General features: G+C 40.3%; 1 protein-coding gene and 1 long non-coding RNA gene across 3 annotated transcripts; one reads left to right on the top strand and one right to left on the bottom strand.

Annotated features, from left to right (window-relative positions):
- Positions 1 to 8,211: 8,211 nt before the first annotated feature.
- abcd3 (ATP binding cassette subfamily D member 3) lies at positions 8,212 to 59,576 on the bottom strand. 2 transcript variants are annotated; one of them, XM_008109184.3, is made up of 23 exons: positions 59,376 to 59,576; positions 43,458 to 43,491; positions 42,815 to 42,913; positions 40,626 to 40,714; positions 39,565 to 39,634; positions 34,340 to 34,437; positions 34,079 to 34,202; positions 31,178 to 31,234; positions 29,635 to 29,777; positions 26,326 to 26,395; positions 24,406 to 24,475; positions 23,814 to 23,911; positions 23,631 to 23,722; positions 23,000 to 23,088; positions 22,840 to 22,912; positions 22,229 to 22,292; positions 21,277 to 21,354; positions 21,119 to 21,184; positions 20,946 to 21,035; positions 18,022 to 18,141; positions 16,936 to 17,040; positions 14,232 to 14,288; positions 8,212 to 11,234 (listed from the first exon to the last, which is right to left on the bottom strand). In XM_008109184.3, the coding sequence occupies exons 1-23, from the start codon at positions 59,495 to 59,497 to the stop codon at positions 11,157 to 11,159; spliced, it is 1,986 nt and encodes a 661-aa protein (XP_008107391.1). In that variant the 5' UTR covers positions 59,498 to 59,576; the 3' UTR covers positions 8,212 to 11,156. The 2 variants fall into 2 exon arrangements, with proteins under 2 accessions (XP_008107391.1, XP_008107390.1); XM_008109183.3 differs by lacking the exon at positions 39,565 to 39,634 and adding an exon at positions 38,436 to 38,505 and having other exon boundaries at positions 59,376 to 59,575.
- A 24,975-nt stretch (positions 59,577 to 84,551) lies between these two features.
- LOC134298298 (uncharacterized) lies at positions 84,552 to 88,476 on the top strand. The gene is made up of 3 exons (XR_010005307.1): positions 84,552 to 84,921; positions 86,686 to 86,823; positions 88,003 to 88,476. It is a non-coding gene; the product is annotated as an uncharacterized LOC134298298 (long non-coding RNA).
- Positions 88,477 to 120,846: the final 32,370 nt, after the last annotated feature.

Below are 120,846 nucleotides of genomic sequence, written 5' to 3'. Positions count from 1 at the left end.
CTTTGGCATTTGCAATTCCTTGGTTCTTCAGACTGAAAAAACCTAAAAGAAAGCATGGTATTCCACACAATGATAGAATTTCTATTTCCAATAGTGTCTGTGGGCTCTGCAAGCATTGTTATAAAATAAAATGGCAGGTGGGGAGGGCTTCCAGGCCCACCGATCAGTTTGAGTGTACCCAAGAATAAATATAAACTGCAGAAAGTGCATCAGGCAGGGCTTGAACTTGGTGGAAGCATCCAAAGCAGCTATGGGATTGACTGTAGAGGGAACCACGCTGGGATGAGCAAGCTAGCATTTTCCTTTTGATTTCTCTCTTTTTGCCCCATCTGTTTTGGTGCAGTGTGCATGTTAGTTGGGTTTTCTGTTTGTCCATTTTGGAGGGATATGTACTTTGCTGTGCGTGTTGACATTGTGTGCATGGTTCAACTGATGTTTTCGTTGTGTGCATTTCCCCAGCATGTTTCACTGTGTGTTTTATGGGAGTAAATCAGTGGTTTACATGGAAGCTTAAACCCACACCTCTGCCCAATGCTTACATTCTTGGTTAAACAGCTTGCCAATGAGCCTTTTATGAAGGCAGTGTTGGAACCACCACCTCTAGGTTCAAAAGATGTTCTGTTTTGGAGCTCAGATACACTTTGTTCTCAGGTTCTTGTGTATTACTTTTTATTTAGATTGGCTTCAGTGAAAATTCCACTTGGTGCATCTAGCCATATCCACCATGGCAGATATTTTGTGAGTGTGCCTACAATATTTTCTCAAAAACTGAAACACAGCCACTATCCAAAAAGGTTGGGTACAATATTTGGGACCAGTCCCTGTGAAATCGTTATTCATGATACTGAAATGTATATAAATCAACTGAGGCCAGCATGCTCTTTGGTCTGTAAGTGAAAGATTTATACGATCTGAAGAGAAACCAGAGTATACTCTGGTCTGTAAGCAAAATAGTGTTTACCTATCTGACAATGCATGCTGTTAAACTTCACATAGATTTTACAACCAAAGTATCTGGATCTCTTAATTTGTGTCACATAGAAATCCCACCATGAGATGTACGATGGAGAATTACTTTCAAGATGATGAACATAGTACAATTTGAGTATTGTCAATGACATATATGCTCATCTCCATATAATCCCAGGTTAAAGAGCTTTGAATGGTTTTGTAAAGCTTCAAATATGAAAACCTGGTTGATCCTAAGTTTGACCTGTGATTTTTTTTGTAATCATGTCAGAAGTGAATTGGAACATACTGCAAGTCACTTCTGGTGTGAGAGAATCGGCAGTCTTCAAAGACGTTGCCTGGGGGCCATCCAGATGTGTCACCATCCTGTGGGGGGCTTCTCTCATGTCCCCACATGGGAAGCTAGAACTGACAGACGGGAGCTCACCTCATCTCGCAGATTGAAACCACCAACCTTTAGCTCAGCAGTTCAGCTGGCACAAGGGTTTAACCCATTGTGCCACCACAGTGTAGTGTCTCAGAGACCCTCGAGTCATGACCCCGTCGCCATTATGGATCAGACCGAAGAAGATATGGGGTTTGTGCCGATTCAGCAAGATTCTGCTCCCTTCCAGATGTCCCCTGTTGACAGTTCTAGCCCACAGCTAATTACGAAGGCCCTTGAGTCAGAGCCTGGTTCTCCAGAGAGCGCTCCTTTTGATCGAAAATTGTTTTGGGAAACATCTCGCTCGGAGAAGCAGAATAGGAGAAAAAGCGCTAGATTAGCGGAGAAAGCAAGCACTAATTAAGCCAGTTCCCTTGAGAGTTTCCCGGGAGGTTTGCATCTGGCGAGTTATTGACTTTAGTCCACTTTCCCTTGGGAAAAAGTGTCCAGGCACCTGGTTTGAGGGGAAATTGGAGTCCCATAAAAGTTCTGTGCGCAGGCGGACCGTTGCGGTGTCAACGTGTCAGTTGAGGAAATCACATCGACTCTGCGGCGCACTACTCTCGAGTAGACCGGGCGTCGCATCTCATCTCCCTGCCAAGCCTAGACAGCGATTCAGCTCTACCACGACTAACTTTGCCTTGCCTTGTTATCCTAGCCTCGGACTTGAAACCTGGAACTCTTCGACAGACCTTGCTATAATCCCCACTCAAACAGCCTAGAAGTTTGAGTGTGTTTTGGTTTTTGGATTTAAAACTTTGAACTCTAATACTGGACATCTACTTTCACATTACTGGACTATATTTGACCTTTTCTGAAAGGACTATTGCTGGACTATATACTCTGCTTATTTTTGTTTGACTCCTTTATTTCTTTAATAAAGATATTAGATTGTTTATTGGCCTCTGTGTCTGGTTCCCAGTGCCCACGCTGCCCTGAGGCGTCACACAAAGCTCCTTGACCTGTGATAATATCAAAGAACTGAGTGTATTGTTCATGGACACTGTTTATGTCTTAGTGGACTGAGATCACTTTCAAAACTATAATCTGTCTCTAGTTTTAGGAATTAAATAAAAAGGGTGCATGCATATGAAAAAGTATTCTACTGTTAGTACATGTATCCTTACCAAACAGTTGTATTTTAGCTCAGGTTTGAACAGCAGCATTGGGCAGTAACATCCATGTAAGACATCTCTTCAGTTTGCACACTTAAGAATATGGGATTTACATGCCTTGTGAATTTAACCTCATATATGTTTGCAGTATATAATGTCACTATGAATTATCTGTGTGCTTCAAAATATTCAAAATTCAGTTTTCACTTCAATTAGGATCAGGTTAAATGAAGGACCATTTGTGTCCTTATGAATTTACACAAACCATCCAGTCAATATCACATCATGATTAATGATGGTTTGTCATTAATCAAGAAGAGGTTTAATTATCCAAGGATGAGACTTTTTCTGGTGTGTCCTTGAAAAAATGTGAAAACACACATCTCTTCCTTTATTTAGATCAACACTGATCCCCTTCAGCAGTTGAAAATATTTATAAAAGATGGAGACAAGAATGCCCATGATTACAATAATAAAATTATAGTTGTATCTGTTTACAAGTATGCTCAAGATGCCTTACAAAGGATGTCCAGACAAAGAGCATGGAAATATGGATCTAATGAGGAAATATATCAAAATAGCTGGAGAGTAAAGATTAATGTGGCAGATCTTTCATCTCATTAATTGCTTTGAGATGTTTCCAGATTACAAAGATTGGAAGAGATGGACTTGATATGTTTTGCCTGGATGGCATGGGAACTTTGTAAAATTGATCTTGAGTGTTCAGATGAGAGTGCAATGCAATATATAAGAATTTAAAGTAACATCTTCCTTCAGATAATCTGTTATCTGATTATGCCAAACAGGTTCTGCTATTGATGAAATGAAGTTCAACAGGGACAAATGCAAGATACTCCTCTTAGGCAGAAAAAATTAAATGCAAAGATACAGAAAGGGGGGACGATGCCTGGCTCGACAGCAGTACATGTGAAATAGATCTTGGGAGTCCTTGTAGACAAGTTAAACATGAACCAACAATGAGATGTAGTAGCAAAAAAAAAGCTAATGGGATTTTGGCCTGCATAAATAGGAGCATAGTGTCTAGATCCAGGGAAGTCATGCTACCCCTCTATTCTGCCTTGGTCAGACCACACCTGAAATCACAGTTCTGGGCACTGCAGTTGAAGGGAGATGTTGACAAGCTGGAAAGCGTCCAGAGGAGAGCGACTAAAATGATTAAGGGTCTGGAGAACAAGCCCTATGAGGAGCGGCTTAAAGAGCTGGGTATGTTTAGCCTGCAGAAGAGAAGGCTGAGGGGAGACATGATGACCATGTATAAATATGTGATGGGAGGTCATAGCGAGGAGGGAGCAAGCTTGTTTTCTGCTGCCCTGGAGACTAGGACACGGAACAAGGGCTTCAAACTACAGGAAAGGAGATTCCATCTGAACATTAGGAAGAACTTCCCAACTGTGAGAGCTGTTCAGCAGTGGAACTCTCTGCTCCGCAGTTTGGTGGAGGCTCCTTCTTTGAAGGCTTTTAAGCAGAGGCTGGATGGCCATCTGTCAAGGGGTGCTTTCAATGCGATTTTCCTGCTTCTTGGCAGGGGGTTGGACTGGATGGCCCACAAGGTCTCTTCCAACTCTATGATTCTGATTGTTTTTTCCTAGTGCATTAGATTAAAATGGGAGAAGCACATTTTCACTGGGCATGGGACAAAACATGGTTTAACTAGAGTTGGAGATCCAGGACTTGGTAATGAATAGAGGTGTTATGGTCCTCCACACGAATTCCAACCAGCCCTAGACCTGTTTAGCTTCAGCAAAATAGCTGAATCACGTGTCTTCCAATACCACTTTAATGTTTGTGCTCTTCATGACATGCAATCAGGATCAGTCTTGAAAGGCATCTAAATAAAGACAATGTATCATGCTTTTCAAGTAAACAGGATTATCCTTTGATTTGCAGCTACAACCTGCCTGAATCATTGAGCTAGTAGGGTTTCTCAGCATCACTGGAGCCCTTCTTGACCCTCCTTTTAGAATTTAGACTCTGGGAATGGAGGCTTTCTTCTACAATCTGATAAGCTTTTACAGGAATAAAGAAGGGTACATTATCAACATTCTTGGAATCATTAGCAAAGATTATCCCCCTTTCATTTGCACACTGTGTCTGGTATTTGGGGAGGAAAAATGTCCTATTAAATTCCCTTTATAAACAAGTTCCCTGGTTCTCTTGAATGCTTTAAACAAGACATCTTTGTTTAAAAGGCAAATCACTGTGTCATCATACTGGCATCTCTCTCATGCTGAGTTTTCTTCCTGCACTTTCTCAGGATGCTTCACTGCCCCCATGTTTTACCATTTCAGCACCAGCTCTTGGAGAAGGGGAATATCAGCAGCAAATCTAAAAAGAATGAATGTACTATATGAAAGAAAAAACATACTAGACCTTAATCTTACTTTTCAATCAAACCCATAGCTGTAAGAGGGTATAAAAACACCTAATGTTTTCTAGCTTTTTAAGAAACGTCTGGCTTTCTGGTGGCATGCTAACAAAAGTAGGCACACTAGATAGGGAAATTAAATTGACTACAGCTATTCTATTTGGAATTATGTATGTACCCTGTTTCCCCGAAAATAAGACATCCCCGAAAAATAAGACCTAGTAGAAGTTTTGCTGAATTGCTAAATATAAGGCCTCCCCGAAAGTAAGACCTAGCAACGTTTTTGTTTGGAAGCATGCCCAACGAACAGAACACCAGAGCATGTAGGATTGGTAAATGTACATACCAGTTGTACATGGAAATAATGGTAGTAACAAGAAATTCTTGATAGAATTCAGAGTTTGTCTGGTTATGTTGGTTTGTGATGACAACTTCTGTACAGTATATAATAAATGTTCATTTTTTGTTCAACAATACATGTGAATTCTTCTTCATGGAAAAATAAGACATCCCCTGAAAATAAGACCTAGCACATCTTTGGGAGCAAAAATTAATATAAGACACTGTTTTATTTTCAGGGAAACACGGTATGTGATTTTGGCTTTCAGTTATTTTTCCTCTATTAGTCAGAACAAATGTTTGGACATTTGTTTACATCCAATAGAATATTTATTAGTGCAAGTCCTTTATAAATGAACAAGGAACTCTGCAAAAAAAAAAAACCCCTCTTCAATGAGGAAATTTATTTGTTTATTTATTTATTTGCAGTATTTATATTCCGCCCTTCTCATCCCGAAGGGGACTCTGGGCGGATCATGACAAACATTCAATGCCATTAGACAATCAACACAGAGGCTATTTAACATTCCAGCTTCTGGCGTTATGAGGGTATGCTCGATTTTGGCCACAAAAGGAGCTGCTGCTTCATCATTCACTGTGACACTAAGTCATTGATGGTAGTAATTCCTCATCTTCCAGCACACACGCTGCTGGACATTTTTATGGTGACGTAAATTAGTTAAATTAGCCTCCCCACATAAGCGGTTCCTAAATTTTCCTACTTGACAGATGCAACTGTCTTTCAGGTTGCTTAGGTAAATGACGAGCTGGGCCTATTTAACAGTCGGGCACTCAATCTGACTCGGGCTTTGAACTCATGACCTCTCGGTCAGTAGTGATTTATTGCAGCAGGCTATTAACCAGCTGCACCACAACTAGTTAATATTCTTATTAAAAGGATCTGTTAAAGTAGCTACCACCCAGAACTGACAGCATAACTTAATGCCAGTGCTCAGGTCCCAAATATTATATATAGTCAATGTGGAATCTGAAAAACAACTTTATGTGAGATTAAGACTTTGAATCTCATCTTTCACATTCTGGTTATTGCTTGCATAAAATACATGCCAGAGATTAGATTCCAATTGACCAATTAGTAGTCTAGTATCTGCCATCTATTTTTATCAGAAATTCTGATTGATTCATATTGATCTTTCAGTGTTTCCACTGTATATTTCATGGTCCTGCATCAACTATAAAGCTCCAACTCCAATTTCTACTCCCCATTATGGTAACAAGAGAAGAAAACAGGAGTTACAAATTCACCATACATTGTCCTGAATGCGTAACTCTACAAGGCTGTAGAAAAGCTTGCACAACGGAAGAACAACTTAATTAATCTTTCCAAAAATATGCCAGGTACATCAGCATCACTTTGCTTGCTAGTGTAGTAAAGAATCCATCTGTGGTATTTGGAATTGTTTACTTTACCAGTAATGAATGTTTAATTGTCAGAAAACATGTCAGCTCTCTGGAATTCAGTGATGTGTATGACGTTGGTCATAGAAAATGGCGAGGAAAGTTATATTAGCCTTTGTTTCTCAGCAATTCAGAGATAGAACTTATGCATCCCCCTTCTGTCCCCAGGAGATTTCTTTACACTCTGCTACCTTTCTTCAGATTCCTCCAGACCACAAAGTATTTAAAATGTGGATATTTGTTGGTTTAGGGCCTGTCACCTGCAGTTCTTGGAAGCTGCCAGGAGCAAGAGCAACCCAGGCAACCCAAAAGTAACAAACAGATATCTGTCATTTTAAGATGTATTTTTTTTATTTCGGGTGGCAGGAAATTATTTGGTGTGGCCTCCACAACAGCAATAGCAGGCTCTTACTTTTGCAGCTGCCAATCCCTTCCAATAAAATTGTTCTGGGTAATCCAAAAATAAGCTATTTTAGCCACACCACTCATTGTGGAAACTGTAACAGTTGCACCTATACAAATGTAAAGCCTTTAACCCATTCTAACCTACCATGTCCACCTGTAGTCTGTGCAGAAAGACGCACTATGAAGTAGACCTAAAATGAGATCCTATCAAGTCTGAATAAATGCAAAACATGCAACAGTGAGTGGACTTGTACATGCCACCCCCAGAAAAAGAAAAGACAAATTGCCCGTGACATATGCTCTATACCTATGATCAATTGAAAGGATAGTCAGTCCTTTGTATCTACTACTTCTATGTCCATGGATTCATAGAATCATATAGCAGGAAAAAACCTCATGGGCCATTTAGTCCAACCCCTTACCAAGAAGCAGGAAATCACATGTAAAGCACCCTTGACAAATGGCCATCCAGCCTCTGCTTAAAAGCCTCCAAAGAGGGAGCCCTCCACCACACTCTGCCAACTATGACTTGAAAATATTCGGGGGGGGGGGGATTCTAGCAAAACCAGCGAACACTGTTTCTGCTGTTCACCAAGTGCTGAGCCAACATGTAGGCATACTCAGCTGCAGATCCTGTTAGGTCACAGGTCATCAGGCACTTTCCAACACTCATTTGAGTTTTTCACCATTTTATATAAGGGGCATCATCTTATTCTGTGTCACATACAGGCAGTCCCAGAGTTACAAACATCCAATTCATTGTTGAGAACGAGGGCAGAGCAACAGAAAGTGAGAGAAATCTAGCCCTCGGAGGGAAATCCACTCCTGAAAGAATTATCATGGGGAAAAGGGGTCTTTGCTGAAGCTTCCTCAACAATCCTTGTTTCCATAACAAGCCACAGGACAGTCCTGGCAGATACCCCAGCAGATACTGAGAACTGTATAGTAAGTCAACATTGGATGAAATAAAAATTAGATCTGAAGGAGGAATTTAGTTGAAACAGTTTTTGGCAACAAAAACTATCCTTTATAGAGCAGATCCTTGGTTTGCTTAGGGCTCCATCGTGTGTTTCAAAATAAATACCTGAAAAGCATTTAATTACGTTAACACATACAGACACACACAAAGAGGTATTGAACTCCATAGCAGATCATATGAGTAAAAATGTTTAATTTGTGCTTAATGTATAATTCATAGGTAATTAAAAATGATTCATTCTACTTCTTTAGTTACATGAAAATAAGTCAGTTTGTCTTTTTACCTGTAGGTAGCCTCTCAAAATATGAAGAACAGACCAGTCTTAATTGATATGGCAACTATTTGTAGAGTTTTGTAAACCCTTGACACTAATTTAAAAAACAAGATTATTTAGTTCAATTTTATTATTCCAGAGGCACTTATATAGACAAAAATTACATTTATATAATGCCTTTCCTCCCAAAGTACCTTACAAGCAATAAAGTATTATTGTATATAGTACAGCAATCTGTTCCCTTTGAAATGGGAACTATCCGTGATCCCTGGAGGTTGCAAATACCACCAGGCCAAAATTCTCTATGAAACGTGGGAATATGAATCACGCTTGCTGATTTTCCCATCATGCCAAAACTTCCAGCTTTAAGCAATCATACAAGTAGCAATCAGCATACAGGATCATAGCACAAATTCAGAGCTAAACCATGTTTCAGGATCATTTTGCAAGACATCTAGGAAAAAACGTAATCTTAAAATGCCACTTCCCTTGAACACTTGATCCATGTTGTGGTCTTCGAACATGCCTTCTTCACTGGGCAGGTGTTTTTGATTCACTCTTGGTGAAAATATGGTTATGGGAATGTGGGATGTTATCAAGGCCAGGCGTTTACTGGATATCTCTTAGCTTCTTATCCACTGCTGTATTCAACAGACTAGTTCAATTGGCTACAGAAGTTAATTTGTACTACTTGACAGGCAAAGTTAGCACAGTTTCTACTGTTGCTCTTAGTAATCAGTCATGAACTGCAATGCTTTCTGCAGAGGATGCTATATAAATAAGAAGTGCATTCCAGTTAGTGACAAAAATACGTTATTTAAAAAACTTCAAGTCTACTACTACTCAATTTTAGTGCAGACCCCTCTGAAAAATAATAGATATTTAAAAAGCAGCAATTTCCATTCTAAAAAAATTATAACAGTTTCTTAAAAACAGTTTGTATCTGAGAAATCCAGCCTCTCTAGAACAGCCACTACAGAAGAGTTAATTTAAAAGAAAAAGATTAAATAGGAAAAGAGGTGTTTCTGGGTAGCATAGAAACCTTTTTTTTTTTTTACACCAGAGCAGAATGTAATTCTAAAATCTGTTCACTGACTCACCTATATGTATTATAGCAGCCAATCTACATGTTACAGTTGATTATAATCTGTTTTCATTATATGATCCTGGTGTATTAATTCACTGTAGCGTATGTTGGCTGGCATAAGCAATCTCAAGAATAATTTTTTAAAATTGCTTTTTAAAAAAAAGGTACAGAAAGGTACCTGATTGCCATATTAAATATGGAAAATGTGCAGTGACAAAAAGTCTAACATTAGTGTCACTGTTAATGTATCCTCTTTTAGCTCTCTGTTGATTACTTGTATAAATTTCACGGCATTTATAAAACACTCGACATAATCATTATCTCATGAGCAGTTCAAGAACAAATAGAATTAGTCATTTGTAGATTTGGTACGTAAGAGTCCTGTCTAAAGGGAGACTATTCAGGACTGAGTGATAACTCACAAATGAAACCAATTTTGCAGCAAAAGAAAAAAAAAGACGGATCACATTTATTTGCATATATAATACATGCCTTCATGTAGTGCATTTCTATAGTATAGGGACAAAATCATGTGCCCAGACCTTTATTGGGCTGAAGTGCTTTTAAGAATGATTATGGCAGCTTAGTCCAGGCTAACCAACTGTTTCTCCTCTGAGTCCTATCTAGGATACTACTTTGGCAATGATCTCATGTCATCCCTGGGGTGTTTATATCTGCTTTTACTTGAAAATCACTAGTTTTAAAATTCTCTTGCGCCAATTGGTCATTGCCAACAGGTATAAGTTTGCAACTACCTCATGGAGATAGTGCTTACCAGCATGAAGCATTTTTTATTAGGAGGTAAATAAAAAAACCTCACGTTCCAAAAATCAGATCTGATTAATTTTTTAGAAATCATCCCTGTACAGCAGCTGCCCATGGCAGTGTATTTAGAATGTATGTATCCAGTTTCAATAGGGCAGACACCTTAGTCAGACACTTCAGTCTATCATCTATTCTGAAGTGCAGAATTTTTAAACTATATGATTTTCCTCGTTCCTCTGTCTGTCCCCCTTTGAGACTCAAAATGGAACCTGTGCTGTTTTATTTTTGTGGATCTTCATGGGCAGATTGGAAGAATAGGACTGAAAAAGCATGGAAGGCTATAGAAAAGAGAACAGATTTCCAATGGTATGAGTTCATCTCTTTAGCAATTAGGCCTGGAGCTCTGCCCCTCCCTAAAACCAGTCCTGTTGTAGGCAGAGTCCTACCACAACTTTGGATGAAGGAAAATACTCACTGCCTTGTGCAATGCTGCAGCAAAAGAGATTAAAATTACATGGAAAAGAATAATGATATTTAACACAGTTGCCACACCAGGAGGTGACATAGATAATCATGCCTGCTGTGCCTGGCCCAGAAGAGGTAGCGGTCCTAACATTAATACGTACTCTTCCCCAGAGAAAGTGCAAGACATACAGAAGCCAAATGAATTGACTCCAGAATGTTTACATCCCAGGATGAATCAATTTTATAGTGATTAAAGCCCAATTTAATTTAGGCAGGTTTTCTTCTTTTAAAAAACCACAAGAATAAGGACATTCTTAGTACACAGTAATAATTAAACCAACATATACACAAATTAGTAATTTCCTACATAAATGCACAGAGAGCATCTTTCAGACATCCTATTACCCTACCCCTAGTAACTGAGTTAAAGAGTAAGTCAAGTAGCTTTGTTACAGTGTACTCTGTCTTTCTATGCTCTGTGCTGTTATCAGTTACTGAAAGAAGCTGTAGATTGGTGGGGTGGGGGTATTTAAGAACCAAATTCAACTGTGTCTTCAGTGATTTTCTTGAATTCGTAATTTCCTCTTCCATCCATGTGAAGATAAAACTGGAAAGAAAGAAATATGCATTATAAGCTAAGATTATTACAATGCATGTCCATATGCAACACTTGTTAGTAAGTGTGGGTTTTAAAAGGTAATCACTGCCTCTATAAGGACTGTCTACACAATAATACACACCAATTATTTCTTGTAAAAATACAGTAAAGAGTTGTATAGGTTACAGCGCCATCTGGCGGTACTAGTAGCGTGCCAAAGGACTAATCAATCTATAAAAAGCTCAATCAGTTGCGTTGTGGAAGGCTTTCATGGCTGGAATCATTAGGCTGCTGTGAGTTTTCCAGGCTGTATGGCCATGTTCCAGAAGCATTCTCTCCTGAAATTTCACACACAATTACGACAGGCATCCTCAGAGGTTGTGAGGTCTGTTGGAAACTAGACAAGTGGGGTTTATATATCTGGGTGGGAGAAAGAACTCTTGTCTGCTTGAGGCAAGTGTGAATGTGGCAATTAGTCATCTTGGTTAGCACTGAATGGCTTTGCAGCTTCAAAGCTTGGCTTCTTCCTACCTGGGGGAATCATTTGTTGGGAAGTGTTAGCTGGCCCTGATTGTTTCATGCCTGAAATTCCTTTGTTTTCTGAGTGTTGTTCTTTATTTACTGTCCTGATTTTAGAGTTTTAAAATACTGGTAGCCAGATTTTGTTCATTTTCATGGTTTCCTCCTTTCTGTTGAAACTGTCCACATGCTTGTGGATTTCAATGGTTTCCCTGTGTTTCTGATTATCATTATCATTATTATCATCATCATCATCATCCATCTCTCCTAATGGCTCAAGGAGTAGTACAACGAAGTCAAAACATATGAACATATAATACGTACAATAAATACATGTATCAAAACATGGCATTATAAAAGCAAACACCAAAACACATGGTACAAAGATCAACATACAGTGGCAATAGAATGCAAATCAAAAACTCATGATTCAAAACTTATTTGGTAAGTCTGCTGGAGAACAAAGAATAGTTCTTCAATATGGTCGTCATCGTCTCACTCGTTCAGTCATTTTCGTGACCTCATGGACCAGTCCACGCCAGAGCTCCCTGTCGGCCGTCACCGCCCCCAGTTCTTTCAAGGTCAAGCCAGTCACTTCAAGGATACCGTCCATCCATCTCGCCCTTGGTCGCCCCCTCTTCCTTTTTCCTTCCATTTTCCCCAGCATCATTCTCTTCTCCAAGCTTTCCTGTCTTCTCATGATGTGGCCAAAATACTTCAACTTTGCCTCTAATATCCTTCCCTCCAGTGAGCAGTCGGGCATTATTTCCTGGAGGATGGACTGGTTGGATCTTCTTGCGGTCCAAGGCACTCTCAGGATTTTCCTCCAGCACCAAAGTTCAAAAGCATCTATCTTCTTTCACTCAGCCTTCCTTATGGTCCAACTCTCGCATCCATAGGTTACTATGGGGAATACCATTGCTTTCACTATGCGGACCTTTGTTGCCATTGTGATGTCTCTGCTCTTCACTATTTTGTCAAGGTTGGCCATTGCTCTCCTCCCAAGAAGTAGACATCTTCTGATTTCCTGGCTGCAGTCTGCATCTGCAGTGATCTTCGCACCTAGAAATATAAAGTCTGTCACTGCCTCCACGTTTTCTCCCTCTATTTGCCAGTTGTCAATCGGTCTGGTTGCCATGATTTTGGTTTTCTTGATGTTTAACTGCAGCCCGGCTTTTGCACTTTCTTCTTTCACTTTGGTGATAAGGCTCCTTAGCTCTTCCTCACTTTCAGCCATCAGAGTGGTATCATCTGCATACCTAAGGTTGTTAATGTTTCTTCCAGAAATTTTAACTCCAGCCTTGGATTCATCAAGACCCGCACGTCGCATGATGTGTTCTGCGTACAAGTTGAAAGGGTAGGGCGATAGTATACAGCCCTGCCGCACTCCTTTCCCAATCTTGAACCAGTCTGTTGTTCCGTGGTCTGTTCTTACTGTGGCTACTTGGTCTTTATACAGATTTCTCAGGAGACAGACAAGGTGACTTGGTATCCCCATACCACCAAGCACATGCCACAGTTTGTTATGGTCCACAGAGTCGAAGGCTTTAGAGTAGTCAATAAAGCAGAAGTAGATGTTTTTCTGAAACTCCCTGGCTTCCTCCATTATCCAACGGATATTGGCAATTTGGTCTCTTGTTCCTCTGCCTTTTCTAAACCCAGCTTGGACATCTGGCAGCTCTCGCTCCATGTATTGCTGAAGTCTGCCTTGCAGGATCTTGAGCATAACCTTACTGGCATGGGAAATAAGTGCCACTGTACAGAAGTTTGAACATTCTTTAGCATTTCCCTTTTTTGGTATGGGGATGTAAACTGATTTTTTCCAATCTGATGGCCAATATGGTATCTTATCTAAATTGAAATTATTTTCTATGATACAGGTAACAGCACTGGATACATACGTACAAGTATATATCAACAAACAGATGTTCTTAAATAGTGTTCTGGCTTTCTAAGTAATGAAAAATGTTGAGACTAGGGTGTGAACAAGGTTCATTTGTACGGAGAACACATTATCTCAATAAAGCAATGAAACATTTGTTTCTATCTCCAGTTCAAAATGTTGTCGATAATTTATAAATCCCTTAGAATTAAGAAAGGGCTGGCAGCTATGATCAAACAAGAGCTAATAATCTGCTTCTAGAACTTGCTAGCGGCCACATGGACTAGAGCCCAGGGAATTTTAAGGTGGGTCAACGGTTACAAAAACAGAAACTCTCCTAGAGTCACACTTTATTTCTTGATTTATTATAATTGTCAAGCTATAGTTAATTCCTAATGAATTATTTCAACTTCATCTTTATTTACCTATTTTAAAACAATTAAACAAATAACCCCTGACTGTTCCAGTTTACAGAAATCTTCTACATATGCAAATTCTGCAATTAAGCTACATTTCATTGTAGGAAGCCAAAGCTTTTGAATGAAAGAGGTATGCATTTTATGTATCAATATACACATGAAATATTGAAATGAAAGAAATCTTACGTCATGGTGTTTCCAAAGGGATTTTCTGTGAGATACTGTGAAGAGTGTGATACCAACCTAAAGTGAGAGAAAACAGTGGATGATTAACTAAGCTTTCTGATACTAGTCTTCCATCGAGCCTTACCAAAATGAAAGATGCACTATTTCATGCAGGAGATCAGATCTCCCATGGTTTTGTTTTATCCTTCTAAAATTAGCCAGTTTGCAGCAGGTATATGAATCAGCCCTCAGGATCAATTTTCAGAATGTATTGTGGTATCTCTTTAGCTCCTCCTTTAGAGCTAACAACAGCTCGTGGAGGCACACAACTGACATTTATTTATTTATTTATTTATTTATTTACATACATACATTACTTTTAACCCCCCTTTCTCTCCTAGGAGACTCAAAGCGGCTTACAGTAAATAGGCAAAAATTCAATGCCTAAAACAATGTAAAAACAGCCATTCACATAAAACAATCTACAAAACAACAGTTCATATAAAACAGATACCATTACAAAATAAAAACACATTATATAAAATTTTAAAAATGTCCAAGATTAAAAACCATTCATCCAGAATCCTCAAGTCTTCATACAGGTCATGTAAAGCCCATGTTCTCATTCATTAAAAGCCTGTGTGCACAACCATGTCTTTAAGGCTTTCCTGAAGCCTAGGAGAGTTGGTATCTGCCGTATGTTGCTGGGGAGGGTGTTCCACAGCCGAGGAGCCACCACCGAGAAGGCCCTGTCCCTTGTTCCCACCAGCCTTACCTGCGAGGCTGGTGGGACCGAGAGCAGGGCCTCCCCCGATGATCTAAGAGTTCTAGAAGGCTCATAGGGGGAGATACGTTCGGACAGGTAAGATGGGCCAGAACCATTTAGGGCTTTGTAGGTCAAAACCAGCACTTTGAATTGGGCTCGGTAGCATATCGGCAGCCAGTGGAGCTGACTCAACATGGGAGTAGTACGCTCCCTGTAAGCCACTCCTGTTATTAGTCTGGCTGCCGCCCGTTGTACTAGTTGGAGCTTCCGAGCCGTCTTCAAAGGCAGCCCCACGTAGAGCGCGTTGCAGTAGTCCAAACGAGCTGTAACCAGAGCGTGGACCACCGTGGCCAAGTCAGACCTCCCAAGGTACGGGCGCAGCTGGCGCACAAGGCGGAGTTGTGCGAAGGCTCCCCTGGCCACCGCCGAGACCTGGGGCTCCAGGCTCAGCGATGAGTCCAGGAGAACCCCCAGACTGCGAACCTGTGTCTTCAGGGGGAGTGCGACCCCATCCAACACAGGCTGTAACCCTATACCCTGTTCAGCCCTGCGACTGACCAGGAGGACCTCTGTCTTGTCTGGATTAAGTTTCAATTTGTTCGACCTCATCCAGTCAGATACAGCGGCCAGACACCGGTTCAGGACCTGAACAGCCTTCTTAGTGACAGGTGGGAAGGAGTGACAGAGCTGGACATCATCTGCGTACAGATGACACCTCACCCCGAAACTCCGGATGATCTCTCCCAGCGGCTTCATGTATATGTTGAACAACATGGGAGACAGTATTGACCCCTGCGGGACCCCACAAGTCAATGGTTGTGGGGCCGAGCAGGTGTCCCCCAATGACACCATCTGGGAACGCCCCTCCAGGAAGGACCGGAGCCACTGCAGAACAGTACCCCCGAGACCCATCCCGGCAAGGCACCCCGTGATCGACAGTATCGAAGGCCGCTGAGAGGTCCAGCAGAACCAGCAGGGACACACTCCCCCTGTCCAGTTCCCGGCGTAGATCATCGACTAAGGCGACCAAGGCTGTCTCGGTATCATGCCCCGGCCTGAAACCAGACTGTGCCGGATCCAGAAAATCAGTATCTACCAAGAATGCCTGGAGTTGTGCGGCCACCACACGTTCCACGACCTTGCCCAGAAAGGGGAGATTGGAAATAGGCCGATAGTTCTCCAATTGAGTGGGGTCCAGTGATGGCTTCTTCAACAGCGGTTTAATCACAGCCAATTTAAGGCTCGCTGGAAATATGCCTTCCCGAAGGGAGGCATTCACCACCACCTTCACCCACTCGGCCAATCCCCCTCTGGCTTCTCTCACCAGCCAGGATGGGCAGGGGTCTAGGATGCATGTGGTAGCATACTACAGAATCCATGAGGGAGGAAAGAGTTAACCCTACTTCTGGTCTCCAAACCTAAATACTGACTTCTCCACCCTTCCCACCTCAGTTACTGGCTATTAGTAATTGTGGAAGTCCAAATCACTGGAAGGTTGAAGTTTGTCCATGCCGGATTTAGAGCCGCAAATGTCCCAGAAGTGATTTCCATAAAATTGTCTTCTTAGCTGCAGCTTCCATGCCATATCCCATTTCATTTCCCCACAAGGCCCTCCAACTCTCAGATGAGGATGGGCCTATAGGACATCCCTACAGGAGAAGCGTGAAGGTGGCTGATCTCACTTCTACTCACATATTTATCTTCTGTATGGAAGAGTTTTTGTGAGTGTAAGGACACTACTAGATACACATCCAACGTAAAAGATGAAGAGGAGCAATTTGCTCATCCAGATGCTATCATACATGACTTAAATGTCATCTCTCCTATGCTTTATTTTCTTCAAGAAAATGTTTTGCCTCTACTTTGTTATATCAACACATAATAATGTAGATGTACCACCACTTCTTGATTTTGCTTTCAAAATTTCAACTTAAGCCAATGTAAAACAGGTGCACATACTTTCCGACAGTGGTTGTAGATATAGCCTTCTACATCAACGCTAACGGCACTAGTACATTCATCCAAAATGGCGAACTGAGGTTTGTGGTAAAACAGTCTGGCCATCTGCAAGGATAAAGTAAATGCTAAATAACATGCTAAACACTGTGACAATTTTGCAATTTATATCATTTTAGAATATTAGGCTGAAATTAGCTTTTGCACATAAGGAAATACAAATGATTGCACAAGAGGGGATATATACAGCAGGGATAGTATTGTTATATACATCTGATTTTATCCTATAATCCCTATGTTTTAAATGAAGCATCAGTGTTTGTAAGTTCTAGTAAAAGTGAGTGCTACTTATGTTTAGTGCGTAAATAGGAAAACACTCCCTGTCCAGATTGTGATGGTTTACTTGTTGCCATGTGTCTTCAAGTTGTTTCCAACTTATGGCAACCCCAAGCCAAATGTATCACAGGATTTTCTGAGACTCATACAATATGATTTGCCCAAGGTCACCCAGTGGTTTTCCATGGCGAAGCAGGAAATCAAATCCTAGTTTCCAGAGTTCAGGTCCAATGCTCAAAACCATAATACCATTCTGGTTCTTTACCAACCCCATCATTTCTCGCCAGTGGCTAGGTTGAAGGAAAGGGAAGTCCAGGAAAAGCTGGTGGGACTCAGGTTCTCCATCCCTAATTTTGTGCACTGAAGTATTTTTACCTTTCTTCCTTTCCAATTGCTTTCCAATTGAAAACCATCAAAATAGCTCTCAATCTGATGGTACTATACAGATTTATGAGAAAGCATGTGAAATTTATGAGAAAGCATTATTAGAGCATGTGGTCTGCACGTAAAAGATTCAGTTCCTGTGACTATAAAAGTTGTTACCAGATTAAGGATTGGACAGAAGAGACAATATTCTGACCCAGAAATAAAAAGTTTATCATTACTTTAAAAGGTTGTAATGTAAGGAAACAGCTTTCTGTTTTTAATTATACTCAGCACCAGCATTTTATAACAGTTTGCTCATATTTCATATTGGATAGCAACTTTATTTAAGCTCTCCTAAAAATGGTGCATGAAAAGGGAAATACTTACTGCCATTCTCTGTTTTTCCCCTCCACTGAGAACGTCCATCCAATCCTGAACACTATCCCAGCCTCCTTCGCGTTCCAGGATCTGACCCAGTTGGACATTGTCTAAATATTCCTTTAGCACCTGTTAAGAGAAACAAACGTAAATCAACTATCTTGTAAAAGTAATTTCTTTGTGACCTCTTGAAGTTTATCTAACAGTGTCACCTTCAGAAGGATTTTTTTTTAAAGTCTAGTTTATAATGTTTCAGTACGTAATTGCACCGGGACCCTTAAAAAAAATGGAAAATCAAGCCCCATATCATTAAATGATGATGATGTGAACACACACTTTTCAGAAGCTCCACGCTCTTGAAGGCATTTAGTAATATAGGATATGACAATCCACAGAGACTAAAATTTTGGATCTGGAGCCTGTCGGTTCAGAGGGCCATGAACAATACTAAACATGGAAGAACCATTGTTAGCAATGAAGCCATTACTAGAATTATTATGGCAAGAAAACAAATATATATATACAGTTGTTACAATAATAACAAAACTCAACAAAAATATGTTGTTGAAGGCTTTCATGGCCGGGATAATTCTTCTGTTTTTAGAGTGGTGCTCCTTATTTACTGTTCTGATTTTGGAGTTTTTCAAATGCTGGCAGCCAGATTTTGTTCATTTTCATGATTTCCTTCTTTCTGTTGAAAGTGTCCACATGAGCTACCTGGCCACATTTTCCCTCTTCCCCTAAGGTAGGAAAGGGAAAGCAGTGGCCAGATTTCTGTGCTACATTTCTGTGGAGTTCTGTGGAGTTCCAGGCCTTCCCATCTCTAACTATGACTTCACTGTTTGCTCCCTGCCTTTCAATCTTAACCTGATATAGAAAAAGCTACTATCACTGCAACTTCACCTGCACTGAGCTTTTCAAATCAAGTAATGAAAATTGAAAAATTCAAACTTTTATGTATTTTGTTTCATTTTTATAATGTAAACATGAACACAAAGGTGAGATAACCAATAGCAACTGTTATGGCTTATTGTGTGAAGTTTTCTATTTCCAACATCTCCTACGTCACAAACCTATGAAGAGGATAACATTCCATGCAAGTAGGTTGGCATGATAGATTTTGTCCCGTTTAACTCCCATCTTATTCATGCATTCAGTGTTTAATGTCAGCTACTAAGCATCCTAGCTTTTTCCTTTAGACTAAAAAATTAACACATACAGGTAGTCCCCAAGTTACAAAGAAGTAGGTCTGTTCGTAAGTTGAATTTTTATGTAAGTCAGAACATTTTTAACTGTAACTCCAGCCAAATATATATATAAGCTTTGGATAGCTTAGGGAAGGGTTGTCTTGCTCTGTGTATCCCTTTTAGAAAATGTCACCTCACTTTCTGTCCCTGTGATAACTGGATTTTGAAAAAAAAAATGGCTTGTTGTGGAAATTTGGATTGGTGATAAAGCTTCAGTGGAGACACCTTTTCCTCATAATAACACTTTCAGGAGTGGATTTCCTTCCAAGGGGTAGATTTCTCTCACTTCCTGTTGTCCAACCACCGTTCTTAACTATGAATCGTTTGTAAGTTAGATGTTTGGAACTTGGGGCCTGCCTGTACTTGGATGCTTGCACAGATGATCACTTGGGTAAAAAGTGCTATTCACTCTAAGTGAGGGACCAGGTAGAAATGTATTGCTTTTACAAGGCAATCCCAGATCACAACTGGTCACACTGGGGCTTGCAGCAGCTTGAATGGCTTTGTCCACACTAAACAGATGTCTATAAAGATATATGTATTCGTGAAGTCCTTTAATGATCTATGAGGCAGCCAAATCCAAGGACTGACTAGGAAACATACTACCTCTATCATCCATGGTATTGTTGGCAATGTCTTTATAGATTTTCAGTTTTGAAATATCGTATCCCTGCTGGAGAATGAGGTCTCAGAAGATACATCATTACTTCTTTCCCACCAGCAATCCTTCATTAAAACAGATATTTTTCTTTTTATTTACATACTTTTAAATTTCCCCCTCATATTAGAACTGATCACAATTATAAGAAGAATAGTTGAAGAAAACAAAATTGTTTGCACTCAACTAAGTAACATTCACCTGAAAGAGAATGACAAAAGCATATCAACATTTTTTTTATTTTGTCTGTTTATATTAATAAAATATACCAACAAGTTTGCAGATGACACCAAATTAGAGGGATAGCTAATAGTCCAGAGGACAGGATGAGAATTCAAATGTCCTTAACAGTTTAAAGAGCTAGGCCAAAATTAACAAAAATACTGTGTCCAATTCTGGGCACCAAAGTTTAAAAGAGATATTAACAAGCTAGAAGGTGTCCATAGGAGGGCAACTAAAATGATCAAAGGTCTGGGGGCTATGCCCTATGAGGAATATCTTAAATAGCTTTGTAAGGTTCGCCTGCAGAACAGAAGGTTGAGAGGAGACATGATAGCCATGTATCATGTGAAAGGGTATCATAAAGAAGAAGGGGCAGACTTGTTTTCTGCTGCCCTGGAAACCAGGACTTGGAGCAATGGGTTCAAATTACAGGAAAGGAGATTTTACCTGAACATAAGGAAGAACTTTCTGACTGAAAGAGCTGTTCAGCAGTGGAACTCTCTACGGAGTGTGGTGGAATCTCCTTACTTGGAGGCTTTTAAACAGAGGCTGGATAGCCATCCGTCAGGGGTGCTTTGATTGTGCTTTTCCTGCATGGCGAGGGGTTGGACCAGATGGCCCATGTGGTCTCTTCCAACATTATTATTCTATGATTCTATGAACATTAAGTGAAATAATGTGTAAAGGCTTACAAGTTTGCTTCCATTTCTGATGACTGCATTCTTTTTCTATCCAAGTTGACAGTGAATTTAGCCTTTCTTAGTTTTGCAATAAAAATATATCTATAAAAATTATAGAAAGATTACCTGGTCAGATATCCCTTTTCTTTTCTGTTCTTCTATTGTATCTGGATAAATTACTTGGTCTCTGAGAGTTCCAAGAGTCATATATGGCCTCTGAAATGAAATAATAAAGAATCAACAAATGCTGACACACTGTAAAAAGAAGGAATGCTTTATCAGGAGATGGTTTGCTTTACCTGGGGAACATAAAATAGCTTTCCTCTCTCAGGTTTCGTCAGACAGCCACCAAACAGAGGCCATAACTGCAATAGGAAAAGAAAAGTAATACAGTTTAGGAATGTGTTACTTTGACGTTGTTGCTATTAAAAGTGTTCTTACTCTTGCCTTTACGCACCTCACCAAGGACACGGAAGAGGGAACTCTTTCCACATCCATTTGGTCCACAAATCAGAACATTTGCACCTGATCGTACCTGGAAAAAGATCAAGGAAGCAAGCATTTACATTTTTGGAAAGTTTACATTAAAGGCAGTAAGAGTAACTGCTCAGATTGCATAAGATGCTATTGATGTAGCCTCTCTAATCATAACCACAGACTAAAATACTTAACTCTCATATTTTGTTTCAGAATTTATACAAAACTTGACAAGCAAAGTAGGCATTTTATAGTATTGTTATCTCACACATTGTAAATATCCATAGTTCTCAGCCACTTGGCATAGATTTTTTTTATGGTTTTACCATGATGTTTGCTTAAGCATTCAAGATGGACATTTAAGCACAAAATATCCAAGTTTTTCTTCTTTATTATTCAGTTAAATCTAATTCATTATGAATGTATTTATATTCAACTTTTATTAAGAGATGGAATCCAAGGCAGATTAGAACAAAGAAGGTTGCACCTTCATAGCAGAGACAGAGATCTGGAACTGCAAGAAATTACAGAAGCAATCTGACAGCATACCTAAGCATATTTACTAGGGGAAAACATAAGATCTGGCTCAGTGAAACTCAGTAAAAGGTCTAGGTTTGGGCTGTGAGATGAGGTAGCTTATTTGATACAATAAGTCAGTTTACTTTCGTGCATTATAATTATGGTTTATCATTTTATGGTAGCTAGGAGTGCTCCACATTTTAGGTGAATTTATTGATGCCAATACAATAACGTTTTATTGTCAAGAAACCAACATTGCTTGAGGTAAAAGTTAAATCCACTTCAGTTTTCTCACCTTCATCACACACTACAATTTTTACAAATGTCTCTTCACTGTGCAAAGATATATTCTGGGGACTGGACAGATAAACCTGGATCCAATCAATCATTACAATTTGAATGTGACAACATACCTCAAAGTTGAGATCTTTTATCAAGATATCACCATTGGGTGTCGCCAATGGGACATGGTCAAACCTTCAATGAAAAGAAACACATTAGTTATACTTACTAAATTACTCCTACACAATGAAAAATACCTCCAAGATACATTTATGATTTATTTATTTATTTATTACTCCCATTTCTACCGCGCCTTTCTCGACCCTGGAGGAGATTCAAGGCAGCTTACAAATCCGGCAAAAATTCAATGCCGCACTGGTAAACTATAAAACACATCTCAATCTAAACATATAAGTAATTCAAACACATACATTTCTTCTACCTATAACTTCTATTTATATCTAATTCCATATGGCACAGAAAAAGTTATTTGGGTCAAAGAGATGACAATCGCTGTGAAGATGTAAGCAATTATACAAAGCTGCCTTATGTCAAATTAGATCATTGGTTAATTTTGCCCAGTACTGCTGACTCCAACTAGCAGAAGTTCTCCAAAGCTTCAGATGATACAGAATTATGAACAAATTGTGCCCCCCAAAAAATCCTTATCTTTTCCATAGGTTAGAAACAGCTTGAAGGCATACAACAACAACAATAAATATCAAATGAAAACTTTTCTTACTTGATAATGTTATCTTCTATTACAATTTGTCCAGCTCCAGGAATCAATGGGATAGCTGGTTCTAGATCTGACTCTGAAATCAAAAACAAATACACATAAACATTAGGATACAAACAAGAGTTGTCATGAATTAAATATTTCCATTAAGACTGTCAGTTACCTTTATCTTGTGTTAACATAGTCCGCTGGTATTTGCCACTGTTTAACTCTTTCAGAACTTGCATTAATTCTGTAATTCGAGCTGTGAAACTGAAGTGTAAAATTTTCATTTAAGTGACAATCATTAACAGAAGGTGCAAACAAATTACATTTTATTATACCAGAGAATTTTAAACCATGTTTCCTGACACTCTTAAGATCATTCAACAACTTATCATTCCCATAGAATAGAAATATCCAATTTCTAGAAGACAAGGAGACATATAAGACCCTCGCTGAATCTATCAGAGGATGGACCCCACTTTTGCTGAATCTGCCATAATATCGGTGACAGTAAATCTTGAGCCCCCCTCCCCCAAACCAAGTCTAAACTCATTACAGAAAAAGGCACTCACACTGAAAGCCCCATGGGCCACATAAAATGATATAGCAAGCCAAATGCAGCCCATGGGCCTTGCATTTGAACATGTGTGCCCTAGAGACTTCCAGAAAGAATATTATTAATCAAATCCGTGAATAATCAAATCTGTCAAAGTAAAAACTTTAAATATGGAGGGGTGGCTGTAATTAATAAATAGATATCAGCATGAGTTTTATGAAGACATCTAGTTATATACATTGATCAACCTTACCCAGCCAACCGTGTCATCTCGCGACCTGCTAGAACTATCCTGCCAAGAGCTTGAGACATTCTCAGCAACATTCTTCCACTTTGGTAGTAATCCTTTGTGTAACAAAACACGGAAACACTCTTAAATGAACTGATAACATATATACCATCCAGTCATAGCTACTTTTGGTAGCACATTACATACCTCCAATAGTTCTGCATGTGTACTGTTCTGATGGCGTGGATGAGCTAAATTCAAGAATGGGCGGCTAACAACCAGGTAGCCAACTACAGTGGCAAGATCTGTAAGATTTAAATAAAATGTTTCTTTCAAGTGTTTGTTCTGAGTGAAAAGTAATCATGATTTTTAAAGCATACATAAATTCAATAATCAGGCAGCAACTACACAGCTTTTCTACTCCATTTCTTGCTAGTCCCACCCATTAAATTCCAACTAAGCAAACTTCGGTTACGTTTAGTTTAGAAAGCAGTTTGGCTCTAAAGAAATGTCAGCAGAACTCTACTAGTTCCAGGAGAATTCTCCATTCCTCTCCTCCTGAGAACCCATTCCTAGGTGCTGGGTGGATTTTCCGTAATGCAACGAAATGTTGCATGAGGGGGGCATAAAAGTGGAATTGAGAATCCTGGCCACCTGACTCGAATTCTCCTACTTGTGAAAGGCAATGACAGAGTAAAACCAAAGAGTCGCCAGCAAGGCTACTCATTCACCAAAGTAGCCTATACATGCTAGTTTACAGATGCCTATGACAGGGGAGAAAATAGTTGACCACACTTACATTTGGCAATAATGGTGTCTATAAAGCCCATAGTAAACCGAAACAAGATGAACTTATGCAAGTGCTCGACCTGGGGAAATGAAAAAAAAAAAAGGAATTATGCCCATACATCCACAATATTTAGACAAAAGAATTAGTAGCTCTTCATTACAATGAAACTCTGTCTGCTTCTTTGAGAATTAAGATATGCATACATTTGTGGGAACATGTAACAAGCAAACATTGAAATATACTATACAGTATACAAGGGCTAAGTGCTTAAGGGAGCGTAATACACTCCCAAGTAACATTTAATAGGTAGAAAGAATGCTAGTCTTTCATGGTTCATTGATTAATTTATTTTCACTCTCATAGCCCAGAAGGGAGAAAACAACTGAGGCTGGTTCTACACTGCCACATAATGCACTTTGAACTGCATTATATAGTCACTGTAGACCATGCATGGGCAGACTTTGGCCCTCCAGGTGTTTTGGACTTCAACTCTTACAATTCCTAATAGCCGGAATTGTGGGAGTTGAAGTTCAAAACACTTGGAGGACCAAAGTTGGCTCATGCCTGGTGCAGACCCATATACTACAATTCAAATGGCATTAAATTGCACTAAATAATTATAATAATAATAATTATTATTTTATTTTTATAGCCCACACCATCTCTCCAAAGGGAATTGGGGCAGCTTACACACGGGACCAAGCCCAAAGCATACAACAAAATTTACCAGCTAAAACACAGTTAAAACATAATAAAATAATGTAACATGTAGTCTAATTAAAACAGTAAAAACAGCAGGGTATAAAAACCTTGTAAACATGGATCAAACCAACAACAGTAACCAGGAATATGGTGTGCATGATCAGACAAGAGAGGGCTGGCCATGGACTCATGCAAAAAGCAGACTATAGGCAAGGGCTGGGGGTAAAGTGCTGAATACAACTTTATCAGAAAATTAGGGCTGGGCATTCATAAACATGGACTAAGCATCATTCAAATGCACACTGGAACATCCAGGTTTTCAAATCTATATGGATCTACACTGACTATATAATGCAATTCAAATTGAAGAAGCAGGAGATGGAAGTCAGGAGAAGTATCCATTCTCCTTGGTTCAAATCCTCATTTTAAATTCTACCCTACCCTAACTCATTAATTCATCGGGTATTTGGTGTCAAGCCATGTTAGAAGACAAAGGTCTGTCTAACACACAAGCTAATATCATGACAAAGGACACATTACGCAGTGATTTTTTAATTTAAAAAATAGTATTCTAATTCTTTGAAAAAGTCACTCCCCTTTGCTAACTCCTTTGGATACAAAGTCACCGTGCAATTCATCTCAGTGACTTTCAGTGGGACATGAAATCAAACACAGGCTATAGAAAAGGAACACTCAACAGACTTGCTTATCAGACTGTATCCTCTAGCAATATATTTTATATAGTACTTGCATCTGATGAAATAGATTGTTATGCTACTTGTTTTCCCCAGTTTGATTAAAAAATGCTAAATTCTGTGTTTTCTACATTTTTTGTGTCAGGAGTGACTTGAGAAACTGCAAGTCACTTCTGGTGTGAGAGAATTGGCCATCTACAAGGACATTGCCCAGGGGATGCCCGGATATTTTACCATCTTGTGGGAGACTTCTCTCCTGTCCCCACATGGGAAGCTAGAGCTGACAGACGTGAGTTCACCCTGCTTCCTGAAGTCAAACCACCAACCTTTCCATCAACAGTCCTGCCGGCACAAGGGTTTAACCCACTGCACCACCAGGGAAACAGATATATCTTTTTCTTTTTAAAGCTGAATTATATTAGATGACATTTCATTTCAAAATGGCCTATGTAAAAGTTCATAAATAAAACCACTATGCCCATATTTCAAACTCTGTAGAATTTAGTATTGACATGTACAACTCCTTACTTACCAGTTTGCGGAAAGCTTTGTGAATTGTCTGCTTTTCTCTCTGATTTCCATTATAAAAAGCAATTTCTTCACTGTAAAAAATGAACCCCTTTTAATGCACAGACAACCATAGGAGAGGTCAGAAAATACGCACAGATTACCTGTGCTACAGGATTGGGTGGGAGAGTCTAAAGGTGACAGAATCTAGGTAAGAGGCTCAAAATTACAGCAGTAGCTAACATTTTGAACTTCCAAGTAGGAGATTTCAGGTTTTATCTCTTGGTGAAGAAAAACAACGAAAAACAAATTTAACACCACTCCTTGTCAAGTATTTAGATAAAATCACAAAGAATGAGATGAACTAAAATCATAGAGTTGGAAGAGAACGTATTGACCATCTAGTTTTAATTCCCTTCCATGCAGGAAAAGCACACCCAAAGCACTCGATAGATGACCATCCAGCCTCTGTTTACAAGCCTCCAAAGAAGGAGCCTCTAACACACTCCGAGACAGAGCTTCACTGTTAAACAGCTTTTTACGGTCAGGAAGTTCTTCCTATCTTCAGGTAGAATCTCCTTTCCTGCAGCTAGATTCTTTCACATTCTATTCTACATATTTTTTAATTGCAAAGACTGTTTTAAAACAGAAGGGTGCATTATCTATCCCCTGTGGCACAATGGTAGTCTACTGTACTTGTTTTCACAACCCCTCTATAATAATTTATAATAAAGGGGGGGGGGGCAATTATATCAAAAGTAGTTAATGTTCTTTGCTTTGGAATAACTAAACACATCGAGTTAAATAGCTCCTAATCAGTACTGTTGTAAAATTATCATTGTATACTGTTAGCCATAATCCTTGATGCCAAGTTCTTAACCTGGAAACTGTCCTAACACATTAACAAAGTATTGTTGGAATCCTACAAGATCTGTTATGTTGCTGTTGCATGACTCCAAGTCATTTCTAATTTAAGGCAACCTTAAAATGAACCTATCACCCGGGGGGGGGGGGGGTGTTGCAATATTTGTTTAGGGAGTGTATGCTTTTGCCTTCCTCTGAGTCTGAGAAAACATGACTTGTTCAAGGGCACCCAGTGGCCACCCAAGACCAAACAGGTTTTTTGAACCCTGGTTTCCAGTCATAGTCCACCATTCAAACCACTATTTTATTTATTTATTTGCTTGCTTGCTTGCTTGCTTACAGTATTTATATTCCGCCCTTCTCAACCAGAAGGGGACTCAGGGCAGATCACAGAACACATATACAACAAACAATCAATGCTGATTATAACAATGACAGGACAGATAACAGACAGATGTATATGTAGGCTTTCCTATCTTTCGGCATTTTTGGAGGCTGTGCTCGGTTCAGGCCACCAGGGGTGCTGTCGTGCCATCTCCCTGCCAAAGAGCTTTCTTTGTTCGTAAACTTCCTTTTTTCTGATGAAACGCACATCAGAACTGATGCTTTGGTGTCCAATGCACATCCAACTTGTTGTGTATCGTGCACCAATTCCCATTGTGTACTTTCTTGGCTCTGTTACATATTAATATGACATTCAACAAAGTGAACTGCAGTACTCTCTGGACCATCCCCCAAAACATCGGGTGACCTGACAAATTTGTGAACATCCTGCAGCTCCTCCACGATGACAATCATGATGGCAATAGTCTTGGACAACAATGGCTCCCAAAATGACCCATTTAAGGTGGAATCAGGTGTCAAACGGATGTGTTATTGCCCCAACCTTATTTTCCATCTTCATCGCTATGATACTTCATCTTGTTGATGGGAAGCTTCCCACTGGAGTGGAAATCATCTAGCGGACAGATGGCAAGCTATTTAACCTCAGCAAACTGAAAAGCCAAAACCAAGGTCACAACAACATCTGTTATAGAATTCCAATATGCTGATGATAATGTAGTCTGTGCACATTCAGAAGAAGATCTACAAGCCACTCTAAACACTTGCAGAAGCAAACGAGAAGCTTGGCCTCTCATTGAACATTGAAAAAGCCAAAGTGCTCTTTCAGCAGGCACCATCCAATCCCTCTGCAATGTCGGGAATACAGCTTAATGGTGTAACATTAGAAAAGGTTGACCATTTCCGCTACCTTGGCAGCCACCTCTCCACCAAAGTCAATATTGACACTAAAATACAACACCGCCTGAGCTCTGTGAGTGTAGAATTCTTCCGAATGAAGCAGAGAGTGTTTGAGGATCAGGACATCCGCAGGGACACCAAGGTGCTTGTTTATAAAGCTATTGTCCTCCCAACCCTGTTCTACGCCTGTGAAACATGGACTGTCTACAGACGTCACACTCAACTCCTGGCAAGATTCCATCAGCATTGCCTCCAAAAAATCCTGCAAATCTCTTGGGAAGACAGGCGGGCAAATATCAGCGTGCTGGAAGAAGAAAAACCACCAGCACTGAAGCAATATTCATACGCCATCGACTCTGCTGGACTGGCCACGTTGTCTGAATGCCTGATCACCATCTCCCAAAGCAGTTACTATACTCCCAACTCAAGAATGGGAATCGTAATGTCGGCGGACAGGAAAAGAGATTTAAAGATGGGCTCAAAGCCAACCTTAAAAACTGTGGCATAGACACAGAGAACTGGGAAGCCCTGGCCCTTGAGTGCTCTAATTGGAGGTCAGCTGTTACCAACAGTGATGCAGAATTCGAAGAAGCACGAATGGAGGGCTTAAGAGAGAAACGTGCCAAAAGGAAGGCACGTCAAGCCAACCCTGACTAGGACTGTCTTCCATCTGGAAACCGATGTCTTCACTGCAGAAGAATATGCAGGTCAAGAATAGGTCTCCACAGCCACCTACGCATCCACCACCAAGACACTACACTTGGAGGACCATCATCCTCGAACTACGAGGGATCGCCTAAGTAAGTAAGCAAGTAAGTAAGTAACTAATGTAACATATTAATGTAATAGCAGCTCTCTTTTGGATATTGACTTTACACTTACATTTTTTTATTTCCTCTATACTCAAGACCAAAGGATTCTACCCTAACTTTTTATTACAGGGGTGAACATTTAAAAATAGTTAATCAGCTTGTGGGAGTAAAGCATTTTGAAAGCTGCTATCTTGTGCATGTAGTCTAAAGACTATGGCCATAGAATGCTGCCCAACTCTTCCATATGTAATTTTCTTTTCAAAAATAAAAAATACAGAAAACATCTTGTTTTCCCTACAGTACTGCCAAGAAAGTCCTATGATATGGTCGACATAAGTCGAAAACAAGGTGAAGGCACAAAACAAAAAAAACAAATGTGACTTTTATAAAGACAAGTTTGCATTCAAACCCAATACCTGTTTGTAATCAGTCGTGAATTGACAAATCTGTACTCTCCTTCATATTTTTGCTCTGTGATAGTCATTTTGCCAATGGGTCTTCTTAAGCGGGTAAGGAAAAAGCCTGAAAAAATCAAATAGGCCATCATGGTAGCAGGCCCCTGCAAATGTTTAGGAAGGAAGAATTCAAAAAGAAAATTATTAGCAACATGGAAAATAATAATGCATGTGTGTGTGTGTATTAGAAATGTGTGCGGTATTTGTTCCTTTCGTTTCATTCATGTTTCCGTTTCATATCGTCCATTTGGATGGAATGTCCCAAAACAAAAACCACCTCGAAACGAAAGGCAGGCAGGAGCCAGTATCGACTGCCTCACAGGGCCTGTGGCCGATTGCCGAGTAAGGAGCGCTCCTTACTCGGCAATCGGCTGCAGGCCCAGCGAGGCCTGGGTACTTACACCCAAAGCCTGCACATGTAGGCCCAAGAGCTTTGGGTCTACAGATGTAGTAACACCCCCCCCCCCCCCCAAAATAATGGTCTGAAAGAAAATTGATCTTTCAGCCCCCGAAAACAAACAAATGTCTGACCTCCCGATTTTGGGAGGCTCAGACGAAAACAGATCAAGGCCCCACTGAAAGCCGGGACACGAAATGGGACAAGGTAAGTCCCAAATGCACAACCACTAATACACACACACACACACACACACACACACACACACACATATATAGGATACCTGTATGGGCATAGCTTTCCCTAACATTTACACTTGTTTTCATGCATATCAGAACTGATGGATGCTTTCAGACAAAAAAACCCCTTAAGATCAAAGTGATAAAACAAATAAAAAAAATTTTGTGTGACATTTTGACTATAATTTCTAGACTTATATAGGGTAAAATGTACAAAATACACTGATGCAAAGCAAGCCACAAATGTGAAGACTGAAGGCCTGAGGTAGCTTCTCTGACTTGAATCTGCCCCTAGATAAATTTTCCAGACAAATGCTTCAACCATATTGAAATAAACTGTTTACAACCCATTTGGGATAGCTTCTTAGTTATATCCACCCACAAATGGAATCTACTGATCATTCAACAGTCACACTGCCTTGCAAATATACTTTAAAGACTAACTTGTTTTATTTGGCACAAGTTTCCACCAATGCTCATGCTAAATTAAACTTGGTTATCCATTAAAGAGGCACATAAGTCTTTGTTCTCAATATGTTCTGTTATAACACATTATCATGGCTTACTCCCTTGGAAATTATATTTCCACAAAGCTTTTTAAAAATGAAGATTAATTTATCTTTCTACATATTACCATATACAATATATACAATATGAATGTTAAGCATCAATGACTATGAAACCCAAGATAAGCATGGAAAAGCACTTTGCATAATGTTTCACATTACTATTCCTCACTTGTTTGGTGCCACACATTACTTTTTAAAAAAGAATTAGCTTCTGACTAATTGATTGCACGTGTTAAGAATGGTTTTATTATTCCAGACAACTACAGAGCATAATTTTTTTTAAAAAGACATGATTTTACCTGAGCTCCTATTGCAGTTGTTAGCTTGAAGATATACAGAACAATATCCAAAAATGGCTGAAAGAGAAGGTTCATTATCAGTTTCATATTAATTCCTTCAAAAATGATACAAAGTAGCTATTTATAAAACTATTTTAGGTTGTCAGTAAAAAGGGGGGAAAACTAAAAATGTATCCTTTCTTCTAAGCCTTTGATAAGGCTACTGAACAACAGCCACCTAAAAACAGAATAAAATGCTGTTCAACACAATACAGTTTCCCAGATTTATGATGAAACAAACAAAAGAGACTACAACGACTTTCATTGTTCCTTGGAAGACAATAAGATATAGATTACCAAATGTTGCAAACATCAACTGAAGAATCAACTTATTTAAAATTACTTCGATAGGACAGAATATATGCCCCAGATCAAAGACAGCAAAGGTGAATTCTTTTATAACAAGGAAGGCAACCTCTCAGCATTAGGGGACCACACTGAATTATGCCGGATTATCGAAGGCTGCCCTACTGATTGACTTGTTCTCACTGCATTTACTGCTAAAGGTTGGTGGCAATTAAGCGGTTTCCGGGAAGGGTGTGTGTCAGAGCATACCACAGAGCCCTGAATGTGCACAATGCTCTTTTCTTCCAAAAGAGAAGGGAATACAAGTGATGGAGGAAGACACTATGATTTTGGCAGCATTGAGGGCTGGTTGGGAAAGTTACTGCAAACTTGGTAATCAAGTGCTGCATGTTACACAATACAAGCCTCCTCTGCTTATCTGGCAGATAAGGAACTAGGGCCCTATCAAAAGGTGGAAATGCTTTGGTCTCTAAGCTGTAGAATAAGTGTGTGATGCCTTATTTGGCTGCAATCAGAAGTTTGGAAGCAGCTTTCAAGAAGCAAGCAAAATGTCCTGACTTGCCATGCTGAATGAGCAAAAGGAGAGAAAAAGGAAGAAAAGCGGAAAGAAAGCAGGATACAGAGTAGGCTCTGTACAACAACATATTGGTTTCTCATGGCCTTTGATGGTGAGGGCAACTTCAGCTAAAAAAGATTAGTTGTGGGAGGGGATATCTGCAGCTGTCACCTCCTCCGCCACCTCTTCTTCTCTGCCTCTCCCACATCAAGGCATAAAATAGGCAACTTACTAGGCTTTCCTGCTGCATTCCAGGTACTTCCTGCTCTAAATGTCTGGAAGTTGGATGTTGGATGAAAGGGAGGGAGGAAAAGTCTCCAAGAGTTCTGTAGGCAAAGAACAGCACCCTTCACCTCCTTAACCCCACTCCCTAACTCTGAAAGGTAGGTAAGTCAAGATGAATCCTTGGTAACTTGATGAAAAAGATTCCCCCTGTTGCACCCCAGAAAGAGCTCACCTTATCCTCAATACCAACCAGGAATCCAAACGTAATAGTAAAACATTTTATTCATAAAACCACTTATAAAATGGGAAAATCACCATAGGAAATGGGAAAGGCAAAATCCAAGAGATAATGAGAAAAAATAGTCATACAAGCAATAAGCCAGACCAAACTGGCAATAGGAAAACAATCCAAAGGTAACAATCCAAACAGTTCAAAGCTGTTTCAGGGAACAAAGTACAGAAATCTCAAAATTCAACATGAGAGTAAATCCAGAGAAAAAAGGACCAAAACATGAATATGAATCCAAAAGCCAGACTATAAAAAAACTTCTTATACTATGCATCCATAAGGGTGGATCGTGAACTAGGACATGAACTGGAAACAAGACTTTAGATCCTCACTTGTTCAGCGACGTTGCCTGATCTAAAATCCCAACAAGACGTTCTCTGATTTAAAGGCTGCAAAAACGAAAGTATTTCTTTGACCTTGTGGTCCCTTCCTCTGTGCTTCTCTCTCGCTGATTCTTTCAGATGTCCTGCACCTGTGTCTCTGTCTAGCCCAGCTGTTCTCTTGAATGAGCTATCTATCAAGTCCTTATCATGGGTTGCTAAGCACTTTATGGGTGAAAGATCCTCTCCATGTCTACCAGATTCCAAAACAGTTCAACTTTCAACTCCGTCCCACAGACAGCATCTTACTCTGAAATCCCCTCCTTTTCCTCTTCTAAAAAACCATCTATCTCTCTTCCAGGCTCTGAAACCCCAATCCCCTCATCTTCATCTGGCTGAACCACAACACCCGTCTTCCCACCGCTTGCCACCCTCCAGATGAAGAGCATCAATTCCTTTGAAACTGGCACATTTCTTTGAAAATGTGGTGTACCATTTCAAACAAGAAGTGCCTGGAATGCACCAAGAAAACCCATCTAGTCACCTACATTGTGACTAAGCTTGGAGAAGTGGCATACCACTTACTTCTTTAAAGGCGCTTTGAAACCTTTCCAAATGCTTCCAGATGTATCTGTTAAACTCTTACCAACTGTCTTTCCAAGCATCAGAGAAGAACAAGCAGACAACCACAAGGTTTCCCATATTGTAAAAAATTTAGATTGAATATAAGATTGTGTCAAGTTGAAAAAGAGCATACTTGGTTACAAAAGCATTGTGCTAACTGCCTTCTTTTGACTGAGTACTGTACTGTATTAGCTGCAGCTGCTGAGTCACCCTTACAATCCTTTTAAATGATATGTAACCAGAGCCCATTAATGTGATTTGGAGTCAAAAGAGCAGATCATATATTTCAATAAACTGAGTTGCAATTTAGAACGGTCAAATGAGCAGGCTGTGAAAAAGTAAGGGGTATCTGTACTGATTTACAAATACTAGATACTAACTTGTGGGCAAGGATCATCTCTGATTGCAAACTACTTGATAATCTGGATTTAGAAGCTAAATCATCATGCTAATCATTTATTTAATACAACATATATATTATAAACAATTGTGAATCATTCCAAAGACGAAATTAAGAAATAATATTTTGTATTTATCCTTACCTTGCTTAGGTTGGAATATAGGTCCACTACACTGTTACAAAACTTTTCTACATCTTGCGTAAGCAGCTGATCAGGATTGCCTATTCTGTTGTCTAGATTCCCCATTTTGTAGTAAGTGAAAGTCCTGAAATAGCAGAAAATTCAAATTGATATAGCACTTTCAGTTTTCAAATAAACACATTTTGAAGATTTTATGGATGGTTACAGGAAAGCTATTTTCATTCAATTTTAAACCATTAAATACAGTTTAAAATTACTTACTGAAGATACTGCTCATAAAGGTACTTGGTTAGTCGCACTCGGAAGCACAACTTAAGTTCATTTAGTCCATACTTCAAGAAGCTGTTCACCAGGGAAATCTAAGAACAAGAAAACGTAACACAAATCACGAACAGCTAAAAATGAAGTCCAAAATCCAACATCTTGTTGATGCTGCAACCGCAGACCAGAAATACCAACTGATTCTGAAGAGTTAACAGGGTATAATAGTTGAGGGGAGTGAAGTAATGAAAAAACATAAACCTTTTCCCAGTTCTTCAGAAAGCAAGAATTTTATTATGTCCCCAACTGGATTTTGGCCAAAGAATAACATAAAATTTGCTAAACTGTGTCACTGAGAATACTAGGTTTAATGTACGTAAAATCCACCACTTTTGGTTAGGTCAGATGGCATTTCGTAATACAAAATCCTATTTGGGAGTAAACCTGTCAAATCAACCGGATTTCCCTTTTAATTCAACCAATTACTTAATTAATGAAGTATGCAAAAACTGAATAAATAGTTTTAAAGAGACTATTTAAAGAAACTTTTTAAAGCTTTAAAGACACAGTCTTGGATCTAAGCAACCATAAGGACTAGGAGAACTATTAAAAACGCTGCTCTATGAAAATAAGATAGCAAAAATGATGCTAGAAGACAACCATACAGCCCAGAAACTACACGACACCTCTATATAGCAAAAGGTTCCTCAGTGTATTGGTGAATTGTTTAATATTGCTGCATAAGAAATGAGATAAACTAGATATAAACTATAACATATATTTAGCAGGCTATAAATGGTCTTAAGAAATCACATCTGGAGTCTTACAGGCTGTAAAAAGTCTCAATAAATAGCTTGCACAGAGACTTGCACAAGAACATTTCTAGCTATGGAATTACTTCTCTCATGCAGTGCTTTCTTAGAAGGTTGGAAAAATAACATTTCCTGTAGTTGAAATGCACCTCTCAATTTAAGCCACTCTTTGGTTGTTTTAAGACAACACGTATACTGTATATTGCAAAATATATTTTCAGATAGTACTTGCTACCTACATTTTAAAAATAATTGTAAAATTACAAATTAATTGACAATTGCACTATTTAGTGGATGTGAGTGGCTTTTAAAAATGGATTAATCTAATCAACTAAGCATGTCAGCTTTACTAAAACTCCTACAGCCACAAAATGAATGCCACTGTTCCTAAGTTCCAAAATGTGTGTGTATTTTCAAGAAAGAAGATTATTGCATGGTCTTTTTTGCTTAAAGCATATTATTATAATGAGCTCACATTTTTAGAACAAAGTTCACCTTTAAAATTTAAAGCAAGTGAATTTCACAAAAGAAAATGAAGTTATAAATAGTATGGAATAGAACTGTTTATGTTATCTTTTGCGGCAGGCTACCCAATCAATTTCAAACTACAGTAGAGTCTCGCTTATCCAACCTTCGCGTATCCAATGTTCTGTATTATCCAATGCAGTCTGCCTTTTAGTAGTCAGTGTTTTTGTAGCCAATGTTTTCAATACATTGTGATGTTTTGGTGCCAAATTCGTAAATACAGTAATTGCTACATAACGTTACTGTGTATTAAACTGTTTTTTCAGTCGATTTGTTGTAAAGCATGATGTTTTGATGCTTAATTTGCAAAATCATAACGTAATTTGACGTTTAATAGGCTTTTCCTTAATCCCTCCTTATTATCCAACATTTTCACTTATCCAACGTTCTGCCGGCCCATTTATGTTGGATAAGCGAGACTTTACTGTATAAATTTTGAATTTACATTTTATTACTATTTTAAACATTGTTCTATGTTTTTAATATACATATTTTATGGTCCTTTGTCTTTTAACTATATTGTGTCAGGAGGAGTCAGGAGGAGAACTCCTCAAGTCAGGAGGAGAAACAAATAACATTATTATTGTTGTTGTTGTTGTTGTTAAAATACACTCCATTTTTCAATAAAGCCCAAATATTCTGCTTTTTGATAGCTTAACAGAAGGGAGAAAGCAACACATTAATTCTTAATTTTAAAAGGGCATAAAGGCGATTTAAACAACTGAACCAAATTGAGCACCATATTTGTTAGTAATATAACTGTTCTACTGTAATTTATTAAGGTAATTGTTTTACCACAATTTATTAATGTAACACTGACTAATTACCAGCCAATCTCCAATGCTCCCTTTTAGGTTTATGTCCTGTAATATAAGGCAGAACTCCTAGAGAAGGGGAATTGTCTAGTTCCATTTCACGCAAGCTTTAGGCCTGGTTGTGGATAGACAGCATGGATCACACTGGCTGACTACTTATGCTGGGAACTGGACTGGTTCTCTGGAACCAATCCAGTTCCCAGCAAAAGAATATCATGTTGACAGTCGGAATACCATCAGCCATGATATTCCTTTGGACCACCTTCTGGGATGGGATTTGAAGGCACTGTTTTACAGTCACTTCATTTCTTCCTGGAAGTGAAAGCTTCAATAGGGAGTGTTAGGGGATTCCTATTGGACACCCTGGCTGCTGGGCTGTGGAGTTCCTCAGGGCCTTGCACTGTTCCCAACACCATTTACTACACTAAAATACATGAAACCACTATCAAAAATTCTTGGCAGATTTGAGATCAGTGTCACCAACAACCTGATGACACTTCTATACTTATTTTCCATCCAAATTCATAGAAGCTGCTCTAATTCACAACCACTGATATCCATAATAGATGGACTGGATGAAGCTAACAAACTGAAGTTTCATCCAGGCGAGTGTTCCTATTTGGGCAAAAGGCCGATCAGAAAAACAAAGATTCAGCCTATGCTGGATTAGGTTACATTCTCGAGAGAGAGGAAAAATTTCAGTTTGAGTAAACACCTGGATTCAATCCTGAACCTGGATCCCCAGGTTTTTAAGTGACCAAGAGTGCATTTGAACCATCAAAACTACTGCATTAGCTGTGCCCATTTCTAGAGATTTCTGATATAGCTATAATAATACATATATTATTTGCATCCCCTTTTGATTACTCTTACGTACTTGAGAAAAGCGGCCGTCTTTGAAGAATGATCAGAAATGCCAACTGGTTCAAAATACTATGGTCAGACTGCTGACTGGGGCTATCAGTCAACTTCTGGGCACAATTCAAAATGCTACTTATGTATGACTAATCTATGATATCTGAAAGGTTATATCCATCCCCAGGGTTTATTGTCACTCCACATTTGTGGGTTTCAGTTTTGTGGATTTGATTATTTATAAATTTGATTAATACTTTCTCTCTTGGAATCTCTAGGTCCTTTGGTGTGATGCTTTGGTCAATTTCCACTTAAAATTAGCCAGAGAGTCACACTGAAGGGCCTAGAGATGTTCTCTCAGGTTAAAAAATAGTGGGCTTTTTAGTCACTGTTTTTCTATTTGCAAGGGCTCTGCACCCCTAACCCCCATGAAAGTGGAGGACCAATTGTACATGAAGTGCATTTATCAAGTACTCTAATTTATTTTTAAATATAACATTTTATTACCTCTGATAAAAGAGGTAGAATACGAATTCTTTAAAATAAGTACATTTTATAATCAGCTTGTCCAAGAGTTAGGAAATGTGGGAGCTGAAGTCCAAAACATCTGGAAGACTAAAGTTTGGGAAACACTGGACTACATCTTTTCCATTCAGCATGGTCACTGACTATGCTGACTGGAGATGGAAGTTGCAAATTAAAATCTCTCGAGAGCACTAGGTGGGGAAGTCTGTTGAGACTTCTGAAGATGAGGGTTTCATTCACTTCTCCTTCACTTTACCTCAACTCATGGCTCTTGAGTGAAATTCTCAAATTAGAATTCCAGACACACAATGAGATATTGCAACACAGCAGACTGACAGACTCCTTGATTGTAAAATGCTTAATCAAGGTACATTGTGCCCAGATTTCTTTTTTTTCTTTTTTGAGGGGAGGGGGGATGATTACATATTTCTTATATCCCTATCACTCATGATCTTGAATCTTTAAGATCTCAAAACCTTCTAAAAACTTTGTTCAGATTCATCTGGAATTAACATTATCAATCACTTTTATAAAGAGATGTCAACAACAAAAAGCACCACTTACAGCAGGCATGACAGCGATGAAGTTGAACAAGTACCTCTTGAAATCTTTTCTACTGCGGCCAATGATAGCACTGCAAACCACCACATGCAAAATGTTAGTGGCATAGGAAGCAAGATCCACCCCGAAGTTTTTCCACAAGGGCAAATAGAAAGCCATTTAAGGTGAACACAGGACAAGACGTTCAACAGGGAAAGCAGGATTCTGTTGCCATCATAGAAAAATCACAGATGTGCTCTCACATCTGTTGCCAAAGTTACAGCTGGTGTATGGAAACCCATTCACCTTTTCGCTGCTACTGTTGTAACCCTAAAACATCTAATTGTAGGAGTTGTGAATACTTAAGGGCTTCCATATGTATTTTCTCTCTCTAAGGAAAGTACTACATACTACAAATAGAAAAGCTGGCTTTGAACATGCTTACTGTTCAGCTCAATTCCTCTGTAATTCCCAGCTAACTTCTGTATATCCTGGTATCATAATGACAGGCATTTTGCTGTCCCTTCCCCTAACATTAGGTTATACTAGAAGAAGAAAAATATCACAATGACATCAGGACATCAGTTAAGTTAGATGTAGCAGAAGGGTAGCATAGTATTGCAGGGGACTATCACTTTATGAGGCTGTCCCATGCTCTTTGGAAGAAATAAAACACATCAAGCACAATGGGCATAGCCATTTTACTTAAAGGGGCTACAATGAAGAAAGGCCATATCAAAAAATCAAAATTAAATTACCAAGGGAGGTACCCGAATATAAAAATGGGTGAGGGATTAAACAGATCAAATTATCATGGCAGGAACTTAAAAACAGAATATGAAAATGACAGTCAATACCTAGATTTAAAATGGGAGCAGATGTATCAACCTAGGCAAAAGGTTTTCTTTCAAAGAGACAGAAAGCAACAGCGAAGATCACCAAAAGCATCCAGTTCAACTGTAAAAACATTCTGAAGCAATTAAGGTGAAAATGAAAGAGGAGCACTATAGATTGTCCAATTTAGTTGACACAGTTCAAACTAAATCTGTGAAGCCACAAACCACTGGAGATAAAAAGCAAATTGCTTCAGTTATGCATCAGTTATGAGCATAAATGTAATATATGCATGCTAATATTTATAATATCTGTTTACCAGTGGAATAGACACTACAAATTTAATAAAGAATTTCTTGAATAGCGACAGATCCCTGCTTACGATTGCACTGCAAGAAAAGAAATGTACACAATTTAACAACTTAACTACTGTGTAGTTTCTAAATTATAACTTTGCAGTACATAAATTAGAGGAAAATCACTATGACATACTACTGCAATATCATAAGACAACTCACTTTAATATAGAACAGAATGTTTAAGACAACAAATAAGAATTCACTCTAGCACACAAATAATTTTAGGTAGAATACACAAATACTACATGAAATTCAAAACAGAGATTCCAAACAAGGTGTTTAAAAAACTATTATTTTAAATAAACTTTAAAAAATATTTTGAAACTCAGAAGAAAAAGGTGCAGTTTCGAAGAGTACTTATTTCTTTTTAAAAGCATAAACATGCTTTCTTGTCTTTTTAAATCATAGATTAATTTCATGAATAACAGGGCTGCCCACAAGATTTCACAGTGTTTGGATTATACTATATGACTGGACTCCAAATAAAATAGATTAAATGTCATGTATTATGTTTTGTATATCAAATAAAATGTAGTCATGACCAGATATAATTTTTATATCAACTACTTTATTGTTTTCTTGTTTTTCTTGCATCTACTTTCAATTTATGACAATTGCATACCAATGACTGTGTACTGTACTTAATGAGATACAATTAGCTTCAAGTTCAAGTGCTCCTGCTTTTCTTGATGTAAGGGGACTGCAAGTTTCTACTTTGACGTTTAAATTAAAGTGTTCTACCTGACATCTGAACCAAGAGAACTATGTGTAAATTACAGTAAGTGAAAATATGCTAAGACCAAGCTATAGTTAGAAATATAAGTCAAAGTTCAAATGTGAAAGTTTCTCCTACAGACAGAAACACAAGAGAAGAGAAGACAAAAGTTTCTTGTGGCATGTGAATAGAAACATGAACATCTTAAATATCAGTTGTCTGGATGCAACCTTTGTTTCTACAGATCACAATCATTTTCTAACGCCATAGCAAATCAATGGTGGAAAAGTCACTTCTGACACTTACCTCTCAATAACTGTTCCATTCTGAATCATCCAAATGTCACAATATGTGCGAAGTATCAACATTATGGCAATAAGTATCAAATAACCTGTCTAAAATAAGTGAAGTAAGGAGATACTGTTTAGAGATTGCATTTTAGTTTAGAATATTCTACAAATGAACCCAGAGCAACCACAAAGATCAGCCAAAAATCTAGTTTTTATTCATTTTGCAAACAAATTTCAGCCAGTCTTTAACATGAAATGTATAGCAGACACAGCCCTCAGCTCTTGTTCATGTTTATAAGATGGAGGCAGCTGTGGTCCACCTGCACAAACAAAAAAGCTGATCAACATATTATTTCCACCACTCAGTTATTTTCTATACACTGCCAATTTGCAAAGGGAGCAGGAACGAGCAGCAGCAATCTGGAAGTTATGCTAAATATTAAGCCCTTCCTTTGTACTTTTTCAGTAGAAATAGCTTAATGCAATAATTCCCCCAAAGTACGTGTTCTCTCCCTTCCCATCCAGAACTCAAGGAAATATATAAATAACACATATACTCATTTATGTAGGCCACACCACAGCAACAAAAGAATACTCAGGGTGCCACACATGCATTAGTAATATCCAAACTAGATTGCAGCTTGTTCTAAATAAGGCCCACCTCAAAATATATAGCAACTTTAGTTGGTCAAAATGCAGTGTAAGTGTTCAAATTAGAACTCCTAATACGGAACAAACTATTCAAATCACCTTAACTGGTTTCCATTTTCTTCTAGTATCAATCTCTAAATCTCTGACTTATTATCATCAGAGGTTTTAAGATGGGTATGTTGAATCTTCATATTTTGTTACAGTGGTATGTCTTCAAGTCATTTTCAACTTAAAGATGATAAAGCAAACTTATCATGGAGTTTTCTGGAAATGGTTTCTTTAGAGGGGATTCACCTTTGCTTTCCACTGAGAGAGTGTGACTTGCCCAAGGTCACCTTGTGGATTACCATGAATGGGGATTTGAAACCTGGTCTCAAGAGTCATAGCACAACATTCAAACCACTATACCACACTGGTTCTGCCTTTTTTATTCTTATGTATTATTTGTATGCTGCTTTAAAAGTGTTTGAAATGGATTAATCTTTTTAATTAGGTAAAGGTTTTTGCCTGACTTTAAGTCCAGTCATGTCCGACTCTGGGGGTTGGTGTTCATCTCCATTTCTAAGCCGAAGAGCCAGCGCTGGTACGTAGACAAATCCAAGGTCACGTGGCCGGCATGACTGCATGGAGCACCGTTACCTTCCTGCCGAAGCAGTACCTATTGATCTACTCACATTTGCATGTTTTCGAACTGCTAGGTTGGCAGAAGCTGGGGCTAACAGCAGGTGCTCACTCCGCTCCCTGGATTTGAACCTGTGACCAGCAAGTTCAGCAGCTCAGCGCTTTAACACGCTACGCCACTGGGGGCTCCTAATCTTTTTAATTAGTACAATGTAATTTGTATTTTCATGTGTAATAGCTTATTGTGTTTTACTACTCTTTAAAATATAAAACAAATTTTTCTGCTTGCATCCCAATCTTAGCACAGAGGATAGAAAGGAATAAAACAAAATAAAAAAATAGGTGGACAGGGAAGAACAGCCTAACGACCTAACTCATGAAAAAGAAGTGATAAGAATCTTATTATTCTGGTTTCTATCCTCCTGTTTATAGCCACGTAAGACAGGACTTTTTTGCGGGCTGCTCTCAAGTCTCCTCATTTGGTTGCTACTACGATCAATTTCTGCTAGATGCTGACCACAGAGTTACACTGTAAGACATAAATTTCTACAGAGAACACATATTTGGGGATTAGTAGGTCCTCCAGCATGATTCTATGGTCAGCTTCCTGCAGAAGGACCTAAAAAACCTTGAGATTTCTAGAGAGATGGTTTCTCGGGTTTAAAATAATGGGTTTATTTGCATTTTTTACACTTTCCTGGAAAAAAACCAGAGATAGTGAAATAACTATTATGCTTTACATTGTATGATTTTCAGTTTTGATATGATAAGGTAACATGATCTATATATAACCTGAGTCTGATTACACATGGTTTACTGGAAATGATGTATGGAAATTGGTTGCTACGAATGAAAGTGGCAAGTGACATTTCTAGCATTTTAATGACAAGCAAGAACAACATATTTACACAAAAATCATCTTTTGAAACTTACCTCTTTACAAAATGTTCTGGGGACCATAACTTTCAGGATCTGACAAATTCTTGAAAAAAATACTCTGTCTACTACAACTCGCTCTTTTTTGACTTCTTTCTGCATAGTAAAAGATTACACAAGATGTTGTTTTTTATATTTGAAAGCTATTTTAGTAAACTGACTATAGAATATCACAAGACAGAATATTAATTACCTCTATCAATGATCAAAGTTTTGAGATGAGTAAGATCTTTTTTAAATCAAGGTAGACAAATCCTAGATGTTAACTAGACTGTGTAAACAAGCTACCTATATTGCCCAGAGAGCTTAGATATTGCATTTTACTAATGTATAAAGAAAATGAGATAAACCATCCTTCAAGAATTATTTGTACTCTACTGAACACTCCTAGAACTTCAAATAACTGAAATGTTATGTAGAAACACTAAACTTGAGCAACTGAATGTTTTGTATTTTATCTTTTATCTTTTAAACCCACTCCCACACTACCATCTCCTTTTCTGTTCATGTCATGTCTTAATTATATTGTTAGCCTGAGGGCAGAGAACACATTTGTTGATCTTTTACTTATAAAGCACTATGTACAATGATGGTACTATATAGATAAATGGTGGTGGCGATGATATTGAGTAATACTCACCTCATTGCCTGGCAAGATTTTCCCACTTTTCTTTCTGAAAATAGAGACGTTTTATATTTTTAATTAACTATTTCTTTATGGTCCTGGCGAAGAGTTTGTCACAAGATAATGCACAAATAGCTCAAAACCCAAAACAGCTTGTTTTGAATATAAATAAGTGACAGTTTTAAAGATAGATGAAGCCAGAAGATAGTGTACTGTATTCAGATGCTTGTGTGGAGCAACCCTTCTGTGCTGATATGAAAATCCAATTTCATAATCCTTAAACTGAGAACTACAAAACAATATAATTGCCACATATCTGAAAGGTGATAATATTTAGCCATCACATAATGAGCTTTTGATTACAGAGAAAATATTTTATGTAAATTCATGCCATCTCTTCCAAACATAGGTAACAGTGTCACTGCTGCTTTTATTCATCATATACATTTCTAAAACCAATTACTCCAGACAATAATACTCTACATTAGGGGTCCCCAAACTTTTAAAGCAGAGGGCCGGTCCACAATCCTTCAGACTGTGGAGGGGCCGAATTATCATTTGGAAAAAAAAACACGAACAAATTCCTGTGCACACTGCACATGTCTTATTTGTAGTGCAAAACAACAACAACAATGAAAGAACAATACAATATTTAAAAATGAAAACAATTATAACCAACATAAACTTATCAGGATTTCAATTGGAACTGCGGGCCTGCTTCTGGCCAATGAGATAGTCAAGTTAATTGTTGTTGTGTGCCTTCAAGTCATTTCAGACTTTGGGTGAGGCCAAGTCTAAAATTATTTATTAATTAATTTACTACATTTATTTATTACATTTATATCCCGCCCTTCTCACCCCGAAGAGGACTCAGAGCAGCTGTATGTACATACAATATATTATATTATTAGCATAGCACAATATTAGCATTATATATTACTATATTGAACTATACCACTATACTGTAATATTATATGTAATATATATCATATAATTAATATTATTATATGGTATTATTAGTATTATATTGTATAACATTATAATATTATTATCAATATTATATGTATATACAATATATTATATTATTTAAAATGATATAAAAATATATTATAAAACTGAGGGCAGGGGCCAGGTAAATGACCTTGGAGGGCCGCATCCGGCCCCCGGGCCTTAGTTTGGGGACCCCTGCTCTACATCATAGTAGACAAGTGTACCCAAATATTCTACCACAACCGTTTCCATTTGTATCATTATTTCTGCCATCTTGGTGTAAGTTACACATACTAACAAGATTCTTTCCCTGGACTAAAAACAATATGCATCTTTACAGCTAAATTACAAACTGGTTAACATAAATTTATATTTAAGTTACTAGGTACATCTTCAGGACTGAACTGTACACAACTGACATGAACTATAACAAAAATACTCAAAGATTTTAATATCTACAGTCCAAGCTGTATAATAATCCATATAAGATTATGCAGTCAGGAGACAGAAGGACATGAACACTTTGAGGCTGGGAATATATTCACCAGACAATATTGATTCAGGAAGAAGTTGAGAAAGAGTACAAATTGGGGATGGGAATATATTCACCAGACAATATTGCTTCAGGAAGAAGTTGAGAAAGAGTACAAATTATCATGGCTTTTTGCATGCAGAAAAATAATTTTCATGGAAATCTTCTCAAAACTTTTTATACAATAGCTATGACTCAAAAAATGCCTACTGTATAGCACTCACAAACGGTGATGAATGCCTTGGAATTCAGTTAAATGGACACTCAGGAAACAACTCATCCAGATATTGCAAAAGAGAACAGGATAAAAGGATAACAATTGAATCACGGTATTTCACCTTATTTTGATATACAGTAAAACCCCGCTCATCCGAGCGTCTGTGCTATCCAAGCAAACCCCCCCCCCCAAAAGAACCTAGCCGGGTGAGTGAGCGAGGGACTGAGGGCGGGCTTGCTCTCTTGTTCCTTCACCAGGCCGGTCGCTGGTGCTGCTGGCCCCGGCGTGGCGAAGGAGCCGAGGCACGCGCAGATGGGTGAAGGAGGAGGGCCACAAACGCCCTCCCCGTTCACCCACTCGCTGGCTGGCTAAATGTGACATTTAATAGGCTTTTCCGTAATCCCTCCTTATTATCCAAGATATTCACTTATCCAAGCTTCTGCAGGCCCGTTTACCTTGGACAAGTGAGACTCTACTGTATTTGCTCCCTTCACACACTGCATATATACAGTGGGGTTTACACACAGAGAACAGAGCAGGCATGTGACTGCAATACCGCATGCAGCCAAACAGACCCCTCCTTTTTCCATGTAGTGATCTTAAACAACTAAAGTGGAATTTCAATGCACTATGCCTAATTAGGTAAGAAATCAGTGGAATTTGGATGCGAAACATCATGCTGAATGCATTAATAATTAAAACGATCCAGAAATTGTAAACAAGTAAGTACAGTAGAGTCTCACTTATCCAAACTAAACGGGCCGGCAGAAGCTTGGATAAGCGAATATCTTGGATAATAAGGAGGGATTAAGGAAAAGCCTATTAAACATCAAATTAGGTTATGATTTTACAAATTAAGCACCAAAACTTCATGTTATACAACAAATTTGACAGAAAAAGTAGTTCAATACGCAGTAATGTTATGTTGTAATTACTGTATTTATGAATTTAGCACCAAAATATCACGATATATTGAAAACATCGACGACAAAAATGGCTTGGATTATCCAGAGGCTTGGATAAGCGAGGCTTGGATAAGTGAGACTCTACTGTATGTGTGTATGGGCACACAAAAATGCAGACTGATAGACAGATATCAAACAGTACTGTACAATAGTGGCTGGCATATATCATCGATTTTGTAGTAAGGTTGTCATTGAACAATTATGCAACTGGAACCAATGCATTAAATAAGCCATTGGCAAAATGATACATAATATCTAGGAGATTTTAGAAGTTGGTGAATTTATAAAATAACTTTTTCAAATTCTGATCTCAGTACTACGTTACACTTTTACTTAGGAGGCACTGCCAACAATGCGTTTAGGAGGAGGGGAACTACAGCACTGCATCAGGTGAAGAATGACGTTATAGTGTGGAGGAAGAGAATTGTGAAATTGGTTCAGAAGTTCTCACAGTTCTACATTTAATTGCCTTCTGTGACTTTCAAAATTCTTGCCTGAGGTAATGTTCAGTTCTGCTAAATCTGAAATTTGACTGAGCAACCAACTTGGAAAAATAGTTCCATCCTGAGATTTAAAATGTGACAAGTTAAAAAATTAGTAAATGCTCTAACCTGAATTAGTAGGTGTGCAGCTAGTTCACAGCAATTTCTGGAAATTGTACCTACAATGTGCAAACCAACTAAGAGAAAGAGCTCCACCACTGCTATTTAATCAAAATTTAATTGTTTAGTAAAATGTACAGTTATATAGTTTAATCTATGCAGCAACACAGAATGCAGTGATATATTTTACTAAAAGACAGAAAAGGTTGGCATGCATACCAGGGTCCTAAAGCAGATTTCAGGAAACTGGAATATGTTTAAGAGGAAGGTGAGGCCTGGGTGTTGATCTGAAATATGAGACTTTGAGATACTATGAGATACTATGATACTATAGGAAGGATAAGCAAAGAAGAGGCATTCCATCCCCTTCTTTCTCCAAATCAAAGAAAGGGAGACATGGAACTATGGTTACCACTGGTTGCATTGTTGGGCTGGGAAGCTGTAAGATATGATCCCAGGTGTGTAAAATATTCAAGCAGAAATAATTCAGTTCTTGGTATTACCTGTTTATTATACATATCTCATTTATAACCTGAAATATTAATGAACATAAAATTTAATTAAAGCCTTATATACTTCTGGCTGCTTTCCCATATTTCTTTTCTATTCATGCAGTATACTTATAACAGGGATAAAGTTCAAATGCGATGTAATAAAGTAATATGTTACCTTTCACCTAGGAAGATAGTTCTACAAATTGGAACTATGTCTACAGATTGACTTATGGCATGCTTTGGTTCTCAGCCAGACAATTTTTGACTCTCTTCCCAGGGCATCTGTGATCCAAACTAAGGAGAAGGGAATCCTCTGCCCCTTCCCAAGCGCCCTCCATTCTCTTTAGCTTCCCATATGGAAAGCTAAGGAAAAGGGAATCTCCCTCTCTCCTTTCCACTGGCAGAAGGGTGACACTTCTTGCTACTCTGGCAATTTCATTTTTGGTTATGTGCACATCAAAATTGGGGTGCATATTATAATTGATGGCACAATAGATTTGAGTAAATATGGGTATATAAAAAAGAACTATGCCTTTCTCTGAGTAACAGAGTACAATAGACAAGAGCTTTGTCTGTCCTGAGAGAACAAAAAAGAAGTATTAACTCTACTTTCATCACTTTTTTCTGACCTTTTTGAATGCCTGCACAGGGAAATGGTAATGGGTGGCATGGGGCGGCTGACCTCTTGGGATGGTACTAGCACTTTTTCCCCTCTCTGAGGAATGACCCTTGACATATCCACAGATTATATAAAAATTCATAATTTTGGACCCAAAACCTTCCTTCAACTATTATTTAAGTATATACAGTAAATTGATGAATAGATCAAATAAGAATAAGCTCGACATGAGAAAACAAGGGTCTGACTGTTACAAGAAGCTCTTTCAGAATCAAATTCTATTGTTAGTTTCAACAGAATCTAAGTAAGCACTGACTTATCACATTACTACTGATTCAGTGCATCTAACTAAATTTAACTAACAATAGGAATTAGGCCTCTATTTGCAGTTTATAAGTATAGCAGAGTCTCGCTTATCCAACATTCTGGCTTATCCTACACAGTCTGCCTCCCACCCAGATTCACAGCTGTTTCTCTAGGCAACAAGAATTGAACTTTTTATGAATTTAACTTCTGACCATGTTGTTACTGTAAGTTCATTTTATGCAATTCTATCTTTATTTGTAATCAATTTTAGTAGTCAATGTTTTTATAGTCAATGTTTTCAATACATTATGGTGTTTTGGTGCTAAATTCATAAATACAGTAATTACTATATAACATTACCGTGTACTGAACTGCTTTTTCTATCAATTTGTTGTAAAACATGATGTTTTGGTGCTTAATTTGTAAAATCATAATGTAATTTGACATTTAATAGGCTTTTCCTTTATCCCTCCTTATTATCCAGCATTTTTGCTTATCCAACGTTCTGCCGGCCCGTTTATGTTGGATAAGTGAGACTCTACTGTACTTTAATTCAAAACATTCAGATGGCCTACTTTAATGTGGAAATGTTTAGTTGTTCAAAAGGTTTTTAACTAGTTATTGTGCAATTGAAAAAATTCAGCCATTAATATAATCAGACAGATTTATGACTATAAATCTAATAATTTACGGTACTCTCTTTATTTTCTCTACTGGTATTTTCACTAAATAATACAATTTTTGGACTACAGCTTCACATCTTTTAGGCAAGCATTAAGCAAAAGTAGCATACAATAGACCATTGTATAAAGTTAAGTTCTTTGCACTGGTTAAGTCTCATGATAGTCTTTTCGGAGAGAGGGTAAAAGGATAAAATGCAGAAGTACTTTTCACTGCTGTGTGCTACAAAGGATCTAGTTACTGGCCCAGAAACTCAATAACTAAGAAGCAATACTGGCTGACAAAACAAGAGAAAGGTCAGTTTCTGAAGATACCAGCCACCAATGCAGGCGAAACGTCAGGGAAAAGTTCAGTCGCCTTCAGGGATTGCTTATATACTTTCCTGAAACACCAAGTACCTTCCTTAGCTATTGCTAGAAAGAGAAAGCTGGGTAGATTGATTTTGGGTGTGTTCTTGCAGGGGAATTGATATGTACCCTATCAAATGCATTTTTGTTTTGTTTCCTTATGTGTGAATCTTCAAAGAGTAATTTAAGGCTTCCTCAGATTGTTTACACTGATATTGGCGAAAACATGGACTCTTCCATTGCCCAAATTAGTGCACATTTTATGAGAACACTTATCTCAGTTTTCTCTGGCTTTAGTATATGAGCAGTTCCCCTGTTTCTTACACTGACAGCAGAATCATTACCATTCTTAGTGAAAGTGAGTCAGCTATCTCAAGCAATGGTTATGGGGTTACACACAAAATGTCACTGAAATGTCACATAAATGTATGACACTATTTATTCTGGGGGGCAGGTACATGTGGAATTGTTGCTCAAGTACCCAAATAATAGCCTTGAGTATTGTCATTTGACTTGGGAAGAGGGGGAACCATTTGCTGCCACACTCTAGGCAATAAAATTGGCTAGACCTGATTAATTTTTTTAAAAGACCACTTTATTTCAAGCTGACTGGATTTACTTTCCTTCATCCATTTATCTGGATGCCATCTATCTTTGATTCCAACAGCTTTGACACTCCCAACCTTGTAACACTTAGAGGTTTTCAGTATGGTTGTTTATCTGGGGAAATTATATATGAAAAATATGAAAACTTCTAACAAAAGGCCTGTCATGGAACACTCTAGAAGTATGTAGTCTGTAAGTATTCAAGTACTGCACAATCTAATGCTGCTAAACAGAACACTGTCTCTACAGGTTTTCTCAAGGTAATTTGCCTCACCTTTCATCTAGTTTCCTAACTCCTTTGGGATAAAGTGGTAAGCATGACTCAAGTACTATAACATCATAAAAGTATTTCATCACTTTATAAATCATTCCGCATTAATCCCAGTAAGAGCAAGGTGAACAAACCTATCTACACTTGCCTCATTGTTGTAACACCCACATACTCCAGTAATAAAGGCTCACCAAATGCTGTCAAGGCAGCTTTGCTCTGAGACTGAAAATATTTGTCAAAGTCAACACATGACCTTTTCCAAAAGCAAGATAAAAGTGACAAGTGCCTCTTTCCGCTAAAGGCAACAGCACACTTTATTCCCCCTGAGTAACAATTTGATCTCCAATTTATCGACTATGATTGTTACACTTTTTTGTTGCTGTTGTTGTTCTATGCGGTCAACTCATTTCTGACTTACAGCAACCCTAAGGCAACCCCATCATTGGGTTTCCTTAGCAAGTTTTTTTTCAGAGAGGTTTTGTCTTTGCTTTCCTCAGAGGCTGAGACAACATGACTTGCCAAAAGCCACCTAGCAGGTTTCCGTGGCTGAGAAGGGATTTAAACCTTGAGCTCACAGTGTCCTACACTCAAACCACTACATGATGGTGTTTATTTTCCTCTCTAAATCATGGCACAAGTGAGAAAACATCCCAGTCTTCTTTTACATTTTCTGTGTCAGAGATAGCATTTTGCTAAGTTCTCCTGAGATAAGAAACCTGTCATTTCATGTCCTCCACATATCCACTGCAAATGATGCACTCTTACTTTTTGTACATCAATAGAATAGAGGAAGGGTAAGTTGCTAGCAGACACACAGAGAGAGGGTTTCTAGTAAGCCAAGCCAAACGTATTATATATTTTAAACTTTTTATACTACCATTTGAGAGGCAATCTCACAATGTTTAATAAGATACCACTGAAACAATAGAATAAATACAAAATACCAAACATTTAAAAGTATTGGAAAAGAAGATAATTAGTGGTTCTCAACATGTGGTCCCAGATGTTTTGGCCTTCAGCTCTCAGAAATCCTAACAGCTGGTAAACTGGCTGGGATTTCTGGGAGTTGTAGGCAAAACACCTGGGGACCACTGATTTAGATCAAACAAGCCAAGTCTGAGGTGTTTTATAAGTATTTTCTTTGCATATTTGCAGTGCCTTAAGGGAACCCAGCCTGACAAAACATTTTGTGTGTCTATACTTATGTCACCAACAGGGGGGCCAGCACAGTAAATGTTTGCAAAATGTAAGTTGTTGTCTTATTCCAATGTATCACATTAGCACCTTCTATTTAGCTAAGTCTTCTCATTGGCTCCATCGACTACTAAATCCCTACTCTTTAATTTCTCCCACAACTATCTTTCTTCTCATACATGCCACTACTTGCTTTTCCAAGTTATTTTTTTCCATGGAAAAAAGGTTCTCTGCCAATCCCACCAATTCAAATACTCTTTGACGTTCCTGTCTCCCCCTCTATTTCACACCCATCTCAATATACATTCTGTATTTTGCTCTGATCCTGCTAAACTCCCTGAGATCTACGTAATTTAAGAGATAGTGGGGCAGAAAGGCTATTGCTGTAGCATGCAGTAAAAGCCAATGTTTTAGACTTAGGCCTGAATCCCACAGCGTCCACACTAAAGCAAGCTCATGGAATCAGCAGGTTTGCATCAGTGTGTCCTTTTTTCCATTCTCATCCCATCTTCTTCATTGCTCAGATATCTGTGCTTAGAAGAGTTTCACAGATTTTGAGGCTGCGAGATGGAAATCACACCTCCCCTTCTCAGAAAGTATGCTGTCAGTAGAATGGCAGAACTGAATTATTTATGACCATTAAAATGCATGCATATATTTTTTTCAAAATTACCAGTTAAAATACAAATGCCAACATGGATATATACATATACATACATACATACACACACACACACACACACACATATATATATATATATATGATAAGCATTACTCATTGCACACCAGTCCCATTGCATTTAAGTTATTTGTACTGTAATATAAGAATTTGTATTGCATTTTAATCCTTGCACTATGTATTTTAATGTATACATTTTGTGATGATGTATGTATTATATATAGGTATGTATTTTGTCCTGAAATGTTTTAACTGTGTTTTGCCCTGACCTGGGGATTTCAGAAGGCCTGGTAAGCCTGGGTAGATGAAATTGGTATTTTTTATCAGAATGAGGATTCTGACTGGAAATAAAAAATACAATTCTCTCAACACCTCAAGTGCACTAGTTATCCTAACCTTTTCACATTACAAAAAATAATATTGTTCACATTCATGGTCCTCAAGATACTTGCGGCATATTACAAAAGTGCAGTGATGAGCCGATTTATAAAGACATAGCTGTACTAATCTGTGTCGGTATGCAAAGATCATGAGAAAGAAATTTGTAGCACAAGCTTTTCTAGTATAAGCTTTCAAATGCTGATGAAGCAGAAGAGGATGCATTTACACTGCAGAATTAATGCAGTTTGACATCACTTTAACTGCCATGACTCAATGCTACAGAATCATGGGAGTGTAGTTTGATGAAGCACTAGCACTTTTTGGCAGAGAAATGTAAAGACCTTGTAAAACCTCAACACCCATGATTCCACAGCATGGAGTTACAACAGTTAAAGTGGTGTCCAAATGCATTTATTCTATGGTGTAGATGCACCCTTATTCTGTAGAAACTTATGCAACAAATTTCTTTTTCTCATTCTCAAAGAGGTTATTAGTTTTCTTTGCATACTAATAAATATTAGCTGACCAGTGTTATAGTTTAACTTGCAGCATTTTTGTATAATACAGGTAGAAAAAAGTGTGTGCAAAGTTTGTTTTAGCAGTAACACTACATTCAAGTAACTACTGCAGATGATGAAAGACAGAAATGTGGTAGCTTCTAAAGGTAAATGAGCCTTAGTTACTGAAGGCTAAAAAAATGATGAGTCAACAAGTTAAACAAAAACCTACTTCAGACTTTGTACTATATCATCTGATTGAACAGCTTTTATAATTCTCGGTGGTACTCCGGTCAACCTGACAAACAGGCTCTCAAATGAAGATTAAAGCTACTTCAAATGCAAGCATGTGCTTGTATTAGAAAACACCACGCAGTCCTTCAGCAGACTGACTACTATCTATCTTCATTTTTTCATTTTTATATTCAACAGACTGATAATTTGACAACAAATTTCATCTGCTTTTCAGCTACAGTAGTCTATTCTATTAGTCCTTTCATTTAGATAGAAAATGTCACTTCTCTCGCACCCCATATTTCTGACTGAACAACTAAAAAAGGTAACAAAATAGTTTGATTTGGTTTAATGCCTTAATACCAAATGTTGCTGATGTATGAGCATACACACATTATGTTAGCCAGCTGTAGTAGAATCATTCATATGAAGTACTAAAGATCCTAGATTATATATATTTATAATCTAGAATGTTAATGCACTAGAAACTGTGTCCTCCCCCACCCAGCATGCATGTACTTAAAAGATAAATACTTGCAAGAAAAGTTGTAATTCTAAGCATATTTACTTGAAATTAACCCATCTCTTGAATAAACCTGGTTAGCACTGGACTGTGAAAAAAGCTCATTTATTACAATTTTTTGACCATGCTTAATGTGTTATTTCTGAGCATGTACTATGTTGGCATTTATCCCTCTATTAAATAACTCCAAAAGTACTATTGACTACAGGAAATCTGTTTCCAAATAAAAGTAACAAACCATATCAGCTCATTTCTTGGCGGTTTCCTGAAAAATGCAAGGCCTTACCATCAGTTTCAAAATAATGCTATTGTTTCAAAACCCAGCTAAAATGTTGTTCAATATCTATCAGTTAGAGTACCTCAGACTTACACTACGCAGGTTTTTGAAAGATACATAATCTCGAAACACTATACAATTTATAATACTTTCAAACTTTAACTGACTTTGAACTATCCCGTGTTTTAGATCTTACACTACGATTATGATGGTGCACACCCCTGAAACTTAATGTTGTGTAGGTGCAAGTATTTCATAAACACAGGTTCCCAAACTATTACTCCAGCCTTAATTATCACAGCTGTGGATTTGCAAGCCATATGTCAACAGTAATCTCGATTTATCTAAAAATATATTTCCCTTCCAAACATTTGAAATTCTTTTTTAAGCTGAATAATGTGAAATGCTTGTCCTAAGCTGTCCTTCTTAGGGAGGAAAAACATGATTCATCTTCAGGGATTTAAAAAACTGATTCACTCCTCTCCCTCATTCATGTGCTTGTCTTTTACATTTGTAGGTCAAGTGCTACTTTCACCTTGGGAAATCTGGCATCCTATAGTTTTATCATGATCAAATTCCTATATTGTAATTTTTAAGACACCTGGCTCTTTGAATAGTTGATATGGCTGTTTCCTTTCTCTAGAGAACAGGGTGGAGATTTTGGAGCAAATTTCAGTGTCGCCCATTAGACAAACATGGGGTACCACCTTTAAAAAAAACCCTAAAAGTACTGCATGTTGTCCTCCATTACCTCAATATTATTATGATTGAAATCACTTGAAAAAACACCCCTCACTTCTGCAAGTTAAGCAGAAGGACAAAACATAGAGGAATATCTTTCTGCTACTCAGTATATCTTTTTTACAATCATATGCCTACTGGATAGATGTAGGGTACATCCACAATATTGAATTAATGCCGTTTAACACCAGCTCAACTGCCAAGACTCGAGGTTACCGATTCATGGGAGTAGTAGTTTCGTAAGGTCTTATACGGTCTTCCCTGGCAAAGAGTGCTGGTGCCTAACAAAACTTCAACTCCCAGGTTTCAACAGCCTTGGGCCATGGCACCTAAAGTGGGATCAAGCTGCATTAACTTGACAGTGTAGATGTACCTTAGAATAAAGGTGGGAGACATGTTCCCACGGCCTCCAGATATTGTTGAACTAAATCTCCCAACATTCTTCATCACTGGTTAAGCTGGCCATGACTCATGGGACTTGCAGTTAAACAACATATGTAGGATTATATGATTTGCACCCTGTCTTAAGTAAACTGGTCTCAAACTCTGCCATTCCAGAGGGAGGTCATAGTAATCTATCTTATTGAGTGATTGTCTTTCAGTTATTAAGATAGTGGAAGTAAATATCCTAATCTACATAACATTAATAAGATTACAAATGATCTAGTGTTGAAAGATGATATTGTCCTATTAAACACATCTGATAAATGGTACAAAAGCATCTGGTGTTACAACATTTGCAGGCATAGAATTTAGGTGCTGTTGCTATTGTGTGCCTTTGCATTCTGCTTTATGTCAACACTAAGCGTACATCTAGACTAGAATTAGTGCAATTTGGCACCACTTAACTACTATGGCACAAAGTTATGTAGTTTTACAAGGCCCTTGGCTTTCTCCGTCAAGGAGGGCTGGTACCTCACCAAACTATAACTCCCATGATTCCATAGCATTGAGCCATTGCAGCAAAGCTGTGTCAAACCGCATTAATTATATAGTGTGGATTCAGCCCAAGGGTTCACAGGGTTTTCTAGGGCTGAAAGTGTGTGACTTGCTCAGGGTTACTCAGTGGGTTTTCAAGGCCAGGCAAGAATTTAAACTCAAATACCACATATTAAGAGCACTTGGCTGCAAATCACATGTGGTTGAAAAACAAACACAATTTACTTAATAAAACAGGCTGAGTATCCCTTATCTGAAATCCTTGGGACCAGAAGTGTACTGGATTTTGGATTTGTTTACGGGTTATTGCATATATGTGCATAAAAAAATAAAATGGAGATGGAACCCAAGTCCAAATGCAATAGTCATGCATGTTTCCCATTTACCTTATACAGTAGATGGTTAACAAGAATTCAAAAATTGAAACTGCTTTTATAATAGCACACTAAAACTATGTTACATAAGGTTGTCTTAATTTGCTTTTAATTACTGTATTTCAACATTAATATCAAGTCAGTTCAGCGGTATGATATAGTTATAAGCTGTACCTATTTTTAATAGTAACTGAAACTATCTATATCCAGGATCTACGCCAGTTAACTCAAAGTCTACTTATGCACACCATGAGAAATCTTGAGGTTCATCTACACCAAAGCTTTCTAAACATTAATGCATCAGCTGCAGTCTGCAGGTGTGTCACACGAACTTAGAAAATGTTTCAATTCTTGCACATGTGTACATATTGTATCATGAGATACTGTGTGTCCCCACACATTTCGTTATTAGCAATTATGTATGTGTCTGTATCTCTTATAAGGAGTTGATTTAACCTCCAGCTTACCAGTAAAACTGAATTACTGTGTCACAAAAAATGTGTGTCTAAATAATGTGTCACCAACATGACATGTTTAGAAAGCTCTAATCTGCAAAATGGAATTAATGCAGCTTGACACCACTGTACCTGCCTTGGCTTAATGCTATGATATCCCGGAAGTTTGGTGAGGCAACAGCACTCTTTGGCAGAGAAGGTTCAAGACCTTGTAATACTAAAACCCCTAGGATTCCATAACATTCAGCCATGGCAGTGAAAGGTTTGTCACACTACAGTAATTTGTCAGTGTAGATGGACCCTTGGAGATGGGACCCAAGTGAAAACACAAATCATTATGTTTCCTATACACCTTAACCTTACAGAATGGCCATCTCTCTGCTTTCATTCAGGCAGGCTTTTAAAGAAGAAGGTTTTTAAGATCATCAGGGGCTACTGTGATTTTATATTATTTTAATGATGTTTTTACTGTTTTTTTAAATAATAATAATGTTATTTCTTACCCACCTCTCCTCATGGTTCAAGGCAGGTTACAAAACAATTAAAATACAGCAAAAACACTACAAATACACACACTAAAACGTACCTTCATAAAAGTTACACACCAAAACGTATCTTTACAAAATACATACTAAAACACACAAAACAAGTATCAAACAAAGGACACTTAAAATTCATGTTTAAAGACTGTCTGGGTTGGCCTTGCTGGAAGAGATAGGTCTTGTATATTTTAAGTAAATGTGTGTAATGTGATATGTTTATTTAAGTTCTTACAATAACTTCCTAATAATAACCAAAAATAAATTTCTATGGATATTGTTGTATTTATTGTGTTGATTGATTTGTTGTTTGTCTGTTTTACTATGGCATTGAATGTTTACCACTTTTGATGGAAATCATGCTGAGTCTCCTTGGGGAGATAGGGCAAGTTACAAATAAAATTATATTATTATTATACCTGTATATTTGTATTGCAATCTTTTTAGTTGAAAGCCACTTTGAGTCTCCGTATGGAGAGAAAAATAGGGATACAAAAAAACATAGTGATAATACTAATACATTCAATTAGACCAGTGGTTTCCAACCTTTGGGCTTCCAGGTGTTTTGGACTTCAGTTCCCACAGTTCCTAACAACTGGTAAGCTGCCTGGGATTTCTGGGAGTTGAAGTCCAAATCATCTGGAGGCCCAAAGGCTGGGAACCACTGAATTAGAGTATGTAAAATTTGAAAAAAAAAGACGTTCCTAGTTTGAAAATGTGATTTCTTTTTTTAACTCTGCAATGCTTGCTTTGAAAGTAGTTATACCTCAGAAACTTCATTTCTGCTGCTGCTACAAACTTACATTGACCTGGTTGAGACTTGATGAGAGTCACTGAAAAAATAGAGCAAAATGTGCTGCAGGATGTCCCGCAAAAACAGTTTTTGCAGTCTAGTAAACTTTTTTCCATGTGTTGCTGAAAGCTTTCATGGCTAGAATCACTGGGTTGCTGTAAGTTTTCCAGGCTGTATAGCCATGTTCCAGAAGCATTCTCTCCAGACGTTCCACCCACATCTATAGCAGGCATCCTCTGAGGTTGTTGAATCTGTTGGAGCCTAGGCAAGTGAGGTTTATATATCTCTGGAAGCTCCAAGGTGGGAGAAAGAACTCTAGTCTGTTGGAGGTATGTGTGAATCTTTTCAATGAATCACCTTGATTACCACTTTAAAGCCTTGCAGTTTCAAAGCCTGGCTGATTGCTGCCTGGGGGCATCCTTTGTTGGGAGGTGTTAATGATTGTTTCTTGTCTGGTATTCCCTTGTTTTCAGAGTGCTCTTCTTTATTTACTGTCCTGACTCTAGAGATTTTTGATACTGGTAGCCAGATTTTGTTTATTTTCATGGTTTCCTCCTTTCTGTTGAAATTGTCCATGTGCTTGTGGATTTCAATGGCTTCTCTGTGTAGTCTGACATAGTGGTTGTTAGAGGAATCAGACAGACTTTGAAACTGCAAGGCTTTTCAATGCTAATCATAGAGTTGGAAGAAACCTCGTGGACCATCCAGTCCAACCCCCTGCCAAGAAACAGGAAAATTGCATTCAAAGCGCTCTCGACAGATGGCCATCCAGCCTCTGCTTAAAAGCCTCCAAAGAAGGAGCCTCAATCACACTCTTGGGCAGAGTGTTCCACTGCTGAACAGCTCTCAGAGCAGTGGAACTCTCTGCCCCGGAATGTGGTGGTGGCTCCTTCTTTGGAGGCTGATTAATTGAAGCAGTCACACTTGCCTCCAACAGACAAGAGTTCTTTCTCCCATCCTGGATTTTCCAGAGATATATAAATCTCACTTGCCTAGTCACCAACAGACTTCACAACCTCTGAGGATGCCTGCCATAGATGTGGGAGAAATGTCAGGAGATAATGCTTCGAGAACATGGCCATGCAGCCTGGAAAATTCACAGCAACCTAGTTTTTTTCCCCATGTTTTTACGATACAGCCAATTAGAAAATCGAGGGGGGAATCGTATTACATAGTATGCTTTGATAATTGTTCACAATTTGGGGCATGAAGCAACACCTGTGTCCAATGGAGCATCAGAAAGCACAACATGTCACAGCCTCAGCCATTCATGGGAACATTTCGAAATGAAGGATGCTCAAGCTGAGGAAAGGCACACCTGTTGAAAATGCTGCAGTTGCCAGAAGGCTCAGCGCAGGCAGGGGCAAACTTCGGCCCTCCGGGTGTTTTGGACTTCAACTTCCACAATTCCTAACAGGCCATAGGCTGTTAGGAATTGTGGGAGTTGAAGTCCAAAACACCTGGAGGGGCGAAGTTTGCCCATGCCTGGCTCAGAGGCACCAGCCATATATAAACCTGTGAGGCTCCCTTCAGAGCTTCCTCTGTTTTGCGACCTCCGCTGTGAGAACAGGAGAGCCTCTTCTCCTCCCAGACAAGCAGGTGGGCGGGCCTCCATCTTCCCCCTCCGCTCAGGTAGCCCCACGACCGCCTCCTCCTCCTCCATGGCCACTCACTCACCCTTGAAGCAACGCAGCCGCCCTCCGCCTCTTGTTGAGCAGGCAGAGCACCGCACAGGCCGCGGCAGCAGCGCCGGCCATGGTGGAGGAGCGGGCCGTGAGGAGCTTGCTGTAGGCGGCCATGACAGCGGCGAAGGCGACGGCAACAGCGGCCGACTGGGGAAAGGACTGGCTTCGGCGCAAAGGACGCCGGGAGAAAGGAGGCGTGGCCTGTCAAGGGAGGGAGGGGGAGGAGCATCACCAACGCCTGTTTCCGCTTTGCCCACATTCCAGGGCAGGCCTCTTCAGCCTTTCGCGCCTCCAACTCCCAGAAGCCCTCGCCAGCTTGTTCAGTCGTCAGGAATTCTGGGAGTTGGAGGCGCATACAGCTGGAGGGTCGCAGGTTGAAGAGGCCTTCTGTAAAATGAATCTATATATATAAAATGATAAAGTTGTTTGCGCAGTAACTATAACAACAAAACTAAACATCCCAGAAATACGAAATTTGGCAACACAATGCAAAAGGCTTGCCTCCAGGTTACAACAACACAACCACACCACAAAACCACAATCCAGACCCACAAAACTCACAACAACGCATCATGCGATAACAACACAACTAAACGCCCCAGAAATACAAAACTTGGCAACACAATGCAAAAGCCTTGCCTCCCAGTTGTAACAACACAACCACACCACAAAACCACACAGGACCCACAAAACTCACAACAACGCATCGTGACTATAACAACACAACTAAACGCCCCAGAAATACGAAACTTGGCAACACGATGCAAAAGCCTTCCCTCCAGTTTGTAACAACACAACCACACCACAAAACCACAATCCGGACCCATAAAACTCACAACAACGCATCGTGACTATAACAACACAACTAAATGCCCCAGAAATACGAAACTTGGCACACAACTAAACGCCCCAGAAATATAAAACTTAACGACACAACACAAAAGCCTTTTCTCCCGGTTGTAACAACACAACCACACCACAAAACCACAATCTGGACCCATAAAACTCACAACAATGCATCATGACTATAACAACACAACTAAATGTCCCAGAAATACGAAACTTGGCACACAACTAAACGCCCCAGAAATATAAAACTTAACAACACAACACAAAAGCCTTTTCTCCCGGTTGTAACAACACAACCACACCACAAAACCACAATCTGGACCCACAAAACTCACAACAATGCATCATGACTATAACAACACAACTAAACGTCCCAGAAATACGAAACTTGGCACACAACTAAAAGCCCCAGAAATATAAAACTTGACAACACAACGCAAAAACCTTGCCTCCCGGTTGTAACAACACAACCACACCACAAAACCACAATCCGGACCCACAAAACTCACAACAATGCATCGTGACTATAACAACACAACTAAATGCCCCAGAAATACAAAACTTGACAACACAACACAAAAGCCTTTTCTCCCGGTTGTAACAACACAACTACACCACAAAACCACAATCCGGACCCACAAAACTCACAACAACGCATCATGACTATAACAACACAACTAAACGTCCCAGAAATACGAAACTTGGCACACAACGCAAAAGCCTTGCCTCCCAGTTGTAGGAACTCAACCACAACACAAAACCACAATCCGGACCCACAAAACTCACAATAACGTATCATGACTATAACAACACAACTAAACGCTCCAGAAATACAAAACTTGGCAGAACAATGCAAAAGCATTGCCTCCCAGTTGTAACAACACAACCACACCACAAAACCACACTGGACCCACAAAACTCACAACAACGCATCATGACTATAACAACACAACTAAACGCCCCAGAAATATGAAACTTGGCAACACAACACAAAAGCATTCCCTCCCGATTGTAACAACACAACTACACCAGAAAAGCACAATCTGGACCCACAAAACTCACAACAATGCATCGTGACTATAACAACACAACTAAACGCCCCAGAAATACAAAACTTGGCACACAACTAAACGCCCCAGAAATACAAAACTTGGCAACACAACACAAAAGCCTTGCCTCTCAGTTGTAACAACACAACCACACCACAAAACCACAATCCGGACCCACAAAACTCACAACAACGCATTGTGACTATAACAAATACAAAATTTGACAACACAACTCATCCACCTCCCCAATCCCTACATTCACACTTGGCCTCCAAAAAAACAATTACAATAATAACAATGACAACAACAACAACAATAAGAATCAACACCATCACAGGCAAGAAGCAGCCAGGCACTGAGGCTGAGAGGCCAGTCAGTGCTACACTGGGCCTCCAAAAAACAATACAGTAGCATCTAACTTATCCAACCTTCATGACCACAACAACAACAATAATAATAAACACCTACACAGGCAAAACAAAAAAAAAGACTATTGTACCACAATAAAAATATAAACCACACTCAGCAGAATCAGACATTACAATTAACAACAAATCAAAGACAACAGGGATCTCAAGCAATTATCAATCAACACAAAAATTGAAGACGGTAACAGACTTCAAATACTACTACTAATGTGAGTATAAAGAAGGGTGGAGGTCACAGCATCAATACAACCTAATGTAGACTGACCAACACCAGACTAAGCCACAGCAACGCGTGGCCGGGCACAGCTAGTACTGTAATAATAATAATAATAATAATAATAATAATAATAATAATAATAATAATAATTTATTTATCGTGTCAGAACCGACTTGAGGGTATAAGTTGTAATTTATTTGAAAATACAAAGTTTAAAAAACTTGGCATTATACTAAATGTCCTTTGACCAGTAGCTGGCCACTTGGAGTGCCTCTGGTGCTGCTGTAAGAAGGAACCCCATTGTGCATGTGGCAGGGCTCAGACTACATTGTAATAGGTGGTCTGTGGTTTGCTCTTTTCCACACTCGCATGTTGTGGTCTCCACTTTGTGGCCCCATTTCCTAAGACTGGCTCTGCATCTCGTGGTGCCAGAGCCCAGTCAGTTCTGCGCCTTCCAAGTCGCCCGGTCTTCTGTGTGCCCAAGAGAGAGTCTCTCATCCAGTATCAGCCACTGATGGAAGTTCCAGGTTTTAGCTTGCCACTTTTGGACTCTCGCTTGCTGAGGTGTTCCTGCGAGTATCTCTGTAGATCTTAGAAAACTATTTCTTGATTTAAGGCATTTGCATGCTGGCTGATATCCAAATAGGGGATGGGCCGGAGATATCAATGCCTTGGTCCTTTCATTACTGGCTAATAATAATAAAAAGACTTTACTTATATTCCGCCCTATCTCTCCAGCAGGACTCAGAGCAGATTCCAACAAACAAAGAGGCAAACATTCAATGCCTTCAACTATAATAATAATAACTTTATTTTTATACCCCACCTCCATCTCCCTGAAGGGACTCGGGTGGCTTAACATGGGGTCAAAACCGGATAGTTACAATCGTCAGAAAATAAAAATAAAATAAAAATAAAACAATATTAATAATAATAATTATTATTATTATTATTATTTTATTTCTTACCCGCCTCTCCCTGCGGCACAAGGCAAGTTACAACACAATTTAAAAACACAAACATAGCAAAAATTTCTATAAAAGATCCACATTAAAATAATATGCATTTCTATATAATACATATTAAATACACAAAGCAGACATCAAACAAAGGACAGGAGTTTAAGATTCATGGTTAAAAACTGTCTAGGTAGGCTTGCCAGAAGAGATGTGTCTTTACGTGGTTTTTAAATTCCAACAGCTGATCTAGCTGTCAGAGCTCTACTGGCAGGTGTTCCACAGCCTTCGGGTGGCTGATGGGGGTGACGATTCTGGAAGTCTGGAGTAGCCGCACCCCAGAGGACCTAAGTGTGTGGGACAGATTGTATGGGAGAAGGCGATCGTTTAGGTAACCTGGACCCAAACCATGTAGCGCTTTAAAGGTCAAAACTAAAGGTCAAAGCTGTTTTGGAAGGCATGGAGAAATATATGTGGGTGTCATCAGCATACTGATAACACCCCGCCGCATGCCTACGTATGATCTTTCCCACAGGCTTCATGTAAATATTAAAGAGCATTGGGAATAGAATGGCACCTTGTGGCACATCACATAACATCTCCTTTTTTGAAGAGCAGTTATCCCCAAGCGCCACCATCTGGAACCTGCCTGAGAGGTATGATCGGAACTACTGCAGCACAGTGCCTCCGATCCCCAGCCCCCAGGCATTCTAGGATACCATGGTCGATGATATCAAAGGTCACTAAGAGGTCTAGAAGCACTAACAGGGACACACTCCTCCTGTCGGAGTTGAGATGGAGATCATTCACTAAGGTGGTCATAGCAGTCCCAGCTCCGTATCCTGCTCTAAAGCCAGTTTGAAATGGATCAAGGAAGCGTTTGTTATCCAAGAGTGCCTGGAGTTGGACGACGACTGCCTTCTCAATCATCTTGCCCAAAAAGGGAGGTTAGATACTGGTCTGTAATTATTAAGGTCTAGGGGACCCAGGGAAGGTTTCTTCAGCAGTGGTCTAACTAATGCTTCTTTTAAACAGGATGGGAAATTCCCCTCCCTGAGAAATACATTAATAATTTCTTGTATTTGAGATCAAATTGCATCTCCTCCCTAGATGACCAGCCAAGAGAGACAGGGATCAAGAAAGCAGGTTGTCCTCCTTACTTGCCCTAGCAGCTTGTTCATATGAACAGTACTCACCAATTGAAATTAGCTTTCTTTAGACTTCTCTGGGCCCTTCCACATAACCATATAACCCAGAATATCAAGGCAGATAATCCACAATATCTTATTTGAACTGGAATACCTGTTTCCACACTGCCATATAATCCAGTTCAATTTGGATTTTATACAGCTGTGTGGAAGAGGCCTCTGCCAAATTATAAGTCCCAGGATTCCATAGCTTTGAGCTATGGAAAAATAGGTATATTTGGCAGGAGTTTACACTTAAAAAAATTGACCTTTTCCAACTTACATACAAATTCAACTTAATAACAAACCTACAGAACCTATCTTGTTCATAATTTGGGAACTGCCTGTATAAATGACTTATTACTTATTTCACCTAGAGTTATTTGCTTATTTCACATCAAGTTGTTACATTTGTGAGAAAAACCTATACACTGCAGCTGACACACTAACATGTTACAACATACAGTTTGTAAGGCTCTGTTACCATGAAATAAATAATTAAATAAGTGTGTGTGCGTGTGTATACTTACATGCAAGCTTTGGATAGCATAGGAAAGGGTTAATACCCCTGTGGTATTTGTTTTGCGGTCTGCGCTTCTATTCAGAAGATTTCACCTCACTTTCTGTTCCTGTTAGAATTGGATTTTGAAAAATGTGGCTCATTGTGGAAGCAAGGATTGGTAATAAAGCTTCAGTGAAGGCCCCCTTTTCCCATGATAATTCTTCAAGGAATGGATTTCTTTCTAAGGGGTAGATTTCTTTCACTTCCTGTTGTCTAACCCCTGTTCTTAACTATGAGTCATTTGTAAGTCAGATGTTTGTAACTCAGAGACTGCCAATATTTAAAAATACAAATGAAAGGTTTTCATGAAATATGTTATGTCATCATCCATTTCATTATTTCAATTTATGTATGTGTCTATAAAGGGTTGGTTTAACCTCCAGTTTGCTAGTAAAAGTGAATTACTGTGTCACAAAATGATACACTGTCTAAAAAGGGTGTCACTGACATGAAGTGTTTGGATAGTTCGGCACTATAACGTTTTGCTTTGAAACAAGACATTTTGTTTTCTCTCTATTAATCCAAAAGGTACTCTCCTTGTGTTGATTTCTTTAGCCTCGTCTTTAATCCTATGGTTAACCCAGCAATTTAAAATAATATAAATTGACGCATTGTGGTTTGTTGGTGCATGTTCTTTAACTATGAGGTATTACCTGGAGTGAGAGGAATGTGATGCTATATGTTGTGGGTCTTTCCTTTATCTGCTACTTATAGTGTTAGTTCATGTACCGGTGCCAAGTCACAAACCATTGAGTGTTGGTCCTTGGCAAGTTTCCAGCCATATAAAAAACATATCCTATGGACACAAATACGGTACCAGTTCCTGCTACACTAGAGGGGTACAGATTCCTACCCAGCCACTGCTCCAATAACCTGATAAGCATGACTTTCATTGTCATTTCTCCCATCCAGCATATCCATCAGCAGGAATGACCTGCTCCGAGAGTCCTCAACATTTGCAACTTCATTATCAGATTGCTGCATTGAAATCCCCACAGACATGATGCGCATAAAAGAAGTAACTGGCTTCTTTGGAGTGTACTGAAACAAAGGATTATGAATTGGAAGAAAAAGGAAGGTCCAGAAACAGATTTTGACCAAATTTTAAAATGGAAATTAGAAAAGGAAAAAGGCTTGATGGGTTTTATTAATTGAAAAACAATCTAAATTGAAACAAACAAACATTGACCGAGATATGGAAAGAGGACATGAACATTAATGACTTTGACATCGAATACTGGATCAATTCAATTTAAAAAAATCAAGCAGATAAGGATTAGAGAAACCCAAAGGAAATTACTGACTAAATGGTATAGAACTCCAATGCAATTAGCTTATATAACTTTTTTTTTTCGTGTCAGGAGCAACCGAAGTTGCTTCTGGAGTGAGAGAATTGGCCGTCTGCAAGGACGTTGCCCAGGGGACGCCCGGATGTTTTGATGTTTTACCATCCTTGTGGGAGGCTTCTCTCATGTCCCCGCATGGAGCTGGAGCTGATAGAGGGAGCTCATCCGCACTCTCCCCAGGTGGGATTCGAACCTGGCAACTTCAGGTCAGCAACCCAACCTTCAAGTCACTTAGTCCACTACGCCATCTGGGGGCTCCGCTTATATAACTAAAACAACCACAAAATTGTGTTGGCACGGATGTGGGAAAACTGGCTCATATATGGGAATATGATAAAGTACAAAAATTTTATAACAAGGTAAAGAAGGAAATTGAAGATTTAACAGGACATAAATTGATTTTGAAAAATAAAGAATTCTTCATCCAGAAATTAGATAAGAACAAAATTACTAAGGACTGGGGGAAAATATAAAATACATGATAGTTGCCACCCAAGCAACAGATGCCTTGGGATGGAAAGAGCAAACAAAGTGGGAAGTTAAAAAATGGTATGAATACCTAGCTGATTTTATGCTTCAAAATTATATCCTTGAAAGGAGAACTAAATATATATCAGACCGAATCAAAAGGAATTGGGATCTGAAATGGGGAAGATTGATAGATAAAGTCAAAGGACAAAGAAAATATAAAGAATTGAATCATTCTCTACTTATGATTGATCAATTAAAATAATATCTGAATGAAAGAAAGTACTGTTCCCAGAAGGAGGGGGGAGGGGTGAAAAACTACTTGACATAAATGGGAGATAAAAGTTGAATTAGCAAGTGTAATGTTACCAAGAATATGTGATTGGATGTGTATGTTGATGGATTTTGTTGTTGTTCTGCTGGTATTTACAATAAAAACATATTTTTTTAAAAAAAGAAAGAAAAGAAAAGAAAAAAAGGAAACAGGCTTTCCAAATGAATGTATTGCATGGTAGCTATACAACCAATATTGAAATAAGGGCATTGTAATATGACAGAGATGCAGGTTGTCAGCCCAACAAAGTTTAAAGGTAGAGCTTTAGACCACATGTGTCAAACTCAAGAGCCGTAGGCCAAATCTGGCCTGCCATGTCATTTTAGGTGGCCCTCCAGATACTGGACTACAACTCCTATATTCCTCAATGTTAGACATCATGACTAGAGCTGATGGGAGTTGTGATACAGTAACATCTGGAAGGCTGCAGTTTGTTCTGTTTAGTCAGGATAGTGGGGTTTGATTTCAGATACAAGACTTGTGAATGTGATGTCTGAAATTAAAACATCATTTAACCTTTCCCCAACCTCAGAGCCACAGGTCTTCTTGGGTTGCAATTCTCATCCTCAGTCCTCAAGGTGGATAATCAAAAGTAATGGGAGTTGTCATTTTAAAACATCTGGAGACCCAAAATGGGTAAAAACTAAAGAGCACCAACTGTGCAAAAAAGCTATAGTTGGCCCTCTGTATCCACAGATCCTCCATCCATGGATTCAATGGCCCCTTGAAGTCAACCATAAAGCCCATGTGACCCTTGATGACAATGAGTTTAGCATCCCTGCCTTAGACTGTGAAAAAAGTGATGGGAAAAAAGGTTAAAGGTTTTAGGAGTGGCAATTCACCTTTTCAATAGGTTTCAATACCCCCTTTGACTTGCCCTGATTTATATCCAAGCAATCCCCATTTTTCAAAACTAAGTGGACTTTAGGACATTTATTGAATTGGGAAGCATTGGCGGTCTGTGTGCCTCCCTCCCAAGAATTACAGGCAGAAAACTGCCTCCATATCCATACCAACTGCTCACACCTGCTTTTCCTCTGCCTTATTTGGAGAAATTAACACCATATATGTGAGGATGCTATTAAAACTGGAGAAGCTTGTTACCGCACGTAATGGACCAACTTATGGGATTTTTGTTTGCAAGAGAAGGGACTATATGGAGTGTTAGGCATTAAATGAAAAGGAAGTTGATGGGAACATGTAAAGACAGACTGCTGATGACAATTTTGGGCAACTGACAGTAGGGAAAAAATGGGTGGAGTGTAATAGGAATACTTTTAAAGATAGGGTGGGGAATAGAGGGATTAAATGAAAGGGAATAATTTAAGAGATGGGGCAAGGAGTAGAAGGGATTAGTTGAATGAGAATAATTTGAACAAGGTTCACCCCAGGTTTCAGGTTCCTGTGAATTTACTTGCATAAATATTGTATTTAAGAACAGATGTTTTTTCCTGTAAAATGACAACTGCATTTGTTCCGTCCCCCAGGACGATGGTTTGCCTTACCTATTGGTCGTTTGTTTGTTTTCCCTCCTTTACATTTTGTTTGAGCCTCTGGCTGCAATAGCCTAGGAAAAGTGGCTTGGAATCTGCAAGAGCTGGCTGCAGTTTTCTTTGCAGTGATTGGTCAAAGAATGCAACATCTTAGGACCGCCCTTTTTACCAGGGTCTAGTCTCCATTTTGGAGCTTCATTCTGGCTATAGTCTTCCAACGTGCTGGAGCTGTGCAAGGCTAACTGGGACAAATCATCCTCAAAACCAGGCCAATCTAAGCCTATCCAAATTAGATAAGTATTGAATTATATTGATCTGGAATAGGAAATCTAGTTGGAGGAGCAGGGTTATTCTGTCGCTTCTAGAACTAATCTTTGCTGTAAAGATAGGGAAGGAAAGAGTTTCTCCTTCTAATATAGGCAGCGTGATTAGGGTATAGTGGTTTTATAATCACCTTTGCTTTCTGGAACCAGGGATAATTCTGTACCTAAAACCTATAGAAATTTGTTTCATTTTCTGCAACTTTAAGATCTGTGCCAGGTTTACAACCTTGTATGAATAAACATCCTTTTTGAAGTTATCCAGACTCAGTCGTTCAATATCTATAGGACAGCTTATAGGGATTTGCAGTTCGCCCGGATAAAGGACAGCACGTTTCAGTTTTATAGTTTTTTATTGTCCGGCGGACGGCACAGTTTTGAGGGAGATCAGCGGTTTTTCCGCTTGAGCTAGCTTGCACGGCTTATAGTTTTTTATAGTTTAGGAAGTTTAGTTTAGGCCGCGGCTTTTCCGCCTGAGCTCAGTCTGCATACCTAAAGACTCTACCAGCGTCTGAGGCAGTGGAGCCCGCTCTCAGACCTGAAGGAGTCAAATAGTGGGGCTCTATTTCCTTGCTATTTGGCTCGCGTGTGCGCACGTGGCCCAGTGGCTTTCTGGGTTTGCACAGGCTGTGCAGTTCCCAGCAACGTCCAGGGCTCCCTCGGCGGTAGACCTCGAGCCGCGGAGCACCAGCGACAGTTCTTTGGCTGGCTCTGAGGCGTGAAGCCCACCAGAACCAGGCTAGAACCTGGACAGGCCTGGCAACGCTGCTGCGAGTTCGGCCGGAGCACTCGGCCGGCTTCGACCTGCCTCATCGTCCTGCGGTGGTGACCTGCCTCATCGTCCTGCGGTGGTGACCTGCCTCATCGCCTGGCGGTGGTGACCTGCCTCATCGTCCTGCGGTGGTGACCTGCCTCATCGTCCTGCGGTGGTGACCTGCCTCATCGTCCTGCGGTGGTGACCTGCTTCATCGTCCTGCGGTGGTGACCTCCCTTCACAGCGGGGAGGAGGCGTCTTTTCTCTCCTCCTTTCCAAAGCCAGCCTCGGTGCTCCTTCGGCGGCAGGCCTCGAGCCGCAGAGCACGAGGTGCTTGAAAATTTGGCGAAGTCGCCATTTTGGCAGTTTACGTCACTCGGGCAAGGGAGGTATCAAGTGGCAAGTTGCTGTCAGTTGGCATTTTGCAGCTTGCCCACTAAAATCTGGCGCCAAAGGTCACAATCTTTGTAAAGTATAGTTACTTAGTGATATATATTGCTATGGTTAAGTGTTGTGCATTGTATTATATATTGTATTTGCTTTTGTTGTAAATTTACTTGCTATTAAGAATACATAATGTCTATGCAATTTCAAGATGATACAGATGGTATACCTCCTTCTGAGGCTGAAAGTAGGAACGAAAGGCCCCAAAGGATAAAGCACCCTTCAGCCAAGATGCTAGCCCATCTAATAGATGAAAGGGAGCTCCTCCATGTGAGGTTAGGTTCGGCATGGGAGCGAATTGTAACATTGATGGACAGAATTGAGAGCTTGGGTATTACAAGGGTGCCATCCATATTACAGACCGACCTTGAAGAGACCTTCGGTCTCTGGAGGGGTTTGGTGTCTAAGATAGTCCAGGTCCTCGAGCGCATTAACACCAAGGATTCAGAGTTAGAAATAGTGAGTGTCTTAGCTGACACTAATGAGAAAGAAAATAAGGTGAGGGCAATTCTAGATGCCTTGGAATTTAGTTCTCCACCTGTTAATCTAAGGTCTGAGCCAAAAGGAAATCAGTCTTCCTTATGCAGCCATGAGACCAATCTTTTAAAATCACCTGCTGTGGCACTTAGTCTTAAGTCCAACCGCTCTAGCCAGGTATCTAAACTAAGGGAGTGTGCATCATCTAAACATAGCCACTCTAGCAAGTCTTCTGCTGCTGGGAGTGCCATCTCTTCCCTAGCTGCCTTGCACATTAAGGAGGCTGCACGTCTGGAGCTAAAGAGCAAGGTAGCGGGGGCGGAGGCTGATGCTAAGGCAGCTGATCTCACCCTTCCCTTTAAAGAAGAAGAGCAACGACTGCAAAGCAAAATGCAAATAGAACAGGCCCAAAGGCAATGTGAAATAGAAATGCTTAGAATAAAGATGGATGCCGCAGCCAAAAGGGTAAGGGCTGAGACTTTGGCCAAGGCCCTAATTGAGCCACTCACAGAAGAAAATGTAAGTCAGTTGCCGAAGCAGGACCCTTCTTCCAAGGTGCTTGTGCATCTTAATAGCTTAAACAGCCAGTTTTCGGATGAGGAACAGGAAGACTTCTCTCCTTACCCAGAGCAGGGCCCCAAAGTCACTTTTGAGTTTCCTGCAGAGCAGAGCGTCATAGCGGGGAGCTCACCCTTGCCCGAGCTACCTGTGCCTCCTGCTAAATCCCTAGGTCAGTCAATCAGGGCCTCAAGGCCAAGTGCTAGTTGGCCCTTACAGACAGCTGCACAGGGAGCCACCGATTCGTCAGTGGTCGATGTCATCCCTCCAAGAGGCCAAAGGTTGACGCAAGGTGCACGGTGGGAGTCCACTCCACAACAGCAAATTCCTCAATTGTTCCCTTCGACGCCAGAGTCCCAGCTTGTCTCCATCATCAGAAGCCCCAGAAGAGATCTTAAGGACAAGGGTGTCGAAAAGTTTTCGGACAAGCCTGAGGAATTTCTTCTCTGGAAGGCCACCTTCCAGAGAGCAATCAGAGACTTAAAGTTATTGCCTGAGGAAGAACTGACTCTTCTGGCTGCATGGTTGGGCCCAGCCTCATCCTCACAAGTTAAGAAGATCTACGCAGCCCACGTAGCCGATCCCGACAAAGCCCTGGAAAAGGCCTGGGCCAGGTTGCAGCAGAGGTATGGGGCCAGCACAGAGATTGAAGCATCTCTTATGGACAAGCTCCAAAGGTTCCCAGCTTTGAAACTCAAAGACTTCAAACTCTTGTGGGACCTCAGCGATCTCCTTACGGAATTAGAGTCGGCCAAGGAGAATCCAGAACTGCCCGGTTTGAAGTGCCTCGATCAGCACCTGTCCCAGAGGCAGATCTTGACCAAGCTGCCCTTCACTTTGCAAGAACGCTGGGGACAGGAGGTCTTCAACTACAAGGAGGCCCACTCCCAGGCATACCCTCCATTTTCTCATTTGGTCCAGTTCATCACCAGGGCGGCCAGAGAAAGGAATGATCCGCAGACGGGCCTCCCCACCTTATACCAAGGGACCCAGCCAGAGAAGGCACCTAAAGTGGAGAAAAAACCATCCAGAGAGGCCAAAAGACCGGTTAGTGTTAAGGCTGTTGAAACTCAGCACAGGGCCAACGAATCCAAGTCAGAGGTGAAGGAGGTGCTCTGCCCCATTCACCAAAAGCCTCACAGTTTGGCCAACTGCCGGGAATTTGGCAAGAAGCCTTATAAAGAAAGACAACAGATTGTACAGAAGCTGGGCATATGTTTTAGGTGCTGTGGAGCAACTCCTCACTTTGCATCCAACTGCAAAGAGGACGTCAAATGCGCAAGGTGTAACAGCCTTAAGCATTGCACCGCGATGCACAACTCTGACGCTGTCTCCCGCGCCAAAGGGGACACGTCTTCCAAAGAAGGGTCATCTACTGAAGCCACCAACATGCAGACCGCGTCACGGATGCAGGAGGATGCCCCATCGGTCGCCTGTACTGAACTATGCTCTGACGTGCACCAGTTCAGAGTCTGCCATCCCATCTGCCTAGCAGATGTATATCCAGCCAGAAGACCTTGGCTTAAAAAGAGACTTTACGTGGCTTTGGATTCACAAAGCGACGCCTCCCTGGCGACTCCAGAGTTTTTCCAACTGTTTGACATAAAAACCCAGACGGTCGACTACACCATGTCCACCTGTGTAGGGAAGAAGAAGTTGCAGGGTCGCATAGCATCCGGCTTTGTTGTCTCCTCTTGTGACCAGAAGAGACTGTTCGAGTTGCCAGACCTGATTGAGTGTTCCTCCATCCCTCGGAACAAAAAACAAATTGTAACTAGAGAAGTTGTGGAGGCTCATCCACATTTGCGACGATTAAAGAATGCCATACCTGCTTTCCGTCCAGATGTGGACATTGCCCTTCTGCTTGGTGCGGACTGTCCGAACTTGTTCTATGTGAACGACCAAGTTAAGGGACCTCCAGGGGCGCCCATTGCTCAGCTGCTACCACTAGGCTGGACAGTTACAGGCCCAGTGTGCATAAACAAGATGCACCCACCATCGTCGTTGGACTCCAATCAAGCACAGGTGCTTAAAGGTGGACGTCCTACACTTGTGCGCAGTTGCCTAAGTCACATCTCAGTCTACTGCCAAGCAATAACTCCAGAGTATTCCTCCATCTTCAAAGTCTCTGAGAGAGACGAAGCCACAGCGCTCTCGAAAGATGAGCAAAGGTTTTCGGACATTATGAATGCTCAAGTCTCACGAAGTGCAGAGGTGAAAGCCTGCAAATCAACCACAGAAATCAAGATGGGCCAAAGATCTTGCCTGGAACCACACCGTTTTGAATGTTTTTCGGAGTGGCACAGTCTTCTTAGAGCAGTTGCTAGGCTTATACATCGTTTAGCTTGCAAAGATAGTGAGCCTTTACAGGTCCAGGATATGATAAAGGCTAAGAGCGTCATATTCAAGTCAGTACAGAGATCTGCTTTCAAGCAGGAAATAGCTAGGCTAGAGCAAGGGCTCAACATCCCTAATCAAAGTCTTCTAAATGAGTTAAACCCATTTCTAGACAAGGAGGGTATTTTGAGAGTTGGAGGAAGGTTAGCCAAAGCTAAACTCAAGGCGTGCATAAAAAACCCCATCATCATACCCCCTAATAGTCACACTGCATTGCTGCTCGTTCGGCATCACCATGAAAGGATCCATCATCAGGGTAGAACTCTAACTGAGGCAGCCCTTAGAAATGAAGGTCTGTGGGTAGTTAATGCCAAAAGGTTGGTCAACAGTTGTATTTTCAAATGTGTTAAATGCAGGCGCCTTAGGCGAAACTGTCAAAGTCAGTTGATGGCAGAACTACCTCAGGATAGGACTTTGACAGACCCACCCTTTTCCCATGTGGGAATCGATGTGTTTGGTCCTTGGGAGGTTGTCACTAGGAAAACCAGGGGTGGTGTTGTAAATAACAAGAGGTGGGCAGTTTTGTTTACTTGTTTAGTAATACGAGCTGTCCATATAGAAGTCATAGAAGGGATGGACACTTCATCATTTTTAAACGCATTGAAAAGGTTCATAGCCCTCAGAGGGCCAATTAAGTCAATTCGGTCGGACTGTGGCACCAATTTTGTAGGTGCGACCAAAGAACTCAATTGTGTGTCTAGGTTTGGGAGAGACCCAAAGGTTCAGAACTTTACGAATACTGAACAAATTATGTGGACTTTCAATGTTCCTCACGCCTCCCATATGGGTGGTGTTTGGGAGAGGATGATTGGTATTAGTCGCAAAATCCTTAATGCCATGTTTTTGAGTCATAGGTCATTGACGCATGATGTTTTGGTGACACTTATGGCGGAAGTTACCGCAATTATCAACAACCGGCCGCTGGTTCCCCTTACCAGTGACCCTGAGAACTTACAACCACTGACTCCTGCACTTATTTTGACACAAAAGGTGCCAGGATGGAAGGACGTCATGTTGCCAGTTCCGGACGGAACTCACCGTGCCCTGTGGAAACAGGTGCAGTCCTTGGCCAACCACTTTTGGAAAAGGTGGAAAGCTGAGTACTTAAGCCAGCTTCAAGCTAGAAGAATCTGGCAAAGCCCACAGGACAACATTGAGGTTAACAACGTTGTGTTGTTAAAGGACAAAGACTTGCCCCGCCATGCATGGCCCATGGGCATTGTATTAAAGACCTTTCCTTGCCCGGACGGTAAGGTCAGGAAAGTTCAATTAAAGACTTGCAACAGAGGCAAAGTGTCCATTTTGGACAGACCAATTAGTGACCTCGTGTTGCTTATTGGAGATGTTTAAAGTTCTAGTGTTTGTATTGTTGTGTATACAAAGGTGTTTGTATGTTTTTGATTGGTAAATTCCCACATCCTGGGAATTTAGCGGGGAGTGTTCCGTCCCCCAGGACGATGGTTTGCCTTACCTATTGGTCGTTTGTTTGTTTTCCCTCCTTTACATTTTGTTTGAGCCTCTGGCTGCAAAAGCCTAGGAAAAGTGGCTTGGAATCTGCAAGAGCTGGCTGCAGTTTTCTTTGCAGTGATTGGTCAAAGAATGCAACATCTTAGGACCGCCCTTTTTACCAGGGTCTAGTCTCCATTTTGGAGCTTCATTCTGGCTATAGTCTTCCAACGTGCTGGAGCTGTGCAAGGCTAACTGGGACAAATCATCCTCAAAACCAGGCCAATCTAAGCCTATCCAAATTAGATAAGTATTGAATTATATTGATCTGGAATAGGAAATCTAGTTGGAGGAGCAGGGTTATTCTGTCGCTTCTAGAACTAATCTTTGCTGTAAAGATAGGGAAGGAAAGAGTTTCTCCTTCTAATATAGGCAGCGTGATTAGGGTATAGTGGTTTTATAATCACCTTTGCTTTCTGGAACCAGGGATAATTCTGTACCTAAAACCTATAGAAATTTGTTTCATTTTCTGCAACTTTAAGATCTGTGCCAGGTTTACAACCTTGTATGAATAAACATCCTTTTTGAAGTTATCCAGACTCAGTCGTTCAATATCTATAGGACAGCTTATAGGGATTTGCAGTTCGCCCGGATAAAGGACAGCACGTTTCAGTTTTATAGTTTTTTATTGTCCGGCGGACGGCACAGCATTATAAACATTGAAAGCTTGTGATACTCCTGATCCCTGGTTTGAAAGATCAACTCAAGTCTAATCTATAGAGATCTAATCCACATAGCGCCAGTTGGTGTACAGTTTCTTGATATATGCAGATGTGGGATAAAATGGCGACTAGCAGCTTTTCATTTGTATTGTATGTATTCATGTATAAATCAACCTCATGTATAAATTGAAGGCAGTTTTGAGGAACAAAGGTGGCACTGAACTTGCTGAGCTGCTGAACTTGCTGACTGAAAGGTCGGCGTTTCAAATCTGGAGAGTGGGGAGAGCTCCCGTTGCTAGCTCCAGCTTCTCCCAACCTAGAAGTTCGAAAACATGCAACTGTGAGTAGATCAATAGTACCGCTCCGATGGGAAGATAATAGCACTTCATGCAGTCATGCTGGCCTCATGACCTTAGAGGTGTTTATGGACAACGCCAGCTCGTCAGCTTAGAAATGGAGATGAGCACCACTCCCCAAAGTTGGACACGACTAGACTTAATGTCAGGGGAAAACCTTTACATTTACCTTGGGGAACTAAATTATAGATTTTGATATAACCTGTAGAGTAGTTGGGGTTATTCTGCCAAGAAAGGAAAGCAGAAATTCTGCTGTTCCTGGCCGCTTCTGTCATTTTCCAACCTAGGCATTGAAGAAGGCTAGACATGCTGCCATGGTAGAGAGAGTTGAGGAGCTCTGGATTTCTTTTAAGTTCTTTCAGGATGAACTAAGCTCTTGCCTTTCATCACTCAGAGAAGGAGATGGTTCCTTTTCTTATAAGAGTTAAGATACAGTTCTCAAATTGATCTGTGGATAAATCCATCCAGGTTTTGGGGGGTTGATGTTTGACTATGTACATATGCAATATAATTTTCTATATGTAACCCAAAGAAAAACATAATCCATTATAAAACTAGCATTGCATTGATTGCTTACAAGGGAAAATCTAGAGGTCACAGCAGAGCCAACAATAATTGGGTTAAAAGGCTCACAAACTGCAGTTTATTACCACCACAACCTGAAGTTCCTAAGCAATTGTGCAAACTCTGTTAGAGTTTTGTGGCGAGGGGAGGTTCTAAAAAATTTAATGGTTTACCACGGACTTCTGGAAGAAAAGTCTGTTCCCTCATTTTAGAATCTATATACTTAACTTACATTTTCCTAAATATGTTTCACACACCTTCAAACTATACAACATGACATGTTTGGCAAGGTTTAGAAATATAACTTGCTCTACAGGTTTCTCTACTACCTACAAGTTTAGAGCTTAGTGGAGATAGTAACTTATAAGCAGTCTTTCTTGCTTAGCAGGAAATTCGTATCTTTTTTTTCCCCAAAAGCTCCAAGCCTTTAAAAAAATTACAATGTGTTACTTAAGTCCCCATTTTGGGCTTCCTGTTTGATATTGCTTTATCTAGACGTTTCCATCATGTGAACCTACTGAAATCTGTTTCATAGTCTTAAGTTAATTACCATTCAATGTTTTAAAAAGTATAATGGCATTGTCTCTGTAAAACAGTAGTACAGCAAGATCTGGAAAAATATGTGCATTACTAAAAACATAAAATGTAAGTTCTTATCAGTCTAAATGTTATAAAAACTTAAAATGCGCCAACCATGTGCTGCAGATTTTCACATGGCGTCAGTGAAATTTCCTTTTAATGGTCAAATGAAACATGCAATTGGGTATTATTGTTATTAACTGCCATCACATTTATGATGATGCCCATGGATACAGTTGCTTCTCTGATTGTGTTTGCAGTGAACCAACTATTGGCCTCACAAAATTGAGTCAGTTGACCTGCCGCTTCATATTCTGCTGTTTTTTTTTTTTTTTTTTGGTCTTCCAGTTGCCTGTGACTCAGGACCTTTCCACATAGCTGTATAAAATCCACATTGAACTGGATTATATGGCCGTGTGGACTCAGATAATCCAGTTCAAAGCAGATATTGTGGATTATCTGGTTTGATATTCAGGATTATATGGCTGCGTGGAAGGGCCCTAACAAGAACTTCTGTTTTGGCGTTATCAGTTTTCTCCTCGACACCAGCATTGCCTCTTTCAATTTCTTCTTTTGCCTCTGTTGTTGGAGATAAACCTGGATTAAGTATTATTGCATCATATACTTTGCTTTTGCTATATCTTCCTCACTACAAATATCACCCTTACTATATTTGTGCCAGAGTAAAATACTGTGTAATTAACTGGCTCAAAGTGGAACAGTTTTCAGTACTTCTAAAAAATACCCTCTAGTGTAGGAACTACAACTAAAATACTTACGGTACGGTAATTCCAACCCCTGATTCATATCACATATCATGGATTTGTCCAAACAGTCAAAGATTCTAGACTCATCATACAAGTCTATACAAGACAGCAGTTAGCAATGTATGGCTTTCTAGATGACACTGAACATCAATCCCATGAAACAAATGAGGAATGTTGAGAGCTGCAGTTCAATAACATTTGGAACAGCACTGTTCCCAACACATGCTTCATGTCATACACCTTTCCAGCTTTCAGTCATAGCAGTATGGTGTATCCTGCTTTTTGTTGTAATATTATATCTAGGCTGCTATTGTGATTGCCTGTGTTTCCGTGCCTGCCATTCGACTTGCTCTGTTCAAAATGCACATTAGGTATTCAAAGGCCCCACTTACACTGCCATATAATGCGGTTCTATTATCCAGTTTATCTGCATTGAACTGCATTATATGGTGGTATATATGTGGCTACTGGCTAAATATGTGAATGTTTTCTTCAACTGTTGGAAAATATTAATATGTCAGTCACAAAACATGGGAGAGTCATTACATTTGTAACTGAAACTATGAGGAAATCAAAACATGATTAATTTTAGGGAAATTAGTTGATTGTACATTTTAATTAATGATGAAATAAGAGTTGAGTTCAGTTATGGCATAAGATCAAATAAAATGCAATATACTTTGTTAGCTGTGTCCCGGGGCAATGGCAACAGAGCATGAAATCACAGTCTGTTCTCTATAATTATGTATTTTCTATAATTATGCAAAAGAATTTTTTTTTCAAAATTATGAATATTCATATATTTGATTCTATGTACCATATCTTGGTTTCAGAAACTGCGATATTTACAAAGGTGTCTAATTGCACACATGAACCTTCGGTACAACTTCATATATAGTACATTTCTCGAAAAAGGACATTGTTGTGAAAAGCTTTTTAAAAACTGACATTTCTAATGCACTGGATGGATCAGAAGGTGATGCACAGTGGGAGAGTGATGAGGAGGGAAAAACATTCAACAGGAACAGCGCTAAGGCAAGAACATCATGTTATGAAAGCAATGAGAGTAGCACAGAGTTTTCTGACAAGCAAGATTGAAATGTTCAACTGAGTACAGTCATTTTTCTTTTATATATTTTCTCAAGTTGTTTTCAACATCAGTTAATAAAAAGTTGCTGTTTTGATAAAAAAAGTGCTTTCCCACTTGAATAATAGTTGCACTCCCCTTTTTGCTGGAAAAAAATGGAAATGTGAAGCTATTCTGTGATGAAATATGGTATTTTTCTTTAAAGGAATGAGATGGTTTTGGGTAATCTCCACTTTCTGAAAGTGGAAGGTTTTAGCCAGAGCCGGCCCTAGATATTTTTCAAGTGTAGGCGAACAGAATTTTGGCGCCCCCCCCCCCCCAAACCAATCACTGAAAAATAAAAGTGTTGGATAAGCGAAAATGTTGGATAATAAGGAAAGATAAAGGAAAAGCCTATTAAACATCAAATTACATTATGATTTTACAAATTAAGCACCAAAACATCATGTTTTACAACAAATCAATAGAAAAAGCAGTTCAATACATGGTAATGTTATGTAGGAATTACTATATTTGCGAATTTAGCACTAAACATTGAACAAGGATATAGGGCAGTGTGGACTTAGATAACCCAGATAGCCCTCAGTATTAAAAAAAAAACTCTAAAATCAGGACAATAAATAAAGAACAACACTCTGAAAACAGAAGAAATCCAGACAGTAAACAATCAGGGACAGCTAACTCCTCCCAAAAAAAGATTCTCCCAGGCAAGAAGAAGCCAGGCCTTGAAGCCACAGGGCCATTAAATGCTAATCAAGGTGATTAATTACAACATTCACACCTGCTTCAAAGAAAAGTTCTTTCTCCCACCCTGGACCTTCTACAGATATATAAACCCCACATACCTAGCTTCCAAGTTCCCACAGACCTCACAATTTCTTTTTTTAAAATAATTTTTATTAAGTATTTTTGCATACAGGTTTAAAATAGTGGGGTTCAAAATGGGAGAGGGAAGTAGGGGGTAGGGAGGAGGGGGTGGGGCTGGGAGAGAGGTTATAGAAGAGGGGGGAGGAAAAAGGGGAAAGGAGGAGAAACAAAAGCAAAGGGTGTGGGTTTTAGGAGGGTGGGAGGGGGGAGGGGGCTAGAGAGAGGCCCGGGAGAGTCGGTTGAGTCTTTGGATGTCAGAGAGTAGTCCCCTTGTGGTGTCGGCTAGTCCATGGGTAACTGTCCATTTGGGTGGGGTGGGGGGTCCGTTTGCCTCCTGAAGCGACATGTTGTGTTGCTAGATTTGTATATTTCTGTTTGTTCTTACGGAATTTCTTCGAGGTATGTCCGTCTTTTCCTTATGTATTCTTCAAATATTGACCAGTCGGTTTCTTTTATTGGTTGTCCATGGTGTTTCTTCATCAGGAAGGTTAGTCTGTCCATGGTCTTTATTTCCCATACTTTTAATAGCCATTGATTGATTGAAGGGATCTGGTTTGTTCTCCATAGTTTGGCGAAGGCAATCCTGGCTCCTATAACCAGATAGTTTAGAATTTTTTCCTCATCTGTGTTCAATTTCAAATTTTTAAGGCCCAATAGGTATAGTTCTGGTCTCATATGTAGTTTCTTTCCCATTATTTTTACACATTCTTCATGGATTTTTTTTCCAGTACCTCTTTGTTTCGGGACGGGACCACTACATGTGGTAGAAACTGCCCTCATTCACCTGGCACTTCCAACATTTTATTTGAATATTTTTGTTGTAATGGCTTATTTTTTTTTGGAGTGATGTACCATCTGTAAATCATTTTATATTGATTTTCTTTTAAGTCGGTTGCATATGTGTGTTTTATATTTTTCTTCCAGATTGATTCCCATTCCTCATATCTTATAGGCCTTCCTATGTCTTTAGACCATTGCACCATGCTTCCCTTAATTTGTTCTTCCTCAGTATTCCACTCCAAGAGTTTCTTATATATCTTTGTAATTAATTTGTTTTCAGACTCTAGAATTTTGTCCCATTCTGAGTCTTTCTTCATGAAGCCGTCTTGTTTATCCTTAATATATTCTTCCTTTATTTGTCTGTAGTGGATCCATGATAAGTGACCGAATGATTTCAATACTTCTTCTTGTGATTTTAGTACGTATTCATTTTCTTGACTTGTGAGGACATCTCTGTATGTGGGCCAGTTTATGTTGCTTTGGATACTCTTCTGAGTTATTGCTAGTGGTGATAGCCACATTGGAGTTTTGGTGAACATTCTTATTTTATATTTCTCCCATATGTTGTTTAGTGAAGTTCTTATTATATGGTTTCTGAATATTTTCTTATCGTTTTTGTCTGCTTTGTGCCATATATATAAATGCCAGTCGGCTTTTAGGTCGAAACCTTCTAGATTTAAGATTTTCTTGTTCTTTAGAAATAGCCAATCTTTGATCCAAGTTAAGGCACAAGATTCGTAGACCTCACAATTTCTGAAGGCCACGAAGGTGGGCTCCCGTGGTGCAAAGGTGGGTCTGCGCTGGCCGGAAAGCCCAGCACGGGCACCGGGAGGCCCAGTGTGGCTACAGGAAGGCCCAAAAGAGAAAAAGGTGGAGAGTGGTGCCCTCCTCCCAGGACGATGGCGCCCCTGGGACAATGGCGCCACAGGCAAGTGCCTAGTTCGCCTTATGGTTGGACTGCCTCTGGTTTTAGCCCAGTGGAATGTGGTAATCCTGTCCAAAGGTGCTCTACCTTGAGTGGCCAGGCTCTGAAGCTCAAGGGAACAGCCACTCCTTATTGTTCATGCAAAATGTCTTGATTGAGACCTTTAAGTGTGTGTTATTATGTGCCTTGATGACAAAACGTTGGGGTCGTGCCAAGGTGAGATTTCATATTTTAAAAGTTCATATATGAGGCATTTTGGAAAGGGAGACATATAGGAATACATAGAATACATTCATAGAACCAGAAATCATATTGCCCACTCCCACCCACCCAAAGATCCAGGATGAGTTCATAAAGTTTCATAGGAAAGTCCAGAATCCAAGGGAAAAGACAAGGGGTTTCATTGAATGTCCACAGCATGGTCAAGCCAGCCAGAGTTCAGGGTAAGGAGGAGCCGATGGAGACTTTGATCATAGCCTGGGGCAAGCAAGTTACACCCAGGTCAAGGCATGTTTGGCCAGAGTTCACAGCAAGGTCACTTTGCTTCAATATATATATACATGGAGGAAAAGACATTGCACAAGGAAATATAATTGGAAAATATGTGTCAAAGGGGATACAGAGAAGCAGAAAGATAAACAGAAGAATAAATTTCAAATTTTTGAGAAATAAGGGCAAGATTGTAAAGCATGTGGTTTAAAAATGGCTTTTTTCCTTTGCTAACCCTTTTGCCTGGATATGCCTCAACTCTAAACAAAAAGGGAGTCCTTTTGTCTGTGAGTCACTGGTTCAGGAAAGGATTAGGAGAGTCGTTATCTCTTGCCTCAAGCTAAAAGGTCAAACTGGGGCCGGGCTGTGGCGCAGCTGTTGAGCAGCTGCCTTAAATCACTCTGACCATGAGGTCATGAGTTCGAGGCCAGCCCGTGGCGGGGTGAGCACCCGTCAATTAAAAATAAAAAATAGCCCCTGCTCGTTGCTGACCTAGCAACCCGAAAGATAGTTGCATCTATCAAGTAGGAAATAAGGTACCACTTATAAAGTGGGGAGGCAAGATTAACTAATTTACGACCTGGAATGAGGAAGTGCCGTCAGTGTGGATGATGAAGCAGCTGCTCCCCCCTGTGGCCAGAATCGAACATCCCCTCAGAAGAAGGTTAACTGCCTCTGCGTGTGTCTCTCAGTCTCTGTTTGATGTGTTTATGGGCATTGAATGTTTGCCCTATGTGTGTTATAATGTGATCCGCCCTGAGTCCCCTTCGGGGTGAGAAGGGCGGAATATAAATACTGTAAATAAAATAAATAAATAAAATAAACACCTTTTTTGCCAGGATTTTAGTAAATCACAGTAAACTCCAGTAAAATATCTCAGTTACCTTCTGCTATAAATATATGAAATATAGGACATAAAGCCTTGATTTTTGAACTATCTTTTACAAAGTCCTGGGGGTGGTCACCTTGATCACACCCTGGAAAAGTAGAGAACAAGGAAGTGCATCTATTAAAAGCTATTGGGTGCCACTAACTGCCATTATGACTGTAGAGTCACAGTTTTTTAAGACACCAGTACTCTGTGGAAAAAGGATCCTTCTAGAAAGCAAATTCTAGATCTACTCAGAAAAAAAGCTCTGCAGAATCCAATGGGTTTTGATTCGTGGAAAAGTGGAGAACAAGAGAGTGCATCTACATTGTAGAGTTAATGCTAATGGGTGCCAAGGCTCAAAGGTATGGAATCATAGAAGTCACAGATTTTTTAAGGCACCAGCACTCCATGACAGAGAAGGCTAAAGACTTTGTGCCTCCATGTACCCCAATTGGTGTAGGCAGGGGTGCCCTACCATTCTTTCTGTAGCAGAAAGCACTATTTGCTGTGCCCTCCATATTCCTAGGGGAATGAATCCATTGATTTGTGGCTCTGGTTCCCTAAATAATCCATTTCAGTATCATAATACCAGTTTGAGTAATGCTGTCTGTTAAAATAAATAGTCATCATGAGCATATTCCATTCTTTATTAATTTAAAAGTTATTTCCAATAAAGATGAATCAGTGAATATAAGAACGCAAGGTAAAACTAAACCAAGGAATTGGCAGTCCTTATTACTCTGCTCTCCCCATGAGGTTTGCAGCAAACTAGTTAAGGCAAATCCATACAATAACACATGAACCGCTGAATCCTTCCAGGCACAGAGCAGTTTCAGAGCAAATCTCCCAGATCATTAAACCAGTCTGTCAGAAGCACATTGGCTATTTCTCGCTTCCTGATCCCATAACCACAGAAAAGAGAACATAGTTGCTCCCTTTTTAACTTAAAGGAAAACCACATCTGTTGTGGCAGGATGATGGTATGCTTTGGGCAGAAGGAGAAGGGAAAGGGAAGGGAAGGGAAGGGGGAAGGAGAAAAGAAAGTGAAATACGGAAGGGATTGAGAAATGGAAAAGGAAATGGGGAGGAGAAGGGGAAGGAGAAAAGGGAGGGGAAGAGGGGAAGGGGAAAAGCAGAGGAGGGTAGGAGTAGAAGAAAGAGAGGGAGGAGGAGACAAGGCGAAGAAGGAAAAAGAGAAGAGAAAAGACAGAAAGAAATAAATAAATAGAGAAGGGCAAAAGAAAAAGAGAAGAGAGAAAGAGGAGAGACAGAGAAAGCAGAAACAGAGAAAAAGAAAAGAAAAAGATTAGAGAAAATAGAAAAAGGAAATATGAGATCTAGCAGGGGAGTGCAGCTATCGTATACCCGGGACCGAAGACTGGAGACCTCGGTACACTCCTTCTATACCTAGGAGTCATCCTCTTCCGTCCTCTTCTAAATAACTTAGTTTCCTACTTTTCTATCAACCAAAATGTTCCCCCACTTTTAATGTATCTATTCGAAACTATAAATAAAGTTTAAAAAAAAAGAAAAGAAAAAGGAAATATGAGATGGGAGATATGAGATGTGTGAGATGTGTTCAGTATGTGTGGGGTGCGTGATGTGTGTATGGCTTATGACAAGTGTGTGATGCATCTGGAGTGTGCATCATGTTGAGAGGTTTGCGCTGTAAGATGTCTGTGATGTGCATAGTGTCTATGAGGTGTGTGTGATGTATGTGCTGTGATATATATGACTTGTGTGTGTAGTGTGAGATGTGGGAAAGAGAAGGGGCAGGGGAAGGGGAGGAAGAGGAGGGGAGGGAGAGAGGGAGGGAGAGGGAAGGGAGCGGATGGAAAGGGAGGGAAAGGGGAGGGGAGGGGAGGAGAGGGTGGTGGGCAGGAGGGGGAGAGGAGAGCATGGGGAGGGGAGGAGTAGGATTTAACAGCCACACCTTCCCCACAACTGCATACACATCTTATAACATAACCATGATCAAATTACAAAAAGGAAAGACACTGTTGACAACAAATCAGGTTTAGGACTTTCTTGGTCCTCTGTGTGCTTCAGAGTTTGTTCTGATCATTGCTGCATAGTAAAGATAAAGGGGAGATCCAAAATGAGAAAGGCCTAAATCCCCACATGCTCCATTAATACAAGAAAAAAAGGATTCCCAGATAGGAAACATATTTTTCATTCAGCTTTGGAGCTTAATTGGTGCAAATGAACACACAGATAGTCTCTTGTTCTTCCCCCTTCCCAATGAGGTAAGTAGAGAATACGTTAACGCAGATCCACAAAAACACGCACACACATTCCTGGATTTCAGAGCAAATCCAGCAGATATTTAAATCAGTCTATCAAAAGTACATTGGCTATTTCTCACCTACTTGTCCCATAATCACAGAACGCTGAATACCCTGTTTCCCCGAAAATAAGACATCCCCTGAAAATAAGACCTAGTAGAGGTTTTGCTGAATTGCTTAATATAAGGCCTCCCCAAAAGTAAGACCTAGCAAAGTTTTTGTTTGGAAGCATGTCTGCCAAACTGAATACCAGAGCATGCAGGATTGGTAAATGTACATGGAAATAATGGTAGTAACAAGAAATTCTTGATAGAATTCACAGTTTGTCTGGTTATGCTGGTTTGTGATGACAACTACTGTACAGTATATAATAAATGTTCAAATTTTTTGTTCAACAATAAATGTGAATTCTCCTTCATGGAAAAATAAGACATCTCCTGAAAATAAGACCTAGCACATCTTTGGGAGCAAAAATTAATATAAGACACTGTCTTATTTTCGGGGAAACACGGTATGTTTTTGAAGGAAGGTCTGTGCCTTGCTCTCTTTTTACCTAAGGGATACCACATCAGTTCTGACAGGATGATGGTATGGTTAAGGGAAGGGAGAAGGGAGAAAGAGGGGAAGGGAGAGGAGAAGGAAAGGGGAAGGGGAGAAGGGGAAGGGAAGGGTGAGGAGGGGAAGGGGAAGGGGAGGAGGGGAGGGAAAAGGAAAGGGGAAGGGGAGAAGGCAGGTAGGGAAAGAGGAAGAAGAAAGATAGAAAGGAAAGAGAAAGCAAAGGGGGACAGAAGGGATAGAGAGAAGAAAAAACAAAAGAAGAAAGGAAAGAGAAGAGAGAAAGAGGAGAGAGAGAATAGAGAATGCAAAAACAGTGAGAAAAATGTGAGATGGGAGAAGAGAAAAAGAGAAAGGTTGAAAGAGATGAGAGAAAAGAGAGAGGAGATATGAGATGTGTCAGTTGGGTTAAATATGTGTAGTATGTGAGGTGTATGTGTGGTATGTGAGGTGTGTGTGATGTGTGCATTGTGTGTACCATGTGAGAGATTTGTGGTGTAAGGTGTGTGGAATGCATAGTGTCTTTGAGGTATCTGTGGTGTGAGATATGTGTAATGTATGAGCTGTGTGTGATATGTATGACTTGTGTGTGTGGTGTGGGAAGGGGAAGGGGGAGGGTGGGAGGGAAGGGAGGAGAGGAAGGGAGGGGGAGGGAAAGAGAGGTGGGGGCAGGGGAAGGGGAGGGGGTGGGGAGGGAAAGGGAGGAGAAGGGCAAGGGAAGGGTACGGGGAGGGGGCAAGGGGGAAATGATCAGGAGGAGGGGGAGGGAAGGGAAGGGGAATGCATTGGGTGGGGCAGGAGAGGGAGGAGTAGTATTTCTCAGCCAGACTTTCCTCACAGCTGCATACACATCCTGTAACATAACCATGATCAAATGCCCCCAACTCCCCATGAGGTAGGCAGAAAATAAGTTAACGCAAATCTATACAATCGCACACAAATTCCTGGATTCTTCCTGGCATAGGGCCATTTCAGAGCAAACCAGTATAATAGAAGCACATTGGCTACCTGTCACCTACTTGCCCCATAATCATAAAAAGCTGAAGGTATTTCGGAAAGCAAAATCTGTTTCTCTGCATCCGTTGATCCCTTTTGACTTAAGTGGACAGCACATCAGTTCTGAGTATTAAGACACTCTGACTTGCTTTGTTTTTGTCTCTTCATTTTCAGTTGCTTGTCAATTTTCTTTCGATTAGTTGAAAACTCAAAGCGGTGACTTCCTATATTAACACATCTTACTTGGAGAATAAATAATTTGAACTCCAGAGGTGCAAAGCTGAAGAGTGGCAGGCTGGCATCCTGGAAAATGTAAGGGGAGAAAGAGGGGAATGGAGGGGAGGAGAGGAGAGGGGGGAGAGGTGAGGGGTGGAGGGGCCGGGAGGGGAGGGGAGGGGAAAGGAGGGGAGGGGAGAAGAGGGGAGAGGGGCAGGGGGAACAGGTAGGGAAGGATGGGAGAAAAGAGAGGGGGAGGAGAATGGGAAAGAAAGGGAAAAGAGAGAAGAGAAACAGAAAAGAGAAAAAAGAAGACAAAGGGAAAACATACGAGAAAAGACTACAGAGGAGAACGTCAAAAGAGAAGGAGAAAAAAAAGTTAAAGGTAGAAGAGAGGAAGATGATAGAAGAGGAAAAGGGAGGAAGAAGGGAGATGGGAGAAAGAGAAAGAAAGGCAAAAAGGTAGAAAGATGGGAGAAAAGAGAACGGGAGAAAGAAAGAGAAGATACAAGAGAGGAGAGATGTGTGTGGTGTGTGATGTGCGTAAGGTGTGTATAATATGTATAGCGTAAAATGTGTTAAATGTGTGCGTTGCGTAAGGTGTGTATTGTGTGAAATGTGTGTGGTGTGTGAGGTGCGTGAGAAGTGGGGTGAAGGAAGGAGGGGAGAGAAGGAGAGGGAAGAGAAAGGAGGGAGGGGAAGGGATGGGGAAGGGGAAGGAGAGGGGAGGGAGAAGGGGAGGGGGAAGGGGAGGCAGGGCTTGGAGGAGTTTAGAAGGGGGGAAGGGGACGGGGTAGTGATGGAAGGGAGGGAAAGGAATGGAAGGCGAGGTGTGAGAGGAGGGGAGGGGACGGGAGGTTTGGAGCAGGATTGAACAGCCAGACCTTTGCCACTCCCCTAATTGACAAGAAAACATGGACATTATACTGTGGGGAATATGTCCCAAATGATAATTATTTCATTTTCATCCAGTATGAAAACACAGTCAGCGACCAAGAAGGGACTGTCAACTCAGGAGTTCAGGCTTTCTATAAAAAAAATCCAGTAAAAGGAGGTTAACTGAGGAACACAGGGAGTGAGGACTTTCTGGTTTGTAGGCACCAGGTTGCTTACCCATAACAGGGGGTTTGGGATTTCAAGCTGGTGGGGAATGTTAAAAAAAAGGAAAATATGAAGACAGTTGAGTGGGGGAAGGCAATCCATCAGGAAGATGGGACAACGTGCTGATGTCGTATTCCTGTTGATTTCCCCCATTCCATGTGGCTCCCGCTTCAGGCTGTGATGTCTCTCCTGATGCCTCCACAAGTCCATGTTGTCTGGAAGCCTTTGCTAAACAGATCACAATCGATTGACTTGAAGCTGGCATATTTCCGACTGGGAATGATGAGGCCGGACATCTGGCTGAAAGCTCTGCCACTCTCCTGAGGCTTGTGGGGCTTCTGACCTGAGGATTACAATAAGAAGGACATGACATGACACAAGATAGCTTCAACAGCAAATCAGTCCAAATTGTAAGGACTATATGGGAACTGTAGTTCAAAACATCAGGAGGGCATTAATTTGAGGAAGGCTGAAAGGACAGAACATGTTTTCTTATCCGACTCCCTTGAACACTGCTTCAGTGTGTACCAGTGGAGTATAGAACACACTCTGCTTGGATGATAAACATGCACCAGTGAGAAAATTAAGAGAAGTCTCCACCAAATAAATAAATAAAATCTGAAATAATAACACATTCTGTACAGAAAACTCTGGTTATCAGATAATTTGAAATGAGGGTCCTTGGATAACATACAAGAAAAAAGATGATGTGGCTGACTTTCTTGTTCCAGAGTGGGAGTGATATGGAAGGGAGGGAGGAAACATTTAAACCTCAACTCAAATTTCACTGCCCCCCCCCTTGACAATTATCCAAGTATTACAATGTTTCATTGCATAACAGTCACAGAGATCCTAAAAGTTGAAAATGTACACGTTACTGAAGGGATATTATTGGAAACACTACCAGAAGCACTGCTTGACTATCAAACAAAAAGTGGGTGCTAGAAATAATATCATATGAAAGCTAACTGGCACAACCTGAGGATCACAACCAGATACAGTGAAGACAGCTGTCCTTGTGCTTTGCTACTCTGCTGCTGAATACACATGCCCAGTGTGGAATACATCTCACCACGTTAAAACAGTGGATGTGGCATTATCACAGGATGTCTACGCCCCACACCACTGGAGAAATTATATTGCTTAGCCAGTATTGCAACACCTGACATCCACTGGGAAGTAGCAGCCAGCAATGAATGGACCAAGGCAGTGACATCTCTGGCCCATTCTCTGTTCGGATATCAGCCAGCATGCCAATGCCTTAAATCAAGAAACAGCTTTCTAAGATCTACAGATACACTCGCAGGAACACCTCAGCAAGAGAGAGTCCAAAACTGGCAGGCGAAAACTCAGAACCTCAAGCCATGGCTGATACGGAATGTGAGACTCCCTCCTGGGCACATTCGTGAAAAATCAGACCATGTGATTTTCTGGATATGTTTTCTCATGTTGTCTCTCTTAGTTGAGGTCTACCTATGATGTCAATTACAGGCCTCTCTCATCTTTTTAAGTGGGAGAACTTTTACAATTGGTATCTGACTAAATACTTTTCCCCCCACTATATTTTTAAATCTATATCTGATGGGTATTTTCCCCATTCAACAGAGTGACTATCACACTTCTACCTTCTTGCTGAGATTCAGTAAGAAGTGCCCCTTTTCTGGACTGTCTTTGGTAGTTTGGTTTTGGAGTCTGTGTGTTTATATGGTGAATCTTTGGTATCTTCTGGATTTGAGTTCCAGGATCCGCTGTGGATACCAAGAAACTCTGAAAGAAGTCACATTATATGCAACGGCATAGTAAAATGGTCTTCCTTCTATAAAAAAGCATAATCAATTTGCTCCTTTTGGGAGGGGGTTACTATTTTTAAGCTGTGGATGGTGGAATCCATGGTTTCAAATGTGGGACTGACACTACATGTTTAATGACTTATGTCCCATCTACCCATCGAGAAAGGGAGGGACTTTACAAGATGCCTCTATGACCAAGCCTAATCCTTTTATTAGAAGAGACCCCCTCCGCTTTGTTTATTTGCCAAATAAGTTCAGTGAAAAGTTTATAGCAAAAAAAGGTATATCTGGATAGTCTATGGAACTGTACATTGCATCAAATAGTTATTACTTAATTAATCAGTACGCCCCCTTTGACTAAATCCTATATTCCTCAGAAAGCAGGCCCTCCCTTAACATGCTGAACAGGTCAACCTGCATCTGTGTCACATCTTCATCTGAATGTTTCCTTTTTCAAAAAGAACAGAGAGTATAGCAGAGAAGGAATTCTGTCACAGCCTAACAATGAAAAACATGAAGAAAGGAGAGATGGCTGTTTTTACCACCAGAGGACGCAGTCTTTCTACATAACAGGTGAGGACATCCATTGTTTGATCAATTGGCTAGGATTTCTAGGAAAGATGGGCTCTCTTCTTATAAACACAAAATGTATATCAAAACAGATAAAATGCAGAAAAAAACATTGTTTCACCACAGAAAAGGGATAACAAAATCTGGGAGCAAAAACAGTTTTATTTCGGGGGAAAAGAGAATGTAACAAATTGAAAAAACAGGATTTATATTAAATACACAAACATAATACTTTTAACACCTCATGGACCAAAAAAGATACAAGACTACATAGTACCTTTTTAAACTGCATGTGTTTTACCTGTTTTCTTCTGTGACACATTCCTTGCTCATTTATAATTAAATATATTTGTTATATAATGAAATATATCCATATTTTGTCATTTTTTGCCATTTGTTCACTTTTTGGATATTATAGAATCATAGAATCATGGAGTTGGAAGATACCTCGTGGGCCTTCCAGTCCAACCCCTTGCCAAGAAACAGGAAAATCGCATTTAAAGCGCCCCTGACAGATGGCCATCCAGCCTCTGCTTAAAAGCCTCCAAAGAAGGAGCCTCCACCACAGTCCTGGGGAGAGAGTTCCACTGCTGAACAGCTCTCACAGCAGAGGAATTCTCTGCTCCAGAGTGTGGTGGAGGCTCCTTCTTTGGAGGCTGATTAACTGAAACATTCACACTTGCCTCCAACAGACAAGAGTTCTTTCTCCCATCCTGGACCTATGCACATTTGGAAATGGGTTGTTATGTGCTTTCAAGTCATTTCTTTCTTACTTACAGTGATCATAAGGTGTTTATGAGTTTTCTGAGGCTAAGAGTCTGTGACCCTCCCAAAGTCACCCAGAGGGTTTCCATAGCTGAACAAGACATCAAACCCCAATCTCCAGCTGTAGTCTAATTTTCAAAGCATTACAGCATGCTGGCTCCTTGTAAAGTAGCCCCATTCAAAATATTTTTGAAAAATATATAGACTTCACACTTGAAATAACCATCCAAGCAAAATAAATGCATTATTTATTTTAAAAGTTTAGCCATTAAGTGGCTCCAAAAGACTAGACATTTTTGTCAAGCCTTGATTTCTGGAGTTGTCATATGTCATAGGCCATCATTTTGATCCATTTATGGATATGATCCCTAGGAAAGTAGGTTCTCTTTTTATAAACAGATAAAATGTGGAAAGAAATCATTATTTAACCATGGGAAAAAGGCTATCAAATTCCGAGGATCAAAACAGTTTCCGTTCAGGAAAAAGAGAATATAACAAATTGAAAAAGTGGAAATTACATTAAATACACAAACATAAAACTTTTGACACTCATGGACTGGAAAACATACAGACAAGATAGTATCTACATGTGTTTTATTTGTTTTTCTTCCATGACAAATTTCTTGTTACTTTTGAATTAATTATTTTAACTTTGTTCATATATATACACACACACTTTTTGTCATTCAATGATCTTCTGAATATTAAAGTGGCTGGTTATTACTTTTAAGTTAATTATGTGTTTTATGCCTAATTGACTACTTCTAAAATGTGGAAACCATGGAGGAGGGCAAAACTGAGCTGCACGTTTAATGTGTGATATTTACCACGATGCTATCACAGAAATGGGGGTTTTCATGGTTGAGCAAGAAATCGAACCCTGATCTCCAGTTGCAGTCTATTTCTCAAAGCATTGCACCACACTGGCTTCTTTTGAATTAGACCCATTAATAATGTTTCTGGAAAAAAATATTGATTCCCCTCTTGAAATATCCATCCAAGCAAAAGAAATACATGATTTATTTAAAAAGCCATTTAGGTCGTATAGTCACTAGGTGGCACCAAAAGACTAGATTTGTAAAGTTTTCAGGCTCTGGTTCTACAGTTGTCATATGAATGTTGGAAAAGTGAAGTATAAGATATACATTTAGGATAGGATTCTCTATCATGGTTCTTTCCCATTACGTTGAACTCTCATGTTGTTTTATAATAGAGATGGGAATTGTGAGATCCTAAAGTTGATGTCAGACTCACCATCCCACCATCCTCCTCAACACAGCCAATGGTGAGGAATGCTGGGAGTCACAATCAACAATCTCCTTCATCTATCTGGCAGTGAAATATTAGTATATAATAGGGATATGATATCTGTAGATCTCCTAGTGGTGTTGGAAACTTAATAGGCATCAACTGTTAGCCTATGGTCAGGGAGAATGGGACCTGCTGTTTAATAATACTTGTAATTAGCAAGGCTACAGATTCCCCACATCTGTCTTGCAGAAATACACTAGGCTATCTCCTCTGATGGCAAACATTCCTGCTTCATCGCTGTATTGCGGAAAAAAAATTGTTTCCCCCCATCAAATAATTCCTATGCTATGTCTATGATTTATTGATAGAGCTAATGGTGCAAGATGTTATCTTATGGAAATGTTTTCTGTTCAGAAAGCTTGAAATATATTCCTTCAGTTGAAAAAAAATTAAAACCAATTTGACTTATTGCCCTTTTAAACATTTACACACATATATCATAACAGAATTATTCTCCATAACATCTACAAGGTTTTGTACATCCTTTCTCCTATTTTGATTATGTTGAGGCTAGAACAAAAAGACCATGGGCCTGAACAACAAGTGTTAATGTGAACTACAAGTTTCTAAAAACTACTGATCTATGCAGAAAAAAGGAAAACTATTAAAAATAACCCAAGCTTATGTTTTGCCCTAAAAGTGTTGACAGTTCCCTAGGATGTGGAGTCTAGGCGACAAGAGGGACTTCCTGCCACATGGAAGATTTGTTTGTTTAATGAATTCTTAGCGTAAAGATCTTTGCCTACTATTGTTACATGGTCTTACAGTTGGTAAAGGGAAGCTTTGATATCTCTTTCCTTGAATAAACAATGGAAAAACCAAAGAATACATTTGTAACATACTATTTCCCTATGAGTTAAGAGACTGATCAGTTTTATCAAGCCGCCCTGAGTCCCTACGGGTGGGAAGGGTGGGGTAAAAGTGATTTAAATAAATCATGTCCAAACCTCAAAGTCTCCTCAGGTAATGTCATTGCTGCTGTTCCTAGTTTTAACATATAGGAGGCTGCCTGTAACAACAAGTTTTGCATCCATGGATTCAACCAACCATTGCATTAAAATATTTGGGTTCATGGAAAGGTGAGGGACTCCAGCACCCATTGCATTGTTCACCATTTTACTAAACAATTGTATATAAAGCCAAAACTAAGGTCACAGCAACATCTGTTATAGAACTCCAATATGCCGATGATAATGTAGTCTGTGCACATTCAGAAGAAGACCTACAAGCCACTCTAAACACCTTTGCAGAAGCATATGAGAAGCTCGGCCTCTCATTGAACATCAAGAAAACCAAAGTGCTCTTCCAGCAGGCATCAGCAAATCCTTCAGCAATGCCAGAAATACAGCTTAATGGTATAACATTAGAAAATGTTGACCATTTCCGCTACCTTGACAGCCACCTCTCCACAATAGTCAACATTGACACTGAAATACAACACCGCCTGAGTTCTGCAAGTGCAGCATTTTTCCCAGTGAAGCAGAGAGTGTTTGAGGATCAGGACATCTGTAGGGATAACAAGGTGCTTGTTTATAAAGCTATTGTCCTCCCAACCCTGTCATATGCCTGTGATACATGAGCTGTCTATAGATGTCACACTCAACTCCTAGAACAATCCCATCAGCGTTGCCTCCAAAAAATCCTGTAAATCTCTTGGGAAGACAGGCAGACAAATGTCAGCATGCTGGAAGAAGCAAAGACCATTATCATTGAAGCGATGCTCCAATGCCATCAACTCTGCTAGACTGACCACATTGTCCAAATGCCTGATCACCATCTCCCAAAGCAGTTACAATACTCTACTCAATAACAGAAAACGGAATGTTGGTGGACAAGAAAAGAGATTTAAAGATGGGCTTAAAGCTAACCTCAAAAACTGTGGCATGCACCAAGAACTGGGAAGCCCTGGCCCTTGAGCGCTCTAGCTGGAGGTCAGTTGTGACCAGCAGTGCTGTGGAATTCGAAGAGGCACGAATGGAGGAAAGAAGGAAGAAACGTGCCAAGAGGAAGGCGTGTCAAGCCAACCCTGACCGAGAATGCCTTCCACCTGGAAACCAATGTCCTCACTGTGGAAGAACATGCGGGTCAAGAATAGGGCTTCACAGTCACTTATGGACCCACCATCAGGACCCTGCACTTGGAAGGCCATCATACTCGAACAGCAAGGGATCGCCTAACTATATAACGGGGCCTGAGCATCCAGAATTTTGTTATCTCCAGGGATTCCTAAAACAAAACCATAGTGAATACTAAGGGCCCACTGTATTTTCATGGAAGGCTTTGATATTTACAAATAGGGCTAAAGCAGGTAAGTTCAAGTTTTTTAAAAAAAAGAGGTGCCTCTTGTTTCCCCTTTGAAGCTCTAAGGACCTCATCAGATGCAAGTCCTCTCTGTTTCCACACACTTCTAAAACATTTCAGAAACAAAGTGCCATAGAACCCTCCACACTACTGCTGCCCCCTCCCCGAAGTAAAACTACTTCTGTTTGTCATCCGTTGTGTAGAGGAGAGGGCACAGGAGATGGAGAAAAAACATCTTCTGAGCTCCTGGTACATTTGGAAATGAGAGAACTTAATTTAAAACATGTGGCGTGGAATCTGTCAGATTTGCCCAGGTTAAATCATTTAAGTGACGCAGACAAATGGGCATTCCTATGACCGGTTTCCTATGCTCCATTTCTTTTATAAAATCCTTCTTTGTGAGCCTGGAAGAGTAATTTTTAAAAATTAATGTAATCCTGAGGAATAGTGCTATTGCAAGACATCACCACTTTGCTTTCATTGCATATTCTCCTTCATAGGAATCTAGGCTTTCAAGATTGTGCTGTTGCTAGCTTGTTAACATAATTAGTATAATGGAGGGAATCAAAGCCTGGGAGTTGGGGATCATGGCAAAGTGGTTTATAATAACACTGGTATAATGGAGAGAAGGAAGGCATGGGAAAGACAGCTCATGGCAAAGGGGTTTAAAATTCCCCCGCTTTCCCCTCCAAATGGAATGAGGTCCATAGTAATCTTGGTCTTCAATATTGACATTTTCCCTAAAAAATTTTTTAAAGAATGCAGAGTGGGTGGGGACTGCACTTGCTGGTGTGATGGTTCAGAATGCGGGCCAGAATGGGAGAACATAAAGCATCTGATGGGATTTGCACAATGAAACAATGTCATTTAAAACATAATGGGATGATAATACTTTGCTAAGAAGACCATCCCCCCACTTTCTTCAATGTGTCTTGATGACGTCCTTAAAAATAATTGCAGAAGAGATCTGTGAGGAAGGACTCCCTATAATCAGACTACATGTCTTTCTGAACATTCAAAATAAGTTTATTTATTAATAGGTTGTAAGTCAGATGGAATGCAAGGATCAAGATAGGGAATATATACATGGGAATAAAAAAGTGTTACAATACCTTATTGCAGACCATTTAAAAGGCCATACAATGAGATACATAGATGACAAGAATTAGTTCTCTCAGACTAATTGACACTCTTGAGTCAACAAATCCTTGCTGTCACTAAGGTTTTGCTCTCATCTCATCCCTGATTCTATCATAAAGGAATGCCTATATCAGCCCTGTTGCCAAACCTGCCAAGTTACTTTCTTGCAATTATTGAAAGAAACTGGAGCTGAAATATACTGTGAGGGTGCACGTGTGCCTTCAAGTCACTAATAAAATTTATGGTAACCCTATGGCTTTCACAAGGTCTTCCATGTAGTGTTGGAAAATGTATGGGTACAATGGTCATAGGAATGAGAAACCTGGGTCTCTTTAACACCACACAATTACAGTACTATGATTCTTTTTTATCTGCCGTGGCTGCACACTAAGATCCTAAGATTTATAGTTTGACCAAACCTATAAGAAGAGCTCTCTGGCTGAGCTTTCTAAGTGCCTCTCCTTAAATTGTAAATCACAGCATTCCATACTTTACCAATGGCTGGTAAAGTGTATTAGTAGTTCTATAAAGGGAACCATGCATCTGAAGGTCATAAAGAAGACGAATGCCCTATAATGCCATTGGGTCTCCATTGAAGCGCTGTTTGAAGCTCCTCCATCTGGTCCCTTGGTTGGGTGGCTCTTTCCCTCTCCCAGCTTCCTCCTTCAAGGAGGACATGAGACAAGCACAGCATGAAACAGCAAAGGGAGCCCTCCTTGAGAAGGTGTTGCTCAGAATCTCTGCCAGAGCAGGTTTCACTTGCCTCACATCTTTCCCAATCTCAGAAAACTGATGGATGTCTTACTCAGTCAAAAATGTTCTTCTCTTTCTCAGGTACGTTTTTCATTTTGAAAGCTGGACTGAGGGGAGACAGTAAAGCATTGGATGAGCTATGATATCTTCAAGTCCGGATGATTTAGGAGGAGAATGCCACATTTTCAATTTGTCTAACTTCATGTTTCAAAACTAAGAAAACTCTTGATTAAAATCGCCACTTAGGCTGGATCTACACTGCCAGAGAATCCAGTTTCAGAATGCAAATTAACTGCATTGAACTAGGTTGTATAAGTCTACACAGTTAATTGGATTCTGAAACTGGATTATACAGCAGTATAGATCTAGCCTTAGAAACCATTAACACTGCAGAATTATAGCAGTTTGACACCACTTTAATTGCAATAGCTACATCTTATGAAATCCTGGGATTTGTAGTTTCCTGTGACAACAGAAGTCTCCAACAGAAAAGTGTAAATATGTCACAAAACTACAAATCCCAGAATGCCAAAGCATTGAGCCATGGTAGGTTTTTTTTAATGACAGGAGCAACTTGAGAAACTGCATGGTGCTTCAGGTGTGAGAGAACTGGCCGTCTTCAAGGACGTTGCCCATGGGATGCCCGGATGTTTTTACCATTCTGTGGGAGGCTTCTCTCATGTCACAGCATGGGAAGCTGGAGCTGACAGATAGGAGCTCACCCCTCTCCCTGAATTTGAACCACCGACCTTTTGGTCAGCAGTCCTGCTGGAACAAGGGTTTAACTCACTGCACCACCGGGGGCTCCTAAGCCATGGTAGTTAAAGTGGTGTCAAATTGTATTAATTCTACAGTGTAACATCAATTTTGATGTGTGCTAGCTAATATTAGACTAGTCTCTCGCTCTAATCTACTTCAGAGGGTAATTGGTAGGAAAACCCGGGGAGGCAGAGGACTGTTGAGGGAGATGGTCAAACTGCAACTCCCAGCAGCCTGAGTCATCATTGCTGATGATGAAGAACACTGGGGGTTACAGTTGTATTATAGCTAGAGGCTTCACTGTTCCCACTCCTGCAAGAAAATAACACCAAAACTATAATCTTAAAGAAACCATTCAACTGGTGGATTAGTTTGCATTAAATGTTGACAGCAGATGCTGATATTGTTATCAGGAAATAAAACGCTCCTTTGTTCTGTCATCTTAATTTCTAATCTAAATCTTATTACTTTCACCAGAGGGAAAGACATTAGAATTACCTACAGCTTCAGAAATATGAATGTTCACAGTCCCAATAAAGGTGTTTTAAAACCAGTTGCGGGGACTTTCAGTTTTTCAAGTGTTGATGAAATACAACTTCCAAAATCAGATAAGGTCTGGATCCTTTAGGGCAGGTGTGTCTAAAGTCCGGCCCGGGGGCCAATTGCAGCCCCCGTTCAAATTTCCAAAGGTCCCTCTCTCCAGGCCTCCCTCCTCCCTCCCTTGTTTCTTTCCTACCTTTTTCCTTTCCTTCACTTCCTCCATCCCTCCCTTTCTTGACTTCCTTCCTTGCTTTGTTCATTCCTTCCTTCCTTCCTTCTTGGGAAAAGGTGGGCTCCTTGGAAAGGGAGAAAGAGATATAGCAGCCTCTTGCGTCCCTTCACTTCAATTAAGCAATGCCTTCTCCTTGGGTCCCTTCGCAGTGGGCCCTTCTCTTTCTTTCTCTTCCCCTGCAACTTTTTAAAAACTTCTTTGCAAAGGAAGGCTCCCCAACTGCCCTGCTTGTCCCAGGTGCTCACTCCTGCCGCTGCTGCTTCCGCTTCTGTTGCTACTGGGCACCTGCCTGACTTCTCTCCCTTCCTTCTCCTCCCGGCTTTATCCTGCATCATCTCCCCACAGCAGCCTTTTGCTGCTGCCCCTCCCTTGGGAAGAAAAGGGGAGAGCCAGGCAGCAACTATAAGAATCCCACCCCCCGCATCTCTCAAAGCCCTCCTGAGAGATGGCCATGCTCCCTCTGCTGAAAAACCTCCAAGGATGGAGATCTCACCAGACTCTGAGGCAGCATATGCCACTGTCTGAAACGACTTGAAGGCACACAACAACAACAATCCTAATTAACTTGACTCTCTCATCAGCCAAAAGCAGGCCTACACTTCCTATTGGAAGACTGGTATGTTTATATTGGTTAAAATTGTTCTTCGTTTTATATATTACTAGCTGGGGTATCCAGCGTTGCCCAGGTTATTAGAAGAAGTCTTTTTTTTTATTTTACAAAATGCATACGGTTGTGGGTGTACTACAATTCACATCATGCTAGATTAATCCCCTGAAACTCCATAAATACTTAAGATTTGTCATATTGGGCAAGTTTGTTCTAGATGCATCATTGGTGTGCTCTCCAGCTGCAAGATAAATTACAACTCTCACCATGGTGGGTCAGTCCCGTCAAATCCCTCCAGTATATTCAGTTAGCCATGGGGGTTCTGTGTGCCAAGTTAGGTCCAGATCCATCATTGGTGGGCTGCAGAGTACTCTTTGATTGCAGGTGAACTATAAATCCCAGTACCTACATCTAACAAATGCCAAGGCCAATTCTCCCCAAAACCCATCAGTATCCAAATTTGGGCATATTGGGTATGTGTGCCAAATTTGGTGCAGATCCATCGTTCTTTGCATTCACAGCGCCCTCTGGATGTGGGTGAACTATAATTCCTATACATCAAAGTGAATTTCCCCCAAAGCCCTCCAGTATTTTTTGTTGGTCATGGGGGTTCTGTGTGCCAAGTTAGGTCCAGGTCCATTGTTGGTGGGTCCAGAGTGCTCTTTGATTGCAGGTGAACTATAAATCCCAGTACCTACAACTCCCCAATGTCAAGGCCAATACCCCCCTTATCCCTCCAGTATGTTCTGTTGGTCATAGGGGTTCTGTGTGTCAAATGTAGTCCAGGTCCATTGTTGGTGGGGTCACAGTGCTGTGTCCTGATGCAGGGTGAACTACAACTTCCATCATGTGGAGTCAGCTCCACAAACCCCTCCAGTATGTTTAGTTGCTGCTCAGTTCTGCTCTGTTTGTTATGCAGACAGAGTTGACAAGATTAGGAAAGGGTTAAGGGAGAGGCAGTGGGTGGGATCATGCAAATTCCACACCAATGGAGAGAGTAAGAAACACTGGGGTGCCTGCCTGTGGTGGAGGAAACACATAAAATCTAGGATGAAATGGCCCCCGAATAAAAGCATTCCTTGGGTGGTGGGCCGTAGTGTTTGGAAAGGGCATTGGCAGGGATTGGGCTACATGTTCATGGTGCTCGCTATAACCTGAAATGTCATCGTGCTTTTGGTGGCTCCTCAGCACTGTGGGTTATAGCTGTTTGTGAAAGCAGGAGCCTGTCAGTGGAAGTGGGCACCCAGATTTTCACTTTTATTATATGTATAGATAGATATAGATATTGTTTTTTCATGGGTTTTTGCACTACAAATAAGACATATGCAGTGTGCATAGGAATGCGTTCATGTTTTTTTCAGACTATAGTCTGGCCCTCCAAAAGTCTGAGGGACCGTGAATTGGCCCTCAGCTTAAAAATTTTGGAATCCCCTGCTTTAGGACATCTAAACCCAGCAGACTTTCAAGAAATGTAGCTGTAAGAGAATGCAAAACAGGAAAAGTTACAAACCAGTATATGGATACTGTTTACTGCTTCAAAAATACACATATACACACTTGATGTCCAGAGTTATTACAATACATAACATATCTTTTGTGCTTTTATTCACAGATGGACTTTATCCACTAGATTTCAGTTTTAAATCTCCCTCGCTCTTTCCCCTTCCACTTCATTTGTATGAGATGACATGATTTAACAGCACGTATGCATTTCAATGCAATGTTGTCATGCTGTCCATTTAACATGTTTCCTTCCTGTCTACTCCTGAAATGTTTACCAGAACAATCTGTTGCTTGCTAGCCACAAAACCATTTCCTTTGTGTAGCACATTTCACAAGCTTGTTAATGTTATATACTGGTGTGGCTGTGTTCTCGTTTCTAAATTTCAGAACTACCATCATTTTCATCTTGTGTGTTGTAAGGGAGATAAGATGGTTCCATGCTGACCTTTTTACTCAAATTGTGTCTCATAATATTTATTTCGGGATGTGCCTAGAATCCCGTTCTTACTATGTCAAGGTTTAGCAAAGTGATTTCCTGGTCCCACCCTACTGTATTTCCTTCCTAAGGGAATGGTATGTGTATTTTGTCTTTTCTCCCTTTCTCCCAAGATCCCAACTCCACCCCCCAACTCAAAGAAGCTATCAAAGGTTTCCATTAGGGCACTGCTAATCTCTGTAACCATCTCTTTTAGGATTAGAGGGTGTAACCCATTTAGTCTAGAGTTTGAGGCGATCAAGCTGTGTTCAAATGGAATTGCAAATATCCTTAATTTCCCATTGTCATTATCCACACCCTAGAAATGTCATGTAGCATTGGCCTCCTTGTATACCTTTTGCATGAGACTGACAAGGCATACTTTGTGTAATTTTCCTGTCCCTGTTCAAGTCAGCCACTTTTCCAAATGATAATTTGAATTTCATAATAATTTCAAAGGGTTGTTGGTGTGCACAGTGCCCATGCAATTCTATGCCTCTTTACTCAGGTGCAAAAACCTGCCAATTTACTATTGTATTCAGGCTTCAGTGAGATTTTCTCCAAAAGTCGCTGTTGTATATATTTTGAAACAGTAATTATTTATGAAATGAAAACTGTTCCTCATTTTATCTTATTTTAAATGATGAGGTTTAAACCTAATGTTGACAAATTTGTTGTTCTTTTTTGGTTTTTTTCAATTATTTCTTCTTCTTTTTCTAATGCAATTATTCATATGTCAACGTTGTTATATACTATTAGCTGTTTTCTTTTTCGTTGCAGAAAAAAACAATAAGCTAGAACATTTTTCCATCGGGTTTTCCCAAGAATTTGGAGCAAACCATATCTTTTGGTGCAGGTAAGCAGGCCAGTTCTGAGATGAAATGAGCTGCAACAATTTACACAGACATTCCACATTTCCCAGCTTGGGCAGTCTGGGGACAAGTGATGGCATTCACCAACTCTCTCCCATTATTGTCGTGGTAGCCAGCAGGCATGACATAACTAGTATTGGTTGCACATTGCTTGGAGTGATGCTAGCCAGAGCAATAAAGACAATTGGAGAAGGGAGTGGGGAAAGGAGGAGTCATTTCTCTGGTATCCTATACAACCTAGGTTTTGGAATCAGTAAGATCCCACACAATCAAATACCAAAGTAACAAGGACCTGTGTTTGCTGCATGACTTGGAGAAGTGTCTGGCTATGTACCCGTAGCCAGATGTGAAGTTATTCCACAAGCAAGTGACATCTTGGGGCAAGATGGAGAGGCTGCAACTGTTTTATTGTAGTCTTGAGGGTGATGAATTCTCAGTCCCTATAATCAGCCTTGAAATAGAAATATGTTGTCATAAGGATGCCTACATCTCCATATATCACACAGAGGGAAACTCTGCTTTGTTCTGAATTAATTCGGTTTTACCATATTGTGGGTCTGTCTGTCTGGGCCCTTAGAAAGGAATACTAAAAATCAACATGGATTTTTCAAAAATAAACAAGTCATGCCAGACTAATCGTATCTCTTTTTTCGATTGAGTTACAAGCTTGGTAGATGCAGGCAATGCTGTGGATGTAGCATATCTTGATTTCAGTAAGGCCTTTGACAAGGTCCCACGTGACCTTCTTGCAAACTACTATTAAGTGCATCTGTAATTAGTTAAACAACTGAACCAAAAGAGTGCTCACTAATGGTTCCTATTCATCCTGGAAAGAAGTGACTAGTGGAGTGCCACAGGGTTCAGTCCTGGGCCTGGTTCTGTTCAACATCTTTATTACTGACTTAGATGAAGGTTTAGATGGCATGCTTATCAAGTTTGCAGATGACACTAAATTAGGTGGGCTAACTAATGCTCCAGAAGACAGGATCAGAATTCAAAATGACCTTAACAGATTAGAGTGCTGGGCCAAAACCAATAAAACCAACAAGGACAAATGTAAGATACTCCACTTAGGCAAACAACAACAACAACAAACAAACAAACATGAAATGCAAAGATACAGGATGGGTGTTGCCTGGCTCGATAACAGTATATGTGAAAAAGATCTTGGAGTCTTTAGGGACAAAAAGTTGATCATGAGCCAATAGTGTGATGCAGCAGCCAATGGGATTTTGGGCTGCATCAAAAGGAGCACAGTATCTAGATTGAGGGAAGTCATGTTGCCTCTCTATTCTGCTTTGGTTAGACCTCACCTGGAATACTGTGTCCAATTCTAATTTAAAAGAGATATTGACAAGCTGGAAAGTGTCCAGAGGAGGGCAACTGAAATGCCTGGAGAGCATGCCCTCTGAGGAGCGTCTTAAAGAGCTGGGTATCTTTAGCTTGCAGAAGAGAAGGTGGAGGGGAGACATGATAGCCATGTATAAATATGTGAAAGGATGTCATAATGAGGAGGCAGCAGTCTTGTTTTCTGCTGCCCTGGAAACTAGGAGGAATGGATTCAAATTATAGGACAGGAGATTTCACCTGAACATTAGGAAGAACTGTAAGAGCTGTTCAGCATTGGACCTCTCTGCCATGGAGTGTGGTGGAAGCTCCTTCCTTGGAGGCTGGATAGTCATCTGACGGGGTAATTTGATTGTGCTTTTCCTGCATGTAAACACGATATCCATTTATATTTTACCTTACCTGAGGAGTGTGTTGCTGTCTCAGCATAATTTTTAAAACTTATTTATTTCATATATTTGGCTAATGTTAGTGTACTGTTCTTTTAACTAATGATTTATCTCTGGCTCCTGCTAATCTATTTGCTATTTTAATTATTTATGAATTGACTATTGTTTCTCACTTCCATTGTTTGGTTATTTATTGTCTCCTTTCAAATAATGAATCTGTTTTGTCAAAAAAGATTGATTTGACAAAACAGACTAGAAATCTTACAAAATAGGCTAGAAAACCATTACATTCTAAAAAAGGCAACAAATCCATTGCATTAAATTAAAATGTAAAAATCCTGATCATCCTTCAAATGAAAAGCTTGAATTCCACCTCTCTTCCCATTACAAGGCCCATTGCAAAAATATATATGAGTTAAACCTTCTCTTCTGATTTCTAAAACATATCTTCCAATTCTTTGCATAAAACAAAATAATGTTGTAGTTCTTAGTTTCCATGAAATTGTGCTGTCTTCATTTATATTTACCCAAAGAAGTACTTTTGACCTAATTTCCCAGGTGTTCTTGTAATTGACATTATCCATGGTGTCTCACTACGAAACTATAAATTACACTATGTAACACAATTGCTCCTGGGTTACAAATGCCATTTCCCAATTGGTTCTATCATGAAAACATGGGAAAAGTTTATTAAACTGCAAAAAACTTTGTTTTTGTGGGACATCCTGCAGCACATTTTGCTATAGTTTTTCAAAAAATATCTCATCAAGTCTCAACCAATTCAATAAAGTTTGTGGCAGCCACAAAATGAAGTTTCTAGAGTATAACACCTACTTTCAAAGTAAGAACAGCACATTTAAACAGGAAATAACACTTTCAGACCAGGAACAGTTTTTTTCCTAATTTTGTGACATAGCTTTTCAAATGTTGTTACTTATCATAATGCATGTTGGTAAAACTGTCCCTTTAAATGCTTAATTACTCTCTACAGTAGAGTCACAAATATAAGTTTAAAGAATAGGAATATTTTAAGAAAGTGACCTAAGAGAGCTTGATGATCCTGAAAAACAATTGTGGTTGGCAATCAGATATTGTGATCAGTCTGAGAGATTTCCATTTGATAGTATCTGAGAAAGAAAAGGGAGAAGAATGGTAGTACAAATCACTAGGTTAAATCCACAAAGCAAAACCATTGTGTAGCTTTCATTCAGAAATACCTCCTTTTCCAGGATGCCCTCCACAGAGAGGCCTGCTTGGGTTGAGTTTTGCTGGGGGGTTTTGGTGAGCAGTAAAAACATAGTTGTTTATGCCTCCTATAGTTGTTTATGTCTCTTATACATTTCGCAATAAATGAAGCTGAAAGGTGACACAGATTTACATATATATTGCTTATGCTAATTAATATCATGGGATCTTAGAACTGGAAGGAACTCCAAGAGCCATCTAGTTTAAGTCTTTACCATTCAGGAATACTCAACTTAATGACTCCTAAACTGGGGGCTACTCCCCTATAGCTGACCAGCTAGCTAGGTGTCTTTATACAGTCTCCAAGCAAGTCCTCAGCAGGGATCTTTCTGGGTGTGCTTAACCAGGAAGCTGAGAAAGCAGCAGCGGAGGACCTGAGGAGACATAAAACCTTTTTTTTTTCTATGAAGAGGCTAGACTTGGTTAGGAAGCAGGTGGCAAGTAGCACTTGCCTCCAAACAAGTTGTAAGATGGCTAGAAATAATCCTTTTAGAAAGAAAATGGCAATGCCTGCCAGCACCAATGTGTCCCCATGAGTATTTTTGATGTGTGAACAACTGGATTGTCCCAAACCCAACACTTTTATAACAGCTGGCACAGTGGAGTTTCTAGGAAATTCTGGAGTAATCTTCCAGTTTTAAAAAGATGTGTTAAAGGCTAAAAGAATCAGAAATGAACATACGTTGTCTGATCTAATCACACCAGGATCAAGATAAGTGCAGGTTTTTTCCATACATTGTTTGGCCTGATCACACCACATTTGAAGTGAGTGAAGATGTTTTTTTCTTGTGTAGTACACAAACCTGCAGTGTATTCCACTGTCAAATAGCTTTTATAGTCAACAATGCTGCTTTGGTTAGTAATGTTCAGGTCTTTGAAGCCAAACTCGAGGCAATGCAGAAGTAAACAAACCTCCTATCAGCACTTCTCCTTTTAAGAAGGCATGACATATTACTTTGAAATCTTCACTTATTGTATTGCTGCAGCAGACGGTGCCCTTGCATGGAAAGGGGCCACCTCAGAGCCAAAGCAATACTACCGGTAGGTGAGGAATTAATTTAGGAGGTTTTTGTAGTAGTATAGGTATAAGAAAAGGAAGCAATGAAATCTTTATCAAAAACATTTATTACATTGCCAAGTTCTTTTGTGATGTAAAAGACATTTGAAATATGATGGAGGGAAAAAATTGCACAGCTTCAAGCTAAACATTAAAAAATAAAGAGATAAAGTAGCAATTGCCACTTCAGTAATCCTAGAGATCTTTCCCCTTCGATGTCCAAAACAGAAATAGTGGCTGCTTCCATCACAAACAGTTTGGGGCCAGGAGAGTCCGCCCCTGGACATGCCTCCGAATGATGTCATATTATTGTTGAAATAATTTCCAAAAACACAGAATACTGTGTACAAATAATCAGTTCTTCACAGACAGATTCTTATTTATTTATTTACTTACTTACTTACTTACAGTATTTATATTCTGCCCCTCTCACCTTGAAGGGGACTCAGGGCAGATCACAGAACACATATATGGCAAACATTCAATGCTGATTATAACAATGACAGGACACACAACAGATAGAGGTATACATAGGCTTTCCCATCTTTCGGCATCTTTGGAGGCTGTACTCGGTTCTGGCCACCAGGGGGTACTGTCACTCCATCTCCCTGCCAAAGAGCTTTATTTGTTAGCAAACTTCCTCCTTTTTCTGATCAAAATGCCAAGCCTAAATACTTCTCTGCTTTAATGCGGTTCCTATTTATCAACTCATGTTTGCTTTAAACTGCTGGGTAGGCAGAAAGTGGGCTAAAGGTCAGGAGCTCACTCTGACCCAGGCTTCGAACTCTCAATCTTCCGGTTGGTGAGATTTATTGAAACTTAATGATTAATCTGCTGTGCTAAAGCCCGGCCCTGATGGAATACTGATGGAATGGGACCCATTCAAAATCATTATCAGACTTCAGAAATGGATTATTTCCAAATGTGAGAAGGTCCTTAATGTCTTCTCAATTTCCTATCCAGACACTAACTACTGTGGGCCCCTGCTTTCTCTTCTCCGTGTTTAGGGGAGGAAGTGGTGTGGTAGTGCCCCTTCTTAATGACATTGCTCAGAGCCCACCCAACCCTACCCCACACAAATCCTGGCAGCACAACCAAGAGATTTTGAAGGACATAACTATTTGCCATGGTGATACAGCTATTCTATTTATATATCTGGTTATTTTTGGAGGTTTTTTGTTATTACCTCTTAATTTCAGAAACTGGAGAGAGATATTATATGTAATTTGGAATATATGTAATTATATGTATTATAATTATATGAATTATATGTATTTTGGAATAGATTGTCATTTCTCAAGGTGGTGAAGATGGCTGTGGTCACTGAAACATTGGTCCAGCCTCTAACAATGTTTGCATCCCTTGCTGCTTTCTGCAGTGTATTATCATCATAATTACACAACTCAAAATAATCACCTGTAGGAAAGTTGTACCCATTATTCCAACATGATTTGTGGTTAGGAAAATATCCCTGAAAATGTCCTTGCACGTCAAGCAAATTTGCCCAACCCATGTACCAAGGTTACAATCCTGAATGGCTTATAGTGGGGTGGTTCCATTTTAAGGGTTCCATTTTAAAATATTTGCATCAAACGTGTTGTGGACAGAAGCTTGCAATCATTCTGTTAAACTGAGCTTATTTTTCCCCCTGAACAAGCCTGCATAGAATCAGTATATCACTGAATATCTACATTTACAGATTTCACTTTTGTGAATGTGACTATTCCCATGGTACCAGTTGAAAGGCAGGTGGGATGGGAACCATCAAAGTTTCCTGTTCTGTTTTATTGCCTGCCCCATCATTTTCCTTTATCATATGGGGTTTTGAGCAGAGCAATTCTATCCCATAGAAAGAAGAGGTTTAACAACCTCATCACATGGGTCTAAAATCAGTGGAATGCGCCAATCTAGCCCTGGTCACCCATGTAGCTGGCCGGCTTCCATCAGACAGCATCATGTCAGCTCCCTGGGTGAAGGAGCACAGAACTGGTGCGCTGCTGCAGCAACATAACAAGCTTCCCATGTTGCCATTTACTTTAATGGGGGGAAGCAGTACGCCCCACACGTGTACACTATGCTTCCCCCCATGGGTTCAGCAGCTGCAGGAGCCAGGTGATGCAGGGTGAGGGGCGGTGGCTTCTCCATGCCCCTTGGCGAAGGGAAGAGAGGTGAGTCTTTTTCGGCAGCAGTGTGACAAGGCCATTAAAGTGGTACATTGTGTCTACTTTATCATAAAGGGTTTGCAGCAGGGTGATTTCATCCCACAAAATGGTTTTAAAGTGGTGTACTGTGTCTTATCATAAAGGGTTTGGAGCAGGGCAGTTTTATTTCATGGTAAGAAGGGGTTTCAAAGTGGTGTCAGTTTCCTTTAATGTAAGGGGCTTTGGGCAGGGCAAGGGATCACTTGGCTTTTGGATATTATAGTTTTCCCTGATTAAAAAGTGATGAATGTAAGATGAATGTATTGCCAGCTCTTAAGTTTCCATGTGTGAGTGTGATGGGGAGGCAAAACTCGAAACGGGATAGCTGACGATCTTGAGGGGCGATTCTCTATGCGAAAAGGACGGTCAGCTGCGTTTTCCCATCTCAATGTGATGAAGTCCTATGAATCTCTAGAGTCCCACTTACACAGCCATATAATACATTCTGAAACTGCATTATATCATTGGTATAAACTCCTATACTAAACTGGATTATATGAGTCTACCCTGACCATATAAGGCATTTTTAAACTGTATTATATGGCAGTGTAGATGGGACCTTGGTCCTCCGTCTTGACTCTATGGCCCCTTCTACACTGCCATGTACAATCCAGATTATCTACTTTCTACTGGATTATATGACAGGGGGCCTATGTCAACTTCCACAAGAAGCTGACTGTCATAGAGTTATGCTGGAGGAGCAAACTGCCATATAATCCAGATTATCAAAGAAGTTAATCCACAGTATCTGCTTTGAACTGGATTATTTGAGTATACACTGCCAGATAATCCAGTTCAAAGCCGATAATCTGGATTTTATATGGCAGTGTAGAAGGGGCCCTAGAGAGAACACTTTTCTAGACATTTGTAGCACCTCTCGCACAATTCTGTGCTCGGTTTCCCACAGAAGTTGACCATAGAGTCATGGTGGAGGACCTAGTGGTTTTTATTCTGTTTTCCTTCTTTCACAGGGCTTCTATGATCCTACCACCAGTAAATGTGCAGATCTAACTGTAGCTACAAAGCCTGCAGCTGAAAACAAAAGGGCAACCGTCTAGACAAGAGTTTTGTTTATGATCATTTGCAACTAGTGCTTTTTCTTACTTATCTGTTCCTCTAATCACTCAGGATGGGCTGTGCTGCAGGACTCTCCAAGGGGAGTTTTTGCACACAGACATGTTGTACATCTTTAGCAGATTAGACAGCTCCTGAAACTGTGCCTAAATGTAGGTGTGTAGAACTCCCATTGGGGCTTGGCAAGGACAGATTTGGAAAAACAAGGTGAGCATGCTCCACTCCATGGGAGCCGTAAGTAATAGCTCACAGGAATGTTGGCAAGATCGCCCAGGTGAAGACAATTAAGGTATCCTAGCAGATCTGGAATGTGCTTGGAGCAACCGCTGGCTGGCTATGAAGGAAGGCAGGAATGCATCCTGGTTTTTTCTTACTAGAGCTTGCAAGGAGTCGGCAAACACGGTGATTCTTCCAGTCCAAGGGAAAGGAGTTTGATTTTCCACCTTGAGACATCATAAACCTTTCGCCTTGTTCTGCCACTACAAACAACAGCCTTGGCACCCCCACGCCCCTCTCAAACTCAGTTTAGCGGCATTGTCTTTTGTGGCCGAGGAACAAGAAAATTATCTCCTGCCTACAAATTCTGTAATTGTTTTACATTCAAGCCAGACGAGGCCTCCGGGCCTCCATCTTTCCTCATGGAAAACACAGGCACTTACCTGGTTTTTGCATGCTTCAATGCCGAATCACAATCCACTGCAATCAGTAGCAAAACGTTTCCTGTTCCTGACTGCCCAGCAAGGCATCTCCACCAAAGGACTGGCTTTTGAGTCTCTTAAATTCTGTGCCAAATGAAGGAGAGGGCAAAATTATTAATAAAGAGTTATTAAAGGCAAAGTTATACATTACAAAACAATTGCTAACTCTCACTCAGGGTCCTTCTACACTGCCATATAATGCAGATTATCAAAGCAGATAATGCACATTATCTGCTTTGAACTGGATTATGTGAGTCTACACTGCCATATAATCCAGTTCAAAGCAGATAATCTGTATTTTATATGGCAGTGTAGAGGGGGCCTCAGAAGCCCCTTCTGCACTGTCATATAATCCATATTATCAAAGCAGATAATCCACATTAATCTACACTGCCGCATAATCCTGTTCAAAGCAGATAATGTGGATTTTATATGGCAGTGTGGATTGTGCCAGAGAAGTAGTTTCCTGAAAGCTACAAATCAACTATGTTAGAAGACAGCCTTAAAGCGGGGGCTTCATAGTTCAGATGTTATTTATACCCCAACAGAGGAAAATCATTTGTCTGTCTGTTTTTAAATGGGGAAGCACTGGATGGGTAGGTAAAGATTTTAAGTCTAGTTGTGTCCAATTCTGGAGTTTGGTGCTCATCTCCATTTCTAAGCTGAAGAGCCGACGTTGTCCGTAGACACCTCCAAGATTATGTGGCTTGGATGACTGCATGGAGCAGTGTTACGTTCCCACCAGAGTGGTACTTATTGATCTACTCACATTTGCATGTTTTCAAACTGCTAGGGGACCTTCCACACACCTCTATATCCCAGAATATCAAGGCAGAAAAATCCCACATTATCTGATCCAGATAACCCAGTTCAAAGTAGATAGTGTGGGATTTTCAACCTTGATATTCTGGGATATAGGGATGTATGGAAGGGCACTAGGTTGGCAGATACTGGGGCTAACAGCGGAAGCTCACCCCGGTCCCCGGATTCAAACCGCTGACCTTTCAGTCAGCAAGTTCAGCAGCTCAGAGGTTTAACCTGCTGCGCCAACCAGGGGCACTGGATGGGGAAGGTTAAAACACCTCTTTACCTCTTCGTCTGGATCTACGCTGCCATATAATCCAGTTTATCAAATCAGATAATACAGATTATCTGCTTTGAACTGGATCATATGAGTATACACTGCCATATAATCCAGTTGAAATCGGGTCAATCCAGGAAATCTGGATTTTATATTGCAGTATAGATTAGACCTTATTAGCATTACTCAGAAACTGAACCTCTAGAACTCTTACTCACCTTGTAATATATAGTTCTACCTTCAACTCTCCTAATAAAGGTTTTGTATTGGATCATACTTATTCATTGACAGAAATCAATTTGAACCAAAAGGTGCATTCCCTACCTTCCCAGCATTCCTGTATCAGGTTATTTTCGGTCAGTCACACTGAAAGCAGCTTTTTTTATTCCCTTCATGCTTGCACACATACATATATCATCTTTAACATAAATGTGCCAATAGTTTTTATTGTCCCGCTCACATGCTGGCCAACAAAGGGATGCTTGAAAATGAACGCAAGTGAGAGGGAGCAGATTGGAGCTGTTTTAGGATTACATGTGAGAAGTAGAGAAAGGAGGATGAAAAATACAACCTGGATGTAGCCATTTTTTCCAAGTTCTATTGACGTCTTATGTAAAGGATACATAGATACGCATTTTATGTATTGATCAGCCTTCCCAGAAATGGCCTAGGCCTCTAATGACAGGAAGTTCGAACATGCATCAACCATCTCTAGTTCGTAAGTAAGATAAATGTAAAAGTGTTGGTTAACTGTGCATTACTAATTTGTGTCCTTTGTTATGATCTAGGGTTGCTGGGAGAAATAAGGCTGCTGTCCTTTTAATTATTGTTTTGAAGAGCGAATCGCAGCAGTGTTTGCTTGTGCGGCACCTATGAACATTCTCTCTTCTGCACAACTATTAAAGGAGAAGAAGGCTTGTCTCTTATTTTACCTAGCAATCCTATTAGAATCTTCTGGTTCATTATGTATTTTCCAGTGAGCTATTGGGAGTTGACCAAATTGTCCTGTCATGGTATACGGAAGTCCTTGTACTCACTTTGAGCGGATTTTGACATTGGTTGGACTTCCTGGATGATTCAGGGCTCAATATAATGACATGCGGCTGGATGACACACTTAACTTTTTGGGGCATGGAGCCAGCTATTTGAAGGCTGATTGTTTAGGACAACAAAATGTGGCCTACAGCAATGTTTTATAATGCATTTAGCTACTCAGGCCTTCTTCCAGAATACTGAATTATATTCCTACTCACTCTGAAATTGTTTTCCCCCTTCTTGAATACCATATTAGTACCCTAAGTCTATTGATGGGGTTTTGCCTTCCTTCATTTCTTAATTTTGCACTTTTTTATTCTTGCAAATTTGGGGATTTCTCCATGTCTGATCATTTTTATGTGCCAGGAGGTTTTGATGGAGTGGCCTGAGCATGCAGCCAAGCCCCTCTGGTAAATTTGGGTGGTGGTGGTGGGGGGGGGGGGGGGATGGGGTGCTGAGGGTGGCTGGATGCCCTCTCGGATCAATCTCTGGTTCACTCGAGAGGGCATGTAGCCACCCCAACCACCAGAAAAGCCCGGGTTTGGGGTGGATAAGGTAAAGGTTTCCCCTGACGTTAAGTCCAGTCGTGACCGACTCTGGGGGTTGGTGCTCATCTCCATTTCTAAGCCGAAGAGCCGGCGTTGTCCATAGACATCTCCAAGGTCATGTGGCCAGCATGACTGCATGGAGCGCCATTACCTTCCCACCGGAGCGGTACCTACTGATCTACTCACATTGGCATGTTTTCGAACTGCTAGGTTGGCAGGAGCTGGAGCTAACAGCGGCCGCTCACGCCGCTCCCAGGGTTTGAACCTGGGACCTTTCGGTCTCCAGCTCAGTGCTTTAACGCACTTCGCCACCGGGGCTCCACCGGGGTGGATATAGGGACTAAATCCCGGGAAGCGCCGGGATATAATATCCCAATTCCTCCCAGGATTTAGCCATGTCTGGAAAGGCCCTAAACTCAATCAACTGCCAAGAATTACCAATTTGGCCTTCATATGGATTCTATGAAGAGAACATCAGGATAGGAGATTGTAAAGATGTGTAGTTACAGAATTAGTATCAAGTATTCATCATTATTTACTTTAATTGTACGCCACCTTTCTCCCAATGTAGGGATTCAAGGCAGTTAATAATAAACACAACACAATCCAAATTAAAATAATATAAAGGAACTAAAATATAAACATTAAAAAAGCAATTAAACCACTTGTGTCATTAAAACCATTAAATATTAAAATGCATTAAAACTCCACACCCAAAATCCTAATCACAAAGAAGTTCAGGAATCAAGGCGCCATAAAGCAAAGAGGCAAAGTGAATGAAGCTAAAGGTTAAAACAATGGAATTAAAAAGCTGAGATTCGTGTCTCCCTTCCAGAGGAATGCATGTTTTTAATTTTTTTTCAATTTATTTTATTAATATCCTGCTTTCTTCTCTCAAGATACACCTGTGTGAAGATATTGCTGCTAAATATGGAGGAAAAACATAACCTGCTTGGTTGGGAAAATAATAAGTGCTTTAATTCAGAATTGTACATTTAACCTTGGTTACTGAGATTAGGATTTTTTATTGGTTGTTACTTGCAAAGATCTCAATAGACTATATTGTTGGTGGTGTTGAAAGATCAGGGGACTTTACACAGTCAAATGCCTGGAGTCTTGCAAAGCAATTTCACAGCAGGCTTGCTGATACCGAAATCAGAATGATTAGCACTATCTACTCAAGCCTTTATGGGATGGATTTCTGCTACAGGAAAGGTAAGGATCACCAAACTTTTTTCCCCCCAGGTCTGAGTTTTGAGGCAAATTGTGGATTAGGGGTTTACATTCTTGAAATCCCACATCTTCCACTGCCATCAGAGAAAGTTTTGTTTATCAAAGGGAATGTAATTTTTGGAATTAGCTTACATCTTTAAAATGTCATGACATCAACAAATGTAATGAAATATAGCTGATGTGATCTAGAATCAGTATAGTCATCATGGCTGAAATTGTGGGGTGTGTGATTTGTTACCACACTAACAAGCAGTTATGTACAGACTGGCATTAAAAACTGCATATATTAATGTGTCTTTATGTTTTCAGATTTGGAAAGATTAATTATAATTTAAACGTTGTTATTGTTAATTGATTTATGGCCACCCAATGATGGTGAGAGCTCCAAACAGCCCTTCTAGGATCTTGCAGATCTGAGGCCATGACTCGTGCGTATTTCTTACCATAATAAAGAAGACCATGGCCAGGAGACCTATGTGCCTTCTCGATTGCTGGGCAAGTGCTATGTGATCATGGGCAATTTCAAAACCTCATCTTTCTTTGTCTTCTCGTTCTTTTCCTTTCATCTAAAATTGGACTTTATAACCTTTTTGAAGAGAAATTGTTCTCAAAATGTAGGCCCTCCAAAAATCTTTAACCATTAGCCATATTTGAAAGAGGATTCTGGAAGTTGAGATTCAACAATTACTGAAGATTTAAGTTTGAGAAATTCTGAAATAGAGGATGTTCATGAAAAAGTTTATAATTTGACCAAATACCATGCCACTGTACAACCAGAACTCCCCTTATCAATGACAGGGATATTTCAACCCTAGGAGTCCTCCAAGGTGAAAAATATAGCTACCAATCACATCTATGCCCATTTCCCCCACTGCCACTTTGATGGGCCTTCAAAGCTTATCAGAGGTCAATGGGAATAGACTCCTCAGAGGAAGTAGTTCAGTCACCAGTGTGGAGCCCTCGGTGGCGTAGTGGGTTAAAGCCTTGTGACTTGAAGGTTGAGCTGCTGACCTGAAGGTTGCCAGGTTCGAATCCAACCCAGGGAGAGCGCGGATAAGCTCCCTCTATCAGCTCCAGCTCCATGCGGGGACTTAAGAGAAGCCTCCCACAAGGATGGTAAAAACATAGAATCATAGAATCATAGAATCATAGAATAGTAGAGTTGGAAGAGACCTCATGGGCCATCCAGTCCAACCCCCCGCTAAGAAGCAGGAAATCGCATTCAAAGCACCCCCGACAGATGGCCATCCAGCCTCTGCTTAAAAGCTTCCAAGGAAGGAGCCTCCACCACAGTCCGGGGGAGAGAGTTCCACTGCCGAACAGCCCTCACAGTGAGGAAGTTCTTCCTGATGTTCAGGTGGAATCTCCTTTCCTGTAGTTTGAAGCCATTGTTCCTGTCCTAGTCTGCAGGGCAGCAGAAAATAAGCTTGCTCCCTCCTGCCTATGACTTCCCCTCACGTATTTGTACATGGCTATCATGTCTCCTCTCAGCTTTCTCTTCTGCAGGCTAAACATGCCCAGTTCTTTAAGCCTCTCCTCATAGGGCTTGTTCTCCAGACCCTTAATCATTTTAGTCGCCCTCCTCTGGACGCTTTCCAGCTTGTCAACATCTCCCTTCATCTGCGGTGCCCAAAATTGGACACAGTATTCCAGGTGTGGTCTGACCAAGGCAGAATAGAGGGGGAGCAGGACTTCCCTGGATCTAGACGCTATTCCTCTATTGATGCAGGCCAAAATCCCATTGGCTTTTTTAGCTGCCGCATCGCATTGTAGGCTCATGTTTAACTTGTTGTCCACGAGGACTCCAAGGTCTTTTTCGCACACACTGCTGTCAAGCCAAGTGTCCCCCATTCTGTATCTTTGATTTCCATTTTTTCTGCCGAAGTGAAGTATCTTGCATTTGTCCCTGTTGAACTTCATTTTGTTAGTTTTGGCCCATCTCTCTAGTCTGTCAAGATCGTTTTGAATTCTGCTCCTGTCTTCTGGAGTGTTAGCTATCCCTCCCAGTTTGGTGTCATCTGCAAACTTGATGATCGTGCCTTCTAACCCTTCATCTAAGTCGTTAATAAAGATGTTGAACAGAACTGGGCCCAGGACGGAGCCCTGCGGCACTCCACTTGTCCCTTCTTTCCATGATGAAGACGACGCATTGGTGAGCACCCTTTGGGTTCGTTCGCTTAGCCAATTACAGATCCACCTAACCGTAGTTTTGTCTAGCCCACATTTTACTAGTTTGTTTGCCAGAAGGTCGTGGGGGACTTTGTCGAAGGCCTTACTGAAATCCAGGTACGCTACATCCACGGCATTCCCTGTATCGACCCAACTCGTAACTCTATCGAAAAAAGAGATCAGATTAGTCTGGCATGACTTGTTTTTGGTAAATCCGTGTTGACTATTAGCAATGACCGCATTTGTTTCTAAGTGTTTGCAGACCACTTCCTTAATAATCTTTTCCAGAATCTTGCCTGGTATTGATGTGAGGCTGACCGGACGGTAATTGTTTGGGTCGTTCTTTTTCCCCTTCTTAAAGATAGGGACCACATTCGCCCTCCTCCAATCTGCTGGGACTTCTCCTGTTCTCCAAGAACTCTCGAAGATAATTGCTAGTGGTTCTGAAATAACTTCCGCTAATTCCTTCAATACTCTTGGATGTAGCTGATCTGGCCCTGGCGACTTGAATTCGTTTATAGTGGCCAGGTGTTCCTGGACAACTTGTTTCCCTATTTGGGGTTGGATTTCCCCCAATCCTTCGTCCATTCCATGTTGCTGAGGTTGAAGATGGCTTTCTTTTTGTGAGAAGACCGAGGCAAAGAAGGCATTAAGCAGTTCTGCCTTTTCCCTATCCCCTGTCACCATCACCCCATCTTCTCCTTGCAATGGCCCTATCGCCTCCTTTTTCTTCCTTTTTCTACCAACGTAAGCAAAAAAGCCTTTTTTGTTGTTTTTTATGTCCCTGGCAAGCCTGAGCTCATTTTGCGCTTTAGCCTTGCGAACCTTTTCCCTACAGGTGTTGGCTATTTGTTTGAATTCTTCTTTGGTGATTTCTCGCCTTTTCCACTTCTTGTGCATGTCACTTTTGAGCTTTAGCTCAGTTAGAAGTTCTTTGGACATCCATTCTGGCTTCTTTGCATTTGTCTTATTTTTCTTCTTTGTTGGCACTGTTTGCATTTGCGCCTTGAGTATTTCACTTTTGAAAAACTCCCATCCATCCTTAACTCTCTTGTTTTTTAATATTGGCGTCCATGGGATGCCGCTCAGTAATTCCTTCATTTTTTGGAAGTCAGCTCTCTTAAAGTCCAGAATGCGTGTTTGACTTGTCTTAGTTTCAGCATTCCTTTGTATTGCAAACTGCAGGAGCACATGGTCACTTGCCCTAAGGATCCAACCACTTCAACTGTATTGATCAGGTCTTCCACATTTGTTAAGATTAGATCAAGAGTTGCTGATCCCCTTGTTGCCTCTTCTACCTTCTGGACCATAAAATTGTCTGCAAGGCAAGTAAGGAATTTGTTGGACTTTGTACTCTTGGCCGAGTTTGTTTTCCAGCAGATATCGGGATAATTGAAATCGCCCATGACTACTATATCTCTTCTTTGTGCCTGTTTGGTCAGCTGTTGACAGAAAGCTTCATCAAGTCCTTCATCCTGACTCGGAGGTCTGTAGTAGACACCCACGACAAGGTCTTTTTGAGTCCCGGTTCCCTTGATTCTTATCCAGATGCTTTCAAGCTGGTTTCCCGGATTACAGTCTTGCATTTCTTCTGCAACGTAACTGTTTTTGACATATAAAGCTACTCCCCCTCCTCTCCCCTTTGTTCTATTTCTGTGAAAGAGGTTATAGCCCTCAATGGTTAAATTCCAGTGATGGGAGTCATCCCACCAGGTTTCAGTGATGCCTATGACATCGTATGTGTGCTGCTGTGCTAAGAGTTGGAGTTCGTCTTGCTTATTTCCCATGCTCTGAGCATTAGTGTAAAGACATGTAAGCCCCTGTGACCTCCCCTTGAGCTGTTTATTTGGGATTATTCTCCTCTCTGTACTTGGTCCTTGCTGTGTTTGTGCAGCCCTCCGTTTAGCCTTTCGGCGGTTCCCTGTAGTCGTGGGTAATATAGTGTTCGCCAGGCTGTTGTTCCCCTCCCCCAGTGGATCTAGTTTAAAGTGCGCCTGATGAGGTTTGTGAGTCTGTGTGCAAAAATATGTTTTCCTACTTGTGTGAGATGCACCCCATCACTTGCCAGTAGTCCATCCTCTTGGAAGAGTAGACCATGGTCAAGGAAGCCAAAATGCTCCTCTTGACACCATTTTCTGAGCCAGTTATTGACCTGTACTATTTTTCCGGCCCTTGTAGAGCCATGTCTTACAACGGGGAGGAGGGATGAAAAGATCACATGCACATTATACAGTTTTAGCTTTGTTCCCAGAGCTCGAAAATCATTTGTGATCTTTTGAAAAGTATGCCTAGCGGTGTCATTGGTACCTACATGAATCAACATAAGGTGGGGAGGGTGATGGGGCTTTAGGAGCCTGCTGAGCCTATGAGTGATATGGTGTATTTTTGCCCCTGGGAGGCAGCATGTTTCTCGAGCCATCCCATCCGGTCTGGAAATGATGGCTTCCGTTCCTCTAAGGAGGGAGTCACCTACTACCAAGACCTGTTTCCTTTTGAGGATTGACAGGGTCCCTTTTGTGCAAGACAGTGTGTATGTCCCCTGAAGAGTGTTCCTGTTGAAGTGAATCATGTAGGTGTAAAGTGTTGTCCTCCTCCTCAACATCCCCAGTGCATTCATCAATGACAATCCATTGAGATACATCCGAGAGCCCATTACTCTCCCAAGGATGTTCCTGTTGTTCCTGGTCTATGATTGGGGATGGAGCATTTGCATGATTACATAAGTGTGAATGTGGTGGTGCACTGTCCCCGTCAGGGCTATCCCCTGCGCATTGATCAAGGGTGGCCCACTGAGTAGTATCTAAGAAACTGTGGTCCTCCACAAGATTTGTTTCCTGATTGTATGTTGATGGTGTAAGAATATCAAATCTGTTGTGTAAATCCAACTGAGCAGAGGAGTTCAGCGGAGGCTGCCTGATCCTGTGTCTCCTTATATGGGTGACCTCCTTCCAAGCCTGAGGGTTGTCTACCTTTGAGTTGATCTCCCCATAAGGTTCGTGATCATGGTCATGGTGGTGTTGGTGTGATGCAGGCTGCAAATCTACAGCAGTGTGTTGTGCAGTGTCCAAGAAGAGCTCGAGTGCCTGAATGTCCTTAAGGGTCTTAATACGGTGCTCGAGCTGTTGGATCCTCTGCTCCATCAGAGTCATCTGTTTGCATTTGGAGCAGATCTAGTTGACTACTTTTTGTGTGAAAAAGCGGAACATGCCTCAGCTGGTGCATGTGATGGGAATGTTTTGCTTTTGTTGCATCTCTTGGTGAGTGTGGTGGCCAAGTGGGATCTTTGTACAGTTAATTAATATGCACACACTTTATGTGCAGACTGCCCCAAACCACATCAAAACATCCAGGCCTCCCCTGGGCAATGTCCTTGCAGACGGCCAGTTCTCTCATACCAGAAGCGACTTGCAGTTCCTCAAGTCGCTCCTGACATGAAAAAAAAAAACAACCAATGTGCCTCCAGCATAATTTTTTGAAAAGCAATATTGGGTGATGAACCTATAGCATTACTGATCCTCAAAGTCTCTACGTATCACCGCCTACTACTGAAACCCTATTGACATTTTTAATGGAGGCTGGCATTAGCTGCACTGGACCCTCCAGGGTCTATGGTCCTGAGAATTTTCCTCCTGATGCCGAGTGTCCATAAGATTACATGTCAATAGACCCCTATATCTACAGATCCCATATTCAAAATGTCACTTATCCACTGTTCATACAAAAGCCTTAGGCTGGATCGAGATTGCTCTATATCCCAAGATGTGATCCCAGACTATGTCCCTATCCCAGATTATCTGGCAGTGTAGACTCATATAATCCAGTTTAAAGCAGATAATCTGGGATCAGATCCTGGGATATAGGGCAGTGTAGATCCAGCCTCTGGCTTGTGATTGTGGATGGGGTGAGGCAGGAAGCATTATTGCTGCTGTTGCTTTGTTGCTGGGTGTCATGCCCCTACCCCCAGAGAGTTTGTCTTCCTCAAAAAATGAAGAATTCTTTTAGCAGCCAAGTCGTCCTCCAGTTTAGCAAGAAAGGTTGCTAGACCAAAACTAAATTAAGCATTTGACACATCCCCCCAGATGCAACGAAATGTTACATGCCCACAGCTACCTGGTGAAATTTAACAACAAACCAACAACAAAGAAATTTAAAAACAAGAAGGAAATGTTTGTTTTTAAGATGTTTTCCCACTTTGCCACACATTTTAAAAATCAATTTGAAAGCAAGCATTTTCTACTTGTTGCAGTTGAGAACAAAATACAGTATTGGTTGATTACAAATGCTTCTTCTACACTGACCTATATTCCAGGATCTGATCCTAGATTATTTTATCCCAGATTATCTGGCAGTAAAGACTCATATAATTCAGTTCAAAGCATATAACCTGGGATTTGATCCTGGGATATAGGGCAGAGTAGGAGGAGCCTGGATTTACAAAAAAATCTGGCCATTATTCTGCCTATTCCTGCAATAAGAACTTGAGTGGGAAAGGACAGGATAATTGTTTTGAACAATGAATCTGACTATTTTATGAGTATTCTCAATACAATGTCACATTCAGGACACTAGAAAAAGAGGAACAGAAAATCAGAAATGTAACAGTTCTTTGAATATCATGCATAGGAACGGAATTGAAATTGCATTGTCTTGAGTACTGGTTCCCACTTCTCTGAAAATTGAACAATCTTAAAATCCACACAGGAATAACAAGAGTTATGCATGGGTCGTCAAAGGTAAAGGTCATGGTCTTGTTTAGCAGTGACAAAAACATGATGGGCTAGATTATATGGCACTGCAACATAATCCAGATTATTAAAGCGGATAATCTACATTATCTGCTTTGAACTTGATTATATGAGTCTAAAAGGTAAAGGTTTTCCCCTGACGTTAAGTCCAGTCATGTCTGACTCTGGGGGTTAGTGCTCATCTCCATTTCTAAGCCGAAGAGCCAGCGTTGTCAGTAGACACCTCCAAGGTCATGTGGCCGGCATGACTGCATGGAGAGCCGTTACCTTCCCGCCGGAGCGGTACCAATTGATCTACTCACATTGGCATGTTTTCGAACTGCTAGGTTGGCAGAAGCTGGAGCAACAGTGGGCGCTCACTTTGCTCCCAGGATTTGAACCTGGGACCTTTCGGTCTGCAAGTTCAGCAGCTCAGTGCTTTAACACACTTCGCCACCGGGGCTCCTATATGAGTCTACACCTCCATAAAAACCAAAGTGCTCTTCCAGCAGTCGTCAGCCCTCTGCAAAGCCAGGAATACAGCTTAATGGTGTAACATTAGAAAATGTTCATCATTTCCACTACCTTAGCAGTTGCCT

This window comes from Anolis carolinensis, chromosome 4 (genome assembly GCF_035594765.1).
Source record: "Anolis carolinensis isolate JA03-04 chromosome 4, rAnoCar3.1.pri, whole genome shotgun sequence".
Taxonomy (NCBI): domain Eukaryota; kingdom Metazoa; phylum Chordata; class Lepidosauria; order Squamata; family Dactyloidae; genus Anolis; species Anolis carolinensis.
The sequence above is the reverse complement of the archived record's forward strand: the minus strand, read 5'-3'. Positions and strand labels throughout refer to the sequence as shown.

Excerpts from the sequence above, each read along its gene's own strand:
- abcd3 (XM_008109184.3), bottom strand. The coding sequence starts at position 59,497 with ATGGCCGCCTACAGCAAGCTCCTCACGGCCCGCTCCTCCACCATGGCC. Across the intron at positions 34,203-34,339 it reads CTTTATGAGCAGTATCTTCA|GACTTTCACTTACTACAAAA; the intron begins GTAAGTAATTTT and ends CTGCTATTTCAG. Across the intron at positions 22,293-22,839 it reads ATAGAAGATAACATTATCAA|GTTTGACCATGTCCCATTGG; the intron begins GTAAGAAAAGTT and ends TTTTCATTGAAG.